Source organism: Boleophthalmus pectinirostris, unplaced genomic scaffold (genome assembly GCF_026225935.1).
Source record: "Boleophthalmus pectinirostris isolate CB_2022bp ecotype Guang Dong unplaced genomic scaffold, ASM2622593v1 HiC_scaffold_3, whole genome shotgun sequence".
Lineage (NCBI taxonomy): Eukaryota > Metazoa > Chordata > Actinopteri > Gobiiformes > Gobiidae > Boleophthalmus > Boleophthalmus pectinirostris.
Window position 1 is genome coordinate 40,578,644 of NW_026571299.1, and position 139,033 is coordinate 40,717,676.

The window sequence follows — 139,033 nt, forward strand, 5'->3', positions numbered from 1 at the left end:
GAGTAAATCTTTATTATTAGTCTGTCTACATCACCAAAGCTCAAAATGTTCTGTTCCACCTTGCGATGTCATGCAGAGGAAGTTTTCAAGTTAACAGCTACATTTTACCTTTAGTTCAATAAAGATTGACATTTCCAGGGCTGAAATTATCTAATTGATTCTAGTGAAGGTGCGTGGAGTTTTAAAACACAATGGAGCACTTCCTGTTTTCCCACAGACATCACAAGGTGGAATGTTTTCTGTTTGAGACTAAATATGCAGGGTTTGTGTGTTAAACATGTATGAATGAAATAAAACACACCACCGGGTATGTTTGTGATAAGGAAACATTATGACATACATCAGAAAATAGAGTGATGTCAGCTTGTTAAATGGTGACATCAACTTATATGTACACAAAAATAAATTCCACTGCACACCTCTCAATAGGAGCATTATGTAAACAGTGGGTTTAGGTTATTACTGTGATTCTAATCTAAATATATAGCAGCTCTTTCTACATCTGTACGTTCCAGCACATGGCTTTTTAGCTCCACCTTATGAGCCGGGCTTGAACCACATAGAGGAATGGATTTGCAATGGATATTTTCAGGGTCACTCCGTCGGTCTATAATCTCATTTGCAGAGAATGAAATAAACATATCCGTGGGAATTGGACACAGTTAATTCCAAAGGGGGCAAATTGATTTTCTGTGTCGCGCGCCGGGGAGAGGAGCTTGAAGACTCTCCACATGTGTACAGTGTGAGCCCCGAGAACTGTGGAAGGAGGGACAAATTTCATAATTTGTTTTCATTGTGAAGCAGGACTCTGTGTTCTTGCTTCCTCAGCTGTGCAATCATTGACTATAAATGCCAATAGATAATACTTTTTCCCCTGCAGATGGCTGAAATTGTTTACAGCTACTTTTTGATATGCTTTGCACAGGAGCAAATTGAAGAGTACATCATGCTGCTAAACTTCAGAAAAAATATCAGGGAAACACAGTGCTTATATTGGAAGAAACCTTTCCAGATCCATATTACTCAAACAAAAACACACGTTACCAAACATCCCAGTACTACACATCACAGCAGGGTGAGTTGTTGACCAAAATATTTCCAATTCCACTTACCTTTAAGACATATTTAAATTTTATTTTATTTTTTTCCTTTAAAGATGAGTTGAAATGCACACCTTTTTTGCAAAGAGGCTTTGGAACATTCTGCTGGAAAAACAAACTGTTGTTGCTTTAACGCTACACCTGTAATTAGACTGATTGACTTAATCATGTTACATTCTCGAATAACACCACTATCTGCGTTACAGTCTGACAGTGTGCCAGCTTTGGCCTGACAGAAGAAGATCAGAGAGCACGAGTGATCCTGAACAAAATCTGGGGGACCAGATTTTATATCTCCCATTTACTGGTTGAAAATCATATTGATGGCAGCTTTGAGGAGGCTTCTTTTGTAAAGTCTGTTTTTTTCACTCTCACTGGACCACCACTGGCTTTTAACCAAGTAAACAGGAGCTGTTCTGCTATCATAGTAGAAACAAAAAGATGTTTGTATACCACATGCGTACACATTTTCTTGACTTCACCAAATCTTGAAGTCACCAAATTCCCAATGGGGATGACAGAAGAACTTCACTACTACTACTACTACTGGGAAACGTTGTCAGTAACAGTCATTTTAAACATGTTTCATAATTCAAAAGCAATCATTTTTCACCATACATCACAACATATTGTTGTCTTTTAAATATTAAAAAGTATAATCATAGAGTACATTTTTAGTATATACCATATATCATTACAAGTACCAACTTTGAGTGTTTTTGCCAAAGTTTTCACCTTCCAGGACAGTTGAGGGCTTTTTGAATTGACTTTGCTCATTGCTGTCATGCATCATTGGTCCCCAGAGCATGCTCTCGCTCTGCTCCGTGCTGGGGGACCTCTGCATCGGAGTGCGGTGTGCAGCCTTGAGCGAGCGCCTGCTGCCGGTGATAAGGCATCTCCCTGCATCACACTTCCATTTCATTTGGCCGTTTTAAAGAGCGGACATTAGGAGGCACTGACCCAGGGCAACTCTACCTCCACTCCTCTGCTGTCACTCACCAGTCACTCCGTACTCCACGTCAATATCTGCCCTTTGTTAAAAACATGTTGCCTTTCTTCACACCATAGATATTCAAAACAAACAGGTGGGAATGGCAGCAGCTGTCTTCGAGTACATGTGGACTGTGCCTGGGTGTAGTCTTCTCTCTGGAAATTCTCACTTGAAACATGTGGTGGTATTATAATAATGTACGTATTATTCTGTGTGTCTTCCAGACCAGCCTGCACCAGGCTTACACTTATTTTACCAATTCACCTGAGATTTCTAAAGTCTAATGGGCTAAAAAGAAAGTGTGGTGCAATATTTCTTTCTCTATCTCAACCTTGACTGACTCAGAAACAAATCAACGTATTAAGCATTGATTTTATTGAAAACACTTGTTTCAACTTGAAAAGAAATTTAGGTTTAAGATGGCTCAAATTCCAATCTCACAAATGTGTTTTTATGTGCATTAACTGGTTGGGGTGTTATAATTCAGGTACCAGTTCAGTTTGATTTAACCAATGCAATAACAAAACTAGAAAAGCACTCAGACCTCCGCCAAGGACTACAGTCCCCCTCATATTAATTGTGTTTTACATAAATATTTGTCTTGTATCTTTCAATTTGGAATATGAAAGAGGATCCCATTGTCCATCCCTGAGTCAAATTTCATGGGGTTTGGTCAATAATTAACCGAGATATTGAGAAACACAATTTTTGCCCCATTTACCACAATGTTAACTAAAATTTCAAAGTGATCCAGAATCCAGGATTTCTTCCGGATCACCCCCAAAATGAAATCAGTTCTTCCTTTTCACATTTCCACCAAATCCTGAAAATTTAATCAAAATCAGTCCATAACTTTTTGAGTTATGTTGCTAACAGACAAACAAACAAACAAACAAACAAACAGACAAACGCCGGCAAAAACATAACCTCCTTGGCGGAGGTAATAATAAAGGTAAGAATCAAACTGAAACATTTTGGCATTTAGGGACAAGTTCCTAAAGGGCCTGTTTTATGCTAATTTATGATCAACCCTCATCATAAACACGCTTGGAGTTGTGTTTTGTTTCATTCACACATGTTTAACACACAAACCCTGTATTTTTAGGCTGGGTTAGGGTGTTTTTCTCTCAAACAGAAAACACTCTGTTCCTTCTTGTGATGTCATGTACTTTGGAGATGTAGACAGAAAAGTATAAAGGATTACTCAGACATTTGTGAATGGAAAAAACACAACTCTGGGTCTGCTTTTGATCAACATTAACATGACTTAAAGCTCACAGCTCAGTTTTGTGTAATATAGGATCCTTAAATCCTACATTAATATTGTGAAATATTTATACAGTACATGCAAAATAAGTGCACCGGTCAGGCTAAGGTAGAAGGGATGTCACATTATTCACATTATTCACATTTATGACCAAACAACACTGAAATCCATAATTCTCTTTGATTCACACTGTATAAATTTCAATTCCTCTTTGGACTCAACTATCTCTTTATATGCATCCTCCTCTTTTCCACCTACCTCAGAAGTGCACATCAGATTAAACATCATCAAATGGAACCTATTCGTTCACTATAATCCATGGTAGACTTTCTGAGATGCACTCACTTGGGTTGGGTTTGCAAATACATAATGCATGCGATGCTTACTGCAGGGCTGTCTATTATCAGGGGGCTTCAGACCGGGGTATCACAGCTCCTTCCTGCCCAAACCACAATGTCCCAAAACTGCATTCACCTCCTTGAAGATCAGATGACTCGCATAAAAGCTCGGAGTAGATGGCTGACCACGTTTGGGCGGGAAACCTGACTACAGATGTGCAGACTCGATGCTCCACAAACGCATGCAGGATTCTTAATGACCATATAGGCGAGTTTCATTGTTGACAAAAGCGCGCGTTGCATGCTGGGAATTATTTTGGTTGGCGGCAAGAAACACTAATTCAACATGATGGACGGAGCGAGAAAGCACGTAAAGGGTATTGATCCTGGTTATTTATCCACTCTAATGGCAGAGGACCCAAGACCATTTGACCAGAAATTGGTCATAAGCATCGACGGACGCCAAATCACCCTTTTCAACCCCGACAAAAGGTGGACCAAACCAAATTTCTGGTCAGAATCACCAACTACCTGGTCAAATATTCACTTGGGTGATATCCACAATGACTTGGTGGAAACTCCTGGGCCATTCACAGCAGAAAAGATGAAAACCTCCAAGAGTCTCGATGTGTTGTTGAACTTGTTGGAGTCCACGGTTTGCTTAGGATCTTCTACGTTTGCTCTGCGGATGTTTGAAAGCCGTTTAATTCACCGTTAGTGGTTCTTTTCACTCAGAATACAAAAAAGACATTTTCCTTCTTCCGTGCTTCTATTTGTGCGTCCGATAATGCAGCAGGAATTTACCATTATCGGGGATAAATACACGAGGTTATGCACTGTGTTTGACCGCTACTGTGTTTCTTGCCTCCGACCAAAATATTTCCCAGCATGCAACGCGGGCTTTTAATAACAATGACGTCAGCTGAAACTCACCTATAGAGCCTTAGTTTGTATGCATCGAATGTTTGCAGCAATTGTACTTTTTTAAGCTATAGCCATACATTACATTTCTTATTTTCTGTTGCGCCTGTCTCATTGTATATCAAAAGAAATGTAAGATGTTATGGTTTGAAAATAGGATTGAAAAAAACAACAAGAGAAAAGCAGCATGAAGATCTACTGTTGTTTCTGTTGAAAGAATATAAATATGTTTACAATGCAACTGTAGATACCGGATGGTCTTGAATGCCTGTCTTTTTTTTTCCTCGTGTCTGCACAGTACAGCTACATTTGTTTTTACCTGCGCCTCTGCATTTTGGTTTTATTGGTGATCAGTACAAGTTTGAGGAATGATAGCAACTTCTGTTTTTATTTTTCATGTAGACACACTGCAAATTCATAGACAAAGGTGCAATTGTGAAATGTCTTGCCCAAGGACACAACAATAAGCAATTCTATGAACAGAAACTGAAGAGTCAACGCTGAGTTACTGTCCAAACATTTCTACCATTTGAGTTTCTGCTATGCACACCGCTTCCGCAGCTGACAAACAGTGAGCTCCTATATATATATACCGTATGTCTTTATTGAAATGGCTTCTATCCACTTCTGAGGTCTAACATTTACAGTTATCAGTGTCTTTCTCATACAAATCAAACAGAACATACATCACATAGGTTATTGTACATGCTCTGCTGTATTCAAATAGAGTCATCAAAAAGCCTTTGTCTGTGTAGAAGCGGAGCCTGGATCCCGTACAGTCCTAATAAGGGTGATCAGAGCGGGATGGCCTATCGCTCTGACCCTCATTATAACCAAATGTAATGGGGGAAAGACACTAGTGCAGCAGCTCATTAGACCAGAGCTGGAGAACTCGTCCGGGTTATCACCTTAGACATCTTTGCTCCATTTTACTACTTGGCTTTTCAATTGTTTCACCTGAAAAAAACTTAAAAACTAGATTAATGCATTGTAAATTTTCATATTAGCAGCAGTGGCTCAGTTTGTAGGGTTTTCGTCCACTGATGCAAAGGTGTGCGGTTCGAATCCCGCTCTTGACATACAGTAAATATCATTGGTTGAGTGCTCAGATCCACCAACTGATGTAATTTCTGCTCCCACAGCTGTCGTGTCTATGGGCAAGACACTTAACCCACCTCGCCTCCAGCATCTGTGTACATTTGTTTATAAATGTGTGTTAATGGGTGAGGGATTCCTTGATGTAAAGCACTTTGAGTTGAAGGGGGAAAAGTGCTTCATAAAAATGTAACAATTTACCATTAGTAACTAAAGTCAGGTGTGCTAGCACTTCAGAAGAAGCTTAAGGACTAGGGTTGTTACGCCACATGCCACATGATTGCCAATATGGTTTAAAATGTCTTGCCAAAGGATACAAGGACAGTGCACATTTAAAGACCATTTGGAAGATAGAAGTGTTTCTTGGCATTATGGGAATGCAAAAATACCAGTTGTGCAATAAGTGTAGTGCCTTAATCATACTGGAATTAGTGACAAATATATAGTCCTTTATTTAATTTAAATGTATATTACTAGAATGGAGGTTAGCGTTAAACCCAAAAACTGTTTCCAAAATATTTAGACCTATCAACAGCAATATTACAGAAAACAATACAGTTTGTACATTTGTTTTATTATACTTGTAAGTATAGTGTAAAGTAGTTGCTGTAAATTGATCGTGTATGATCTATGAGAATTTGTTTCTCAGTTTTGACAAACAAAAATAATTCATTAACATGAAGAACCCAGAACTTCTGAAATCTATATGCAATAAGAAATTGTCCAATCACCATGAGTGTTTTACCCCAGCAAACACCCAGTGTATTGTTATTGATGCCATCATGGGTCAGACACAAGGACAAAGCAGTGTTTGGAATTAGCTGTGTATGCTCTCTCCACAGACAATCGTGCAACAATCACTTTTAGAGCCGATACAAGGAGTTTATGATTCATTCACCAAACAATCATTTCCCCACAAGCACTCACCACTCAAGCAAATCGCTCCATTAAGACACAGAACGGAGGCTTCCATTGGCAAAGCATAATTTTAACCAAATACAGCAGTGAATGGGAAAAGAGAGAAGATTGCTCACAAGTATAATTATCCACAGACATATTTGTGTGTTTGGGGAGAGAAACTGGAGTAACTGGAGCTCTAATCGCTCACCAAGATTAAACTACAGCTCACATGCTAAACAAGATATCATACTGACATGTGATAAATCTTAAGTTAAAGTGGCTATACTTGTTTTTGTCATTAATTAATTTTAATTTCAAATTTTCATTTTCTATTTTGTTACAGTACAAATTGTATGAGCAGATCTTGAGGAGGAAATGAGATTGCCCCGTCTGTATAATTAGACTAATTAGAAAGCTTTTTATTGTCTAATAATTAGGAAGTCCTCATTAGCATACTAGTTGTTGGTAGTTTTACCATCATGCCACTCTGGTCTCTGAGACTTGTGCCTTTATAAAGTTGTTATGATGAATAATTATGATGCATGGAATGCCTAAGATAAGTAAGGAACAACTTTGAGCTACTGTAAAACTAGATGTTTATCACCAGAAAATCAGGTACAGAGCATTTAACATTTTTAGTGTTTACTTAGTGGCACTGATATTTTATAAAAAATTGTTTGTATTTAAAATCATGCATCATTTTTAAGTTTATATTTGTTGCAGAAAAAAATGTCAGTTTTTGAGATTGTGGATTTTTAAATGTTATTTTAATGACTCAAGTGATGACTGTGGATTTGGTGTATATATTCTTTGACAAAACCAAATGAAGCCCACATCACCTGATCACATTAGGATGTCAGAATCTGCAATTAAAGTAAGGTGGTTTTCTGTAGGCTTCTTATTGCAGGGTGCAATCTTTTACTGGATGGGGAGCTGTCCATGGTGCTGAAATGATTGCTGCTTGTGCATAGCTATAGCAAATCAGTCAGGCTCAAAATTTACTGACGCTGCTGGGTGCTTGCCAAGAACTGCAGGCTCTCAAAATTCTTCACAAAGATTTTGATGTGAATCACAATAAAATAATAAAAAAATAAAAGTCAAAAGCATATATGACATAACATTTAAGGGCAACTTTTCAATGTGTTATTATTATTATTGTTGTTGTAGTTGTAGTTGTAGTAGTAGTAGTAGTAGTAGTAGTAGTATTTAATTTTCATCCAGTTAACTCAGTCCTCTGTAAATACTAAGCAGGTCCCTCTTCTAATAGTAAACAGACTGAGAGGTGGTCCTGTTGATAAAGATGAAATTAGAATCCTCTTCCTTACCTGTTTAAAATTCAAAGTCTCTTACCCTGGAGTGCTTAAAGATTTTATACCAGCCTTCACAGCGCTCCCATCTACAGGGCGGCTGTCCCACAGAATCACTCTTGTACCTGCTATTGTTTCCTTGATTGCTTCTTGCACCTCTGAGTTTGGCCTCAGGGATAACATCGATTAGGAAAAGACCACAGTCGATTTATTATTATTCTTGCCTTCTTTTGGCCGTGCTGTGTTCCGAGAATCACTGTGAACCACCGAAGCCAATTAATGTCCAAACAGATGTGCAGCGCTCACAGCTAAGCTTCGCCTCAGGGTCAAGCAGCCTGAATCTAATCTGCTGCACAGAATTACATTTCCATCATCATAACGCCAGAGCGGCCGCTCCTACAGCCTCCTCTCAACACTCATCAGTTTTGCCTAAGGTGGATACAAGAAATGTCTCTGGAATCAACTCACTTCAATTTGAATTTACTTATTTACTTTGATATTACTCTGTGCATTTTAAATATAGGGTCTTGTGTCATGTACATGGCCTCTCAATTTTTGTAAAACAGTAATGCAATATTGTATCCACGTTTAGCCTAATGCCAAGAAAATATTGAACATGAATGTTTGTCCAAAGATATGAATGTAACTCTAAATAGCAAATGGGTTCCTTTTAATTTAGACCAGTGGCCATAATCTAGGGTCTATCCTTCAAAAGTATATAGTTCTCCAGAAACAGAAATGATATTTTCATTAGTGAAAAAGCACCCACTGACATATCTAAATATCAGTGGGTGCTTTTAGAATAAAAAGTTTAAACTCATTGTTTGTGAATATTATAATTATAAGTAATCTTGTTTATTATCTAATCCATGTTTTAAGAAAGTACCCCAGTCTACATTCAAAATAAAATTTGGATGAGTTTATAATCACATGTTGCTGGCAATAACAATGCATGAGGAAGTGTCCAAATTGTCAGGCTGAGCTGTCAGGCATTCACTCTGTAATGAGGTGCAGTTTCACATGATATGTGCTTTGATGTGGCTCTCCCTGTCTCATCGTCCACTTATTATTCTGATTTGTGTAGAAGCAAAATTAATACAAAGATACAAGTACCAAGAAATGGAATACCTGAGGCAAAAATGGGACTTTACACTTGAAAGTAGAAAGCATTACTTATGCATAAGGTATGTCTTTGAAGAACCCAAAACATGCACATTCCCCTCGTCATCCCTCCAAATAATGCAGATATAATCAATTATTCATTTGTAAATGTTTACTCCACTTCAGAGGCTCTTATAGGACGCAGGCCTTGATGTTGGCGAAGTGCACCTATCCAAACCCTCTGCTGCTTGAACAATGCACCCTTGAGTTTGTACATCTTTTCCTGAAGCTTTTCTTTATTTGTTTTCTTTTTATTACACAAGAGTTCATCAGGTCACCACTATAAGCAAATATTATGTCACCAAAACTTTTATCAACCAGTAAACAAAGTATGGCAGAAAGGGAAGAGACTGCTCCTTTCCCCCTCACCCTCAACAAAGTGAATATGCAGGATTACTAAAACAACTGGAGGCCTGTGCTTTTGATGAGGATACACATAGAATATTAAATGGTTAAAGCTGTGAAGATATTTTTACATGGATGTATTTATTCACTCACCCCACTCTTCTGAATTCTTATTAGAGCCTGACCCCACAACAATGGGCCTTCATCATTATCTATTAAATAGCTATTTTTCTTATCTATCCTCATTAAAAACACACCAAGAGTTGTGTTTTATTTCAGTCACATATGTTTATCACACAAGTCCTGCATACATACAGTTTCTCTGGTCTATCACATGATGTCATGTGCTAATACAAGAAGTGCTCCACTGTGTTAAAAACTCCATACACTTACTCATCATCTGGATAATTTCAGCCCTGGACCTTCACATCTCTACTAAACGAAAGGAAAAAGGTCACTGTTACATTGAAAACTACTGTTATGACAAGGTGGGACAGAGCATCGTCAGCTTTACAGGAGTAGAAAGACTAATAATAAAATATTTGTCTAATATGTGTGTGTGAATGAATCAAAACACAACTCAACTGAGTGTGTTTTTGATGATGTAACAATATTCTAAAATGACTGAAAGCTCACAAGGATCAATTTTCATTATACATTTTTTGCACTTAACCTTTTCAAACATTTTACACAGTTTTAGTTATACAAACTAAATAACACAGACAAAGAACACTTAATGCCTTTAGCACTGCAAAGGTTATGAAAGATGATGAATGCTTTTAGATTATTTGCTAAGTGTAAACACGAGCAGAAGGTCAGGGGAAATGCCTCAAAGACAACTTTAACAGTTTAAACTCATTGCACTGATTTCATTTCACATGGAACTCACAAAAGTAACCCAATGTACTTGGTGCTATTATTCTTCACTGAAAAAAACATGTAACTGTTTTCCTTTTTTTACTGAACACGAAACATGGATGCAGTGTAATGTATTTACACTTTTGAACACAAGTTTTTACCAGAAAAAAGTACATAGAAAATAATTCTGTGTAGAATTAATAGAAATAGAAGGAATGTAACTTAAAGCCTCCTCCACAAGACCCCAAAATGTCTTTTTGGAGCTTTCTGTCATGCTATCATATGGTTTCTTCATCAAAAACATGCCTAAGTGGTTTTGTATGTCATTCATGCATATTTGAGTAACATGAATGGTACAAGCTTGTACAATGTTCAACCCACAAGCTTATTACCCACGCTCCTGCACGGCCATTTTCAGATAAAGCAGGATACAAAACAACACACTACAGCTTCACAAACCTGATGCAATGTGCAGTATAGCTTCATTAGCTGTATGCACACAGATTGTGTGGTGATGGCACTCGGAAGGTGGAGTGACTTAGCATAAAGCACATCAAAAATGAAACAAATTAAATTCAATACACTGTTTTCAGCATATTGACATGCATAGCATTTTAAAACAATAAAAGGTAACATGACAATTTAAATATGTTATGTGATACAATGAATACCCCAGTAGAAATGTGTTTAATGTTCCTTAGGCTAAGGTTGGACCAAAGACCAATAACAATGCACATGAGTCAGTATGGATCTAACAGGCCTAAAGCAGACTTTCTTTACAACCACAAATAAAACTGAGGGATGAGCTGAATTCAGCGGCGAGGCGCCACCTATAAAGCTGTGGTGAGCGATTAATGCGATCAGAAACAATAAAGATTAAAACACAAATTAACAAATTTTCTCAACAGAAAATGTCCAATTACAAGTTCCACTGCAACCAATAAATGTCAACTGTGTAACTTGGTCAGTTACTCAGCTGCTTCCAAACTATTAAATGTAGTTATCTGAAGGTATACAGTAACAGTTCTGAGGAGTGGCTGTTGAAGCTGTTACTGAACATTTAGCCCAGTTTCACTCGAGCCTGCCATCATATCCATTATTTATTATTATTTAAATCACCTCCATGATTGAAAGGGGAGAGCGAGCCTAAATACCGGCGATGGAAGTTAGCAGATAAAGTGACACGGCTGGCCATAACAAGGCTATTTCAGTCAGCCCGACAGTTCATTTTCTCTGCAAATGTTTCATTCTACAATTTATCTCTGACACATAAATTGTATTTGAGCCGATCGTCCTAGGGCTAAAGTGAAGTCCCTCCTCTGCAATGTTAAATGACCTCTGGAACAATTTGATTATGATGTCTTGCTGACAGACAGATTTATCACCACGTGGAGCCGTGTAATGGATATGAGCAGCGGCCCGGTGACAGAGAGAGCCACTGGGAGTGAGAGATGAAGGTGCACACAAGTGAAAGGACTCAAAGCCCACCTAAGTAATCCATTTACATGTGTGTCGTATGATAAATAAATGACAAATGACCGTCTGCACTACTTGACGTGAATTATGGGCTCAAAGTAACAGTCCTGCATTAACTTCACCGAGCGAACAGATCCTGGAGGAGCACTTTCACCATCAAACTGTAAACACTGATTACATTTATGACCTAGTTTAAAGCCAGGTCTGTGTCCTGCTGCGTTCTGTAGGATATTACCATTCATATACGCCCACTAGAGCTGTAATGAGACTAGATGTGTTGTTTTAAGTCCAGCCCAGAGCAGCACCTGCTGACACAGCACTGGCATAACACAAGAGTGTGTGTATCCAGTATTTGAAAGTGTCATTTAACCACTTTGGTGAAGCAGCCTTTGCATGTTTGCACAGTTAATAAGTTCATTTTCAGCCACAGACTGTAAATTCTCTGGTAATACTGGAATAGAATAGTCTGTTACAGTCAAATTGTATTTATTATTATTATTATTATTATTATTATTATTATTATTATTATCTGTTCACATAAAACTCAAATTTACATTTTCACTTCAGTTCAGAATTTGTAAACAAAAAACAATTTCTGAGGACAGTTTTTTCTTATATTTTTATCAGTGATATTTTGTTTTCTCCTTTGCAGCAAAAGAGGAGAGTAGCTGAGAGCCCTGGTACAAGACCCACTTGTCACCTATTATGTCCCCATAACATTTGACATCCTGCACTGTCTGGTCTGGACAGGGAAGCACCTGTCTGTACAGTCACACTGTAACTGGATGTAATGAGGTACAGGTAGCAAGCTTTTCTGTGTCACTGTTTAAAAAGTACACTTAAATCTGCACCGGCCTGGACTGACAAATGGGAGTCTAAACTGAATCCATAAACTCTTTCTAAAATGGAAACATATTTGTATGGACGATGATGAGCCACACAATCCATAATGCTACCCACCAATTCCACATGGATTTGCTTCCTCTTCCACTGAATAGACTTGAGGAAAAACCCCACCACTTTCAAATGTCACCACAGACGCTTCAACTCGTCTATATTCCAGCCATCTTCCCCTGTGCGCACCGATCGCCTGTCAACACTGGGCTGCACTCTTAGCACTGCACATGACAGAATTACAAGACACACAGACTGGGTGACATTTGTTGGGTGGCCCCAGTGGTGTCAGAGGGTGGGGGGTCTGGTAGTGATGGGTGGATGACCACTATTAGTCGTCCCACTGACAAAGACCTCTGCCACAGCATCCTGCTCTGATGCTCCTCCCCTATCAATCACTGTGGGCCTCACCAGCGCCTCCTGTGAGAGCGGAGCATGTGGACCAGGGGAATCGCATCACAATGAGAAGGCTCCTGACACAATTTTCACTTGAACTTTTCACCACACTGCAGTCAAACTAATGCTGTGATGCCATGTTGGGAACACAAATAGCAACTGTAACAGGAAGTGTCTGTAATCTACACTGAAAAAATGGTCTCAGAGGGGTTGCTCAAATTACAAAAACTAATTTGACAACAATAACATGACTTTTTTACGTTTCTCTGACCAGCATGTTTAAATCTTACAAAGGTCACTTGATTGTGGCCGATGTGAGACCTGCATGTTTTAATCAGGTTGAGGAAACATGACTTTATTAGAATCTGTGGTGAGGCTCGTCCCTCTGGAATTCTCCTCCCCAAAACTTTTGGAGGGAAAATTCAAATGTAGCAGGACACAGGACAGATCTAGGAGCAGAGACACACAGTGTGGAGCAGGAGGATTATGAGAGCTGATCTGGAGGTAAATCTTTTCAAAGATTTTATTTGCTTCTCTGGACTAGAATGTCGTCATTGTTAAAACATGTTTGTGGTGTTTTATTTGAAATTAGAGTTAATGTAAGGACTTTTTCCATGAAAGAAATTATATTTGACTGTCCATCTACAGGAGTGTGACAGTTGTACTCAGATGTGAATGTGTTTGTTCCAGAGTCGTCTACAAACACAGAGTGACGTCCAGAGCTCTGCTGGAGCTGTGGGGAAGTTCATGAATGTTACAGTGATGTTTCAGGAAAAAGGAAGATGTTTGAGAACCAACAAAACACAGAGCACAGATGAACAAAGTAACTCACTCAACTAAAATGATTTTAAAAGAATTTTTCAAAATGAACTCCTATTGAAACAGTTATTGTGTTTCTACAGGGTGATGTGGCACTAGGAGACTTTATACCAGATGCCCTCCCTGTTACTGTGTTTAGAGGAAGAAAAGCAGCACACGGTGAGTTTTGTTTCTGCAGATACACTTCTAATGTTCTTGTGATTCTGTTCTGGTCCATTATAGGCACTTTAAATGTATTTAAACATGTACAACAGAGTAGATCATCAGAATGTGTCGTGTTATTCCTGTGTCCACAGGCAGAGACCAGAGCTTCTTCACTGGAATAAATCTTCACTCTGTCCAGCTCCAAACTGTGTGTCTCTGTACTTGTGTGTCTCTGTGTGTTTGATTCTGTTTAAGACAATACAGAACTGTGGAAAACTAAAGACTGTTTTTGTATTATTTTACAGAATTAGATCAATTAAATTACATGATACATACTTATACATTTCACGATAAGGTAACATAAGATAAAGATGCATATTCAGCATGATTTGATCAAATTTCATCAACATGAAAAAGTGACATTCATGTTCTGAGAAAAATATGTGTAGAGAGGATCGAAATAAGTTTCAAAGCCTAAACATAATTTTATTGCATGCAACCGCTTTTTTACACAAATCCAGTGACCTTTTTTTTCAGTGTACAAAGAAATAAACTACAACAAAATAATCACAAATAAATTGATTGAACTAGTCTCTGGTGAGAAACTAATGTTTGATTAATTAAGAAAACCAACCAACTTTACTGTTAAAGAGCAGGTATTATGTTTCTGTGATTCTGTCAACACATAACATACTTAGAATATCATGTGACATTTTATTTATTTGGAAAATGCTATGTGTGCTGAAAACAACATAGCATGTTTATGAAAAACACAGTGCATTAGGTGTGTGTATTGCTTTATATCATGCTTTAATGAAAAAGGCCACGTGGGAGCATGGGTTACATAGGCTTGTGAGCTTGTACTACTAATTAAAAAGAAGTTTCAAATAGAGGGAGAGATCACAAGATTACTCAAACATGCATGGACGACATACAAAACCACTTCATGTAGGTTTTTGATGAGGGAACAACGTAAAAACAAGGTGAAAAACTCCAAAAGTCAAATTGCATAATATCCCCTCTTTAAGCTGTCAAAAAAAGATTAAATAGTTTAACCATTTTTTGTGATTCCAAAAGATTACAAAACTTGTTCACTGCCTTTTTACCATGTCATCGTGACTCCATTCAGATGTTAGTCAAATAAACCTTTAGAACATACAAATGAATGTGGGTTAGGAAATAAGTTAACACCAAAACCAAAGATGACTGACAGCTTAAACTGGACTCTTCTCTCTTTGGCAATAATGTGCATATTTGAAGCAATCAGCTGTGTATTCATACTTTTTACTACAGATGCTTTCTAAGGAAGTGCCTGGAGTTTACCTCATTACATTTTAATGGGAATGAAAAATTAAACCCAGGCTTGGAACTGGTTGTACATGTGGTTTTGTTGTTACCTTAATAAATCATCATCATTAATCTTGATTTGAGGAGAGCGGAACACATTTCACTTCATACGGCTCCAAAGATTATGCTAATGACTTCAAGAGAGAGAAAAGCTGCTGTCATGAATACATAAACCCAGGAGGAGTAAATACACGCAAAATTCACCTCGCCTTGTATGTCGTCAGCCTGTTAATATATATTGACCGAATATTTTAGTTTTTATGGACCCAAATATTCAGCAGCACATCAACTCACTTCTCAGCAAAATTAATGACGAGTATGATGCAAATGTTTGGCGTCTTTTGCGCAGGGTTTTCTCACATTTCTCCTCTTGACAGTTTTGTGTGGATGGTGAATATAAATCAGTTTCCCGAGACCGGAGTGCTGGGTGAAATGAAAGTTGGTGTTGATATAGGGCAAGGGCAGCCACAGTTATTAGATGCATGTTTGTTAAATGGCTGCAGTGACATTTTGGCAAGTAGCACAGTGACACAATGAGAGTATCAATCACGAGGAGATGTGATATCGGGGAGGGCAGGATGCTGAGTGCTCACTTTCGTTGCAGCAGAAGACCATAACTTCATCTGCACACATCAGTAAATCCTCAAGTAACTCTGAGCTGGATAATTCACCCGTTCACTCGGCGATCTTTTACGAAGAGCTGGTTTTAAGCGTAGAGCACGACCATTTTGCATTACCTAAATATTCCTGTTTCCAAAGTGTGGCTGAAGGAGATAGTTGTTTAAAGGGCCTTATTATGCTATTGTCTAATCAGTGTTATAATGTTGTTTCTAGGGCTGGGTATCCTTAAGAAGTTGTCGATACGATACATACCTCGATACACAGGCCATGATACGATACATATCTGGATACAGTGCACTTTCAATTCAATACGATATATTTCAAATCGATTCGATACGGTTCAATAAAAAATAAAGGCTAAATCATGTCTGTGATACTAAAAGTCTTTGTTAAACCACTTCTTGTCCAAAATTCATATGAAACACAAACATTTTAATCATCAAAACAGTGAAAATGTCAAATGTTTCGCATAAATGAGTTTCCTTTGACTCCACAAGCAACAAAACTGTAGCTGTGTAACAAAATAATTTAGTAAAACACACCTAAAAATACTCTTGGTTGATACAAAGTAGGAAAACAAACTGAGGCACTCAAAAAGTACAAAATAATTTAAAGTCTTTAATACCACATGGCAGATAAAGTTAAAATACGCCAACGTGTTTCATCAGGGCAAACTCGAGATGGTTATCACAGTGCAGATTTAAAGTAATAGGTGTAGGTCCCCTAGATGCATGATGGGACATGTAGGAAGAACAGATTTTAATTACAGGCTATACACGTTCAAATATAATAATACAAGACATAAATGGTACAAATAAGTACAACAACCAATACATAGAAAGATACACAGTGTTGGGGAGTAACAGATTACATGTACTGGAGTTACGTAAGCAGAGTACAAATTATGAGTAACTGTATTCAGTTACAGTTACTGTTTCAATGAGTGGTAATTGGATTACAGTTACTTTGTTGAAATAAATGGATTACATGGAGGTATTTTCCTGTTTTCACATTTTGGGTTATTCCGTTTTTTTTGTTTTGTTTGGTAATTCCACTCATTGCCGGACACTGAACCAGGTCTAAACCAGGACTAAAACCAGGTCTAAACCAGGACTAAACCAGGAATAAACCAGGACTAAAACAGGATTTAACAGGACTAAATCATGCAGCGCGGACAGTGTTTCCTCGTCTTCTATCAATAATATTTTTTAATATGGTCAAGTAAAGTCTGGGCTTTTCATTGTCTTTTAGCAGATAAAACATCTTATGTGAAGATTTCCGAGTCTTTGCTTCTCTACAGTAAATCAAGTAATCCAAAGTATTCAGATTACGTTACTCATTTTAAGTAATTTAATGGATTACGTTACAAACTACATTTTGGGGTGTGTAATCTGTAATTTGTAAGGGAATACTTTTTAAAAGTCACCTTCCCAACACTGAAGATAGATTATATGAAAATAGTATACAATAGTATAAAAAACCTCATATAAAAAGATACATAGTGTAAGGATATATATAGTGTGAGACTGGTCCCTACACTGATGGAGCACCAAAAGAACAATTCTGCACATTTTTTTGCATATCCAAGTAGCACTCCTGCCCCCAAAGCTTTGCATACTCTTGGTGATATATCGATACAGCAGCCCAAGATATCGATACTGTATCATCACGTTAAACGATACGATATATCAATATTCAGATATTTTTGCACACCCCTAGTTGTTTCCTTATCACAAACATACCTGGAGTTGTGTTTTGTTTCATTCGCACATGTTTAACACAAATTCTGCATATTTACACAGAATTTTGAGCTTTGGAAATGTAGACAGACTAATGGTGCTGCTTAAAACATTTGTGAATGAAAGAAAACACAACTCCAGGTATGTTTTTGTTGAGGTACCAACATGATAACGTGGTTTAAACCTCACTAGAGTCAGCTTTGCAAAATATAGGACCTTTAATAGGGGGTATTTTACTTTACTGTGGGGCATTAACTGTTAACACATGACAGAGTCTCCCCTCCCTTTGCTTTCAGTGCTCCCTCTTCAGATCGCTATCACAACACAATCAGCATGCAGACTATTCATGAAACCACCTGTACATCAGGTTTGTCAAGTCATTGTGTACAGTTCTTTATTATGCGTTTGCGTATTTATGGACAGTTATTTGGGAGTATGGATAATGTAGGCGTGTGGGCTGAGCACTGGACAGAATCTTACAACCATAAGGAGGGTTCGAATAAGGCTTGTTCAGGACACAGGTCAGATCTTTGAGTAAACTAAGAAAGAAAGCAAAAAAAAAATCATAGTTTAATTCAAAAAGCTTTTAATTTGAAATATGTTTTGGTTTAGTTGGATGATGGTGTATTCCCTTAGTAATCCAGGTGTGTCAACAAGATCAACTGGACTCTTTTTTCAATATGTTTTGTTTTTTGTTTTGTTTTTTTCAGTTCTGAGACACCAACTGGACTAGAGCTAAATTAACACTCCAAAAAAGGGAAAGGTCGAGCAATGGCCTACTGCTTTAGAAGTCCTCCACTGGGTTTTCTGTTTTAATGAAGATGGTCTCTTTTACAGCTCTCTCAAACCACTCAATCCTTGATTAAGATACAGACAACACTATCTGAAATGGAGGGGTTTGTTTGTCTTAAGGTGCATGGACCACTGACTGGGCTTCTCCCTTGTAACTCACTCTGATATCAATAATTTTCTCTTTTGCAGCTGCTGTTTAGTTCCCCAAAGTAAAGCTTGTTGCTGTTTTCACTGTACTGGGTAGAATATATCACATTAGCTGTTTCTGCAACGCTGCTGTGTCACTGAGGTTAAACAGTTCAAATAAATTTGGATGTTGGTGTTTTTTGTACACACCTGACACAAAGAATTGTCACGTCCCCTCTGACTCTGTCCTGTTTCAAGAGCCTTTGTTGAAACCCCATTTTGGATATTTTAAATTCAGCTCAAGTCCAGTTGTTGCCTGAGAATTGAAAAAGATTTCTGGACAGAAGCTGGAACATCTTAACCTGAAAACCTGGCCCAGTTGACTGCTCTGATGTGTTCACCAGTAACCAGTTAAAGAAAGAATCTATTTAGAAAACCGGTCCCTTATAATCAAATGCTGCCACATTGCTATACAAGTTATTGTGGTTCAAACTTGTTGTTATGCTCCAAAATCACAGTTGAATATTTTAAATAAGCTTCCCTTGTTTGAAAACTTCTATAAAGTGCTGATATCTCCTGTTCACAGATACAGTATGCATATATTGATATTTCCTCCATTGCATTTTGGAATACTTGATATCAGTGGATTGCATAGTCAGCCATTTTACTGTATCAAGGCCTTTCAAACAATACATTTTCTATATGTGGATTCTGTTCAAGCATGCAGCTCTGAGTACAGTTCCTGGTGACGTGTGTCTTCCATTGTGTGCTTTGCCTCCGTGGTTGTTTTGCTTTCCTTTTCTTCGAGCCTGCAAAGAGAGTGCTGACGCGGCACCAGGCCCAGATCTGGCTTCCAGTTGCAGCAGTGTGATCAATAGAAGGCGATTCTTGAAGCCCAGCGAACGGCTCTGACGCTCCCTTCCTCCCCCCTTCCCCTTGCTCCTTCCTACAATGTCCGTCAAGGGAGAAATCCGTCAATTAAGTTCAAAAGAAAATGTACAAGGGATTGATTAAACAGGCAGAAATGGGCCTTTCAGCACTATCACAGCTCACACCGCCATAATCCAAACACACCGTCAATGCGGGAGTGGAATAATACACTTTACATATGCAATGTGTCTCTGAGCCACTAGAGGGATAACTTAATTTGAGAAGAACCAGGCTTTACTTAACCAGGAGGTTCCACTGAGTTTCAGAATGTCTAAGGCTGCGTTCAGACTGCAGCCTGAAGTGACCCAAATCAGATTTTTTGGCCTCTATGTGACCTGTATCTGATCTTTTAATGACAGTCTGAACCACACAGATCCGATTTTTTCAAATGTGACCCAGGACACTTGGATATGTGCTCCTGAAACTGATACATATCTGATCTTTTGACATGCGACTTCAGTGTGGACGGTCAAAGTGCATTCATCCACCTACACATTATCAACAAGACACAAACGTCACTATTCTGCACTGAAGTAGGTGAAAATTGTTAATGAACTCCGTGTCACTGAAGTGAAGCACATCACCACTCTCCACTCTTGGCTCCGTCTCCACATCCACACATTCCTTTCAACAGACGTCACTGCCGCTGTCCCACAAAACACCACGGCCAAAAACCTTGTTCTTCTTCTTCTCAATCTCCTCTTTAAAACAAGTAAGTTGTTCATGTTCTGGCTCCGGTACGAGAGAAACTTTAAAATCTCCAGGTGCTTGATGCTGCGTCCATGTTTGGACAACTTCTGTAAACACAGAGCACGCTCACTGCGGTTGACGTCATCGTGTCTCCAGTGCACATGTGGGACACTTTCGGGCCGTTTAACGTTCATACAGCGGATCACATACAAGACACATTTAATTGGAAATGTGAACGACCTCGCAAAAACATCAGATTTCACAAAAAAATCGGAATTGAGCATTAAGCCCTGCAGTCTGATTCAGTCTGAACGTAGAGATACCAGTGTTTGTTCACTGATCTGAAGGTCGGCTATGAGATTTCAGCTCCCACTGAATGCTCTTGTTGTGTCCTTGACACTAAACCCACCTCGCCCCCAGTATCTGCGCACACTGTTGTATGAATGTGTGAATGCTTAAGTGGTTCCTTGATGTAAAACTCTTTGAGTGCCTTGAAGGTGGAAAACCACTATATAAAAATGTGACCATTTACCATATGGTTATGTAAAAATATAGTATGCAAGTTAAGCTTTAAAATGAGTGATTATTTTAAAAAGTTAGTTTGTTACTTTTATTTTGCAGAGAACATGTTGTTACAAAACCAGAATGAGTAACACATTTTGAATTCTTTTGTCTATTTGTTTGCTCAGTGTTCCATTATCAACAAGAGGAAATAATGGGACAGGAAATAATGTTTGCTTTCACTGGAAGACAGACAATCAGCACATCTTTTTCAGTCATGAAGGGTTTAGTTATAGAGTTATAAGAGGAAGGACCACTTACCTACCCAATAAGCACAGGTAGAAACATACTGAAGTGGTTTGAGATGTTGAGTCATGGAACCACAGGGAACATTTATATGAAAATCTATAGTTTAAAAAGTACTTTTAAACTTTTTTCTTATGATAGTCTCTTTGTACATCAATAACAAATGTCTGGTTGGTTTTAAAGATAAAATTCAGAGCACTCAGGAAGATTTGAACATGCATATTTCACTGCCTTCATACAACAACACTCACAGCAGGAGATCTGTTCATTATAGTCCCAAAGGAAAAGCATTTGGGGGAAAATGAAATCAGTGACAAACGAGGTAACACGAATACAACACTCCAAATAAAATCCCCTGAGCTGTGAAATGATCGTTCCTGCCTCGTCTAAATGAGATGGATATGACTACAGAGTACACTTGTGTTTAAGTTACTCATGTGTATTTTGTATATCCATAAATATGTGTTCAGCTCTGTCTTCAGACATGAGGCATGAGGCATCAGTATGTCCAAATAACTTGTGAAAAGAACTCAGCAGTGTACCTAAATAGTGTGCTTCAAAACATTGTAAGTGTGGGGTTGTCTGTGTTCTGATCTCTTTGCTCTGGTTTGTGTTATTCTGAATTAAAGCAGCTTGTTGTTTTAGCTGGTTTGTGCAATTTGTTAAAATGTCACAAACTCGACTTGATGTACGTGGCTCACTCAATGGGCTGAAATATATTTTAAGGGCAACTATTTGGGTACCATGACCATGCAATAAATAAAGTGATTGTAAACGCTGTGAAGAGCACCATCTGGAATAACATCTGGCATAATAGTATAGTATGACTTATCTGTAAAAAAAAAAAAAAATGCAAACAAAATTTTACTGGAGTCACCAGTGTACTTTGGTCACACTACACACCTCTTCAGCTCAGACACTATGAGGCGTAAGAGCCACAACTGGATGTAATCCAAATCTGCAGGGACACTCTTCTGTCCATTTTAAATCAAAAGAAATCTCTACCAAATGTTTCACTGCATCCACATGTGGCTTCTATTGCGGGAGGATGAGTACTGTTCAGTGTCAATGTACCTGGGATATAGTTTGTTTGTTTTTTCATAGTTCCCTAAAACAGTAGTTCTCTTCCACAAGGGACACAATTGATGTTTGTAACACAAATTGCACATTCATTATTATTATTATTATTATTATTATTTATAAGCAGTGTGTAATAACTCATGGACATGCAAACATGTGTGTAATAACTCATGGACATGCAAACATGTCCATTGATTATTGTGTTTTTTATTATTGTATGTTGCATTTGTTTAGAGAAGATGAAAGAAGACTATAAAGAAAATGGAGGCTCCCTGGTGCAGTGCTACTGACAGACAAACACTTGAGGACTCTCTTCAAACTGAAGCCTATTGCTCTTTGATGGAAAGCCATTACTCTCATCCCACAGAGGCAGACTTATAATCAAAGAATCTGAGGTTAAGGACTGTGCTATTTTACACAACAGGCTGGGTCCTCACAGCTGAGTTCTGCTGCGTCTATACAAGTGCCTACATGCAGGGGACAGAAAAAACCTGCATCTATAATGAGGTCTCAACAGTTAGGATGTACCAAATGTATATGTAAGTGTTTTAGTTTAACTGGGGATAGAAGTGTAGCCACAATCCAGTCAAACTGAGCTACAGAAGAAGACAATGCAGAGCAAAGCATTTGGAAGTACAACTTATTTTAGTTTTGTGAACTACAAGCACTCCCAGGCCATCATTTAACATTAACAACTTTGCAAAGTGCCAGATGAAGAATATAATGTAATAAATCATTCTGGAAAATGTTGTGTTTTTACAAACTGTCTTTCCAAACAAACTCAATTCGTCCCAATAATGACCAAGTTCATATGATGATGACAGCAGGATTGTATTCATCAACCCACCATCACTCAGCCAGTTCATCATCGAGACGAAGAGCAGAGCACCAGCCAAACAATAATGTTCCTGGCGCCAAATTGTGTTTGCTGATAGCACAACTGCTTGGCTGGCTGTTGATGGATATTACTTTCCATGCTGTTCCCGAGGCCTGAGTCAAGCAGTGCCTTTTCAAATGAGCAATTGTGTGATGCTGCTCTTAAACTAGTTCAGCTTGCCATCATTCATCATGTGCGCTCTGCAGTGGGGAGAGCCAGAGTCCCTGCGTCTGCCACTCACAACAGGGTTACAGAAATGCAGCCTCACTGTTGTGCTGTAGGTTTCATCGCAGAGAAAGGTTTCCTGTATGTTTGGAGGACCTGGATACTCGGACACAGGAAGAACAAGCAAACTTTTCACAAAAAATGTCCTGTTAATCAATGCGAGAATCAAGCCCTGTACCTTTCTGCTGTGAGGTAATCCTAAATTAAACACTGCACCGCTGTGTCAAGCCATGAAGAGAAGGTAATGGACCTCAACCACTAACGTCTCAAATGTAGTTGTTGTTCTGAATTTTGAGTTTTGAAGATTGTAGACAGACTAATGATAAAGGATCGCTCAAATATGTGTGGATGAAACAAAACACAACTCCAGGTCTGGTTTTCATAAGGGAACAACATATTAACATGGCTTAAAGCTCACAGTTCCGTAACATAGGACTTTTAGCATGGTAAAAAAAATCCCATGAAACGTAACTGTTCTTCATCTTCAGTTTATCTTCTTCATAGAGCATGTTTACATCAGTCTCTTACACAAGACTGTACTCCAGTTCTTGATGTTTTTGCAAGTGTTTCTTTCATGTTGCCACTGGCCATTTCGCTGTATTCAGTTTAGAAGGAATGTTTACCATTTCTATACCAGTCTTGTAGGAATAAATGTAATTTCAGCTGTAACAATAATTGCACCATGTTGTTCCTTGAGGCTATTAATGTATCAAAAACTCACTTTAACAACTTGAGCAGGTTTCTTAGTCATTTTGGTTTTAATTGCCCATTCTGTCCTCATCCATTTATATCTTATACTTCAACTCAAATGTATGTTTTCATCATAAGGGCTTGAGCACACCAGTCCAATATATTTCTGTTTGCTTTTGTGCTCATTTTCAGTGGTGGCATGTAACAAAGTGAAAGTAGTACTGTATTTAAGTAAAAAATACAGGTATCTGTACTTTACATAAGGGCCCGGTCAAGTAGAAGTAAACAACAACGCCAAAAATTCAAGTTAATGCATCTGATATAAAAATGTATTGAACAGATACATATGTACTCTAGTTTATGAAACTGTTGACCTTTTTTCTGTTCCATTTTTGGTTCTAAAGTTCCATATGTTTTAAACAGACCATGTATGAAACATGGAACAAAAATTATTTCCCAAATTTCAAAGACCTGCAAATCATGTAAATAAATGGATGTATTTCATCATATCTTGTGTTATTCCATCTTTGAACTGTTGATGAAGGTACATGATTTTTCAGAAATTTTTTTTTTTAAATTATAAAAATTTGCTTGGAAGGACTGACATATTTTATAGAAATAGTTTCCTTTCATTTTGAAGTAATATTAAAGTATTCGGAAGAAAAAAGCTGAGAAATGATGTAAAATCCTGCACCTTCTACTTGTTTGTACAATTTTCCCTCCGTTACTTTTCCCTCCGTTACCATGACATTTCTTAATAAAAAATCTCATGAGTCAAAAAGTAAGAGGTTTTTCAACCTAATCTTGTACCATATGGTAGAAAACTATATGAAGCAAATATTCAAACCAGTTTGTTAAGGTTATGGAAGTGAGAACCACTAGTTATCACTGTTTGGATTTATTGTCCAAAAAGTGCTGCATATTTCATTCCCTCTGTTACAGACATAAGTTTTTAAATTTTTTGTCAACAACTTGAAAGAATATCACAGGTTTAACTTGACCCTGTTGGAGTGTAACTCTTTCCTACATTCTGATACTTTACTTATTTCAATAGTCCCTCTAGTTTCTGAATAAGAGACATTTGAATGTCAAAAATCTGCCCCTGTTTCCCTCCATTACCACTTCACTGGACCCATAAGTACTTTTTAAAGTGAATGCCTTTTACTTATATTTATCTGCATTTTTGAACAAGATGAAAAATTTTTTTTTTTTTTTTTTTTTTAATAGTGTGAGACCAGCTGAAAAGACAAATATACAAATAAAAACAGTCACAAAAAACTTGATTCAATTTTTTTGGACTAAAATTCAAATACAGTTGATGCAAAATACTTTTACTTTTTACTCTTGAAATACATTTTTAAATGAGTGCTTGAATACTTCAGTTTTGTTTTTTTTTTGCTCCTTTGCTCCAACATCTGTACTTCTGCAGCACCATTACAGTCTACCACCAGCAGCCCACTTGTGCACATAAGTGAGAAAATACATTGTTTACATGAAAAATGGATACTCTACACTGTTCATACATCTTTGACACTATCGCTTCAGGGATTTACGTCTTATGTCAAAAGCGCATACAATATAAGCTCAGCACTGACCCCAAATCCACCTCCAAACTGCAACCGCTGTCTCTACATTTTAGTTTCGGTTTACTTTAACCTTAAAAGTGCAGTGTGTAACTTGTCTGCTAGAGGGTCTGTTACCGTGGAGACTTGCAAGCTATATTATGGTTTAGATTTGTGGAGAGGTGACCCCACTCACCGTAAAAATTGATGTTTTTAAAATATTTTTGAGCAATAAATAACACCTGTCGTTGAATAAATGCAAGACAGTTTATTTTAATGCCATACAGAAAAGTTACATGGTGCACCTTTAAGTAAATGTCTTTCTGTATTGAGTACTGAGTGATTTGAATGTGACAAACTGTTCCACGTGTTCCACTCATTTTCACTTTTGAACATAAGCAGAGATCCTGTACCTGTTTTTTTCCCACATGTATTTGAGCCAGTGCAGATATACAGTATAGGCGAGTTTCAGCTGACATCATTGTTATTAAAAGCTCGCGTTGCATGCTGGGAAATATTTTGTTCGGGAGGCAAGAAACACGATAGTGGTCAAACACAGTGCGTAACCTCACATATTTATCCCCATAATGGTAAATTCCTTCTGCATTATCGGATGCACTAAGGCTGCGTTCAGACTGCAGGGCTTAACGCTCCATTCCAATTTTTTGGTGAAATCTGATGTTTTTGCGAGGTCTTTCACATTTCCAATTAAATGTGACTTGTATGTGTCTCCAGTGTGAACGTTAAACGGCCCGAAAGTGTCTCACATGTGCACTGGAGACACGACGACGTCAACCGCAGCGAGTGTGCTCTGTGTTTTCGGAAGTTGTCCAAACATGGACGCGAGCATGAATTCATTAACAATTTTCGCCTACTTCAGTGCAGAATAGTGATGTTTGTGGCTTGTTGATAATGTGTAGGTCGAATGAATGCACTTTGGCCATTCACACTGAAGTCACATGTCAAAAGATCAGATATGTATCAGTTTCAGGAGCACATATCCAAGTGTCCTGGGTCACATTTGAAAAAATCGGATCTGTGTCGTTCAGACTGTCATTAAAAGATCAGATACAGGTCACATAGGGGCCAAAAAAATCGGACTTGGGTCACTTCAGGCTGCAGTCTGAACGCAGCCAAATAGAAGCACGGAAGAAGGAAAATGTCTTTTTTGTATTCTGAGTGAAAAGAACCGCTAACGGTGACTTAAATGGCTTTCAAACATCCGCAGAGCAAACGTAGAAGATCCTAACAAACCGTGGACTCCAACAAGTTCAACAACACATCGAGACTCTTGGAGGTTTTCATCTTTTCTGCTGTGAATGGCCCAGGAGTTTCCACCAAGTCACTGTGGATATCGCCCAAGTGAATATTTGACCAGGTAGTTGGCGATTCTAACCCCTTTTGTCGGGGTTGAAAAGGGTGATTTGTCGTCCGTCGATGCTTATGACCAATTTCTGGTCAAATGGTCTTGGGTCCTCTGCCGTTAGAGTGGATAAATAACCAGGATCAATGCCCTTTACCTGCTTTCTCCCTCCGTCCGTCATGTTGTTTCTTCCCCCGACCAAAATAATTCCCAGCATGCAACACGCGCTTTTGTCAACAATGAAACTCGCCTATAAGCAGCTTTTCTGTTCAAAATAAGTCTGTTGTGTTCTATCTGCATCTAATTCTAAAGCATTTATAAACAGGAAGTGTGTGTTTGCATGCTAGTTAGTAATAGCTTTACCATTATGGCAAAACCCAGCACTGGTCTCTGAGAGCTGTGAAAGGTAAGAATACATTTTGGACCATTGCAAAAGAACTTGTTCTGTTTTTTTTATTTTTACAAGAGTAAAAATCAAGAGCAGTGCTGCTAACATCTTCATTTGACAGTTTTCATCTTGGGCTTCACATAAGATAGCTAGTTATGTGCATATTTATGATGTTAAATGTGGTGTTCTACATCCTTCAAATGCTACAGAAAGAACTCTCTGGCTTGGTTTTAGGTGTGAATCTGTAAAGCTCCTGTAAAACGCTGCTGTAGCTCTCACATTAATCAGAAGATGCTTATACAATTGTAACACCTGGAATTTACAGGTAGCTTTAAGAACAAAGCAAACCAAAAGTGTGTGGGTCTAACAGCCAGACGGCAGCTTTTATTTACAAAAACATTAAAAGGTGCTTTTAACAGGTGAGGATACTACTGCAGGGGTGCGGCTCCACCCTAAAGCTGTGGTGAGGGAGACATACTATAAAGTGAGAAAACAAACAAGATTAATACAAAGAAAACCGTTCCCACAACTGAAAACACCCAGTTACAAGTGCCACCATCACCAAGAATTATAAATAAGGTCACCCTCTATGTGAGCCCCTCCACACCCAGATACCTCCAGCCCACACCCACTGCAGAGCTGGAACAAATCAACAATCAACTCAAACTAAAACTCAAAAACGGCAACCAGCACTGAGCCTGGAACACAGTGCAGTTAATTAAATACATCCATTAAAATTAAACAATAAGATAAAAGTTAAAAGCATACCTCTCTGATCTGGACTGTTAAAACCCTTAAAATAATATTTACAAAAGTTACAAATTTGTTTTCTAACAAGATTAAAATGTACAAACATTACTTTTGTTTGGCTCACCGGAAATAGCCGTGTGTTAGGCCTGTTCAGGAAGAGGAAGTCACCTGGTCCCCCTCTGACCTTTGTAGTGCCATGTGACCAGAGACCACATGATCAGCTACCTTGCCACAAAATAAGAAATCAGTAGTTATTGTATTATCTTATTAGTCAAAATGCCTCCTGCTTTAGTCTCTAGTAATTATCTTAGATTATTTTTTAAAAAATGAGTCAGCCACTCAAAGCACTTACTAACAATAATTATATGCATAAAACTTAACTACATGGATAGTCTGATTATAGTCTGAGTTGAATGTGTTAGAATGTGTGATGTGTTATTTTCTTATTTCATCTGAGTGACTGCCCTGTTTAGTGGGCTTATAGACATTGACTAAGATATGACAATGTCTTTAAGCTTTATTTATCGGATGCTGTTAACTTTAGCTTGTGCCTGTAATGTCAAAAAGTCTAAACATCTGCGAAATAAATTCACCTTTTATTTGTGAACAGGTCTTCCAGAGATTTTATCCTATCATATTTTAATTGGCAGTAAAAATAAATAAATAAATAACCAGTGTTGGGAAGGTGACTTTTGAAATGTATTCCCCTACAGATTACAGATTACATACCCCAAAATGTAGTTTGTAACAGAATCCAATAAATTACTTAAAGTGAGTAACGTAATCTGAATACTTTGGATTACTTGATTTGCTGTAGAGAAGCAAAGACGGGGATACTTAACTGTATTAAAAATATTATTGATAGAAGAGGAGAAGACACGTCCACGCAGCATGGGTTAGTCCTGTTAAATCCTGTTTTAGTCCTGGTTTTAGTCCTGGTTTAGATCTAGTTTAGACCTGGTTTAGTTTCCAGCAATGAGTGGAATTACCAAAAAATAAAAAATAATATTAAAAAAACATAAAAATAATGTGAAAACAAGAAAATACTGCCATGTAATCCATTTATTTCAACAAAGTAACTGTAATCCAATTACCACTCATTGAAACAGTAACTGTAACTGAATACAGTTACTCATAATTTGTACTCTGATTATGTAACTCCAGGTACATGTAATCTGTTACTCCCCAACACTGTAAATAAAATCACACACTCGCAGTGTTGGGGAGTAACAGATTACATGTACCGGAGTTACGTAATCAGAGTACAAATTATGAGTAACTGTATTCAGTTACAGTTACTGTTTCAGTGAGTGGTAATTGGATTACAGTTACTTTGTTGAAATAAATGGATTACATGGCAGTATTTTCTTGTTTTCACATTTTGGGCTAAACCAGGACTAAACCAGGTCTAACAGCAGGACTAAACTAAGACTAAACTAGGACTAAAACTAGGACTCAAACCATGTCTAAAACCAGGACTAAACCAGGACTAAAAGCAGGACTAAAACCAGGACTAAAGCAGGACTAAATTAAGACTAAACCAGGTCTAAACCAGGACTAAAACCAGGACTAAAAGCAGGACTAAACCAGGACTAAACAATATGACACAACAGTAGGTGGACATAATTTAAAGCAGCACTGATCTCATATAAAAATCATTTCTCTATCAATAATATTTTTATATGCTTAAGTAAAGACTGGACTTTTTATTTTCTTTTAGCAGACAAAACAAAACTTCTTATGTTCAGATTTCCTCGTCTTTGCTTCTCTACAACAAACAGTTGCTTATTCATGGAGACTTGGGCTCAACAGCAAATTTGAAGAGAACAAACAAGAATTTTCAGGATGTGGTTGATACATTCATGTAGTTTTAAAAAAAAAACATGACAATATCAAGTAATCCAAAGTATTCAGATTACATTACTCACTTTAAGTAATTTAATGGATTATGTTACAAACTACACTTTGGAGTATGTAATCTGTAATCTGTAGGGGAATACATTTTAAAAGTCACCTTCCCAACACTGCATACTCGTACAAAATCAAGAGTTTCTTTGTGCTCTTTAAAGGTATATGTTCATAGTTATATTGAACAATGGATAGAATAGATTAATAGCAATGTTAAAACTTGCTCACTGTGTGCTAAAGTAGGGCTGTAGTCTTGTCTCTGCAACCACCTGGTGAGCTGGTGTGAGGAGTCCATGGTTTTCAGATGAGGATATGCAGGTGTTTTAAGCCCTATTTCAGAACCTATAACCTACTTTCCCCATGCAGATATCTGCTGATTGATTCTCTGGAGGAGGAGCATGGCTACAGTTTGCACACAGAGCTACACGTTTTCATGGTATGCTTAGGCTTATTTCTTTAAACAGATGTACTGTCTCCATTTACCAACAGGTGGCACCAAGGTTATAAATGCAGAATGTGTGCTATGCAAGATGAGATTGCAAATTTGTGTGAAAAGGTTCCAAAATGCTATGCTATTTCATTGATTTGAAGCTATTTCGTTAACTGCTTAGCGCGCTTAGTAGCTGTAGCGCACACAGTAACACCTGCATCTGATCACAGCCCAGTGTTACTATCTGCTTCCATTACGCTCAGAGGAAAACTGTCTCCATTTGATCAGATGTGAAGTTACAACTCTATCCCATAAACGTGACAGTAAAAAGACCTTTACTGCTGTAGCTGCATTTATGAGATCAGTCTCACTTTCACCGCTAAAATATTCCAACAGAACCTTTGGCCAACTATAATGTATAAGCTATAATGTTGGAGGCAACGGATTGAGTTCAGAAATCACAATAGGCTTTTGTGAAAGCAACGATTTCTTCTGCAGTTTATGCATATTACACATATTACAACAAAAGGGTGGCTGGAAGGAGTGCTTCTGAATGCTCTGAGAAAAAACAGAAAATGTCCCTTTACTTACCAACATATACTTTTTCCACATAAGCAGCCATATTTGTTTTGATAGGGGCAGACCATGCATGTCCCTGACTGACTATAATCAGTGTTGGGGAGTAACAGATTACATGTACCAGAGTTACGTAATCAGAGTACAAACTAGAAAAGCACTCAGAGAGCGCAGACTCCGCCAAGGACTACAGTCCCCCTCATATTAATTGTGTTTTCCATAAATATTTGTCTTGTATCTTTCAATTTGGAATATGAAAGAGGATCCCATTGTCCATCCCTGAGTCAAATTTCATGGGGTTTGGTCAATAATTAACCCAGATATTGAGAAACACAATTTTTGGCCCCATTTACCACAATGTTAACTAAAATTTCAAAGTGATCCAGAATCCAGGATTTCTTCCGGATCACCCCCAAAATGAAATCAATTCTTCCTTTTCACATTTCCAACAAATCCTGAAAATTTCATCAAAATCGGTCCATAACTTTTTGAGTTATGTTGCTAACAGACAAACAAACAAACAAACAAACAGACAAACAGACAAACGCCGGCAAAAACATAACCTCCTTGGCGGAGGTAATTATGAGTAACTGTATTCAGTTACAGTTACTGTTTCAGTGAGTGGTAATTGGATTACAGTTACTTTGTTGAAATAAATGGATTACACGGCGGGATTTTCCTGTTTTCACATTTGGGGCTATATCCCCCTTTTTTTTCTTTTTTCTTTTTTTCTCAGTAATTCCAATCATTGCCGGACACTAAACCAGGTCTAAACTAGGACTAAACCAGGACTAAACCAGGACTAAACCAGGACTAAACCAGGTCTAAACCAGGTCTAAAACAGGCTAAAACAGGACTAAACCAGGTCTAAAACAGGATTTAACAGGACTAAACCAGGTCTAAAACTAGGACTAAAACAGGACTAAACCAGGTCTAAACAAACTAGGACTAAACCAGGTCTAAACCAGGTCTAAAACAGGACTAAAACAGGACTAAACCAGGTCTAAACCAGGTCTAAACCAGGACTAAACCAGGTCTTTTATCAGACAAAACATCTTATGTAACGATTTCCTCATCTTTGTTTCTCTACAGAAAATCCAGTAATCCAAAGTATTCAGATCACGTTACTCACTTTAAATAATTTAATGGATTCCGTTACAAATTACATTTTGGGGTATGTAATCTGTAATCTGTAGGGGAAAACATTTTAAAAGTAAACTTCCCAACACTGACTATAATTCATCTTTCAATCACACCCATTTGAACTTGGGGAGACTAAACAGTCTCACATCTTTTGTATAGTATTGGTAAGTATAGTAAGTGTGTATTCATGATCTCAGGCAAAAGGAAACTTTCCATTTTTTTGTACCATGTTTGCATACATTAAATCCTGAGTTCAAACCTTTACGACCAGCATCTCTTTCTGTGGTAAAAATATTGTCAACATCCTCGACTTTTTTGTTGTGATTATTTAGAGGGACAGTTAATGTGGGAGTAAGAAAAACACAAACATAAGAATTAATTCATTAGCTGCATTTCAGGCCCACACATTTCCTTATGTGTGTGCTTATGGCATTTTTAGTTCTCAAACTGAATTAGTAAATCAGGTCAATAAGTGATTACCTCAACTACATGGTGGTAGAGTTTGCAAAGTGTTAGGGTTACAGCCCAGTGTCATTTTCTGTGAAGGTCAATATGTCCCTAAATTCGGACTCATTTCTAAAGCTGTTTGCCCAGCTGTGCATTATTTGAATGCCCTGTGTCTCTGTGCAGGTTTCAAGGGCAAGTAATGATCACGCCTGTGTTGATACTATTGATGCTAATGGGGTGTGGTACAGAACACCAAATGTGGCCCCTAATCTGATAACAAGAGGGTTCCATTGATTTATGTGCAAGTGTAAGGATATCAATATGTCAAAGGGCTCGAAGCTACAGAAGTGACCCCCACACAATAGAGCTGTGAACATGTGTAAGACCTGAAAACAAATATTAGTTTACACAATAAAGTCTGACGACACACCAAAGCTTTGTCCATTACCACATTTTAAATGAAGCTGTTAAACTGGGCAGACCTGGAGGATTAAATGAGAGGGATACTGGGTATAAAAACAGAGTGATAGGTCTAAGTCCAGGTTTCCATACTTAAAACTCAGCCCCTGCAGCCAGGAGTTTGTAATCAGAAACACAGTTAGGCCAGTGCTGTGTGATGTCACATAGTACTTGAATTAGCAGTGACCACTGGAGGTAACATAGAGCAGAAAATGCTATTAAAACATCATGTACACAGTTTATGTGTTTAGAATTTCAAGTGACACAAAGCACTTGCTGAGCATTGCTGACCTGGTGGAGGAACTCTCAGATCTTGCTAAAGTGGAAATAAAATGTAGCAAAACAAGCAGAAAATAGTATGAAATAGAGGAACTTAGGCGAGATAAAGTTTAAAACTACAGGGACCAGCAGGGACTGCATTTCTGCAGAATTTTAGGTTTTTATGACACTTGGCATCAGAGTTAAAATGGTTTGTGTTTTTGTTTGGGTGTTGTTTAATTTTATAAGTACAATTTTGGAAAGAAAAAATGTGACTTAGTGTTTAGATGGTCTTTGAGATTAACACAAGTTAGACTTGACAGGCAGGTCAAAAACATCACAACCCCAAGTAGGACCACTTTATGTAAAATGGTCGATATGCTTATTCAAGGAAATTACTACATTTAAACAAATGTAGAAAATGTTTAAAAACATTTATTCTACTGATTGGCATCTTGTCTGTAACACAAGTGAAACCAGTGAAAATGAGCCATTGTTTTGATCACTTTTGCTCACACAGGCTGAAAAAGTGGTAAACTTGCCTGAAAACTCTGCAGCCATAACTCACAGTGAGCATATTGATGAATAAGAGAAAGTGGAGGTGCTGTGCTGCGTGTGTTTGTCTTGTTTGGTAAAGGCTGGCGTCTCTGCAGGTGGGGCCGCTGAGCGATGATGTGTCTGGAGTCGTCTTAGATCCAGACAGAAAACACGCAGCGTTCAGGACTGGATTGATGCCCAGGTGGGACTGTGGCACAGGTAGGCCAAAGCATTCAGGTTGTCATGCAAGCTCTAGTCCACTCTTCATATTTCAAGGCATGTCTATTGACTGAACTGTCTTCCTCAGCTGCATAAATCACCAGTTTTGAAAACTTGAATATTTTGCTGATGTGGGACATACAACTGTAATTATTTCAGTGTTGCTAGAAAATAAAGTTCACTTTTTTCATCACTATAAGTGATGTTCCACTCTTAGAGCAGCAGCCCATCAACCTGAAGTCCAGAGGATTCTGTCATGCTCTTGGGCAAGACACTTTATCCTACCTTGTATTAGCAGTGTGCAAATATGGTGGTGGTCAGAGGAGCAGCCTTACTTCTGCCAGTCTTCCCCAGGGCAGCTGTGGCAAGTAAGATAAATAAATAATACCACGTGAAGCTTTGGGTGTTTTGAAAGGCGCTATATAAATTCAGAGAATTATTTTTTTTATTATTTTCAATGTCAAATATACTAAATAAATGTGATTCAATAAAAAAGTTTCAACCAGCTACTCTTGCACTAAATATATCAGTTATCTCATTTTGTAGACAAAAAAAGTATAAATAAATTACGTGACGTTTGGCCATCCTCCCATGGGCTCACCGCCTATAGGAGGATCCGTAAGGGGCAGGTCCATGGAAACATGGAAACTGGCTCTGGGAACATAAAATGGCCCCTGGCGTGGGGGGACTGAGCTTGTGTAGGAGGTTGAGCATTACCGACTAGATATAGTCGGCGTCACCTCCATCTCCATGCCTTTGCAGCTTTGTACCCTCACCCTAGCGAGAGGGTCTGTTGAATCCAGCGCCCACGTAGCTGTAGGATCCGGATGGCTGCTTGTCTACATTGGGTTAACTCCACCCCCCACTCCCCTACACTGTTGCAGTGGTAATGTTGTATTGTGTTTTGACTATGTGCTGATGATGGAGTCTGAGTGGGTTATGTTCTTGGCCTCTATTGTTGATGCAGCCGCTCGTAGCTGTGGTTGTAAGGTCTGTGGTGCCTGAGGCGTTTGCCTCTGGGGGTGGATGAGATCCGTCCTGAGTGTCTTAAGTCTCTGGATGTTGTGGAGATGTCTTGGTTGACACATCTCTGCAACATCGCATGGCAGTCAGTACTTCTGGACTGGCAGACCAGGGTGGTGGTGCCTCTGTTTACTGCCTGCAGTAAGTCAGACCTGTTCCCAGTGCATGTTGGACTCCACCAGGGCTGCCGTTTGTCATCGGTTCTGTTCATTGTATTTATGGACAGAATTTTTAGGTGCAGTCAAGGGTCAGAGGGGGTCCGGTTTGGTCCAGTCTCATCTCTGCTGTTTGTAGATGATGTTGTCCTAATGACTCCATCGAAACAGCACCTGTAGTATGCACTGAAGTGGTGTGAAGCGGCTGGGATGAAGATCAGCTCCTCCAAATCCGAAGCCATGGTTCTCGACCAGAAAAAGGTGACTGTCCTCTCCGGGTGAGTGGAGAGTCTCCTGCTTCAAGTGGAGGATTTCAAGTATCTTGGGGTCTTGTTCATGAGTGAGGGGAGGATGGAGTGTGAGATTGACAGGTGGATTGGTGCAGCGTCGACAGTGATGTGGTCACTGTATCAGACCGTTGTGGTAAAGAGGGAGATTTACTGTTCAATCTATGTTCCTCCTCTCACCTTTGGTCATGAGCTTTGGGTAATAAACAAAAGGACATGATCGTGGACACAAGCGGTCGAAGTAAATTTCCTCAACAGAGTGGCTGGGCGCTCCCATAGAGCTAGTGTGAGGAGTTCAGCCACACAGGAGGATCTTGGAGTAGAGCCGCTGCTCCTCTGCATTGAGAGGAGCCACTTGTTTCAGAAGCCTCCGGGATTCCTCCCTGGGGAGGTATTACGGGCATGTTCCACTGGACTGGGAAGACCCAGGACACACTGGAGGGACTATGTTTCTTGGCTGGCCTGGGAACTACTTGGAGTCCCCCCAGAGGACCCCGAGGAAGTGTCTGGGGTGAGGGAAGTCTGGGAGTCTTTGTTCAGACTGCTGCCCCACAATCCGACCCCAGATAATAAAAAGGATGGATGAATATTGGTCCTTCTATCTTAAAATAAGAATATATGAATAGTCCAAGAGGTGCCACAATTAATAACACATTACTGAGGCTTTTCCTTGACACACAACGAGAATCAAAGCTGAGAGTGAAAAAAAAATCAAACAGCAGCCAGAACAAAAGGATACATTATGTGTTATCATTTCTCTGCTGTCAACCAGGCATCTGAAATTCAAATCTTTTCAAATACTTACTGACAATGTCCTGGCTGTGTAAAGTACTCGATTCCTTCCAAGTGAACTACCTTCAAATCGATGTCAAAAATGGATTAGCGTTCCACAAAGAATAGGCTCTGTTTAAATCCTGAGGGACATATCAAGGAATCATCTCCCTTTCTTTTGTCAAGCTTTTACTCAGCGGTGCGTGGTGGCTGCTGCAGATAAAGGCCTTTGTGTGCATTTTACATTACAGAAGGGGACTTGTACCACCATGAAACAGGCCCGATCTGTTCAAGTGAGTGAAGAAGGCAGTGTTCATATGTGTACAAACCACAACACATTCATTATGACTGGACTAGATAATCATTATTTAACTACCTGATTTATGCTCATGATAGCTATTTAAAGGGTTATAATCCTCTCCCTTATGTTCTCTTGTGGTTCTGCTGAATTCTAACTTAAATTCACAGTGACTATTCCAAAACAAAATCTTTATTTGTGATCTGCATACGGGTTCCTTGAGTTGGTTCTCCTTCTCACCTTGCTCCCACATCCTTGGCACTCCCTTCTGTCTGACACAAACAACCATGTTCAATGTAAATTTAGTCTTCTTGCATTTTTTCTGTTTTATAGAACTTAAACAAATGTCAGCCCCTGACAATCAAGGTTCAAAGCCTGACAATCAAATATGTGGCTGTGCAATACCACTACTAAACTATCAGCAAGATTATAAAGATGACTTATCTTCCATAATCTTAGTTGTCAAAGTGTGATTGTTTGCTAATTTAAGATGGGCATATTTCCAGCTTTCACTATATTCTTAAGTGAGAATTCACTGTCAGCATCTAGTCATCACAAATTCTGCAGCCCATGCCAAAGTCATTTACTCCTGGCACCACCATTCTCCCCCTTTTCCATAGTTGCCTTGGAAACTAAACTTATGGTGACTTTTTCAGTTAGTGAAAGTGAAGTAATTGATGCATTATATGCTAATAAGAAATACCAGTGTGTGTAGGATGATGTGGACGTGGCATACCAATCAGATGCAGATGAGTTGAAGCTGTCTCTTTCCTGAGCAGACCTTTGATGATGAATGCCAGGCTCTGATGGAAACGTCTGCTGCTGCTCAGCCGACCAGCAAAAACAACCTCAACACACAGAATATTAAAATCATTGTATCACACGAGGTACAATTAGAGCACTGGAGGTGGAGACAAAGAGACTGTGGCAAAGAAAATGTGGTGCTTAAATGAGATTTCTTAAAGCCAATGCTGCTGATCCTAACTTAACTCTTGGAGCTCATTTAGTAAAAAGTGCTCTGACAGTATTTGTTGTCCATCCATCCATTTTCTTCTGCTTATCCGGGGCTGGGTCACAGGGGCAGCAGTCTAAGCAGGGACCCCCAAACTTCCTTCATCCTGGACACTTCCTCCAGCTCCTCCAGGTGGACCTCAAGGAGTTCCCAGGTCAGCTGAGAGGACCTCCCAGATAGGGTAAACCACCTTTTTCCTGTCAAGAACATGGCCTCGAATTTGGAGAAGTTCATCTCAGCTGCTTCATACTCAGCTGCAAACTGGTGCACCTTGCAGGTTTTGTACTTATACTTCACTGACCAGCCAAAACCATATGCATATATATATACATATATATATATATATATATATATATATATATATTCAGAGAGACAAGACACCTTGTCTCTCTGAAATGATCTAACCACACCTTCATCTGAAGTTTGGACTGAGGTTCTTCACACTCTGTGGTCTGGTTCCAGTCCCTCCCTACAGAATGTAAAAGGGAATGGCTGATCAGACAATAAAATCCTGGGTCCAGTAATTCCTTATCAAAAATTATCTCAACATGATCTTGTGTGAAAGAATTCTATCATGAGATTATATTCATCAGTTTATATCCAGTATAATGGAATAGACTGAAACTGTTTTCTATGTGAATGTAAAATCACCATGTGCTCTGAAACTTGGACCAAACCATTACACTTGGATGCATCACTTGTCAAATGCAATGACAGCTTAAATGCATGGGAAGATGTACGCTTTGTAGCTTTCTCTCAGCATTTCCACAACTGCTCTCACTCTTCAGAAAACCTCCTCCTAATGAGCCTGGCTTTATGGAAATATACTGCATTGGCATAAGAGATATAGAGGAAATTATTTGGAATCCTGACAGCTGACAGTAAGAAAAAGGGTCTGTAATAAAGTGAATAATGCAGAGCTAAGGCTGTGCCAAAGATTTGACTTATATGCTCTTTTAGGGAGATTAACACAGGTACAAATCACTCTGTTGTCTGCCCAACTCTGAACAAAAGCCATTTCATATCTCCGATGGGAGCCCTCTTTTCTTCATTCCCCTGCAGTCCCTCTAAAAAATAAAGACTTGCATTTGTTATCCAAAGGGACCAGAAGGCTATTGTGCTACATTCTCCCTCTCTCTGTTATCGGGCTCATTCAAATTCTGCCTTGACAGCAACTTCTGAATCTTTCTTACTTACAATAGTGGGTGTAATGGGAAAAATATATAGTGCTGCTGTTTTGGAGATAAGGTTGACCTACAGTGTGGTATGTGGCACTGAGAAACTTCTTACCACAGATGGCTGGAAATAAAAAATATCTCTTGCACAGCGCCATGTCCACTTGTCCATGACGCTGTCTGGTGAGTGCCATTACTCTGATGATAAGCTTTCAACACAGTTTCACCATACAGTCTGTTTACAGCTTGTCCTCCACCTGAAGAGCACTCAGAGCAATGAGGATGTTTTTGAACGGCTATAGCCTGCCCCTGGCCAAGGCTCTCTTCACATCCTTATACGTGCATGCATTCAAGGATAGGGGACGTAAAAGTCTGTCAGAGCCACTGGATGATGTGGTCAGAGAGGAGGCGCTTTTATGAAAATAAAAACAACAAAAGAAAATGTAATTAAATAGACAAATAGCCTTGGAAATTCCCTTCCTATATATAAGAAAAACACTGTTCTCCCACACACCAGTTGCCCACACAAAGAGCTCATTCTGAAACAGACATGAAACAGATTTGAAACAGATATCATCTCTGAAAATTAAAGTGGCTATACTTGAGTTTTCATCCATGTATTTAAGAAAAACTTGTCTTGTCCCAATCCGGATATAATGTATAAGCAGCTCTTGAGGTCCAAAATAATTCCTCACTTATCTTAGGCATTCTAGGCATCTTAATTATTATACTTCTGCTTTCACGATAAAGCTATTAACAGCTAGGATGCTAATGTGCACTTCCTAATTACTGGACACTTAAATGTGTTCTTCCTTTCTTTTACCTCAAGTTAAAGGTCCTATATTACACACAGTGTTGGGAAGGTGACTTTTAAAATGTAGTTTGTAACGTAATCCATTAAATTACTTAAAGTGAGTAATGTAATCTGAATACTTTGGATTACTTGATTTGCTGTAGAGAAGCAAAGACTAGAATCTTCACATAAGATGTTTTGTCTGCTTAAAGACATTAAAAGGCCCAGTCTCTACTTAACCAGATTAAAAATATTATTGATAGAAAAATGATTTGTATGTGAGATCACTGCTGCTTTAAAGTATGTTCACCCTACTGTTAGTGTCATATTGTTCAGACCTGGTTTAGTCCTGGTTTAGTCCTGGTTTTAGTCCTGGTTTTAGTCCTGGTTTAGACCTGGTTTAGTCCTGGTTTTAGACCTGGTTTTAGTCCTGGTTTAGCCCAAAATGTGAAAACAGGAAAATACCGCCATGTAATCCATTTATTTCAACCAAGTAACTGTAATCCAATTACCACTCACTGAAACAGTAACTGTAACTGAATACAGTTACTCATAATTTGTACTCTGATTACGTAACTGCAGTACATGTAATCTGTTACTCCCCAACACTGATTACACAACACTGATTCTTGCAAACTTTAAGCCATGTTATAATGCCATGTAATATGTACCCTCCTCAAAAACCGATCTGAAGTTTGTTTTGTTTCATTCACACATGTTTGAGTGACCCCTTAAGTATGAGCCTGTCTACATCTCCAAACCTCAAACTTCTCTGTTCCACCTGGCGATGTCATGTAGTGGTCATTTTTAAGTTTACATCTACGTTTTACCTTTAGTTCAGTAGAGATTGGCAATTCCAGGGCTGAAATCTTCCAAATGATTCTAGTGGAGGTATATGGAGTTTAAAAACACTATGGAGCACTTCCTGTATTACCATCAGTGTTGGGAAGGTGACTTTTAAAATGTATTCCCCTACAGATTACAGATTACATACCCAGAATGTAGTTTGTAACGTAATCCATTAAGTTACTTAAAGTGAGTAAAGTAATCTGAATACTTTGGATTCCTTGATTTGCTGTAGAGAAGCAAAGATTAAGACATCTTCATCTAAGATGTTTTGTCTGATAAAAGAAAATAAAAAGCCCAGACTTTACTTAACCAAATTAAAAATAGTATTGATAGAAGAGGAGATACAGTCTGCGCAGCATGATTTAGTCCTGTTAAATCCTGTTTTAGACCTGGTTTTAGATCTGGTTTTAGTCCTGGTTTAGTCCTGGTTTTAGTCCTGGTTTAGTCCTGGTTTAGTCCTAGTTTAGTCCTGTTAAATCCTGTTTTAGACCTGGTTTAATGTCCGGCAATGAGTGGAATTATGGGGGAAAAAAATTTAAATAAGGGGGATATCGCCCAAAATGTAAAATCAGGAAATACCACAGTGTATTATTTCAACAAAGTAACTGTAATCCAATTACCACTCACTGAAACAGTAACTGTAACTGAATACAGTTACTCATAATTTGTACTCTGATTATGTAATTCCGGTACATGTAATCTGTTACTCCCCAACACTGATTACCATATGACATCACAAGGTGGAACAGAGTATTTTCTGTTTGAGAGAAGACCTGAGACTAAATGTGTGTAATATGAGACCTTAAAGGGATAGTTTGGGATTTTTGACATAAATCTGTATGTCATCCCCGTGAGCAGTGACGTGCATCAACACTGACTAACCCCGACAGCGTCCAGTGAGTCGAGATACTGGCTGTTTTCGGTGCTGAAGAAAGTAGTCCAGCAAGTTGGCTGGGGACTGTATAATAAAGCGTTTTTTTCTTCTCAAAACAATATGTGTTCAAAAGAGTGAAACATTTGCATCACAAAACCATCAATGCCTAAAAAGTCAGACCTCATTATCACTTGGCACAATTTTCTTTCCGTTCGTATCACTGCGCGCGGCCGCCAGGTGACAGCTGCGTACGGATCCATCACTGTGTTTACTGCTTGGAATGTTAGCGACAACATGTCTGATTACAACACCGACAATAAAGACTTTGCCTGTACCACAAAGTCAAGGGGAGATCTTTATGAACCTGAATATACTGATGCTGAAATTCACCAGATGGAGTTAGAACGAGCAGAGAGAGAAGAGAGACAGAGAAGTGGTACAAGTTGACCAAGTGAGCGACAATCACCATCACGTCATTTAGAAACTCGTACACAGTGAACATAGAGCCTCCACTGTGACTGAAGCATGGACGACTAATAGAAACATGGAATCATCCACACGTCCACGTAGCTGCTGCCAACAGTGTAAGAGACATTTACAATAGTAATAACAGTCGACTTATAAAGTTAGGTTTTGTAGAAGCTTCACTGGTGATATGACACTGAGTGATTTACTGCACACAGAGTTACAGCTGATTCTGAGTCTGTTCTCTTGTAAACACAGCTGCACTTCTTCGTTCTTACCTGGTTTGGTTTCCACGTTGAAGCTTAAGTCAAGAAGCCAAAGTTTCCTCAGCGCAAAGTCCATGACAGGAAAACGTTGACATGTGTGTGGAGATTCAGCCAGATTTTTGTTGTTACAGCCTGGAGAATCAAGAGTTCGCACGATTTTTTTGATATATTCTTATGTATCTTATACAAGCTTATATATTTATGGCTCTAGCTCTCACATTAGCTCTCTCGCGTCGCAGCGGTCTGAGCACGTGAACACTGTTGAACAACTGAACAAAGTGATGGATTCGTATGCGGCTGTCACCTGGCGGCAGCGCGCAGTGATACGAATGGAAAGAAAATAGTGCCAAGTGATTATGAGGTCTGACTTTTTAGGAGACGATAGTTTTGTGATGCAAATGTATCACTCTTTTGAACACAGATTGTTTTGAGAAGAAAAACACTTTATTATACAGTCCCCAGACAACTTGCCGGACTACTTTCACCAGCACCGAAAACGGCCAGTATCTCGACTCACCGGACGCTGTCGGGGGTAAGTCAGTGTTGATGCACGACACTGCTCACGGGGATGACATACAGATTTATGTAAAAAATCCCAAACTATCCCTTTAAAATTTTGCTCAATTACATGGGGAAAAAAAATTAGGTACAGGGCTGTTTGAGAACTCTCTTTGGTAGCACTTACTTCATAACAAGTGCATATTTCAAATTTGCTTGAGTGATTCATATTATTTTCAACATTTCTGAATACTTGGAAATACTACAGATGGCTCTATTAACTGTAAACACCAATCACCTCCATTATTATTATTTACCAGTGTAATTATTATCGTCAAAGTGATGTGTCATTACTGCTCAGATGAAGGGTGCTTGATTGGGAGGTAATTCGAACCATCTTCATGAACCATTGTGGTTAATCAGACAGAGTGTATCCGCTGTGATTGGAGGAGACAGCATCTGAATTAAAACCCTTTCACACTGTTCCACACCAGAAGCAAATTAGACAGAAATTAAAACTAATGAGCAATTCCCACCAATACAATTCCCCCCCTGCTCTAATGCTCAAAATCTTCATTTGTATTTATTTCAACCAAATAACTGTAACGCGTGTTTTAGTTCCTTTAATCTTCCATTGTAAGCTGCAGGAGAGGAGAAAAGCGCTTTGGAATTCTGTTGTGCAGCCCAGAAAAGAACTCCTAATCTCCATCCATTCCCGAAAGCCCTGTGAATGCCTGCTACACAGACAAACATATTTCTCCATAATGAAAACATGGCACCCACTATTGGCTCAGTTTATTTGCGCATCTCTAAATACTTGATTTGCATGTGCCTCCTATTATGTAGCTCCCTCGCATATTTGTGCCATATTAAAGCTATTTACCCTTTTGACTGAGGCATATTGCACCGAGCTTGAACCAATCGCTGGCTTCCAATTTAATCCACTATCCTGTTCCCCATTTTCCCCACACATGAAAGACCCTCCACCCCCACGAGTCTAATGATTTAACAGGGGCGTGTTCACAAAGAGAAGTCGAACAATACAATCAATTATTTACCCAGCTTAGTTCTGACAACAGCTGAAACTGTAAAGAGAGGAGAGCGCCCGGGTGCACCGCTTTGATGGTGGTATTTTGGAGGCTAATTAATAAGTGGGATCCATGGACGCAGACTGAGTAGATTCAGTACTGTCTGTGCTTTTCAAAGTGTGGTGCAGGTTTCCTTGGGTGTAAATTTGTTTCATTTGGTTTTTCTAGTGTTGATTTAGTTCTTAATTTTGGTTTGAATCCCATTAAACCAAGACCTTTTCTGGATTAAGTTGTTGTTTGTCTCTGTTATGAATTAAAATCTGTTGTTTTAAAGGTCCCAAAGTGTATGCTTTTGATTTTGAATGTATGAAAAGCAGTATGTCTTGATTTAACCCTCTCAGGCTCAAATCAAATTTTAGTAACAGGAAAAAATCTGATATTTGAGGAAAATGATCATATGGGGTAGTCAGTGTTGGGGAGTAACAGATTACATGTACTGGAGTTATGTAATCAGAGTACAAATTATGAGTAACTGTATTCAGTTACAGTTACTGTTTCAGTGAGTGGGAATTGGATTACAATTACTTTGTTGAAATACATGGATTACACGGCGGGATTTTCCTGTTTTCACATTTTGGGTTATATCCCCCCTTTTTTATCTTTTTTTTTTCTTTTTTTTTTCTGTAATTCCACTCATTGCAGGAAACTAAACTAGTTCTAAACCAGATCTAAAACAGGTCTAAAACCAGGTCTAAATCAGGAGTAAAACAGGTCTAAAACCAGGTCTAAATCAGGACTAAACCAGGACTAAAACCAGGTCTAAACCAGATCTAAAACAGGTCTAAAACCAGGTCTAAACCAGGACTAAACCATCCTAGTGTTTGCTACTCTACGGCAAATCAAGTAATCCAAAGTATTCAGATTACGTTACTCACTTTAAATAACTTAATGGATTACATTACAAACTACATTTTGGGGTATGTAATCTGTAATCTGTAGGGGACTTTTGTTTGAGAGAGACCTTCACATCCAGTGTGTTCTGGGATGTTGCAGATTTGCAGCATTGGTCCGGTGTGGTAAATTAACACTGAAGACTGAAAATGATATAAACACTAACTTTATGTGTAAACCACTTTTCATAACAATGAAAACATAAAGCAGAGTGTAACAGCTTTACAGTGGCAGAACAACATCACTTTTTCATGTGGTTCTGCAAGAAACAATTTTTATCCTTTGTAAACAACAAAAGTACTTTGCACTTCTGGCAGGTCGTTTGTGTGTAGTCATTCTTACACAGTCTGCATCGTCCACGTTTATCAGCATGGATGGAAAAAAGGCTCCTGAGTAAAAAAAGCTCATAAAATATGGATTTGGAGTAGGTAGGAAATTGGTATTTAGCTGTTGCAAATCTGCAACGCCTGCCTGGAGAGGGATAATACTAGGGCTGGGTATCATTAAGAAGTTGCCGATACGATACATACCTCGATACACAGGCCATGATACGATACATATCTCGATACAGTGCACTTTCGATTCGATACGATATATTTCAAATCGATTCGATACGGTTCAATAAAAAATAAAGGCTAAATCATGGCTGTGATACTAAAAGTCTTTGTTAAACCACTTCTTTTCCAAAGTTCATATGAAACACAAACATTTTAATCATCAAAACAGTGAAAATGTCAAATGTGTCGCATAAATGAGTTTCCTTTGACTCCACAAGCAACAAAACTGTAGCTCTGTAACAAAATAATTTAGTAAAACACACCTAAAAATACTCTTGGTGATATATCGATACAGCAGCCCACGATATCGATACTGTATCATCACATTAAACGATACGATATATCGATATTCAGATATTTTTGCACACCCCTAGTTAATACATACAAAAAGGGCCTCAGAGGGTGCAAAAGTCCACATACTTTGTACACTAAGAGTGAAACAACAAAACTAAAAACAATACTGATTGTGCAGTGAAATTATTGCTGTATTTTAAAAACACTGAGGAGTATTTTTGGATTACCACTGGATAATGTCAAGAGTATCCTTGGGACCATAGCACTATTATTCTTATCTATACGCTTCTTTTGGGGGTGATTTATTTCTTATTTTCAACATTTTCTTTTATCCAAGGTCAAAGCTACAATCTTCTTACTCATATGGTTGACAGAAAGAAGGTAAGGTTGGTGAGGGACTGACCTGTTGGGTCTATTGCACAAATATTACTGATGTCTGTCAAGCTCATGCAGCCTTCCCTCACGCGTGAACAAGACCACGACTTGTACTTGGGGTAGGAGCTCTTCATTGACCTTATTATATACTTTCTAAAATTTTACTTTCTGTTTAAATTTACTCTTGCGAGATTTAAAACATAATGTTGTTATCTCATCATAAACATACATGGAGTTGGGTCCAGTCAAGTGGTAATGGAGGGAAACAGGGGCAGATTTTTGACATTCAAATGTCTCTTATTCAGAAACTAGAGGGACTATTGAAATAAATAAAGTATCAGAATGTAGGAAAGAGTTACACTCCAACAGGGCAAAGTTAAACCTGTGATATTCTTTCAAGTTGTTGATAAAAAATTTAAAAATCTCATGTCGGTAACGGAGGGAATGAAATATGCAGCACTTTTTGGGCAATAAATCCAAACAGTGATAACTCTTGGTTCTCACTTCCATATCCTTAACAAACTGGTTTGAATATTTGCTTCATGTAGTTTTCTACCATATGGTACAAGATTAGGTTGAAAAACCTCTTACATTTTGAGTCATGAGATTTTTTATTAAGAAAGGTCATGGTAACGGAGGGAAAAGTAACGGAGGGAAAATTGTGCAAACAAGTAGAAGGTGCAGGATTTTACATCATTTGTCGCTTTTTTCTTCCCAATACTTTAATATTACTTCAAAATGAAAGGAAACTATTTCTATAAAATATGTCAGTCCTTCCAAGCAAAGTTTTATCATTTTAAATACATTTTTTTTTTTAAATCCTGTACCTTCATCAACAGTTCAAAGATGGAATAACACAAGATATGATGAAATACATCCATTTATTGACATGATTTGCAGGTCTTTGAAATTTGGGAAATCATTTTTGTTCCATGTTTCATACATGGTCTGTTTAAAACATATGGAACTTTAGAACCAAAAATGGTGCAGAAAAAAGGTCAACAGTTTCATAAACTAGAGTACATATGTATCTGTTCAATACATTTTTATATCAGATGAATTAACTTGAATTTTTGGCCTTGTTGTTTACTTCTGCTTGACCCAGTTGTGTTTTGTTTCATTCAAAAAGGTCTGACTAACTCTTTATTATTAGTCTGTCTTTATCTCCAAAGCTCAAAATGCTCTGTTCCAACTTGTGATGTCACGAACCGGTAGAATTCAAGTTTACAGTTACCTTTAGTTCAGTAGAAATGTGCAATTCCAGGGATGAAATCATCTAAATGACACACAAGTATGGAGTTTAAAAACACAGCGGAGTACATCTTGCAAGAAGAACACTAAAAGAGAGAATATGTGTGTGTTAAACATGGGTGAATGAAACTAAACACAACTCCAGGTATGTTTTTGATAAGATGACAACTTTATAGTATGTAATGATGAGGAAATAACATTATTACATAGATCAGAAAATAGCATAACATGGTCCCTTCAAGTTATATATTTTGATATACTAAAAAAAAAAAACTTGAAGCCTTTTTTGCAGGAAATCTGATATCCATGTGGAGTTTCCTTTAACAGTTCCACCTGGGAAACACAATCCATCCACTTTCGACATTTGATACATTCTATAGGAGCCGCACACACACATAGCCTATTCCACCACATAAACCATAGCTGCAGTACTTTGAGGTTCAGATTTTGTCAATACCTCAAGTCTCTCATACAAATCAATCCACTGACTATAACATCATTTATTTAAAGGTGCTGTACCAAATTTTTCTTCTTTCTTTCCTTCTTTCTTAAAGGTTGTATAGAGGATTTTTTTAAGGGAAAAGAAATACTGCAACAGTCCTTTTTCAAATGTTGTGCATGCGTGACACCACCTTCCTCCTCCACAGCTCCCTCAGGAGAAACATCTCCTCCCGCCTCTTTACTCTAGAAATCACGTTTGTTTACATCCAGCGCGTGTTCAGAATTACTGTTGAAGTGACCTGTCTAGAAGTCATTTATCGACAGGCGCGTCAGTTTTTAGAGCCTTCGTCTGTTTCAGTCGCGCCATCGCTGGAAGGAATCTCCAAGAATCACCTCAGTTTGTCTTCACTCCTTTTCCCCCTTCTCTTCTTCTTTCAGCGACCTCAAAAACTGACTTTCTTTCGCGGCGAACTGGTCGTGGATTCTCGTCTGCCATCACTACAAACTTTGTGCGAATTGCGAGGAAGCAAAGGTTTGAAAAAGCCTCTAAGAACCGCTGCATAAACCACGTAATCCCAACGTGCCGGCGAGTCAGTTACACTAGAAATGTAGGGAGTTTGATTGACAGCCTAACAGGCTGATGTTTATCTGGCCTCAACACGTCCACAGTTGATAGATTTTCATTCTTTTTTTTTTTTTTTTTTTTTGATCATCATAATTACAAAGCTGCTGTGTCTCTGTAACGGTATTTTAAACTTTCATTGACAATTTGAAACTGAAAAAAAAAAAAAGTTTTGTCATTATGGTCATTTTAACATCAACCAGCATGCTAATAGGGTACAACTACTACTTCGTGCAATGGAGACATACATGTAGATAGCACTGTGGTCTCATTTTGACCCTTGGAGCCGCTTTACAATATATCTATACTGAGGCAAAACAGATCTTAGGCTGCGTTCAGACTGCAGCCTGAAGTGACCCAAATCCGATTTTTTGGCCTCTATGTGACCTGTATCTGATCTTTTAATGACAGTCTGAACCACACAGATCAGATTTTTTCAAATGTGACTCAGGACACTTGGATATGTGCTCCTGAAACTGATACATATCTGATCTTTTGACATGTGACTTCAGTGTGAACGGCCAAAGTGCATTCATCCACCTACACGTTATCAACAAGACACAAACGTCACTATTCTGTGCTGTAGTAGGCGAGAATTGTTAATGAACTCCGTGTCACTGAAGTGAAGCACATCACCACTCACCACTCTTGGCTCCATCTCCACATCCACACGTTCCTTTCAACGGACGTCGCTGCCGCTGTCCCACAAAACACCACAACCAAAAATCTCGTCCTTCTCCTTCTCAATCTCCTCCTTAAAACAAGTAAGTTGTTCATGTTCTGGCTCCGGTACGAGAGGAACTTTAAAATCTCCAGGTGCTCAATGCTGCGTCCATGTTTGGACAACTTCTGTAAACACAGAGCACGCTCGCTGCGGTTGACGTCATCGTGTCTCCAGTGCACATGCGGGACACTTTCGGGCCGTTTAACGTTCACACTGTAGTTCACATACAAGTCGCATTTAATTGGAAATGTGAACGACCTCGCAAAAACATCTGATTTCACCAAAAAATCGGAATTGAGCGTTAAGCCCTGCAGTCTGAACGTAGCCATAGTTTAATTAGATGAAAATAAAATCTGGTACAGACCCTTTAATATTTCCCTATGACTCATGTTTAGCCTGTCTTTCATAGCCCTAAAGTACAAAGACATCTTAAAAATCTCTTTTGCGTGGGAGTGAAGCTATTCATATGCCATGTCCAATTCATTTGACGCCATCTTTTTCGACTTCTCTGTGTCGCGTGGATAATTTTCCATACTTTTGCCAGTCACAGTAAGAGATCTGAAGAGGCATCTGAGGCGTCACAACAGAATAAAGTGAATATTAATGGGGTGATTATGCAAATGAGATACAAGCTTTCAAAACTCAAAATAGTGATCTTTTCAAGGCACGCAGACAGCAGGTTCATTGTTTGTGACTGCACTCTGCTCACATATCCAGACCACGGATTTAGATGAAGGTATATATATAGTGTTGGGGAGTAACAGATTACATGTACCGGAATTACATAATCAGAGTACAAATTATGAGTAACTGTATTCAGTTACAGTTACTGTTTCAGTGAGTGGTAATCGGATTACAGTTACTTTGTTGAAATAAATGGATTACACGGCGGGATTTTCCTGTTTTCACATTATTTATTTTTATTTTTTTATTTTTATTTTTTTCGGTAATTCAACTCATTGCTGGAAACTAAACCAGAACTAAAACCAGGTCTAAACTAGATCTAAACCAGGACTAAAACCAGATCTAAACTAGATTTAAACCAGGACTAAAACCAGATCTAAACTAGATCTAAACCAGGTCTAAACCAGGACTAAAACAGGACTAAAACCAAGTCTAAACCAGGTCTAAACTAGATCTAAACCAGGTCTAAACCAGGACTAAACCAGGATTAACACCAAGTCTAAACCAGGTCTAAACTAGATCTAAACCAGGTCTAAACCAGGACTAAACCAGGATTAAAACCAGGTCTAAACCAAGACTAAACCAGAACTAAAACCAGGTCTAAACTAGATCTAAACCAGGTCTAAACCAGGACTAAAACCAAGTCTAAATCAAGTAAGCACATCAAGTAATCCAATGTATTCAGATTACGTTACTCACTTTAAGTAATTTAATAGATTATGTTACAAACTACATTTTGAGGTATATAATCTAAATACATTTGAAAAGTCACCTTCCCAACACTGTATATATATTATATCATATGAAGTATAAGAAGATGTACATTTATCGCAAGGATTTTTATGGGATTTCACCTACACATATTTTTGACTGTGGGTTAGATGTCCATGACAGCTCTCCCAAATCTCCAAGTTCATGTCTCACTTGTGAAAAATAGTAACAAGATACGGTTTTGATTTTTATTTGTAACTTATTCTGTACTGAAATAAAGGTAAAAGCTGTTAACTTGAAAAGAACCACTACATGACATCACTGGGTGGATCAGAGCATTTGGACAAAGCAGGACACTGACTAAAGTCCATGTAAATTAATTTGTATTTATAATGCTTAATATTTACATTATACCAATCAGTCTCCAGTGTTGGGGAGTAACAGATTACATGTACCGGAGTTATGTAATCAGAGTACAAATTATGAGTAACTGTATTCAGTTACAGTTACTGTTTCAGTGAGTAGTAATTGGATTACAGTTACTTTGTTGAAATAAATGGATTACACAGTGGTATTTTCCTGTTTTCACATTTGGGCTATATCCTTTTTTTTTTTTTTTTTTCCGGTAATTCCACTCATTGCTGGACACTAAACCAGGTCTAAACCAGGTCTAAACCAGGACTAAAACCAGGTCTAAATCAGGACTAAACCAGGACTAAAACCAGGTCTAAATCAGGACTAAACCAGGACTAAACCAATTCTAAACCAGGTCTAAAACAGGATTTAACAGGACTAAACCTTGCTGCGCTGACCGTGTCTCCTCTTCTTCTATCAATAATTTTTTATATGGTTAAGTAAAGACTCAGCTCTTTCATTTTCTTTTATCAGACAAAACATTTTATGTTATGATGTCCTCGTCTTTGCTTCTCTACAGCAAATCAAGTAATCCAAAGTATTCAGATTACGTTACTCACTTTAAGTAATTTAATGGATTACGTTACAAACTACATTTTGGGGTATGTAATCTGTAATCTGTAGGGGAATACATTTTAAAAGTAAACTTCCCAACACTGTCAGTCTCCAGGGGACGTTTATCACAACTTAATGCGTCTCCTTTGCTGTAATTCAGGCTTTTTATGCACAGTGCAATGGTGCCCCCAAGTGGTCAATTCAAAAAGTGCATGTAATCAAATGGAAGTCACAGCTTCTTTACCCCTGTAAATTATATAATAAAATGCAAAACTGCAGTGATTTTCTGCCTGACCCTGAGTGGAGGACTAGAGCAAAGGCCATCCGCAGATAACTGAAATATTAACAGGGGAGAAAGAAAAAAAAAAAGAGAATTCAAATGAGGCAAATTGGGAAATTGTCAGCAGTCAAGTGGTCAAATCTATCTTGTGTTGGTAGTTTGACTCCTAGCTGCTCTCCAGAGACTATGGGCTCTGTGCTTACTGAATCAATATGGCTCTTCGGGTTAATTGGCAGTCTCAGGAAAGTCACAGTTCTCACGTCAGATCAGTCTTCAGCTGATTACAAGAATTGAGGGCCACTGTTGAACATTATAGCTGCAAATACGTCGTACAAAGTTTAGAATGAGCAGAGACTGACGAGAAGATATGTTTAGGGTGACGTTTTGGTACAGGGTCATTCTCTATTGTACGGTTACTTAATCAAAATGAAAGCAAACTCGGTGTGGCAGTATAAATGTAGCTTTAATCAGTTACACACAATGTAACAATTTTATAAGGCACATGGGATCAGGTTATTACGATAAAGTGCTTGTTGTCAATAATGCTAACACTCATTCAACACAGACTCTTAAAACAAAAGTTATTGCATTGGAGCCTACTTAAGATGTTCCTTGTCAAAATAAAATGCTTCCATAATCGGTAGGCTTGTCTCCTGCTCGGTGGATAGAGCTAACAAACCTAAAAGTTGACAGATGCTGTTTTGTCAATATTATAGACATAACACCTTGCCAGTCTGTGTGAATGTTTGCGATGGGTGGTGGTCAGAGGAACCGATGGCGCAGACTTGCAGCTGTGGTTACAGAATTATCAAGCATAAAGGAATATAATGTATTGTATGTATATAGTTCTACACTGAAAAAATGGTCTCAGAGGGGTTGCTCAAATTGCAAAAACTAATTTGACAACAATAACATTACTTTTTTACGTTTCTCTGACCAGCATGTTTAAATCTTACAAAGGTCACTTGATTGTGGCCGATGTGAGACCTGCATGTTTTAATCAGGTTGAGGAAACATGACTTTATTAGAATCTGTGGTGAGGCTCCTCCCTCTGGAATTCTCCTCCCCAAAACTTTTGGAGGGAAAATTCAAATGTAACAGGACACAGGACAGATCCAGGAGCAGAGGACACACGATTTTATTTGCTTCTCTGGACTAGAATGTCGTCATTGTTAAAACATGTTTGTGGTGTTTTATTTGAAATTAGAGTTAATGTAAGGACTTTTTCCATGAAAGAAATTATATTTGACTGTCCATCTACAGGAGTGTGACAGTTGTACTCAGATGTGAATGTGTTTGTTCCAGAGTCGTCTACAAACACAGAGTGACGTCCAGAGCTCTGCTGGAGCTGTGGGGAAGTTCATGAATGTTCTATTTGATGTTTCAGGAAAAAGGAAGATGTTTGAGAACCAACAAAACACAGAGCACAGATGAACAAAGTAACTCACTCAACTAAAATGATTTTAAAAGAATTTTTCAAAATGAACTCCTATTGAAACAGTTTTTGTGTTTCTACAGGGTGATGTGGCACTAGGAGACTTTATACCAGATGCCCTCCCTGTTACTGTGTTTAGAGGAAGAAAAGCAGCACACGGTGAGTTTTGTTTCTGCAGATACACTTCTAATGTTCTTGTGATTCTGTTCTGGTCCATTATAGGCACTTTAAATGTATTTAAACATGTACAACAGAGTAGATCATCAGAATGTGATCGTGTTATTCCTGTGTCCACAGGCAGAGACCAGAGCTTCTTCACTGGAATAAATCTTCACTCTGTCCAGCTCCAAACTGTGTGTCTCTGTACTTGTGTGTCTCTGTGTGTTTGATTCTGTTTAAGACAATACAGAACTGTGGAAAACTAAAGACTGTTTTTGTATTATTTTACAAATTTAGATCAATTAAATTAAACATACTTACATACATACTTATACATTTCACGATAAGGTAACATAAGATAAATATACATATTCAGCATGATTTGATCAAATTTCATCAACATGAAAAAGTGACATTCATGTTCTGAGAAAAATATGTGTAGAGAGGATCGAAATAAGTTTCAAAGCCTAAACATAATTTTATTGCATGCAACCGCTTTCCAGAACTTTTTTACACAAATCCAGTGACCTTTTTTTTTCTTCAGTCTAAGATAGATTGTAAAGGGCCCATGTTATGCTGTTTTCTGATTCATGTTATAATGTTTCCTCATCAAAAACATAACTGGAGATGTATTTTGTTTCATTCACTCATGTTGAGCACACAAATCCTGCACATTATAGAGTTCTTCTCTCAAACTGAAAACACCCTGTTCCACTTTGTGATGTCATGTGGTAATACAGAAAATGCTCCACTGTGTTTTTAACCTCCACACACCTTTTTGGATGAGTTCATCTTTGGAACTGCCTATCTCTTTTGAACAAACGTTAAAAGGGAGCTGATAAAATTGAAAAATACCGCTTCTAGACATCACAAGGTGGAACAGAGCATTTTGATCTAAGGAGATGTAGACAAATTAATAACAAAGGCTTACTAGGAGTGCTGTTGGACAAATCCATGTCTTTGGAGGGGCACTGCAGCCAAGTGGTTAAAAGCTGTTTTTATCAGCTTCGGAACATTACTAAACTCAAACCAATTTTATCAAATGCTGATCTTGAAATGATTGTTCACTCTTTTATTTCATCTTGTTTAGATTAATGTAATTCTCTTTTTACTTGTTTTAATGCTTCTACATTTAAGCGGCTGCAACTTGTACAGAATGCGGCTGCAAGGTTTTTAACAGGAGCAAACAGGCGAACTCACATTACACCTGTTTTATCTTCACTGCTCTGGCTTCCTGTTAAGTTCCGTGTTGATTTTAAAATTTTGGTTTTAACTTATAGAGCTTTAAATGGACAGGCGTCCCAGTACATCAGCGAATTACTGCGCTCCTACTCCTCAGGCTGCGCCCTGGGTCTCTTGATGGTCCCAAAGATCCAATTTAAAACTCGGGGTGACGTGTGTTTTCAGGCTGTGGCTCCCAAATTATGGAATGCCCTGCCCCTAGCTCTACGTGAAGCAGACTCTATAAACTCTTTTAAAAAGCAGCTCAAGACACTGCTCTTTAGACAGACTTTTAGTTGACTGTGCTCTCTGTTCTTGTTTATGTTGTTTTTATGTTGTTTTGCTCTGTAAAGCACTTTGTGATTTTTTCATCTGTGAAAGGTGCTATATAAATAAAGATTTACTTACTTACTTACTTACTCAAACATGTGAATGAAACAAAACAACAATTCCAGATATGTTTTTGAGGTAATAACGTTATAACTTGGCTTAAAGCTCACAAGAGTCAATTTTAGATAATACGGGACTTTCAAGAATAATGCGTTCCACTGAATTTGTCAACTACAATCCTGTATGCATGCATAATGACAGGATTACTCTCCTACACCAGTCCAAAAACACTATTAGGGATATACTTTTAAATGTCTCTGAATTACAGCACACTCACAAAATGATCAATCTTTCACGACAGCTTCAAATGGATGACCTTCTCCTGGGGTTTTGATGGTATAGGATGCAGCTACATGGAGAGTTTTGAGGTGATGAGGTACTGCTTAAGACCTGGTCCACTCTGTAGGAGATAGAGTTATAGAAGACAGGGTTACAATGTCCTTCCATATCATCGGGATGTAAGTGGGCAGGGCTGTCATCGTCAGTATCACAGCAGAGACAGGAACATAAAAGTTTCAGCGCTGGATTTTGACAGTTGATCTTTCTCTGTGATGTGACCACAATCCTCTCGTTGACAGGGGAAGGTGGGAGAAGGTTCACACAACTCCTGCTCGTCTCTGTCGGAAGACTCAGATTGCTATTATGGAAAGCTTCGTCCTTACACTGCAAATTATGACCTTGTACCTCCAACTCCGGACCATCTCGTGTGTCCTTGGGCTCAGAATGTTGGTTTTCACTACTCATTTCCTGCTTTGAAACACCCTCCTCGCTGCTAATTGCTAAAAACCTCAAAACCACAAGATTGAGAAACGCACCTACAACTGTTAACCCTACGAGAATGTAAGTAAAACAGAATAAAACATATGGGTATTTTCTCTGCAGAGCATCCTTTTCTTGCAGGGCGACAAAATCCCCAAATCCAATAGTGGTTAGAGTAATGAAACAGTAGTAGTATGCATTGAAGAAAGACCAGCCTTCGAAGTGAGAGAAAGCAGCTGCTCCTATACAGAGGGTGCTACCACAGGAGAGGAGACCCACCAGCACCATGTTACCCATAGACACATTAGTCTTCTGCAGGCCAAGACTCTGCTTAGCCCAGCTTAGCACCACACGCACACAGGTGTTGATGCGCTCTCCCAGGCTTTGGAACATCACGAGGGTCAGAGGGATGCCCAGAACAGCATAAAACATACAGAAAGCTTTCCCTGCGTCGGTACAGGGAGCAGCGTGGCCATAGCCTGCAAAACAAAGAGGCCGGATTATATCAGGTGATGTTAGACAGCAGGGTGTAAAAGATACTGCGGTCCATTTCGGTGATGAAACATTGATCAGTAACTAATGAAGTAAACAAAGTCCATTCATGTTGATTGTACTGTATGAGAATTTGATTTATTTTTTATTATTTGTCTTATGTGATAATGAGTTTGAAAGTAACGTACATTTTTGTATAAAAGAAACACAAAAATTCTAACAACTCACGCTTATGTCCTGTCAATGACTATTTCATCTTTGTTCTTACGACCTCTTGTATATAGTTGAGATATATTTGTATATATATTCTATATTTTATTTTTACTTACATTTATATAATTATGCCTTATTTGACACGTCTCTTGCTATTTTAGCTATTTTATTATTATTATTATTATTATTATTATTATTATTATTATTTTTGTTGTTGTTGTTGTTGTTGTTGTATTTTATATTTTTGTTATTATAATATATTATGATGTGTGAGCTACTGTGTCCAAATTATTTCCCTTGTGGATCAATAAAGTTTGTCTAAGCCTAAGTCTAAAGTCTAAAACACATTTTTTACTGGTTTACTCTGTGCCTGTTTCTCTCTCAAACAGATTTTGGTGCAACATTTCCTTTAAAAGGATAAAAATGAATATAAAGGGACAAATAACATCTTCCAGTATAATGATTTTTATATACATTCAAATCACAGGTTTAAGCGTGTTAGTTCAGGTATTATTGTGTCCTGCCCTTCATATAGACTTGCCAGCCAATGTGTGTAATGTGTAAACATCATTGGCACTTTTAAATAGCTCCTTACAACCTGTTTCTTTTCCATGGCTAATTGGTCCTCACTAATCTATTATGCATATGGCTGTGGCCTTTGGTATTGATCAAGTGTGACTGAATAGGCTACTGGTCCAAAAAAACGCAAGGTAAAAAAAAGTGCTTTTTCCAACTATGAATGTGTTTTTAAAAATCAGCTTAAAATAACTTGCTAAATACTGTTGTAAAAAGCACCCGGGCATGTAACATGACATTGTAGACACTGGTGTCTCGTGAGATCATGAGAACAGTACAGTAACAAATATAAACAAAAAAACTATATAGACAATAGCACAATGTGTGTTCTAACAGACAACATCTCGAGCTTCCTAACAATAATGTCATTGCTCTGACTGACCACTTATTAAAATTGCATTAGTCTAGTACACCTGGAATAAACTGATATTTAGTATTGTTGCTTTTTGTACTTATTTTTGCCATCCTTTACAAAACAGCGAATCTTTGTATTGTGATGGGGAAAAAAGAGTGAATGGGTTACTTCCAGACAAAACTACAATAGTTGTGTGAAGCTGAAATAATTTAGTATCAAATAGTGAATAAGGCAGTTGGCTTAGAGGGTAGTGTGGACAGACCCCTCCTCCACCCCATTTAACCCATATGTTTATTAATATGCACTGTCTCTTTAAAGAACTAAATCAAAATCTCACATTCACATTTGTGAGGTGCAATTACACCTATTGCACACGCTGTGTACACTTAAAATGAATGTATTGCCTGTGCTCTAACTTCTTCCAAAAAGGTAGGCTAATACAGTCACAAATTAAGCCGGGTTGCCAGTGCCTTAACTTGCATATTGAGAGCACAAAGGTTTTTCTCATTCTCAATACAAGTGCAGGCCATGTTTCATGTGCAAAATTCACTCCCTGAGCTGGAGAGGCTGCACTAGCACTGATTCATGATTGTCTGCAGGAGGTGGGTTTGGGTAGTGACCATTCAGATCAGAGACTGGCCTTTTCGGTTTGTTTCCAGCATTTTTAGGCAGAAACTACCAGTGAGAGACTCGTGTGAGGCCCATTCTGCTTTGTGATTGGATAATTGTCTTGAGCTCCATAACACTGTATGAAAACATTGACATTTGCCATTATGTCATATGTCAAAAGCTGTAGCCTATTTGATTTGAACAGGTCTACTTTATATCTGGGGTCAATAGCCTCAGGCATGGCATGTTTGTTAAACTCTACAGTCCAAAGCGGAGCTATAGTTTACTCAGGCTTAAGACACGGCCACACTTAACACGGCCATGTTAAGTGCAGGCTACTTGCCTATTGTGGTGATGACTGTAATGGCAAAGTAAAAGGATCCTGCAAACTTCCACTGGCGGCCCGCTCGGTGCGGCTCGGACAGCAGCGCCACGCTCTCGATTTGTTTGAAGTCGCTGTCTGAGAAGCCGTACTTGTTCATCATTTCATTCAGTTCCTGCTCCAGCGCCTTCTTCCTGGAGCTCTCCCTCTCGGACTCCAGGGCAGCAAACACGGCGGCCCCTATGATCAGGTAAAACACCATGGACACGATGAGACATACTGTCCTGATGTTCTGCGTCTTCATCCTCACCCCCGGGACGCGCGTGGAGCGGAGGTTCCGAGACACGCACGTTGGACACCAGAGCATCTGGGACACTCCACATTCATCTCCATCACTTTATGTGCCGGGGCCCCGCGGCCTGCTAGGATTACAGCTGGTTCCAGTGTTGAAACAGAAGACACACAATTAGTGCGTCGTGGACTGGAGTGGCACAATAAGGCGTGTCTGCGTCAGTTATAGGCAACCTGAGCCCAGCGCTGGCAGCACCTTGACTTTCAACAGGAAGCAGTCCAATCACATTAGAGCTGACGTGCGAAACTCTACTAAACATTTATGAGAGTAAAACTTGTCCGGACAATGCGCAGGACAAAGTGATTAGAATAAGCAGCGTTGAGCCTGTGATCAGTGTGATTCATTTAGTAGGCTGTTTCACAGATCATTAGGCCTTTCTATAATTCACTGTTAGAGACATTTCATTTGTGTTTCCAAACTTCAGCAGTGATAAAACATAGACATAAGGGTGCAACTTCAGAAGTAGAATTTCTGCAGGGCTGAACACAAATTGCTTTTTGAAGTTCTTGTGCCAAGACATTATAAAGTGGCAGTTGACCTTTATTTCCCCAGTTATACACAGCGTTTGAACTTTCCAAAATGTCCTCATTCAACACAAGGATGCCTAGTGACAACTCCTTCTTGTAGACAGGCTTGTTACAAAGTCACTACTGTGCAAAACATGATCAAGGCTGCAGCTGCAATTTCCTCACTATTTTCTGAGAGCTTATTAAATGCAGTGCTTTAGCAGGCAGTAGAAAGCACCTGTCGTTAACAAAAGTTATGAAGATATGAACATCTGTGAAAGTGGTACAACAGAGACACATTTGAGTACTCTTCCATACATGTCAGCTTTACTGGAGTCCACAGGATCTAAACATGGGAAACATTCAGGATGAGAGAGCGGGGTTGTGCAAAAGAGGAGAGAGGAGGGCAAGTGCATTAATTGTTTCTTAAATAATGTTCTAATTGTTATGTCTAAATATATATATATATATATATATATATATATATATATATATATATATATATATATATATATATATATATATATATATATATATATATATATATATATATATATATATATATATATATATGAAACGTACACTGAAAACAGTAAGCTAAATAAACTTTGCAGAGGCAAAACCTCAACATCATATAAATTAACACCAGTAATATGACGAACAAAACAACATTTGTTATGACTGGTGCCTATCTGATGCTGGGCCCGTATCTCAGCTGAGCCGGACAGCTGCATAGTGCAGGAAGACATTAAGGGCAGGATGTCCTCTGAGAACAGATATTTCACTGCCTGTGTTCCTCATTGGGAGAGAATGAGGCGGAGAAATGCAAACACAATGCTCTAAATCTGATAGCAAAGGGTGACACTCATGGAGATAAAGGGTGCCATTATAGACATCATAAAGTCTCATTCTACTACAGTGTTTGAGGAAAATGTCCCCTTATGATGTGTGTTGTCATTTTAAGCCTATGTCAGTGATGCTGTCAAATTAATTGTAGAGTAAAGGCAGAGCTGTCGATGAGAAAATACTCGTTACACTAGACTAGTCATTATCAACCTATCAGTTAATTGTTCTATTTTTGATATTTTTGTCCATATGTTGAGGATGAGGAAAGGATCCACATATTGAGTCCATTTAAAAGTTAGGTCTAGTTGTCTTTGTTTTTTCTCCATAATGGGCATTGTTCATAAAGAGTTCAAGAAAATCTCTCTTTATTCCACCTAAAATGTAGGCCTACATGATAGAAATCATTACTTTAACACGTACGTTTTATACAGATATATAACCTCTAAATAAGGTTCATTTATGTACTCTATTTTTTTAGTTTATATTTACAAATGTAAGCCTGTCTGTATGTAGATCTATTTTATTATGAAAACATTACATGATGAAAAGTTTAATAGGCCTACATTTTACAGAAGAAACTGATGCTTTTTATTTGGTCAGATCTGAGGTTTTGCATTTGACTGTTTCCTGACACCTAGTGGCCAACGCGTAGAACAACCGGCCAGGCGTGAAGAGAGGATATTGCCCCAATATAGGCCTAAAAAATACAAAAATAAAATACAGCCTCTGTTATGTCAATATTGGTATAGGCTAATTCGGTCTACTGACACAAATGAGCATTTTCCAGTGGCTTAGTTTGCAGTTAAGTTTCAGTTTACGTTAAAATGCAAGGGGCGTTCCAATGCAGAAGTGAAAGTAAAAGAAGTGCTCTACTTTCTTTTCACTTGAGCAAATGGTGATGCTGCTTTATCGTCATTTTAAACAATTATTCTTTAGGATGTTTTGGTGGGTGAGAAGCCGGTCTTTTTTGGAGGGGATGAGACAAGCGTTCTCGGGGTCATGGTTTTACATTGTCAAAGTATGTTTAGGACTCGTAGTTCCGCTGTTGGCGATACGACACTGGGTTAAAGGCCCTAATAGTCGTAATGAGCCCAGAGAAGCGAAAACTTCCGTGAGCTCGGAGGAGGTCGATATTTTCACCGATGACGAGGATACCGGGGAGCCCACCGCCCCCGTACCGGAGCCTGCGCAGAACAATCCGTGCGCTCTCACGGAGGACCACGCGTGGAGAGATGGCCCCGATGACTTCCACTGTGACTATGATTCCACCTGGGAAACTGACTCGGACCACAGCCAGGACCAAATTCAAGAAGAAAGCGAAGGAAGTGTTCAAGGGGGACAGAGGGAGTGGACGGGTCACACGTTTAAGCAAGTCTCCAATTGGCAGTCGGTAAGTCAGCCTAAACCACCTCATCCACTCTACTCGTGTAGTCAAATGAGTAAACACTTAATATTAGACTATCTTTCTTTTTTTTCCCTGCAAATTTGTAACAGTACAAGTTTGAGAGATTTCAAGCTGCTGCCAGGGATCTACAGAATTACAGACACAACTATCCGGTAAACAAAACTTATATTATATATATATATATAACAGCAAGATTATGTGTTAATATTCTTGGTCATTCTTCCGTTCTTTTATCCAGAACAAACCTTTCCGGGGTTGGGAATATCAAGACCGTGAAACTGTAGGCTGCCTTTGATTTTCTACCTAAAAAAAAAAAACCTGTTCTGTTAAGGCCTTAAAACATAGTTGCTAATCTTCTTTCTGAACAGGATAAATACCCAAATTTGGACTTCTACCTTGGAAATCGGCCCTCTTTACCTGATGGTACGTATAGGTCATAATAATAGGCTACTTCTTTACTACTTCAAAGGCCTAGTTGACCCTTGTGTTTCACAGATGTATACATAAGTGACTACCATACTACGTGGAAAGGAAAATATGACACTTTGGAGTCTGTCCACACCTATATTCAGTGGTAAGTATTTAGGCCTATACTAGGTCACATCATAGCCTACCTATTTTTAATCTTTATTTAGGCCTCTTATAGCCTATTTTTTAATTACTTCAAATTCTATACAGGCTGTTTCCCTTGCAAGAGCCAGGAGTAAATCCTGAGGCTAGTACACTCACCGAAGACGAAATAAAGGTAGACTAAGCAGGGTTCTGGTTTAAAAGGTGTCCCTCATAAATTACCAATTATATCTGTGCCCATGTAGGAGTTTTGTAAGAATGATACAGCAAGAAAACACCTGCTTGAATCATACAAGCTCATGTTGGATTTCTATGGAATGGAGCTGTGTGATGAGAAAACTGGAGCAGTGAAGAGAGCCTGGAACTGGAAAAATCGCTTCTCCAATCTGAACAGGTATGCTACTGGTCTAGTGGCCAATTCTGAAAAAGGCCCCTGAAAAAACATCTAGTATGATAATAAAATGCCCTACTACAAAGATATCTGAGGTGGATGCAACTTGATTTAGGCCTTTTTTATTGACTAATAGCACAATCACTACAAAAACCTGCTTCAGTCATGCACACGGACTTTAGCCTACTTTATGACAGGATTATGAAATAAGAATTTATAAGAAATAAGAAATATGAACTTCTCCTGGCATGAGTATAATAATAATTGAATTACATTCCCTGGTTAGCATGATTTAACTTTTCAAATTAAATATTATATCTACAATAGAATACAAACAATCTGAGGTCCTTTTCCCTACACACATAAACATGTCTTAATCTGTAGCTAAATAGGTTTTGTAATTATTTTACAACTTGCTATTATTTAAGTATTCTGTATAAGTAATTTTGTTCAAGCACAGAATGCAGTAGCCTGTGTGCGTCAGAGATTTTCAGATTGTTCATTCAAGACTTGTATTGTCTATAAATGCTAGATTCAAGAATGCTGTTTATTATTATTGCTCTTGCTATGCTATTGCTCATTTGTCCTAAATTTTATAGTCCAGTCTAACAACAGGCTTTGCATGTCTATGGTCTCATCATTTGGCCTAAGATCAAAGCAGGCGTCAGACCCATATCAAGTGCCATCCACAGATGTTCACATAGTAGGGTATTTTATAATATGAAAACAATGATACTAGCATTCTCTCTCCACTTGGGTGATTTATTCTTATTTGGACACTCATCTAACAAGCCACATTTGTGAATTTGGCATGAGTCCTTAATATGTTCATTAAATTTTGACAGATATAGTCACAACAACCTGAGGATCACCCGGATTCTGAAGTGTTTAGGAACCTTGGGATATGCTCACTACCAAGCCCCTCTGGTCTATTTCTTCTTAGAGGAGACTCTGGTGAATGGAGAACTTCCAAGAGTCAAGGACAGTGTACTAAACTACTTCCTGTTTACGGTGCTTGACAAGAAAGAACGAAGAAGTCTTCTTGAGTTTGCTTATCTCAACTTTAACAAAAATGAAGAATTTGTGTGGTGTCCCTTAAAGATCCAGAAGAAATTGGAAAAACAAAGCATCAAAACATGAAGCATCCAAACAAATCCACTTTTGTGACAATGTGAAATACATTTGTGGGCAAAGAAAATCTTAGGTATGACATTAAAACCGCTTGATTCCTTATATTATGAAGAAACTGTTAGGTGACAGTCATTTCCTGTTGTTCAATATACAATAATTTTTACCAAAATGCTAATTGTGTATTCCATATAAAATAAAAATATACAAATATTGTCTACTTCATATTCATTACATTCCACCAATGTTATATATTCAGTTCATTCTACTAAGTAAAACAAAGAGACAGAAGGAAGAGATGGTTTAACGTTGCAGACAGTTGAAGTCTTTTTTTATTTCAAAGCTGCTCAACATAAACACATTGTACCGTGCGATGCCCACAGTTCTGAACAGTGTTGTTTAAACTTCACATTACCCATTTTACATATATGGCTTTTTACTTTTTCTACTTAGAAAAGCTTATTAAAAACATCAGTATATACACATGGACATCTATTTACACTTTAAATTGTGTGTTAGAGATCAGTTACATAATTGGTTTAATTAAAAATTTATTTTGACAGGAGTAACATGGTTAAGCCTATAAGACAATCACAAAGAAATAGGAGGCATTTTGAGGAAATGTCACTTTAAAAGTATAAACCAAGAAAATACAAATACTGTCAAAAACCTTTGTCAAAATAATGAAGATTTACAAATACAGTTTTACATACAGATGTTCATTATTTGCATAAAACCAACATTATTTTTTGTCATGCTCAGCCTTTTCACTGTCTCTGGATGAATCATGTTTATAGTCTTTTTTGTCTTCTTTCTTTTCTCTGCTTCGACTCCTGTCTCGCCGCTCTCTATCTCTATCCCGGTCTCTCCCCCTTTCTCTGTCCCGGGTGCGTTCTTTCCCACGATCTCGCTCTCTGCTGCGAGATCGGTCCCGCCTGCGCTCCCGTTCTCGATCCCGATCCCTGTCACGGTTTCTGTCCCGGTCCCGGTCCCGGTCATGTTCTCTTCTGTCAGATTCTCTTTCTCTGCCCCTGTCACGCTCCCTCTCCCGGTCCCTGTCTCTTCTTTTGTCCACAGCTTCAGACTCCCGATGTCTCTCCCCTTCCAGTTCCCTCAGCCGTTCACCCTCAGTTCCACGGCTGCGGTCCCTCTCACGACTGCGGTCTCTCTCACGACTGCGCTCCCCTTCTCTTTCCCTCCCTCGTTCCCAATCCTGCTCCCGACTAAATCTCCTAGTCTGACTTCTATCCCAGGGCAGTCTTCCTGGATGTGGCCCTTCCCGGTCCCGTCTACGATCCTCTGGTATATCTCGTCGAAGCTCCTCAGGAAGCTGTGGAGTACCAGACGAAGATTCTCTGTGGCTTCCCTCAAAGCGACCAAAGCTATGGGGTGAATCTTCTCGATTTGAGGAGTTCCTCCTTCTCATTTCAGGAGACTGCCGATGCCAGTGGTCTTCTCGATGAAGTTCAGGACTGTGGGTTCCCATGCGACCTGGCGAAGATCTGGGATCATCTGAAGGTGTAGGCAGCAATGGACCACTGTGGCGAATGGGTCTGGGCTCATCTGAGTGACGGTCAAAGCGATACCTCTCAGAACCAGCAAAAGGCTGAGTGCCGGGGGGACGACTTTCTTGAGGTGGAGGACCTCTGTGTTCTTCAAAAGACCCCCTGTGAGGAGGTGAACGATGTCTGGAGCTGTACTGGTTATGAGGATTGAAATGTTGCCCACTCATGTCTCCACTTGGAGGGGGCCCTCTTCTGTCCTCATATTGACTGGGTGGAGGCCCCCGAAAACCAGAACCTGGTGACGGGCCTTGATCCTTGTACATGCTGACCGTATTTGGGGGCTGGTGTGATTCAACATTGAAAGGACTGTCCTTTTTAAATGTCTCTGCAATAGGGGGTGGTGGCCCTCCATGGGCACTAAACTGAGAGGGAGGGGGTCCCCTAGGTGCAGAAAAGTGAGAAGGAGGAGTAAGCCGGTTGTCAAAATGTCCAGGTGGAGGTCCAGTGAATGGTGGTGGAGGACCCCTGTTACCTGGCAAGTTAAAAGGTGGTGGTGGGCCAGTGAATCGAGGTGGTGTGATGCCGCTCTGTGGGTCAAAATTAGAGGGTGGAGGAAGACCTGGGAGAGGACCAGGTGGCACGTGTTGTGGCCGAAGTGAAGGGTCAAAGATCTGAGGAGGAGGTCCTCTTTGGGCAATAAGAGGGAAGGGAGGGGGTGGTCCTCGATTTGGCATCATGTTCTGAGGAGGACCAGGGGGCAGCTGTTGAGGAGGGGGCTGCGAGGCTGGCCACTGATTTGGATAGGATGAGTAAGTGCCAGGTAGTGGGCCAAAGGGTTGGACAGTAGGCCCTTGCACTGGAGAAGGTCCGTGGCCAGGAGGAGGTATGTGAATGGGGGGAGGGGGTCCTTGCATTGGTAGTGGACCAGACATGGGAGGGGGTCCTTGCATGGGGGGTGGCATAGTCATGGGTGGAGGTCTCATCAGAAGGTTTTGTCCCTGCAGTGGGTCTGTTCGTGTAAAGTTGGACGGAGGTGGTATGTCAGGTGGAGGCCTGTATTCATTGTCATAGGCAGGTGGAGGAATGTGACGAGACATGTGATGGGGCTTGCTGTCCATGGTGGAGCTCTGAGTGAGCACTGGAATTGTGGATGTCATAATGGAACTGTTTGTACATTTATTATAGAAATCCTTTTCATCTTTGTCTTCCCTATACTCTGCTTCCATAGATGTTTTGAGAATAGAGGCAGCATTTGGCCAAATACTGAATTTGTCTGCTTCTGTTTCAGACTTGTCAGGCTCTGGTAGCTCAGTTGTAGTTTTGCTCTCGTCCATGTAATTGACCTCCATATCAGCTTCCACTTCCTCTCCTAACAAAGGAATAGACACCTCGTCTTTGACTGAATCCATAATGAAGGGGAGTGTCTCACTTTTCACAGCATCCTCAGACTGTGTTGTGTCTGGTTCATGAGTGGACTCCACTGCTTCAGGGGCCTCAGACATCATTGGTGCTGGAGCCTTAGGTTCTGAAGCTTTAGGTTCTGAAGCTGCAGAGACATCAGCCACTTCATTATCCTGAAGTGCTTCCTCTTGCTTTATTGTTGCAATCTGGTGAGGATCCCCTCTTTGTCTGGGATCTCTTTTCTGGTTAATTAAAGGAGAAACTGATGTGGACTTAACCAATTCTTCAACTTTCTTACCAAGTTGAAGCAAGTGAGTACTGGCTAAAAGTGATTTAGTGGGTTGAGCCAATAGTGCCTCTGTTGGTTGTTCCTGCTTTTGCAGAATCTGGTGACCTGTCTGTTTCAGGCTCTCCAAAATTGTTTGTGCTTTACTCTTACAGTCAATTTCTATTGTAGTTTGATCAGGCACAATTGTTTTGACATTGTCGAAAATTGATTCATCTTCTGGGTCATAAGCCACATCATCACCATCATTGGCTACAATGTCAGGCTGCAAATTTACCTTAGTTGTTCCTTCTATTCTGGCAGGATTTTTTGGTACATTGTAACCATTGCTTGGGTCATACTCTTCCTCCGGATCATACGGTCGATCATCTTCATCCTCCACTAAGTCCTTCTCTTTAGACAATGCAAACTGCTTAACAATGGGATCTAAAATATTAACAGATGGAGCAGATGTCTCTCCAGCTTGATCTGGTGGAGAGTTAGAAGCCTCAGAGTCCTGCTTTTTCTTCCCAAAAAGCGTGTTGAGAATTGTCTGGAGGGGAGTAGCTGATGCCACAGAAGGGTTGGCAGCGGATAAGGATGGAGACTCTTTACCAGTGCTCGCCGCTGCAGCAGAGGCTTGAACAGAAGACAGGAAGGACAGAACAGAGGAAGGGGTAATGGTACTGCTTGGGGCATCAGAGGAAACTGGTGGAGGTGAACCTGGAGGAGTTGTGCTAAAAGGAATTTCTAGGGAATTTCGTGAACTTTTCTCTGCCTTTGCCAATGGAATCGGCTTCGGTAAGCCAGTGTCATCTGTGTCTTTGATTTGTATTTTGGATCTCTTTTCGTCAGTATCAACTGGAGCACCTGCACGTTTCCTGTCCTTCTGACAGATCAAAAGTCCAAGGAGGAGATTGGGACGTGCTGGCTCCAGGCCTGCAACATGAACACACCCATGTATTGTGTAATCTGTAAATAATGTAATTATACAGCACATACTGTAAACTGGGAATGCTTACCTGGGCCATCAAAGGGCAGTAGTTTGGGTGGTAATGGGTCCTTAGAACTAAGCGGGATGAGATACAGGTCTTTGATTCGACGATTATTGTTGGCTACCACACCAAATCTCTTTCTACTACTAAAATATGAATAAAGAGAGACATAGGCCACCTCCTCTTCTTCTGTGGCTGGATGGAAACGAATTAAACAGAGCTCCTACAACAAAAATCATGTCAACAATAGCATATTAGCAATTTTTATTAAAAAATAACATTTGTAAGTATGAGCAGCTACGCTTACCTTGGACAATGATGTTTTTAGTTTCCCTACATAGTCCCACACAGTATTAGGAGATATTCTTCCACCTATGTGAATGGTGTCAGGTAAATCCTGTGGGAGGGAGGACAATCTCATGAAGGGCACAAACATCAAAAGAATATAGCCCACTGGTTGTAATGTTACATAAATTTGCTTACCTCTTTAAGATGTTCAAAAGATCCTGACACAAGGTAAGCTTTGGTCACAAACTTGGCAACATTTTGCATGTTCATAAATCCTTTCCAGATTTTCTCTTGACCATGGAGGAAGATTGCTGTTTCACCCTCGGGTGGAGGCTCAGAACTGTAGACAATTAAGTTAATGTGTTGTGAGTTAAAAAATTATTCAACTGAAATGCAATAATATTGTAAGATCGATTTAGCACCTTGCTTTAACTGTTTTGGTCACAGCCACTGCAGGTGGTGGTGCAGGGGGCATTGGTAATGGAACTTTTGGTCCCAGCTCCACAGGTGCAGAAACTGGAGCAGCTGGGAGTGGCTCTGTCAAGTTGTTTGCCGGTTTCTCTGGAACTGTAAAAGCAACTGTTCCAGTGGAGCCATGCCGGGCCATACGTGGATCTCTGCGGGTAATGGTCACAGAGGAGACTGCAGGAGTCACAGGAGCAGCAACTGGAGGTGGCACCAAGAGATTCGGATCTTCCTGATAAATCTGTAATTGCGGTTCTTGCATTGAAAGGTCCACACTTGTTGGTTCGTAGGCAAGGTTAGTTGGCTCATAGGACACAATGGGAGTGGGTTGGTAGGTGTAGGCTTCCTGATGTTGGTAAGGCTGTGGTTGGGATGCAGTTGTGACATCTCCAGACCTAGAAGAGGTCTGCTCTTGTTTTGATGGTTTTATCTCTTTTTTAGCATGTTTTTCTTTCTTAGCCAACAGCTCCTCTTCCTTTTTCTGACCTGAATAAACAGGTTTGGTTATTTTAGAGCACTGATAAGGTTAAGATAAGATTTATAACTATGCTAAGATCTAATATATTTAATTATTGAATGCTGTTGAGTATAACATATGTGTTCTAGGAAGATTTTAACTAAATTCACAGTAAGTGTCACTTACCTGTACAAATTTTACAGTTGAGGTCAAACAGATGGGTCCGGTGTTCTGAAGTAGTGTCTTTAAGCATACTGCTAAAAATATCAGGCATGCTGCTCCCCTCAGAAGCTGCAGTTACAGAGGAACCCGGTGGTACAGTGCTTGTCTCATCTTGCTCCTAAAGTCAAAAACAGGATCTGTCAAGATCTCATGGACACCCAACTTGGTTCATTTGAGACAAGTAATGGCAAGTAATGTTAATAAAGGAAAGCTACAGAGATAGTGAAAGGTAAGCTAGGTGTTAAATATGAGGTTTAAGTGGACATTATTGGATAGTAAAAGACAAAGAGCAGCAGTGAGGCATCACTTACTGCAGAAGAAGCCAAACGAGAGGATGAAGTAGATGCAGCCATACATACATCTGCATCTGATGAAGGGGGAGCGTCCTCCATGTCAATGTTGCGAGATTCATGTCTGTGTTTAGAATGAGATCTGGGAGACTGTGCAAACAGGAGAACACAAATTAAAATGGAATGCTTTTTGAAATGTATATTTCAGTATATATATTTTTTAATATACCTCTGATACCTCCGTCTTCCTCCACTCTGATATCTCCTTAGAAAGTAGCTCTTCTGAACTTAGTCTCACAAGTCGAAAAGGAGTAACCTCTCCTCCAATAACCCTGTAAAACAGGCCCTGAAATAAAAGAAAACATTCATTATAATAAGTTAACTGAAGCGTGCGTTAAAGATAAAAGGTGATGCAGGCCAACTTACTTTGTTTTTGGGATCCTTCAGATGCAACATGAGAGACCTATATTTGTTCTTGTACTTGCTGTCAGTGCTGAGACAAAGATTGAACATTTCCCTCTCAATAGCATATGCAAGCTTTCCCACTTCACTCTCAGTCATTTTCAGATCATCACTGTCACTCACCCTGATGGTTAGAACAACTTAGTTAACACATATTTTTTACTTATGAAAAACTGAACTAAAGCAATCATATTATATAATATGTATACACACACATATATATAATCATGTTCCCACCTCTTATACAAGATGTCTGTCAGTGAGCGGCGTATATTCTGTCTCATCTGGTTGTTGGGTGGAGGCGGCATGGGGGAGGCGGCTGGTGCAGGTGAACTTGAATGTGAGTGTCTAGATGAGGAGTGGTGGTGGTGACTGGAGGAACTTGAAGATGAGGAGCTCTTGGAGGATGATGATGATAATGATGACTGACTTGGGGGCTGGCTGTCTTTTGGTTGTGGTTGCTTCTTGGGGATGGTGAAGCTGGACTTTGTAACTCTCAGAGCTCCAGTAACATGGATTGGACCTGCCGGGTATTGCGAGGGGGACTGAGTAGAGCTTGGTTTCTTGGACTTGGCATTGGTTTTGCTTGGAGTTGTTGTGGGTTTCTTTGAGGCTTTAGAGCTACTGGATTCGCGATTTGACTTTTTGCCCTTAGGAGAGACCTTTGAGATCTTAGCAGGAGGAGGAGAGGATGACTTCTTTGGCTTAACTGGAGTAACAGTGGCAGGCGTCTCGAGCGCCGGCTGCACGTCCTTCACTTTCTGTTCTTTCTCAGGTAGCTTATCTTCTTTTGGTGGAGCTGGACACACAAAGAACAGGTTGTCACACTTGTTGTCATGTCTCGTATTATGCAGAACAAGCCAAAAAAGTTTAAATAATCAATAGCACAAAAAAGGAATGAAATAGCATTTCATGTCACACTAGCTCTAAAATCCCTTTGCCAATCTTCTCACAATAGTATATTTTTGCAATTTGCAAAATTAATCACCTCATCAAAGTATGTCATCTCATATAATGTAGAATATATTTGATATCACTGACCAAGAAATTCCAATATTTCATGTTTATCTGAAATTAACCTTGTCTTGTTTTAGTTTAATGGTAGCACGTCCAATTGAGACACTTGTAATCCCACAGTAAAATAATTTTGTTCAAATCTATGGTCTGATTGAATAAAAAAAATCTATTGTTGACACATCTGGTACAAGGCAAAGACAAAAAATAAACATGGGTGTTAAAAACCTATTTTGAGACTTGGGGACTTTCTCACACTAGAATAAAAATGTGACTACCATAAAATATGCAACCAGCAATAATTTATCAATTTTTTAGTGCCCCTGCTGTTATCTTTGCTTGACCTGTTTAATAGCCATCCAAACCAGGAGCACTGCTCATTTTCATTTATCTTTTTGTTGTTGAAAAAAAAAAAAAAAACAAACAACAAAAAAACTTATAATAATAATAATACATCAACACAAACCACAAGTTTCCAAAACAACCAGCTCAGTCATAGTCAACGTACATGTGTGTGATAATGTGGACAATCTTGTATTCAAAACTACCCTACAAGACTAACTTGACATTTCTAAATCCATTCATCTTGTTGTACAAATCAATAGAATACTATAAAGTCAGTAACATCCACAGTTCATTAAAAACAGCTCAACAAAGATGGCAGATGCCAAAACTATCAGGTGAAAATGTGTGCAAAGCTGAAGACTTCTCATTCACTGCACTGAGCCTCCATCTTCACAGTCTTCTTGGAGCCAATCTGAACTTCACAGCAGCATCTCAAAGTGAACCAGCATGTGCCAGGGTCTTCTTTAGTGACTGCCTTCTGTATGGAGTTCATCCAATAATGCCAGAATCCATTAAATGTTTTAGCTCACTCAATTTTATATGATTACTTAGTACAGGTGAAGACATCTCAGCATGCCAACACTGCTCACATAATCAATGGAGGCTTCCAAAAATCTCTCATAATCACCTTTTATTAAAAAGCCAGGTACCTACATGAGATCTTGTATTAAAATCAACACTTTGAGTACAAAGTAGCACTTACAAGCACAGGCCAAAAGACATTACAATCCATGTTGGGGAATTCTGACACCTACCTGTTGATGAAATACAAGGCAAGACATTTCCTGATCCCATCAAGTGCCCAGAATGCAGAACATATAGAACAAGACAAAACCAAAGATGCCTCCTATTCTCTTGCTCATGGCACTTTTATGTCTTTCAGCTTCTCTGTGACCTTTAATCAAGCTCATTATTTATGATTTCTGATTCATATTGAAATACTTACCCACAACACTACCTATAACTTACCTTTTCAGCAGGATTCATGGCTTCATTAAAACATACAGAACAAATAAACAAAAATAGTACCAGATTGTGTGCAGACAGGTTCACTGAAGTCAGGTTAAAGTATAGATAATGACCATCAATAAATACTTAAAATCACATATAAACAATAGCCAAGCGGTTCAACAATAGCTCGAGACCCTCAATGAGATACATACACTTTTTGTTTAAAACTGTTGTTGATATAGATGCAGTCTTTTCTGGAGTGACAGCAATATAATTATGGTCACTGGACCAGGACGCCGTGGAAGGAGGTGGTGGCTGTTCCTCTGCATGTGCGTCTTCATCATCCTCATCTGTATCAGGGCTGTAGTCTTCATCACTATCCACCTTCCGCCGCTTCTTACTGTAAGTGGCACTCTTTGAGGTGAGAAGAAGACAAAAACAGATTTTTAGTAAAATATTTTCTGAACTAAGGTCAGTCAGACTTGTTCAGCAATAAGGATTCTTGACAATGAAGTGGTAAGTTCCCAGACTATGGTCTGTAGAAATAAAATATGCCAAATTAAACCATACTCCTGTATATAGTCTGCGTGCAAAGTGTACTTTCATGGATAGCAATGCTTTCTTTTGAGCCCATTTGTACTTAAATCAGTAAATGATTAAACTCATAGTTCTGAGCAATAAAGAAAACTCATAAAAAATCAACAGGGTTGGTTGACTTCTTCATCTGTTGGCTTCACCTTTTGTACTCACTCTTCTCGCTTACTGTGACTGAACATAATCTGTTCAATATTTGTCCCAACAGTATTTACAATGACCTTTATGCTTGAGTACAAAAAAGTTAAAGGCACACACTCCTAACTACTCACCCTAGATATTAAGGCAGGTTGAAAGATCTACATCTTCACAGTCTGAGATAATCATTGTTAAAGACAATGATGCAGGTTTTGGTGGGGCAAATATTAACTTAGCTTGACTTCTCAATTAGCACTTTGTGCAACTTACTGTATCCAACAATATTTGCATGATTTTAAAATACCTTTGAAACTCTTATTTTACATGTGTGATACAAAATCTTGTGTACATAGATATAAAGTATGCTATAAAACCAGACTTTCATTATTATTAAAACACCTAAAACATTTTAGACAATTTTTCAAGAATCCATGTTTTTGTTATAAGCAAGAGCACATCAGTTTCTATACCCTGTTAGCTCCTCAAAGGCTCAATTACTTAGCTGTAAATCATGCCCACTATGGAGAGAGCCAATTGGAAATGACTTGCCTCTACAGCTCTCTCTCAGTGGGCAAGACTGAAAGCAGAAGAAGCAAATCTTTGAGGATAGGAAGTGTTATAACATGGACTAAAAATTTGATGGGTTTAAAAAAATACAAATAAAATATTTTAGTTGCCAGGCTCAAATGTATGACAGCAAGCCCTTTAACAATAGTGATAACTATTCCACAGCTGATTCAGTTTTTCGGTAATCCCATATGCTACAAATATCTGAGGATGTGAGTAATAATACTAGTAAATATTATGTTAATGGAAAATTAGCCATCTGAAAAACTAAAACATTTCAAATTGTCTTGGGAAAAAAAAACATTAATCTGTACGAATACAAATGAATACAACTGTTCAGGTAGATATAGAAAATAGAAAATATGAATACTGAACAACAGACAACAATAATTGAAACCTCAATCAAATTTTATTGATGGTCAGGGAAGACTAAAAGTTGAAATGACCCGAGTTACCTTGGTTTTCGACTTCTGAGGCTTGGTCTTGTCCTTCTGACTGGGCTCAGTGATAGACTTCATGGCAGCAGCAGCATGTCTCAGGATGCAGTCATTTCCACAATAAACAGAGTCTGGCTGGGCATTCTTTTCGCAGCCAGGTCCTATACATTTGGGGGCAGCATCCTCCGTTTTGTTCACCACCTGCTCCTCTGTAGTCGCTGTTGAATCCACTTCCACATTTGAAGCTACTTTATTCTCTGTGTCCGATGGCGGTTTGTGCTCCATTTTAGATACTGCGGCTGGCATCTCCGCTTTTGGTTCTGCTGCCTGCTGCACTACCTGCTTTGATTTAGTACAAAATACAATTAAAAAGTTCATTAAGTCAGTCATTAATTCAGTCATAGATTGTATGCAAGTCTCCTTACAATTATCATAATGTTAACAACAAAACACCACAAATTACGGTTAAATCCTGTTCAGTGACTTACCGGCTGAAAGATCTTGATTTTCTTTTTGCCTGTGGGATTAGAAGCCTTCTCGATCCGCCCCTTGATTCCCAGGTCGTCAACGGCCTTCTCCTCAGCAGTAGAGGGTGTTGAGAGTGGAGTGGGTTGTGCGGGCTGACCAGTCTGATCAATGCGCTCAGGGTCCTTTGTAGGCTCAGGCCTTTCAGGAGATACGACAGGGGCAGGAGACGCAGTCTCAGCCTTTAGTTTGTCACTGCTTGTAGACAGGATAGATGTTGCTGGTCTCACAACTTGGTTTTTCTTGACAGTACAATTTGGGCAAATATAGTCCTCTCCATTTCTCTCCATCAGTCGCCCCCGGGCTTCAGTGATGCCAACACAATCACCGTGGAACCATTCTTCACATCGGTCGCAGCAGATCATAAACCTTGGGATCACATATAATGGCAGTTAATGGCAATTGTTTTTATACATTCAACTCTATGTCATTTCCTTGTTTAAAACATTGCTTATATTATAAATATTATGGTTATTGTCATTATATATATACATTTCTTATCTATGCTATATATAAATTGCGGTAATTACAAAAGTGATACAAAACGTGTTACAGAAAAGTTATTGTCACTCAGAACATTTAATTTAAATTCATTTTCTGGAAGCACATACCGTTTATTGTGTTTTTGCCGACAGATGCAGTAGAGCGCATTGGGGTCATAGCCTCCATCGTCCGACTCATCTGAAGAAGATGTGGTTGACGTAGAGGAGGTGTCTTCCAGGTCTTCTTTCTGGGGCTTGGCTGTGGTGGTGGCTCTTGTTTTGTTGTTGTCTTTTGTGGTGGCAGCTTTATTTACAGGGGTCGAGCTTTTAACAGGAGTAGTGTTCTTACTGGCTGCTCTCTTTTTATTGATATATGTTCGTATAGGTCCACGTTTTACCAACACTGCAGGCTTCTCAGGCTCTTCATCTTCAGTCTCTTCTGTTTCCATGTAATTTTTGTCTTCCTCCTTCTCACAGACTGCCTCAGCCTGTAGTTCTACAACATTAGTGTTATCAGGAATAGTTGGACCAACTTCTGGTGCTTCAAGTTTGTTCTCAACCTGGTTTTTCAAAGGCTCTTCTCCTTTGCTCTCCTCCTCATTCCCAGAGCTGGCCTCGTCTTTAGCCATGACTTCCCCTTTGCTCCTAGTCTGCCTTGCTCCTTGTGTTTTTCTCGTATACTGCTTCCTTGTTCCACTTCTTGTCCTCCGCTCTGGAGACTCTGCCTTTGCTTCAGTGCTTCCATCAAAGCTGGCCTCAGAGGCTGTCTCAGCATCAGTTGGAGTTTGAGAAGGAGGATCACCACCTTCAAGACTGGGAGGGGCACTCCTCCTTGCAGCTCTTTTGGCAGTGGAGAGGAATTCCTCAAGTTTGTCTGTGCGTTTTGCCTGTCTGCCGCTGCGCCGAACGGGACAGGGGACTTCTGGGCTGTCTGCTGCTGCTTCCACTGGCATCTCTCCTTCAGATATGGTAGCAAGACTGAACTCACAAATGTTTTAGTCCCCTCAGGATGATAGTTCATCAAGCTCTGGACAGAGGCATTAAGATTTATTTTTATTTTCATCACAGCATAATCATCATCAACAGTTCGAAAAAGCAAAACAAGATACACTGTGCTTGGGAATTAGGTTGCAAAATGAAGTTGGTGATCCCCTTTACATGTTCCCTACGTACACTAATCCCTGATATCACAATACTCCAGTATGTATTTACATTAATAACATCTTCTTAAATTCAAAATGAAGAAAAACAAGTAAAAACTAGAAAACTAAATACCACACCATATACATTCATTACTTACCAGTTGTTGTGATGGATCAAAATGGTGTGTCACTCAAAGAAGATTGTCTGTATCTGTATCTGGAAAAGGAAGAAAACTATCAGCATTCAATAGGGAAACAACTAAATTACAAGGATAAAAAAAACAACTAGAACTAGTAATTATTTTATTTGAGACAAAGATTAAATGTTTTCATATTAAAAGAAAGGATCTTCAATTCTTAGTCACATTCAGAGCAGGAGAACTGACAGAAAAGTGGTAGGCACCTATGGCCACTCAAACACCTGCCAAAAAAGTGGTTGTAAAAGAGCTTACCCTAGCCTATCAAGGATTTTGATGTGTGCAATAGCCATGTAAATAATAAATCCTCTTTTATTAGTGCCACAACACGCATAACCCACAGAAGACCTGCGAACACAGAATTATCCAATGGCAAGTCTGTGATCACGATTTAGTGCCACGTGATGGGGGACATTTTAGCATAGGAAGTGGGAGTGGTCCGACAAATAAAACAAATATACAACGAACAATTGAGGGCAATTTGCGAAAACTACTACACAACTGAAAGTATGTGATTGTCAGTAATCTACAAAGACTCGTGAGATGCACTTGCAGTGGCCGTTATCTATCAGTGCAACAGCAGCAATGCTAAAAGATGCAACGGTGTGTACCAGGCCGCGCTGCACGCTTATTTTCCACGTAAAGCAAGAGCTACAAAAACAGCGCACACAAATAGACATTTATTTTATGGATGCACCAAGCTGTGATAAAGTTGTGCCAATTGACGTTAAAACAAACTCAGATATCGCTAAGTAAACTTCAACACGCTACATATTGGACACTAGAGAGAGATAACATTGGCAGTATCCCAGGGCTGCTGTCGGACAAAATGCAGCATGAGTTTGGGAAATACGTTGTGTAGTGAGTAAAGACGAAAGAATCCTGTGATTTCAACTCTGATACCACGGACACAAAATACAAGACCACCAGAGCGTCTTGGCCCACGAATCGCAACCACAACTAGCAAGATGGGCTACCACCACGATGCAAGTTTAGCATGGATTTGACGTCGTTTGTTAAAACAGGATACAGTTAAGCTCAAAGACAACAACCAGGCTCCTAACATGACAAAATCCAGGTCTAGATTAATTCTAACAATGTAAATAGTCAAACCCTGGAGTAACATAAATCGCACAGTACGTAAGTCTGCTGGAGAATGCTTTAGCATTGCGGGTATCGGCCGAATGAACCTTTACCCTTGTCTGTGCAGAGCGGACAGACGATTATTCACCCACAAGTGATCAGCGACAACACAGATTTAAAATCGTCATCTGACTTTATTCAGACATTCTGCCGCACTTACCCAGATTTATTTTCGCTAAGATGTTTCATTTTTGACTTTTCGTTCTATCCACCATTTTCCACTCCCGCTATGGCGCTACTGGGGCGACGCGATGCGGCTGGACAACTGCGGCAGATGGCTGACGCTAACGTGTGCTCACAAACACTACAGCGCCACTCCAGGTTAGGGGTGGAAATATGACAGTGGCTAGTGTGGTGGGCTACGATCAAATGTACATTTTCAGGATTCCTGATTTATTGTCACAACGAAATTACACTTAGAGCATTAAACAGTAGCATGGCTAGTGCAAGACAATATAAGCGCACTACTGCTAGAATGACTTTACCATGGAGAATGAGTTCTGTTCTTACCCAATAATAAAAAAAATGACTGCATTAGACACTGCATATAAAAGAAAATACATGGGATTACACATTGTGCATGGGATTACATGGGATACATGGCATTACACATTGTGCATACCTCCATTTTTTTTTTTTTTTTTTTTTTAAAGTGTATACTATGACACTGTGATGAAAATGCTGCATTACTAGGGTGACCAGATTTTCAAAATAAGAAACTGGGAGATCCCTGGTTGGTAATAATAAAACTGTGAAACGAGTGCATAATTAAAATGTTCTGCACTCGGCACTAATGTGAGTCAGTATAGTCACATTTTCTTTGGTAATTTTTAATCTGTTTTTCTGTATTTTACCTAAGCAAATGACAATTTATTCCTCTCTTTACTGTTGGCAGGGATCAGATTGGTCAAAAATAGGGACACCTGGGACATTTCTTGCATAAAACTGGGACAAATCACTGGTTTTGGATAAATCTGCAGGGACAGGAGACAAAGGGCTCAAAACTGGGACTGTCCCAGGTAAATAAGGATGTCTGGTCACCCTGTGCATTACTTGTGTCTATTTCATAATTTTGCAAGTTGAGGCTGACTCTCTAAAAGAGTTAAGACCAGTGACTAAATCAATTAGCATTTTTCAGATTCAAATTGAAGATTCTGAACCAACTCACAATGTCTTTGACTTTTGAAACATGCCAATAAAAAGCTGCATCAACAAACAAATATGCTCTTTAGTCTATATTAAATTATTGCGTTAGCATGCATATTTTTTTTTAAAGTGTATTTTTACCACACTATCTTCTGTGGTGTACCCTACTTGGCAATGCAGCAGCATAACAGTGTGTATTTATACCTTACCGTAGTCTTTATTTAATCAGAGGAACCACTCAGTCCCCCCTGTTTCTTCACAGAGCAGCAATGGCTGAAAGTGGGTATAACTCACTTTAAAATTTGCATTGTGTTGTACATTTAAATGTTCCATTTTTCCTTCTGTGAATGTGCATCACATGGGAACTGGAAGCCTAAATAAAAAGTGAAAAAGGTTCATACAGTGCAAAAGCCCCCCACTGTGGCAGCAGAAACAGGACTAGTTCTGAGGAGTGTCTTTGTTGAATGTTTATTTACAAAATTCTTTATTACATCTTCATTACATCTTTATTACAAATTATCTTTATTACGCTATTTCAACCATTTAAAATAAAAAGCATAGGTTATCTTCCACTTTTGAAAAAATATCTGAAACTTCTCACCAGGCTGCATGCACCTGTTTCACAACAGCTCTCTCTGGGCAATAGAGGGCGCTGCTTCTTCAATCCTGGTGTGGTAGAAGTGGGTAACGTTTCTGGTTGCGCGATAGCGTTTTCATTTTTATTTTCTTAGGCAGAATATCTTTGGACTTGCAGGACATGATCCTTTTGAAAGTCCTTCTTATTTCCTGATTGGATTGGTCGGGGATTTCTCAGAATCCTCTGCCTTAATATGTTCCACACCTTTATTCGTAGATAAATATATATATATATATATATATATATATATATATATATATATATATATATATATATATATATATATATATATATATTTTTTTTTTTTTTTTTTTTTTAATTCAAATAGGCTAGTTCCACAGTTGTGTTGTATGTCTGTTGAACCAGTCCTTGGTTCTAGACTTATCTTATACTAGGATACATTTTGGACAACGAGGTGAAAGTGAAGTCATATTTTGTCACTTCCTACAACTGTTACTTTGATATTTGTGCTTGTCCCATCTCACACCACTGGCTTAAGGACAGTGGAGGCCAACTTTACATGTATTGTATCAAATGCACTTTTCTCACACAGAGATGAAACCCTCCATGAAGGATTGTGCAGAAGGATGTTGAAACAGACTATAGATCTCAGCTAGTTTACACAAATACTACAAAATTTAAGATTCACCTATAATGAGTGGAGTTGTGCTTTGTTTCATTCACACATTTAACACACAAAGTTCTTCTCTTAAGACAGAAAACAGCGTTCCACCTTGTGATGTCATGTGGTAATACCTGAAGTGCTCCGCTATGTTTTTAAACTGCATGTAGCTTAATCAGAATCTGATTTCAATGCTGGAACTGCCAATCTTTTCTGAACTAAAAGATAGTTCTTAACTTGAAAACAACCACATGACATTACAAAGAGCATGTTGAGCTTTGGAGATGTAGACAGGTTAATAATAAAAGGTTACTCAAACATGAGTGAATGAAACAAAACACAGCTCCAGGTATGCTTTTCATGAGGTAACAACGTTATAAAATGGCTTAAAGCTCAGTCAGTTTTGTATATAGCACCTTTAAGGTGAAGTTTCATCATTTAGGCTAATGTGATGTCACGTAGGCCTAATGACGAGTTACATGCCCCGGGCCATAGTTTGGACACCTCTACTCTATATCATTACTTTTGTAGATTTACTGTAAACGGGTCGGCTTCAGGTTGACATGTACTAAAAGCAGTCCAACTCTAGATGGCGACCTTCAAGTCCCTTAATCAGAAATAAGTTTATTGCCATTGTAGAGTGAACAAAATTGAACTATCAAACTAGGAATTTGCTTTGACAAGTTGGTGCAAAATAAAATATTGAATAAAAATAATTCATTGTAATTGGAATAAACATATGTATTATTAATATTAATATTAATATTAATAATAGGGAAAGCTGTGTTTAGGTAGACTAGATTGAATGTATTAGTGATCATGACTATCTTCTGTCTTTCAAACTGTTATCTCTTGTCTTTTAAAATAGAGTGACCGAAGGGAATGGGGGAAGTGGGAAGGGAGGGGGGGATGGTCACAGTCACTAGAGGGGGAGGTCAATTTTCCATGTTTAGTGGGGGAGGGGTTACAAACATTGAGCCACTGGGCTCTGTTTAGGTTTATATAGAATTGTAGAATTATGGAATGTGTTAGTAAAACTTACAGTCCAAACACAAATAGAAAATGTATTTTATTTGGGAGTTGTCTTCTTTTTTTTTTCATTGAGAGCCGCATGTAGAAACATTCATAGCAGAGGGTCACAGATTGGTGGTCAATACAGCAATGATTTCAGAGAGATGCATTTTACGTTACGAGTCACCACACCTTTAAAAAGTCTTGGAACACTAATTTTAGGTATTTATCACAATGCAATAAGGTGTTACAGAGGTTACAGTGATAGAAATATTTGAATTTGCAGTGAAACGTTTTGACTGATGATTTGGAGCAGAAGACCTGAGGACCAAAACAATGAATATGATATTTGTCAATACATGCTATACAGTAGCTATAGCTACTGTGCATTAAAGTGCATTAACATGCCCATATCTGCAACTTATTTTTACTATGATGACTGCTATAGATCTATAAGCACAACAACTTTAACTGTAAACTGAAACAATTTAAAAATATGTTTACTACACAACTGAGAAAAGGGTTTCTGCATATAGAGGACACATTAAAATGTTCTCATTTTCAGTAAATGGACAGGCCATGCCTCATGTGAAAGGTCAGAACTTCCAGAATAACTTTAAAATCTTGGATTGCAGCTATGCTGTCAAAATAAATTACTCTTGGGCATGAATAAACAAGGAGTCGGTTATATTGCACTTTACACTGGAGCCTGGAATTACAATACAATAAATGAATATTGCAAAAAGAGAGGGCATCAAAATCCCTCATCCTCATCTTCTCAAATGCACGTGATCATTAGGCCACTAAACTGTATGCTTAAGGAGGTTTAAATGGTAAATGGTAAATGGTAACTTTTCTGTTCGAGGGTTCGTCGCCTGTGTGTATCCATGGAGATGTTGTAGCCCTCTGCTTCCCTCTGATGTTGCAGCCCTTGTTGTGGATGAACAAAGTTTGGACTTTTCATGTGTGGTTTCGTTTCTTTAAGGCTAGACCTAGACCTAATGAAAATTTATATTATCGACAAGAATTTTACAAAATAAACCTGAAAATATCTCTCCAACTACTTTTTCCATCTCACATGACCTATAATTTATTTGCAAACCGGGTAGTTCTGTTTGTTGGTTGGTACTGCTAGCAAATGAAATGACTACATTACCCAGAAAGCCTTTCGTTTTTCTACAAGCTGGCTCCCTCTGCTCTGGGAGTGTTTCCCATTTAAACAAACACGGTCCAGCCGAAGATGGCGGAGAGTTTGTAGAGGCGTAAAGAAACTGCTCTACCTATGAAAGCGACAAAGCCGGTGAGTGGTTTGCACTTTGTGGATGATTTTTTTCAAGTTTGATGGACTTCTAGTTTTGCACATTTGATCTCGTGAATGTATCACCGAAACAACGTGGTGCTTCGTTTCCGAGCAGGCTGCTGTGGTCTGAAGCGACCGTCATACAGCGAGCCACCTTACCACCACTGTACTTGTTACGGAATGTTTGTTATGAACTTACGAGTATTATCATTTTAAAGCTGTTACGTACCACTTCACTATTTCCTCTGTTGTCCTCCTGTTATCATTTTATGTATGGCTGTTTATTCTACTCTACGTTCGTTGTAAAGTTTACGACATTCTGCCTTTGCTTGGTTGAATATCGAGGGATCGTTATGGGAAGAACTCGTGTGTGTACAAAGAAAAACTTTTCGGTGCCCCAAAGTATGTATTTGGTCCTTAACGCTGCAGGATGGCTTTGGACATTTATATGTCTGCTCAACTGCCCAGCAGACTTGTGATCTTTTCTGTCTACCTGAAGCTGCGTGAACTTACTGTGTGTTGGCTGCTGTCTGCGCAACGATACAGCTGTGATGCTAGTTCAGTTTTGTTTGAGGTGGACTGTCAATGTTGGGATGTATTTTGGTGATAAGTTTGTAGATTGGAAGGACCTTTGCTTGCCTTACTCCATTTCAAGCTTGCTATAAGGCTGTTCACACTTCTGTCCTACTGCCCAGTTTGCCCAAACTCCCTGCAAGTAAGATTTCCCTCTGTAGTATTTGTCACGTGTAGTTTCTTAAGATACAGTTTTAAATATATTGGTGTTGGATTTTTGATTTGAGTAAAAGTTTCATGAAATTACTTTCTTATGTTGTCAGAAAAGCTGTTAAATACAATTACTAACTTTAGTATTTCTAAGACATACAAATGTGCAATATAATGACTCAACATAGCAAGGTTACTCTACACACAAGCACAGGCATCTGTTATTCATTTGCACTGCTCTTATAAGATTGCATATTTACGATTGTAACGGTGGGTATTATAGACCATCCAGCTATGATTAATGTTGCTTTTTGCGGCTGATAAATCATACTTAGGTGCATGTGGGTGGCTGTGAGAGACGGACAAACTGGCAGTAAGAGATTGATGTGTTACAGTGCACAGGAAGATGAACAAGATCAAGGGTTCAGGGAGAGTTCGCTGTGCGAGAGAGAGGCTGTGTCGTTTTGAGGGGTGTGTGCTGAGCATCCAGTTTTCAAGTGCATTCTTGGAGAGCGAAATCATACGTAGTCAGACAATGCCAATGTAGGCTAGTCACTCAGTTGAAACTGCTTAGTCGTATGGTATGTCTACTCTAGTCTCTGTTGTATTTTCTAATTAAGTGTTGAACTCAACCAGTAGTTTAGTTCCATTGGCCTTGTTGTGGTTGTGTGAGCTTTTAATGATTATCTGAGAATTTTTATTATCCAAAAATAAATAATAAGCTAACTTATAATATGTTTTCAATTATTTCATTACATTTTTTTTTTTATTTGAAAATAATCTCAACATTGCGTTCAAATGAATGTGTCATTATTACAGTTTCTTTCTACTACTGGTTTAGTTAAAGGTGCACTGTGTAACTTTTCTTGTCTCAGTAGATATGCTATTGCTTCGCTTGGATAGCTCCACAGTATGGCATTAAAGTTATCCATCTTCCATTTATAAGATTGATGGTGTTTTTATTGCTCAAATTGCCTTGGAAAATCATGCATTATTATTGTGAGCAGGATCGCCTCTCTACAGATCTGACATGTAACTTGGCTTACTGGTATCACCTACTTGTCTTCACAGATACAGATATGTTTAATGCCATACAGTGTGACATTCCATGCAAAGCATTAACATTTCCATGGAAACACAATGGTTGCGCACACTCCAGAAAAGTTACACAGCACACCTTTTTAAAGCTGATAAAGCAAATCACATTTTATGCTGTTTTGGAAAGAGGTTGAATGCTGGTTTGATTTGATTTGATTTTCATGAAACTTTCTCATCTGTTGGTTCTGTAGCTTGTAGGTTAATGTTTGACAGGTCACCGTGCCTCAGTGCTGTGTAGTATGAGTTCAGGAGGTCCTGCTGACAGCCTTCATGAGCTCACTTGTCTTTATTTTGTCTGATGGAATGCCATTTTTCAAAACCCACATATGCTGCATTTTACAAGTGCAATGGGCACTGTGGGAACCTATCCAATGAAGTACTTGGGCTCATATTCCTGCTAAATGGAGCCCCTTGTCCCCCATTCTCTGTGCCTTTCTCTGCCACTTTCTTTCCCCCACACATAGGGTGTCAGGCTGCGTTAACAATGAATCAATCTTTTGGGGGATTCTTTGACTGCAGATGGGCTGAAGTGACTTGGATGCATGGCTTCTTCTCTTTGTCCACAAGCCCCTCTGCTCTAAATAATTAATTAACTTATCACTTTTTCTCATGGCCCCCAGGAACTTTTTTTGCTCATTTTAGAATGCAGAAATCACTTTGTATTAAAAGATCATTTCAGCCGATTCCACAAATGTCTTCTTTTCTCACTTAAATGTTGTCTTCTGTTTTTGAGTACCACTCTGTTGCATATCACTTTTCTTACTTTTGGGGAAACACAAGGGAAAATTTGACTCCCTTGTGTCTAAATACATCTGTTTCATTTGCACTTTTTGACATTTTTTTTTTCTCAATCATGTAAATAATTGCTATTTTCAGTAGCTGCGTGCTGCTTTAACGGAAGAGCAGCTCATGTTTCAGGTGTTATGTTATGAATTTGTTTGTATATTTCCAAGAACACTGCTGTTAAACCTGATTCATCTTTATTGACTCACTTCAGCATTTCCTGGTTCAACAGGTATAGTGTTTTCAGTCCGTACCAGTCTAAATTTAGTTGGTTCATACTCAACAAGACCGTCGTGTTTCTGCTGCTGAAATATTTACAGCGTCTTTGCCCGTACAAGTGAGAGTATGAGAAGCCAAGTCAAGCGGCACAAGTCTGCTGTCTGCCACTCATCTCAAGTCCTGTCTGCTTTGCTCTGAGTGAGACTGTCCCCTTTTCTTCAACTCAGAGACCATAAGTGTTAGACGGGCCATATGTGAGCAGCACACACTTCTCAACTCTACACAGGCAGCCTGAAGCAATCATTGCACCCAATTCAAGTTTATAACCAGCCAGGATTTGGAACAGTTGACTCTCTGTAGCCCTTCTTGATTGGACGAAGGCAAGTTTATTAGGAAAGGGGGGTTCCAAGAGCAGTGGCCCCCCCTTGCCCTCCCCTGTTGCCCTTCCTCTTTAACTTCAACTCCCCCTTTAACTTTCGCTCCCCCAGCTGAAGAATGCTCATAAAATGGTTTCACCTGAACAAGCCAGTGGGAGGGTAGCTGCTTGGCCCAGTTTTGTTACCATTGTAAAATGTTAGCAAGACCTTGTTTGTGTTTTGTTTAGGGCCTCCTTTATAAAAATGCTTTGGGGGTAGAGAGACGGCATAGCTGAAAAAAACTGGTTTGTAAAATAACTGCTACCAGATGCTTACTCGGTCTGTTAGACAGAAGGAAAACAAGACTGTCATTTTTCAACAGGTTTCTTTTTAAAGGATAGTTTTTCAATATATTATATTAACTAGTGTTTACAAACAATACACATTGTTCAAACAAGGTCTTTCTTGTATCTATTATCTATTAAGACTAACTGGCAAAGCTATAGTGTAGTTTACTACCAAAACAGGAACATTTGTCTCAGAGTGTTATAATGGTATATTGTGCATTTCAAAGTTGGCAGCAGGGTGTGGTTTGTAGTTCTGTTTAGACCTTCACCCCTCTGTGGTGCTTCAATACCAGTGTGCCAGCTCAGATAGTAACCCACTGACTGTTCCCTGCGCAGTCCTACATTTCACCTGTAATTTCAAAGCTCTTTCATTTAAACACATAAATACCAACGTGTCTACATTTGTGAGCCAGCCGACTTTCCACATGTACAAGTCTGTACTTTACTATGGCTTTCAGTTCAAAGAGAAGTCAAGCAAATGAATGACAAAGTTCCATGGCATCGTTAAAAACTGCACATTAAGTCCTACATGTAACCATTGGCAAAGCATGTGTCAAGTAATTTATTATAATTTTCATTGCACCAATACATTTTAATTTTGTTGAATCTTTTTTTTTCTGTCAATATGTGGAAAATATTTTTTGCCATTAGCACACACTGCTCTGATGTCACTGTTGTTTACTGGGCTTGTGATTTAAGCAGCACTACTCAAAAGGACTGCATTGGACTAATGTCCCCAGAAACATGATTTCATCATGAATAATATGATGATCAACACTAGGATGCACAATGCCGTCTAAAATTATTAACATTTACATACTAAAATCTGAACAACACTCCAAACATGCACCGTATTGGTGGAGTCGCACAGCAACTTTCTCCCCGTGTCTGGGTGGGTTTCCTCTGGGTGCTCTGGTTTCCCACGTACTAAGGTCAGTTAAATACAATCGATCAGTTAACCTGCCCAGGGACTACATTACTACTACTACTACAACCTGGTACGATGCATCTCTCCTGTTAAGGTTAATGTATATTGTGCATTGCCCCTGTCTCATTAAATAAATAAAGTAAAAGCATCTCTCAGGTCTGTACTTGAGGTCACATGATTTTTTCCCTGTCCGGGTGGGCATCACCAGTTTCCCTCCACAACTTGCACAGCAGGTCAAATCTTTTAGCTAAGGTAGTACTGACCATGACCAAGCCAAGCTCAAGATCTGGAGGTGCATCCCCAAACTTGATGGCTTACTGCTCCTGACAGGTTCCCCCACAGTCTTGAAGGATGGGTCAAATACAGAGACTTGGGCTGCATTCACCCGGGAACATATGGTAGATTACATTTGAACTAATTTCTAAATAACTCTTGAACTAATTCAGGACTACTGCAGGTCTAGAACAAGACCAAACCAGATAATAAAGTATACTTCAAACAGTGTTGGGAAGGTGACTTTTAAAATGTATTCCCCTACAGATTACAGATTACACACACCAAAATGTAGTTTGTAACGTAATCCATTAAATTACTTTAAATGACTAATGTAATCTGAATATTTTGGATTACTTGATTTGCTATAGAAAAGCAAAGATGAGGAAATCTTCACATAAGATGTTTTGTCTGATAAAAGAAAATGAAAAGGCAGAGTCTTTACTTAACCGTATTAAAAATGTTAGAATAATAGAATGATAGAAGACAAGGAGACACAGTCTGCGCAGCATGGTTTGGTCCTGTTAAATCCTGGTTTAGACCTGGTTTAGACCTGGTTTAGACCTGGTTTAGTCCTGGTTTAGACCTAGTTTAGACCTAGTTTAGACCTGGGTTTAGACCTGGTATAGTGTCCGGCAATGAGTGGAATTACCGAGGGGGAAAAAAAAAAGAAAAGGGATATAGTCCCAAATGTGAAAACAGGAACATACCGTCGTGTAATCCATTTATTTCAACAAAGTAACTGTAATCCAGTTACCACTCACTGAAACAGTAGCTGTAACTGAATACAGTTACTCATAATTTGTACTCTGATTACGTCACTCCGGTACATGTAATCTGTTACTCCCCAACACTGACCTCAAATAACATGCATTTACAGATATGGAGGATTGGTTATGTAGACCTCTCCATTAAAATGCCACATGCTGAATTATTGAATAATGAGTTGAAAGTATTTGATCTAGTTTTGATTAAAATATATTTAACTGCATAGCCATTTGAAATATCCATTCTATTAAATTATTGCACTTTTTAGAGCACTGAGTTATGATGTGCTGTATTTTACATGGCTCCGAATTATTTGTTTGTTTGTGTGTTGAAGGTAAAAACAGTTTCTATCTGTGATTCTAACCCTCACGCTAATGAGTCTTTGCATTTGGGTGCTTGATAGTCTCAGCATTAACCTTGTGCCACTTTGAGCTTGTGTGAGTTCAGTGGGTGAGTGTTGTCCTCAGAATGCTCTTTTACAGTGAGGTCGCTTTATTAGCAGTGAAGCCTTAATGACTCAGCAGATTTCTATTGACCTGTGTATGTCAGTTATGTTTGACACTGTGGAGAAAAACAAATGCCTACGTATTTTTAATGACGATTTTATGATGGTGCTGTGCAATTTTATATTGTGGCAAGCCAAAAGAGCAGTTCCTTTTTCCTTTTTACTTTTTGACGTACCTCTTCTGGAATTGTAGCAGGACTAGATGATGTAGCTCTAAAAGCTAATTTTAGTCTCATTGCAACCTTAATTTTTTACTTATTTTTGTCACATAGAAATGGTCTGTCTGACGTAAAGTAACTTGGAGGAAAAGGGAATTTTTTTTTAATGCTTTGGGTTTTGTTTTTTTTGTAGAAATGAGGACATTATTGACAGTTACAAGTGTAGTTGGATGAAGCTTTCACTAGAATTCTACCTGTTGGCTATACAAGCTCCAAAGTCCCTTAGTCGGACTTCCTTCAGTTTCTTTTTGCAGTTCACTTGTGGAATCTTTTTCACCTATAGGCTCTGTCAACACGTGAAACTCGGCCAGTTGAAAGAAGAGAAAGGAGTAGTACAGGGGGAGAGAAAAAGGGGGAGACAGGAGGGGTGGCGTGCATGAAACTGGCGTCAGACCATCGTTTGAGAGGAATTCTTCTCAGGGGTCAGAGTTCAGGCACTGCGGTGGGAGCGCTGTGATTGGCTGAGGAAAGGTGAAATGAAAACCACGGTAAACTTTTGACCCCAGCAGTGGAGCTCGGCAGGAACGCCCAGCCCCTGCTCTGCCGTGGTGGAACAGAGCCCGCTCTCTTCCTGTGTTTACTCCACCAATCCAGCGGAGAAAGCCGTGGGAGGGGGAGGGAGCTGGAGAAGGAGGGGACCACAACAGGAAAAGGGAAAATTTCTGATCACAAAATGAACTTAGTGCCACTTGGTGAAAAAGCAGATGCAGACATTTTTTATAGAATATTCTGTAATGTAAAGTATGTAACAAATACAAAAGGTTTGTTTTATGGGGATCATTTTGTGAATGTGGTGGGGGTTGCATTGTCACCTTTGTTTTGTTGCATTTAAGAATAAAATTTTGTTATGTACTTTTAAAAATGTATATTGTTATGGACTCAACAGTTTTTACTGAATTTGGACATTGTAATTGTTGAGGTTCATCATATTAAATGGCCTCCTCACTCCAGATTTGCAACCTACAGCATAAAGGTTCAAATGAATGCTGTGTGTTACCACAGTGGAGGCAGCATGGAGAGCGGGCAGGGATGTGGCGCCTCCACTCACCAGATAAAAGGGTGCTGGCCCATTGATTAATGAACTAATTTCCATAATATTAGCTTTGTGTGATCAAGCTGCTGGAGTCTTGGTTGGTCACTGCGCTCTCCTCATCTAATGCATCCCAGCTGCCTCATGCACTTGTAAATGCATCAAGACTCTGAAGGGAAGGTGACTGAGGCAGGATGTGCTGTACATCATTAAGCATGATGCTGGGGTAAGACTGAACCTGCGATGCTGTGCTCTCCTGTCCTGCACTGCTCTTTTGTTTGTGTTGATGATGAATTGTGGTGGAAGGCACACACATGCTGTGGAATCTGACATCTCTTTGTTTTCCACCTTCATTCATTTCCACTAGTTTCACCGTGTAGCAGTAAGAGTGAGAGAAAATCTGCATACGTTCCCTGCCAAGCGTTCCCTGGGATGCCCCAAAATGTCACTTAAAATGTAAAACTTGGAAAAAGTGTTATACCAGGTCTGTTTTTTGAACTTTGCTGGAATTTCACAGCTGCTTGTGTAGTGTTTACGATTTACAGCTTCAGTGTCTCAAAATCCCCACTCTCAACAAATGCTTGACATATGTCCCTTTTCATCGCTCTATCTTATCGTGACACATTTCATTAAATTCTGATTCTCTAGGAAAATGTATTATTTTGATTTTGAAATTTTGCTTTTACTGTAGATTTAACTATTTATTACATTCTAAATTCTGAATTGTAACAATCATCATTCTTGGATTAAGTTGAAAAAATGCACACTGATTCCTACAAGGTGTTCTTGTATGGAGGACGAAAGCTTTCAGAAATATTTGTGTGCATAGGATAGAAATCCGTGCATATGTGGTTGTAGTTGAGCATAAAAAATAATTAAAATATTAAAAATAATAAATTGGTAAACTCTCAAATGAGTCCAGTAGTACATGAAACAGAACAGAAGAAACATCGATCAACGTGCCAGACTTTTGCGTCACATACGGACTGAACCAGGACTGAACCAGGACAGAACCAGAACTAAACCAGGACAGAACCAGAACTAAACCAGAACTGAACCAGAACTGAACCCGGACTGAACCCGGACTGAACCCGGACTGAACCCGGACTGAACCCGGACTTGAGAGAGAGAGAAAGGGAGAATCTGTCAGTCCTGGTTTAGTCGTCCTGGTCCTGATCTGTCAGTCCTGGGATCAGTCCTGGGATCAGTCCTGGGATCAGTCCTGGGATCAGTCCTGGGATCAGTCCTGGGATCAGTCCTGGGATCAGTCCTGGGATCAGTCCTGGGACCTGTTCTGGGACCTGTTCTGGGACCTGTTCTGGGACCTGTTCTGGGACCTGTTCTGGTTCCGTCTGGTTCCGTCCTGGTTCCGTCCTGGTTCCGTCCTGGTTCCGTCCTGGTTCAGTCCGTATGTGACGCAAAAGTCTGGCACATTGATCGATGTTTCTTCTGTTCAATAAATCGTGCCTGTGAAGTGATGACGTATTTTTGACAGTAAAGTCACGTCTATGAATTCATATTCATACTGAAGAAAGCATAATCATAAATTTTCATTTTGTGTTAATTCTTGATGATGTAAGTTTTCAATTAATATTCTGATGGAAAAAATACATATAATACATTTTATGTACCACTGGACTTATTCAAGAGTTTACAAATATTTCTTTTATGCTCAACTACAACCAAATATATATGGATTTTTTTCCTATGCACACACATATTTCTGAAAGCTTTCTTACTCCATGTTTTTGAACTTTTTGTGACACTGTGAATTCCTTGGGTTCGAAATGCTCTGCCAAAAATCCTGAGCCAGGCCTGTGTACCAGGTTGAGGAGTGTTGTCGTCACTTATCCAATTAGAGTATGCATCTAATTAGAAAGCTCTTTATTGTCTGATAATCAAGAAGTGCACTGTTAGTATGCTAGTTGTTTTTAACTTTACCGTCACGTCAAAACAACTATTTGCTCTCTTAAGGTTCTGAAACATACTTATAAATTCATCAGCTTGAATAATTAGAGCGCTTGGAATGGAAAATAAGTGCAAAATAACTTTGGACCACTGCAAACAAATCTGTACCTGATTTTTAAATCAGATCTTAAAACACAATCAGGTACAGTGCCTTTTACATTTTTGTCATATCACCCAGCAGCCCTACTCTTATTGCACCAAAGTCACTGTGCAGCTGGTTGTAAGCCTGGCGGGAGGTGGAGACGCTCTTTGAAGCAAAACAGGAAGTCATTCAGTCCTTTTGTTTCCTTTTTGCACTTGATTTCTTAAAAGTCTAGTGGACACCTTTTGTTGCTTTATTACTTGGCATCCTGTGAGAAGTCCCATTTGCTAGGATTTCAAAGAAAGGCTGCTTTCTTTTTTCTGTATATTTCTAAATAATAATAATAATAACACTAACATGTGTGCCATTAATACAAGTCTATTTTTCATCCTTGGATATGATGGGTTTTTAGTGTGAGTGTGCTGTAGCTACTGTGAGCTTTGTTTTGGGTGGGTTACTGTTTATTGTTAAGTCTGCTAGCCATTGTCTCAGGGAGCTCAAATTGCAGGCTTTTCATTTCAGGCTGAGTTGGAATGCACCCCTCACTATTTTGGTCCTGACTGACTGACACTGCTGCTGTATTGGCTTATAACCAGACTATTTTCATCATGGAATATGCTGTATGACTTGGTGTGAGGCCTAATAGCATTACATTATTTTTCTCCACTGCCTTTTTTGATTTTTGTCCTGCTAAGTAACCGATGGGCGACCCAAAGAAAACTCACCAAAACATTTTGGCTCATTTGCAAACAGTGTTTGCTGTAAAATTAGGATGAATTCTAACTAATGTTACTGTAACTAACGAAGCCTGCCACGATAACAAATTTTGAAGTACAATATATTGCTAAAGGGAAAAATCACAAACGAATGTCACTGATACATGACAATAAAGCAGAATAATCCTAGTAAACAATTTTTTTAACAGACAGAATCATTTAAAGGCCTGAACTACAACAAATAAAGAGCACAATGAAGCCATAAAAATTACTTATTCAATCATCTACAGCTCAAATTTTATTATATTACAACTAAAATAACAAAAATGTCTCCACTATTACAAAGAAAATGTACACATGATGATTATTGAGCTCAAAAATATATTGTTCCAGGTTTCATATATTGAATGATAAGTCGATATTGTTATTATCGTGACAGGCCTACTAATATTTCATAATGTTCAAATGCACTCAATCGGTCAAATTATAAACATTATTAACAGTATTTAATCGTCGTCTTTGAAAAAAATTCTTGTAAACAAAGAAAACATGTCATCAGCTGGCCAATGATGAGCATTAATAATGTACTGATATTGCAAAGCCATATTGTGAATGTTTTGAACATTGAAAATTTGCTTAAAGCTGTTTGCGACAGTTGACCGAAAAGGAACCGCTTTTCCCTCTTCATCGGTGTTGAATAATTTAGCTGCAGAATTGGCTCAGTTGCGGCCATGTGTTTAGTACACATCATGTGATCATTGGTCTGTGGTAAAAAAAAAAAAAGGTCTGCTAACAGCATGGTCCCAACTGTTGTCAAAGGAAGGTGAACTCCATCAAAGTGAAATCATCTCAACTGTTGTCATGCAGCCCATAGAACCAACCAGTCTAAAACCAATCAAACATAGCTAGAATTTGAGAGAATTGTACTGACTGAAGTTTTAAGGATTCCATCATGGCCAGGTATGAATGATCCAGGATGAAAAGAGCATGGCTGATAAACATAATATGTAAAATAGGGTGGATTCAGTGGTCACATTTCCTGGAAAGGGAAGTGATGACGCAGTGGAAAAGACTGAGGGAGGATACAAACAGGATGCCGTCTTCTGTGGCTTCCTGTGCACTTTTAGAAATTACCTTTCCCATGAATAATTCAGAAAATGATGCCCAATGATATTTGCCTGCATTATTTTAACTTCACTTTTTTTTTTATGTTTCAGGAGATGTCCAGACATTGGGAATGAATGGAGCTGGACGAGGGGTTGTTCTGGCCAAGGTGACTAATGAAAACACATACATATCTAATGGGCACATTGTTGTTCAGTTTTTAAATGACTGTGTGGCTTTAGTTCCACTGTTAGTTTGTGTGACTCTTACCTTGTCATTGAACATATTTTATTAAGCTTATTCAGGCCAGTGGCATCCTGCCAGGCTTGTTGAGACACATCTGTGGTTTAAGTGGGTGGTTCTTGTAATTTCTGTTTACTGTGCATTCTGCTCACTTAAATTCATGATAGAAAACATGCGATTTTGGAATTGTTTGCATGTATTCTCAATCTTGCACAGTTACAACATGCTGTTGTCTGGTAGAGATTTTAAAATCATTTCTGAGTTTCTGAGAGGGACAGAAAGGAGATTTACTGTTAAACTGTTTCAATGCACAAAGCTGATGTCATGCAGCCACAATGCTGCAGAGGTAAGTCTCGGACAGAAACCAGGAAGGAAGGGAAGAGGAAGGGCCAGTGAGAGGCAGAGTATCATAACCTTAGCAAGACTTTCAGATTTAGAGTGGGGGTGATGAAAGGTAGATGGACAAGAAGCATGCTGTGTAGATTTATGGTGCTGAGAGCGTGTCTGCACCTCGGTGCTCTTTAGCAATAACACAAGTAGTAGTGACTGATCTGCATGTCCTAGCCTGCGTCTGCAGAGCTGGAGTTGCATAATGGCTCCCACCCGTTCTACACACTTTTCCACTTCAAAATGAGATCACTGTTTTGAAAGTGCTGTGCATTGGGGTTTTTGCTTTTACACTTACCCATATGTTGACAAAAAGGATTGGCGATGGATTATTTTTTTCAGAGAGGTAAAAATGTGTGCAGAAATGGAAAAATTTGCTATTATCTTAACTGCAGATTGTATAGCTCTCCCCAACATGAACCTTGGAGAGGTCAAATACAGGGCAGTGCCACAGCAGGAAAACAAGGGCAGGATCCCTAGTTCAGCAACGCCCAGCCAGGGAGGGAGTTGACGGAAGTGTTGTGCATGGATGCTCTGGGGGAAACTGCAGTAATAATCAGGGAAAGAAAAAAATGTTATAACCCACGGCCTACAGAGCCTATTTTATAGTCCTCACCGATGTGATATTTTCAGTACATTTCTCTTCTCATGGATTTTGCATGTTTATAAATGATGTGCTCCTTTTTGACATCTATATTTCTGGTTGGCAGAGAAACATGCTTTTGCATACATTACAGTAGCTAGCTGTACGGTAGCTAGGTGTATAGCTCCTTCTGGTGGAATATTTCTTTATGGTTAAGCTGGCTGAACGCAGAATGACCCATCTCCCTCGAGGCTCAAAATCACTACATCATCTTCAGTCGCTCCTCACAGTGGAACAGATGAGATTTCACTCTTGCTAAGTTTTTATAAACTGAACACTGCCCCATTTGACAGTTTGTCAAATGCTTTTTCCTTTTATTGCTTTTGGATTAAAGCACAGGTTAATTTCTCTAAGGTTGCAGGTTTGGAACAACATTGAATTGGACCACTTTGGCACAGCTATGATTTCATTCAAACATGTTCATTGATATCCCCATTAATTAGATTGTCTTGTTTTTAGGTCTTGATATGTGCTTGAGATGAGTGGAGTTTCTGACAACTCTTTGGAGCCACTGTGCTCTGACCGCAAACGAAGACATTCCACCTGTGACCCACAGGGACTAGGGTATGTATACTACTTTGCTATCTACTTCTATCTACTTGTTGCTTTATTCCTATAGAATTATTATGAAACACACAAGCATCCCTTTAACTACTTCTGCTACCAACTGTTGAGTGAGGCATTTAAGCCTTGTCCATATGCAAGCCATACGGCCGGGGTATGTGGAGGTAAGGTTGTCATGGTAACATGTCTGATCTCATTGGTGGCTCAGCAGGTGTGACAAGCGTCGAAGGGAACAGGAGAGCAAGTACATAGAAGAACTGGCTGAGCTCATTTCTGCAAACCTCTCGAACATCGACAGCTTCAACGTCAAACCTGACAAATGTGCCATCCTTAAGGAAACTGTCAGGCAGATCAGACAAATCAAAGAGCAAGGTATAAGACCCCTTTTTAAAAACTACATTCTGGGATATTTATTTTGTGAGTTATTGTAAGGTAACACACTGGGCTGGATAGTTGATGACGTCCAGTAATGAACTGGGGCAATAGGTTGAAGGCCAGGTGGCTCCACACTGACACTGCAGTTTGACTGTTTGTGTTACTTGTGGTAAATGAGCACAAGTAATTGAGACCAGTCCAAGGTGGTCATTGCTCTGGGCTGTCACTGGGACTGTGTGTCTGTGGTTCAATGGAGTACTAGCACTAGTGACTGTGAAATCTGACTATCCCCACAGAAAATGTTGAGTGTGGTAGTCATAATTGGATACAGTGCAAAATAAGCCTGATATAGTCCTTCAGTCATTTAGGCTTGATTGTGATTATTTGTGTAAGATTAAGTGGGTAAAGAATCACAATCATTCTAAGTACACTGTTGATGCATTTCTTTACTATATTCCAGATTTTTGCTGGGGGATTTTGGAGCTCGCATACCCACACTACACTATCTAAACTTGGGAGTATACAAGTGCTGCCCAACAAAACCTTCCACACATGCTTGTAGTAAAAATAGAAAGGCATGTGAAACATGCACCCATTGGTTTTGCTGCCATCTAGTGGTTCACATTAAATAGTTTGAAATTGCAATTTCAGTAGAAATCTTTTACAGCACGCCCTCAGTCCCACAAACACATTTTCATGACTTTCAATTTTCATTTTCAGGAAAAAGCTCCTGTAGTGATGATGATGTCCAGAAAGCAGATGTTTCTTCTACTGGTCAAGGGGTCATTGACAAGGACCATCTGGGCCCATTACTTTTACAGGTCAGAGATGGGACACAGAGTGTGTCTGTTGTGAATAAACCTGACAAGATAACTATTCTTGTTTGTTTTTGCATTAGGCATTGGATGGCTTTCTGTTTGTGGTAAATCGTGAGGGCAGCATTGTATTTGTGTCAGATAATGTAACACAGTATCTACAGTACAAGCAAGAGGAGCTAATTAATACTAGTGTTTACAATATAATCCATGAAGATGACCGGGAAGAGTTTCACAAGAACCTCCCTAAAGCCAATGGTGAGACTAATTTGTTTTTAATTTATTGTCACATGTTGACATTTTTATGCAAAATGTACAGTAGGACCTTAATATGTGTATTCCTTCTGGTAGCACCAAATGGGGCACCATGGGGTGGAGAGACACTTCGGCAGAGAAGTCACACTTTTAACTGCCGTATGCTCCTGAACTGGCCTCAAGAAGAGAGACCTGGGGGCCAGCATTATGAAACTATGCAGTGTTTTGCTCTCACTCAACCACGAGCTATGATGGAGGAAGGTGAAGGTATTTATCTGTAAAATATGTGAGAATGTGTGTATCTCTGAAAGACTTAATTAATGTCTTCACTGCAGATTTTCATTCATGTATGATTTGTGTGGCGAGGCGCATTACTGCTGTTGAGAGGACGGAGAGATTTAGTACTCGTCATGAACTATCTGGTAAGTGGTGGTGTGAAAAACAAAAATGTTTTAAAAACAATAAATCCTTTCAAAAACAAATTTGTGTATGTCTTTGCTTGTTTTTTTTTCTAGGCAAATTAATTGAGATAGAACAGCAAGCATCCCTTCACACAACAATGCGGCCAGGGTGGGAGGACTTGGTGAGGCGCTGCATGCAGATGTTTCTGCATCGCAGTGAGGGCCAACCTTTCTCTTACAAACGGCATTATCAAGATGGTATGTAGCTGATATACATATATTTTTAATTACCATAATTTGAAGTGACTGCCATGACCTTTTTTGCTTAATCAATGCTTCTTTTTTTGTTTTTAGCTTTGCTTAATGGCCACGCAGAGACACCCCTATACCGCTTTTCCCTCTCTGATGGCACCCCAGTCACAGCCAAAACCAGGAGTGACCTCTGCCGGAATCCAAACTCCAATGAGCCACCCACGTTTCTCTCAACACACTTACTGCAAAGGTGCCACAGCTTCAAATGCTAAAGCTGTTTTCTCATCCCCTTCTCTTGTAAACCATCAATCTTTAACTGCATTTGTTTTTCCCTAATATTAGAGAGCCAAGTGGTTATCGGGGAAATCCAGGTGGGGCCATGAGGCCTCCAAACATTGGTGTGAATAATCAGAATCAACAAATTGGTGCAGGCATGAACAGGGGGTATGGAATGACAGAGCACAGGGGACTGCCCCCTTACACTGCAGGCAACCGAATGAATCTCATGAATCAGATGCATCAGATGAACAATATGGGCCAAATGAATTCTATGCATCAGATGAACACACCCATGAACTCTATAAACCACGGGCACCACGGCATGCACCAACAAATGGGTCCATTTCACAGTGGCAATGCAGGTTCTGGTGGTGGAGGATATGGAATGGGAATGACCAGCCCCCCTCAGGCCAGTACAGGGATGAATGGTCCTCCTCACAATGTCATGGGGTCACCCAGAGTCCGAGGAAGCCCAAAAATGGGAGCTAGTCCTTTTTCTCCAAGTGGTAAGAAAAGTAGCATTTTTTTCTGTATAAGTCTGATGTGCAATTTCATTAAGATTTAGCATTTTTGTTTTTGTTTTGTGGATCATTACAGGTATGAACTCACCTATGCATCCAGCTAGTTCAGGGGCCACATTCTCCAGTAGTTCTCTAAATGCTCTCCAAGCCATAAGTGAGGGTGTGGGCAACCCAATGTCCTCCCCCCTCACATCCCCCCCTCCACATAAACCAGACAGTTCACCAAGTATTAACTCAACCAACCAGGCATCTGGTGGCCCCTGTAAGCCTGGTCCATTTCCCCACTCTGACATGAAGAGCCCGAATGGTTCTCTGGCTCCAAGTGCAGAGCAGTCACAGCAGCATACACCCACTGGTGATGGTCCTCCAGATAACCCAGACAGCCAAGCCCAGCCTGGAGCAGATGCTCTCCGAAGAGTCCCTGACAACAATAAGTGTCACAAGAAGCTTCTGCAGCTCCTCACATCGCCCACTGATGAACTGGTGCCTTCAGGTCAGACGCTGGGCACTGGGCCTAGCTCCACGGCCGATAATAAAGATGGGACAGCCAGCGTTACCAGTCCCTCATCCTCAACAGGAGTGTCTTCCTCTACTGGGTCTGTGTCTTCCACTGCAGGACATTTGTCAAGTCAGTCTTTGCAGGAGAAACACAAGATACTGCACAAGCTTCTACAGAATGGGAACACCCCAGACGAAGTCGCAAGGATCACAGCAGAGGCTACTGGGAAGAGCAGCTTAGAAACCGGAGGATCTGAGATTGGCCCACCTGCAGCCGGGACTGTTTGTGGATCAGAGTCTAAAACAGAACAGCTCAGTCCTAAGAAGGAAAAGCCCCATGCACTCCTGCACTACCTTCTCAATAAGGATGACTCAAACAGTGGGGACAGTGGGGACATCAAGCCAAAGCTGGAAGAGCTACAAGGAAGGGTCCCGAAGGGACCAGGTGTTGCCAGTTCTGAACCCTGCTCCTTGAACAGCAAGGTGAAATTGGAGCCTTCAGATGAGGTAAAATCTAGAGAGAATTTTGCTACCGCTTTGGAATACCCCTTTGAGGTTGACAACTTTTGTTTTCTTCTTTATATAGTCGGAGACCCTTGAAACGATTCTTGGAGTTCCTCGAACTAATTCTGGCTTCTTCTCTGAGCCTGACTCAAGAACAGGAAAAGATGTTGGAAACCAACAAGGAAACATGGCTGATGATTTACATGGTAAGTCTGTAATTGGTCTGTTTATTTTTCAGTTGTTATTCTTGTTGGTACAAACTGACCCCATTTCAGGTAGGATCAATAAACTTTGGTTAAGAGTAAACTCTGCATTGTTTGTCTCAGGAGAGATCAACTTCTGAGTTTTCTCTTTCACCAAGCAGGTTTAGTGCAGTTAGAAAACAAAGACATGGTAAACCTTGAGTTTAGCAGAGAACATAAGAGATTTTAGAAAACAGGATTCAACATGGCCATAATAAACCAGAGGTGGCCTCCAGGCGGCAGGAAGTTTGGACCGAGCCTGCTTCTTGAAACAGGGCCATTAACACGTGAATGTGATTATATGTCCACTATGACTCGATTTGATTACATGACTTCATAAAAATGGAGTAACTCTTGTTAGGATTTTTTTTGTTTACTTAGTTTAGAAGCGCTCTGTCTGTATATTTTTACAGTTATACAGTGTGTGGTTTTTTGTTTGTTTTTTTTGTTTTATTGTCATACTATATTTTTTACTTGTTTTTGTATTACTCTAAATGACAGAGATTGCACTTTATTTTTCTCTCAGATGGTGAGCGAGTCTCCATGCCTATAGGCCAGCGCACTGCCTATCAAAGGGCTTTATCTGTTGATGCTAAGCCCATAGGTGGAGATGTTTCTGTTGGTGGAATAGCTGGTAGAAGAAATGTCCAATGTCCCACTCTTTTGAATCAAGACTCCATGGACTCTCCACTTCGACCTGCGGGAGTGCCTAATGGCTTTCCAGGAAATATGGGTCTGCGTCCACCACAAAGCAATCCAAGTAATTTAAACATTTAACTTCAGTTTGATCAAACATATCATGACCTAAAAAATATCATTGTATATAGTCCCTGTAAAGCTGACATTTGTGTCATAGGAGGTATGGGGAGAGGGATGGGAATGGCACTACGATCTGGGGTGACTGGACCAGGGGACTGGAGTATGCCGAGATCCACTGCAAATCCTACAAGTGGCCCGGTACACACTGGCATGGGTCGTTCTGGCCCAATTGGGGGCCCAATGATCAATCGTTCAAACAGTGTACCTGGAACCAAAAGATCTTCTATGCTTCAGCAGCAGCTCATGGAGATGGGTATGCCAGTGTTCACTAATTAGTTGGTGTTACAACACAAAGGATAATACAATAGGTGTAGTAGGATAATTTGCACTAAACTGTATTTTATGTAGGTCCCAATGAATCCAATTTGGGCATGAATCTGTTTGGTAGCCACACACCACAGTCTCCATCATGGCCTGATTCTTCAATGGGAATGGATAGACCACAGAGCCGTACAAACAGGTAATATTTTCTACAGTTCAGTGCATTTTAAAAACTGTAAATGATTGTTTTCAGATGTAAACTCATTATTTTTATATTCTATTCTTTTAGAGACCAATTTGGTCTTACTTTAGATGAGCTGCTCGGACCACTGGCTGCAAGTGATGGTCCAAATGATGAACGAGCTCTTATGGATCAGCTGGACTCCCTGCTCAACACAGCTGATGTCATGGCTCTGCAAGAAATAGATCGAGCATTGGGGATCCCTGAAATAGTAGGCCAGGTACACACATCATGTTTCTTTTTTGACATAAAAATTAGGCTCTTTAAACTTAAAAATATTTCCCAATTTTGTCATTCCAGTCTCACAGCGGTGAGGAGGCCCAGCAAGGCCAAGATCAAAACCAGACTCAGTGCCCACCATCAGAGCCTTTCGTCCCACCAGACTCTTCCATAGGAATGGACCAAAAACCAGTATACAACCAGGGCTACCCTGGCCCCCCTGGACCATCCTCCATGAGCATGCAGACCAGCTACCGGCCCAATACAATGCAGGGCCAGTCACCTGGAGGGTTCAACCCAATGAACCAAATGAACCACACAGGAGGCTTTCCAGGCATGAGCGGGATGGGTAATGTGGGAAATCCTCGGCTAAACATGATGAGACCACGCATGATTAATGCCACCAAACCTTTGAGATTTCACCTGCAACAAAGGCTGCAAGGACAGCAGGTCAGCATAAAATCACATGATCAAATGATTGGGTTCTTAGTTCATATGGTATCGGAATGAACTAGCTCAAGTAAAATTATTTCTTTGTTCTTTCTGCAAATCTGTATTGTCATTGTTATTGAGATTTGCATATTGTTCAACAGTTTATGAACCAGGCTAGGCAAGGCATGAAGATGGACAATGCCCCTGGAGGGCTGACCGCCATGCGCCCAGGTATGCAGTCTGGTATGGCACCTGGAGGCATGAGTAATCAGGTAAGTAGACACCATTAATTCTCAACACTTCTGTTTTGTTGGTGTTTGTCAGTAAATGAATCATGTCTGTGTCTGTAGTCGGGATTTCTGAATGCTCAAATGATGGCCCAGCGCAGCAGAGAGATGATGACCCTGCAGATGAAGAGGCAGAGGATGATGATGTTAATTCAACAACAACAACAGCAGCAGCAGCAGCAGCAGCAGCAGCAGCAGCAAACCCAGGGGCCAGCAGGGGGCTTTAGTCCACCACCAAATGTCACTGCACCAGCAGGAATGGACAACCCCATGGGAGGCCCACCCATAAACCAACCAGGGCAGCAGGGCTTCAACTATGGAGGCAACTATGGTCTGTAGTTTCTATGAATCTTTTTTTACATTTGCAATGCAGTTAGTCAGGCAAACACCATGTAGATTAAAGGAGACATACTATGCAAACATACTTTTAACCATGTTATCTTCATTAACCAGTTCAAAGTTGCATTTTTAGAGTGATTTTATGCATGTTTGAGTAATCAGAACTCCCTGTCTTCTCACAGAAAAAAAACATACAATGTATTAATATATATATGCATATATGTAATTCAGGTATGAATCAACAAGGAGACCCATCATTCATGACTCCAGGAACTGGCTCAACAGGAAACCTAATGCCAGGGCGAATGTCTGGCCCTGCACAAAACAACATGATGGCTGGAATGCAAGGAAACCCCCAGGGTGGGCCCATCTACCCTTCTGTAGACATGAAGAGCTGGCAACAAGGTGGCATGCCACGTAACAAGTATGTTGGTGCTTCTATTAAAAAAAATATATTTAATCCAGAACTCTTTACTGTACTTTCATAATGTTAACACAAATGTCCGTTTCATTTGCAGCTCATACCAACAGCAGCAGTTTCCACAACAGAGTAATCAGGGCCAGTTTGGACCCATGATGATGAACAATACCTCTATGGGTGGACCTGGACCCGTTAGCAGTGCTGCTGGGGGCCAAATGGGCCAGATGCCGGGCCAGATGCCGGGCCAGATGCCAGGCCAGATGCCAGGCCAGATGCCAGGCCAAATGCAAGGTCAAATGGGCATGAATCCAATGGGAATGTCTAGAATGCCAATGGGACCTGAGCAGGTAACTACCACTGTGTATACTCTAGTGTCAGGCATGAGGTGTTTTTTGTGTGCTGCCATTGAATGAGGGCAGTCACAATGAAAATAATCAATTATTGACATAAATGTCAACTAATATAGAAATCCGATAGTCATTATCTGATCTGCACACCAAAACATGTTGTGAGAAAAGCTTTCATGACTCCTACAGAACAGTAATTACACCAAAATGAGGGAAAGATGAGGCTACACCACAGCTTGTTGACTTTCCAAAATGTGTACCAGTATAAAATTAGTTACATTTGGCAAATGTAAAATACCATGCTCTCTAAATATCTTTTTAAGATAAGACGAGATTAACCAAAATTTTACCAAAATAGCAAAAATACTGTGTTGCAACACAAAGGTCAAGAACAGCAGGAAAATGGGAAGATGCAATCAAGATTAAGATAAATTATACTAAAAAGATAAACACTGTGTTAGCAGAGTAAAGATATAAGGCTAAAAAACCTTTGTACAGTTAGTGGCTATGACTGATTATGAACAACATATGGACAAGAATAAAGAGCAGTCACGTATTATATTTAGTGGGGGTGTAATTTGAATGGTAGCATTGTAAAATTACTAGTTTAACAATTGGAGTTTTTATTGAAGTTTACTCAGCAAAATGCTGGTTATCTTGTCTAAAACCTGCTAACCTAATATTTAATAAACATGTTCCTAAATGTGATCATTGTAGTAATTTAGCAGTCAATATTACAATTGCCTCTTTTAAAAGTTACTCACCCAGTTTCTCTTTTATTATACATTGCCATTCTTTTTATTGCAAAGCAAAATTACATGGATATTTTACTCATTGTGCATCCCCTAATGCTGTTTTTTGTTTATTAACAAGTTTTGTTCTGAAATAATCACATGTATATACTTGATTGTCAAAACTACAAGCATGTCTGACAAATGCTTTTGTTTTCCTTTGCAGAAATACTGTTGAGGGCCTTTGATGATGGAAAATAGACCTACAGCCAGATATTGTGGAGCTCAACAAGTTGTCCAGGGAATGCTTGTTGAATGTGTATTGATATTCACAGCTATATGTGCAGTAATCATTTTAAAATTGAGATCCGATGCACAATTAGATTTCAGATTTGGACTATGGTACATGCGTCTATGGCAGCACTTTACTTAAAGGCTTCAGATCAGAGCTCGGGATCGAGTGTAAAAAAACAACATTAGAAATGAATTAGAAACATTTGCCATGTTTTAGCAGCAATGCAAAACGTACATAGACACTGGCCCAAACATGTAAAACAAAAAAGAAGCTAAAGAAGAGCCTTGGAACAACCTAATATGCTGCTGGGACAGCCTATAGTTTCAGAATACTTTTGAACAAACTCTATTTTTTTAATTTAGCATCTTAACATTGCCATTGGTTTAACAGTAGGTTGAAATTCTGATGATGTGTGACGACACAATCCCGAGCTCTATAGGAAAAAAGATTGTTACAATTTTTTTTTCAACACAGCCTTACTTGAGATTCAATGCCTTTGCAACAATAGGTTCTTTTTACTTCCCTTTTGATTTTGGGTAAGTCTATGTTAAATGTCATTGGATGCTATAAGCACACTGTGTATGGCTTTAAGCAGAATGGAGCAATAACTCTTGCCTCTATGCTTTAGATTTAACAGAGCCTTGTTTAAAGCAAACTAATGGTACTGCAGTATTAAATGTTTCATTTTTTCAGTGAATATACTTGTAAATATTCTACAGAATATATCATACATTCTTTTTAAATACCTTCTATTGCACATGTATGAGACCTGGATGTATTTGTCTCTCGTAGGTCATTCTTTTATGGTTTTATTTGTTACGCCTTTGCAGTTATTGCAAGTGTGTCTGGGATTTTTTATTATTGTTTGACAATTTTCTGAATGCTGTATTTTTATTATTTTGCATAAAGTCATGTATTACATGTTTAGAAAGGCACTTTTACTCTTAATGAGTATCTGATAAGTTAAAGTTTTGATCTTTTACACCATCAGACAGTTAATGTATTTTTTTCAATGTGGTGGCAAGGGCTGCAATGTCTTGGCAACTCCATCTGTGTGTTTTTGTGTGTTACGTTATGTCGTTAGTTCACCAACAGGCCTTGAACATATTTTTCCTATATTCATCTGGTTTGTCTATTACTATTGATTGTTTTTATATTACTGTTGACTTGGAACAGTTTCAGGACTGACTCTACCTTTCAACATGCTCAATCCAAAGATCTTTCTCCACATGTTTGTATAGTTTCTGGGCTCTGGTGTACTTTTTATAGACATATTACATTATGCTTATTGAGGATGGTTGTGCAGTTTTATTAGTCTGGCTGGTTTGAAATATTCTTTGAGACACACACACAACAAAATTCTGAGAAAATATTTGCAGCAAGTGAATATCAGTGGAATATAATTAACAGAATCTTTTTTTTTTTGGAGGAGACATAAGCTGTTTTACTAGATGTATATTACAGATTTCCTTGTTGATAATGGTGTAAATACAAATTTCTATTTAAATACTACCTTGACTACTGTGTTTTGTCTGCCTTTGATTCGGTGCTATAAATCACTTAGATGCAAATAGAAGCAATGTCTTGGTAATCAATAAACATATCATTCGGTTTAAACTAAATCATTTTCTGTCAAGGGTTTTGATACAAGAAAAACGCAACATGCCTGCTCCTGAACACCAGAGGGAGCTGCCATCCTGTGTCATCTTGTTCATCAGGTTCTCAGGCGCGTACAGTTTGATTTTTCTTTTTCTGGCCACATGAGGGTGCTGCTAATACTAGAGAGCTCAATTGCCAAGGAGAGTTTCGTATTGGAAGAGCCATATAAAACTATTTTTTAATTAGGCAGAGTCGTGTCTTTTACGTTTTGATTGATATTGCACCTTCGTACAAGCAGGCTAAGTGAGTCTCGCTTCATAAGAGTTGATTGGGTTATATAAAGGTCTAATAGATTATATTTATTCTATATATAATATTTATGTATTTGGAGAAACATGGTAGCCGTGTACTATGATGCATACATCTATTTGGCCTGGCCTTTATGATGTCTGCTCTCCTGTAGGCTAGAGGATTTTGTGCGATCACTTTAACCTCTTTTAACTAGTAGCAGTCTAGTAAGGATTGCAGAAAGAAATGTCAAACAAAAGTAAAGCTTAAGAAATAAAGCGCACTGTGGGAATGTGTCCGCCAGCGCGTCTCTGCCTCTCTCACTCTCTGAGCTGGCGTGGTTCCCGGCCCATCTGCGGCCTGGCCCGTGGATTACTGTTTGTTAATGTTTCAATCAGCTGTGTGTTGAGGAATGTGGAGCTATTTAACCTGAACTTCCCCAGGTGTGCCGAGGCGCCGCTCAGTCTGGGCCCCGCCGCCCTCCCCTGCCCTTGGCACAAAGCTATCACACAAACACAATCACACACTGGCCACGCCGGGCTGCAGCTGTGCGCATCGCACCGCAGGGAAATGGGAAAAACATTGCACCAGGGAGACGGAATAAATCTTATAAGTAATCGCCACAGCCACTTTAACTCGTGCATTGCCAGACACTTGAGATGTGCTGGACTTTATAAAAGCTACGCGATTTGAACTTAGTTTATACTCTTGCTTTTGGTTAGTTTTTCTGTCACAATGTATTTTGTCATGGTGCATGCACTACACTTCCTTATGTAATGTGATACATAGTTAGGTAGAGAAAGAGGAGCTAATTACAATTTTAAATAGCCATGACGGTGACCACCAGATTTGCTTTTAAGTCACATTTACCCTACTGAGTTAACAGCCTCTCACAGGTGTAACACTTTACAGTGACAACACCTTTACACTCCCTGACAGCACAACATGACAAGAGTTGCGTAATAGGACTATTAAGCATAATAAGACCAACTCTAGTCACACTTCCACAAGTAAAAATCTACGTACTGATGTATGCTACGTTAGAGAAAGACATGTGACACACGTAGTCATGTTAAAAAATAATTGTCTTGTTTTAATAAAAACACCAATAGGTACATTGTAAGAAAACAATATGTTCACATAATAGCATTGTAATATACAATACAGTTCGTCACTCAGAATTCTGAGAAAATGTACTAAATTCTTTTACAAAACTTCTCTATAGGTTTTACATGTGATACAAGAGCGTAACAGAAACATTAGCTTTCTTTCAAACTAACAAGCCAAACTGACGTCGCTGGTTGCACTGATCTGATTTGGTCCCCGGGCTAACCCAGTCTATTTGGACAGTACTGGTCCATCTACGTCTTCATCTCTTTTGTGGTGGTGTTCTGGGAACCCTCGGAACAATCGAGAGTCCAACATAAAAATGTCCACACACACAGAACTTTTAACACTAGCTTTTTGGGAGTTGGAAACGTCCCTACACAGTCCCAAGTGCGCGCTGAAGTGAGCGCTCACATCTTCAGCCTTGTTTGTTCTCCTTCGCGGTGCTCGCTGTGGGGGGTGGTGGGGCAATGCTCCTCGTTTAGCGGCACATGATTCTGTCATCTGAGCATCCATTCTGTGAACAAACATTACAAATATTATTACAACTGCACTTTACCACATCACGTCTAAAATAAAATAAAATAAACTGTATTACGCACAGCTTCTACGCATACATACATTTGACATTTACCTCTACAGAGATGCTGGCCAGCTCTGCGTTCAGAGTTGTGAGAGGCGTGCGTGGTACGCTGCTCCCGGAGTGCTGACGGCTCTTCTCGGGCTCGTCCAGCTCAACCTGAAGGTCCCAGATGTAATCAATGACGTGTTGGAGGATCTCCACTTTGCTTGCCTTCTTGTTGGTGGGCAGCGTGGGTACCAGCTCCTTTAGTTTGCTGTAACAGCTGTTCATGTCTTGAAGAAACATGCTCATTTGCTCGTCCAGCAGTGGGATCTTGCATTTGGAGATGGTCAGGCTTTGGTCAGAGAGGCAGCGCACCACATCTTCACCGCCAACCTTGGTCTTCAGGGCACATGTAGATCCAACAACCTTCATGATGGTTTGTTAATTGATTTAGTTTCCAAGAAGAGAAGAGTGCAGATAGTTCTCTTTTCTAGTAGGCAGCTTAGGCAATGTTGACAGTTCGTGAAGTCCACATGGGTAGCTGCTTCTTTTATGGCAGTACGGTGGCGTGGGCGTGTCAAAACTGTCCTGTTTGAAGAAGTTGGACCAATGAGATGTTTAAGCCTGTATTGGTGGGCAGGTCCACAAAAACGCTACTAGCCAATCGCCACCCTCGCCTGGTTATCGAGATTTACAATCTGTTTTAGAGATGGCGTTACAAATGGAAACAAATGTGTGTCTTTTATGGGTAATATGTGGGAATCCAGCTGTCCGTGGCTTGGGGACTCTGCAGGTGTAGATGGCCTGGGGACAGTGGAGGGGTGCTGAATGCCTGCCTATGGACTGGAGAATGTGTGTGGGGTGGGAAGGCATGAATAGAATGAATGGCTGATGATAATTAGGCTACAACAGTGCCCTAGATTTCCCCTCACCGGAGCTAGTGAAACTGCAGATGTGCATGACTACAATAAGATAGATGTAATGGTGTAGCCTAAATAAGATGGTTAAAATAAGCAACCACTTGATCTCATTTTGTGCATTGCTTTCCTGTGCAATTGCACGTCATTTTCGATCAACTGAATATTGTATGTTTCAAACATACAAAAATTGGTTATGCACATATGGGAATGTTGGATTTAAACTGGTATCAAATACGACTATCTAAACATTATTTTTTGTTTACACATAACAGCGATCGGTTTTGCTGGACAATGCATAAAAATACGGAGAAAAAGAAATGATTTGTCCAACTTGTGAAGTTTTTGTTTGGAAAGAAAAGAAATACAGCTAGCCTACTTTTGAATAAAGTTCACATTTAACTTAGTAGACGGCTAAGTCCACAACTGCAAATGTGTTCTTTTTAGTCGTCTCTCTGCTTCACAGATTCCTTCACATGTTTTGCAGTGTGTGCTCAGCCTTGTGTGCTCTCATCACAGCGCTCTGCTCTGAGTCTTCCCCCCAGATTGTCCAAACAAGCTTGAGCAGACTGGCAGGCGCCAGCGCGGTGACGTCACCCATTCATCCGAGCCTTGACGCCTGTCAGCCTGGCGCCGCTCGGGCGGTCTCCATGGAGACGTCAAACACCCTTTCCCCATTCACCTGCACGCGGGCCCAGTCCTGGGAGCGAGCCCCGCGCACCTGCACAGCGCACGGGCGCGCGCGCACACGCACACACACAGTAGGTGCTTTTTAACTGCAATAACGGCGCATTCCTCTACAAAGCCTCTGTTACAGATGTCCTCGCAGTCACCTTACAAGTAGCAGTCTTCAACACAATCACACCGGATTGTTACTCTGGAAATAACGACTTCTTGATATTGCTGCTAATTACAAAACGGTTTTATTCATTTATTTATTTTTATTTAGCTTACAAAATGTCAACAAATGCAAATAAGTATCTGAAAGATATAAGCTACTGTCAGATGTGTCTTCAGTCTTTAAGTCCGTGTCATCTTGCTTTGACAATTTAATTTAGACCTACATATTTTTTTCAGTAGTCTACTCAAAAATATGCATACATATTAGATTCTTAAAGTTGTCATGATACCCTGCAAAGATGCAAGAGTCTCTGTGTGTGTTTTATTTCCTATGTGCAAATAGATCAGGAAAACTGTGTCACAAATTTTAACAACCACTGTTTCTTCTCAATCATGTAGGAGACTGTAAAAGTTGTTTCTTTCACTTTTTCTTCTAATCTCCCCCCTCCCCCTGCCCTGTCCTAGGTCGCAGCTGACGGCCGGGGGGAGGAGAGAGGGAGGGCTAGTGGGCAGAACAATGGGAGTGCGGTGCTGGGATTGTGGGAGAGAATCTAGGCTGGAGCCACAGTGTCTGGAGCGCCCCTCCACTCCCCTCATCCAGCTTTTGTTCCGCTGCAAAAGCTATCAGCACTTCCTACTGACACCAACAATAACTCCACAGCTGGGCCCTTTTTAGCCTGTTTACAGCACATCAAGGCAAGAGGAGAGCCAAGACATGGACAAGATCATGTAGAAAAGTGAAACATATTAACCCTGGATTTGAGCTCACACAGAACTGGTGGTCTGTCTTCGACCCACTGCTCTCTGTGAAAGCAGCCACAAGAACCTTTCCCATAGAGGAGTAATACCCCGATTACAGTAGTCAGGAGTCAGTCTTTGATGGTCTACTGGTGTAGTCAGCATAAATTTGATCATAAATTCAAGAGTACCAGTGACATGTGTTCTCATGTGTAAATTATACAATTTTCTGAACTTTTTCATTTGTTTCAGCCTTACTTACTCCTGCATAATTTAGCTTTTTATGTAGGTCAATGGTTACATTTCCTGTCATGCTGCACATCTCCAGTCCCAAGCCTGGACAAACCCATCTCACTACAATTGGCCCGTTGAAGTTCAATATAAACACTTGGATTACATTTTTTTTTCCATAGCACATGCTGTTTTTCAGAATAAATAGGAACAATTGTCAAAGTGGAAATGTATCAGCTCATACGCCCTCTTTATCTCTACAGAAAATAACTCACCAGAGCAAAGTACAGGAAGCCACACAGGGAAAAGTTGGTGCATGTGTTCATGTGAAGGAAATGGGACATACCAGCAATTCTTTCACACTTGTCTCCTTAAACGGCTGTGCAGGGGACAATAGGAGGCATACTACTTCCTGAAACATGAAAAGTACAAATAGTTGCAGATTAAATGTGTTCTTAGACAGAGACCACCACTCTGCAACTATGTTTTAAATAAGAAAAAGAGGTCATATCACGTGTTGAACTTTGTATTTGTAACAATTGCCAGTTTTCATACAGTCACACACACAAACACATCAGGCCATCTGCAGGATTAGTTTCCAGTTCCCTGTCAGGCTCTTCCTGTTTGCTTGATAATGATCACACCTGTGCGCAGGTGTGTGAGAGCGTAGAAAGGAGGGGGAAGAGAGGAGGGAGGGAGAGGAGGGAAAGGAGGGAGGGAGGTAATGTCACATCTTGCTGAAGCTGACTCATGACTGACTCCTGGCACTCGCCTTTTGAGTTTGATTATTGCAATGCAGCAAATGTTTGGATCAATCTATTAAAGTTTATTTATAGAGCACTTTACAACAACTTAGAGAAGACCAAAGTGTTTCAAGGGTGTGGGAATATATCAGAAACACACTAGATCCTCAAAGTCAAATACAAAATTGAACACAACAGTGGAACTGTGAAGGAGCAGAAAATGTAATGTTATAATGTATAGTGACAACTTCATTAACGTGGTTGTATAAAGTAAATACAATTTGTTAGAAGAAGTTACCCATTATTGTTTGGAGATATGTAGTTTTTTTCCCTTAAAAGTCCATACTAAAATTTTGAAACTTTGAAACTATCAACAACTAATAAAGCTAATGTATTACTTTTACATTTTACTCAGTGAATTGTGCAATAATTGCTGAGCAGTTAGTTGTCACATTACCTACTGGATTAAATGTTAAACTTGCTTTGTTTCCGAGGAAAGGGACAAATACAATTGTAAATTTAATTATTTTCCATTTTATCATAAACACCACGAGTGGTGAAGTTTGACATGTGTCATTATTACATGAATCATGCATCATCTTTAAGTTCTGGGAAATTCTTGGCAGCAGGTTTTGAACAGATGACTCCACAGCTGTCAGTCCCCTTGGAATGACAGTGATGAATAGACTGAACTAGATTAAAAGAGTTGCTGTTCTAAGTAAACTACTGATTTTCGGAGGTGATTTGGGGCAAATTCTCTCTATCTATCTATCTCTGTTCTTTCTATGTTTTACATACATAAATCCAGACCAGATTCCAGCTCGTAATAATGTAGTTCGGCTCACAAAGTATTTGACTGACAGTCTGAAGGTTTTGGCATTTCCCTCAGGAATGCTACAGGGAGTATTTTAAAATCTGTTGACTTTGTGTCTGTGTTTGTGTTTCGGCCAGGCCGCTGCAGTGGTGTGCCCTGGTGTGGCACTTCCCTGGGCAGTGTTATGGTCGTGGCTGGGAGTCACTTCCTGTGGGAGTCCTGCTTCACCCTCATGTCATCACAAGTACAGACAGCCTGGAGCCTGGACAGAGGCCTGATGATTGTGTGTGCACTGTGCAGGCAGCAAGCTGTGAGAGGCTTGCTGCCTGCACCTTCCAACAGTGGAAGGTCATGTGTGATGACCTCCACCAAGCTATTTAAGTTAAATGTGCTGCCACGGTAACACTTTCCACTATCTCTTATCAAATCTTGGCTAAAAATGGCCAAACACTGTTTGTTTGGGTGATGCCTCCATGGGGTCATCTAACTGGAGCCCTGACCTGAAACTCTGACAGGTCAGTGTCCATTAGGGTAACACCCATTCGGGGCTACCCGCTCTACCCATAGACTGTTGTGACTGGCATATTGTCTGCTTGTTTTCATTTGGTTTGATTTGGCCTCATTAAGCTTGGTTAGCCTTTTGTCTAATGCAATATTGTGCTTAGTTTGTAAGTATACCTTCTGTGTCTAATATCTAATCATTCATTCACACACTTCTAAATCATAACCTTGGACTTCCATATTTCTACCATAGTTGTTTTCACTATCCGGACTGTCTGGTGCCTTTCTTCTCCTCACTCTACAGATCACATAGCCAGGTTTGTGACAGGTTTGTGACGTTTTGACTGTTTTATTTTGACTGCCTTGAGGAGTGGCATGTTGAAAAGGCAAGGTTAAACAAAAGCTATCGCATCTGTCAATCAATGCCCCCACAAGCAGTTTGCTGTCTGTTATTACAAAATGTCCTCACTTCTGTATACTTTCTTTGACCAAAGCCTATATGTCCCCTTTAAGGTTATTGGGGAGTTTAGGGATCCTTTTAGTTAATATGAATGACCAAAACACTGTTTTTCGTAGCTCCAGATAAACTTTCCCCCTTAGTACGTGTGTTCATTGAGTGGCCGTACTCCCTACTCCACCCCTGTAACCATCTCCCTCCGCCTGGTTCCCACACACACTATCAAAGCCCTTTAATGGCTTCTAATTAGCTCCCCATCTGCTGGTGACAGCGCACTGGTGGCATGCTAAAGCACCCATTGAGAGCATAGGCATTGTGCGCTGGAATACTTTCCACTCCAGTGGCAATTGCCTGGAGAGAGAGCTTTAGTTGCGGGGTATGGGGGAGTCGAGGTGGAGCTGGGTGAGGAGGGGTGAGAGCTGTCCACTGTTTTCTCGGCTTCAGGTTTGGGGGAGGGCATGGGTGGGGGCATACACAATGAGAGACAGTGTTGCAGCTTGTTGCAAATCTAATAATGTCCAACTCTTTCCGTTTGCCGGTCATCAACTCCCACAACCTTCTCAAGCCTCCTCAAAAATCCACTTTAGATAGCCCCTCTTCAGATAGATATCAACTCTTCATGATGATGATGAGAGAGAAGTTCCACTTAAACTAGCAATAGGGCCTGATGAGATGTTCATGTGACAGCTTTCACTTACTCATAATAGCACGAGTGATTCCTAATTGAATTTGGTGTTTTATGTATCAAGAAGGCAGTTAAGAATAAAAAAAAAAAAAAAAAAAAAAAAAAAGTGTATTTACTTTAGTCCATTATTTTCATAGTTTCAAATAAAAATTATACAGAAAATGTAATAAATAATAACAATAATATATCAGTACAGTTAGGGTTAGGCCTGTCATGCCTAACTATTTTAACATATGTTACTGTCACAAAAATAGTGTGGCATAAAACAAACTTCAGATTCCCTCCAAACCTGTTGAGGTGCCCATTGCCCTGTACACCAGTGACTCTCTTGGGACCAGGACAATGGCTGCTCCTTTTTGAAAGTGTGGATGGATCCTAATGAGGCCAGTTCGTTAGGGAGCTGTCAGTGTGACGGAGTTGTGTTTGTGTCGTCCTCGGGGCCTCCTCATGAGGGGACTTCCAGCGGGGCCCGGCTCACTGGAGGCAGAAGGGCTGACCAGCTGTTCTCAGCTGGAGCCTCTGATAACTGTGGAGGAGCTCAGAGATGGACAACAAACAAGTAACTGCCACTACTGACGCTGGAAAATCACTCATACAAGAGCCACTTTGTTCAATGGTCTGTCCTAAACACTGAAGGCTGTTTGATTCAGTCCAGAACATGTGTGCAGCTGATAACCACAATGTTACAGTATGTATGCTGAGCTTCTCATTTTTATAATTTCACATTTAACTGTCATTGTCCCGAAATATATAAATGTAGACTTGTATTATACGATCTTGCTTTATTATACTTTATCAATCCCTTGTTTTGCAAATTAATTCTCTGCTTTTGACCTACCCTCCAAAGTCACTGTGGCAGTTACATGCATTTTAGTAGACATTTTTGAAGTTCTGAATAGCAAAAATTTGAGACATAAAATCCAGGGAAAAAAACACTGTAAGATAGTGTTAATGTTTCTCCCAAATTATAATTAAATGTGTTGTTATTATTAGTAATACATAAACTTTTACTTATAATGGTCAAATACTCCAGATGCGGGCCACAATATTAAAAGAAAGTGAATATCACAACTTAACAACTCCAAATGCCCTTCATTCTAGTGTTTTTCAATATCCATGGCAACTTAATGGCGCACTTTGAAAATCAAGTAAATCGCTGTATGGGGGAGACAAATAGTGTGTCACCTGACCTTTCTGTCCACACACATCCCCACAGCTGCACAGAGGCGTCCACTCAGTGTGGCCAGGGGACATGGGAGCCAGAGCCCAAAGATGGAGCGCGAACAGTGTGGCAGCTGGGGCACTCACAAAGCCCCATTCAGATAGCCAGGGCCCGGGGACAATAGCTGAGCGCTCTCCTTCACTCCTTCCACCCAAAGATTAATACTTCAGATGGGCTTCCCGGTGGCAGGCAGGGCTCAAAGGAGAGAGAGCTGCTGTTTGTCACTGGGCATTGTGGTGTCGCCTGAGAACCAGCGTCCTGGATGGACCCTGACAAATGAGAACCACCATTGACAGTGAACAGATTGTGCTTGACACTTTTGTTTTGATTGTGCCCGGGATGAGTTTTTGTTTCTCTATCCTGACACTCTTGACATGGAAGTCCTACCTCAACAGTCCAGGGCTGTGATCTGAGCATGCTCAAGTTTCCCCCTCTTGATTGTCATAGCTCTATAGAGGGCCTAACCGTAAGAGGAAGTTAATTGAGTTGGGTGTGGGAATCTCTGTGTCTATTCAGAAGGCTACGCAGGTGCGACAGGTGTAGGTGTGTGCATTCGTGTCACAGTGAATAGGGCTACAGCGGAGTTATTGTATTGTTTTCTATGCTCATGTCCTCTGAACACCTGACCTCAATAACGTGTTAAAAGAATCAGTGAGAGCCAGGGGACTACAGTAACCAGAGACGTGGAGGTGACTGTTAGCGAATGCAAAGGCAGTGGGTTGTGCCTTGTATCCTCCACCCCCGAAGCTCCTGTGCTCTCTCCAACTGTGTGAGTGTGTGAGTGAGTGAGTTGCAGGTGTTTAGCCCCCAGCAAAGGCAGAATTTCAGGTTAAATAGTAGGAACGCAGCCCCGCCTATACAGCGGGAACTAGAGGTGACCACAGAGCACACGCAGCGTCACACCTGCGCACCTGGCCTGCTGCTATAGTTGTTTGTTGTCATTGGCATATCATATGATCTGCTTGTTGCAAAACAGGAAATAAATACATAACTGAAGCTCCCTAGAGGCAAGTGCAGACTTAAATAGGTTCTTCAAGCACTTCACACAACTGCAGGTTTGGTTTGATGATTGCTAATAATTAGTTTCTACTTAAATTCACATCACTGACTAATGATTTATTTCAAACCAGGTGACACTTTTGTAGTTGTAAAATGTTGTGGGTTTTATTTTTTGGATTAGACACTCTGATAGTATGTTGCACGTGGGCAGTTGTGAAAAGCAGCCTTGTATATTATTACACTCTCCTTATTGAGCAAGCAACAAAAATATAAATTCAATTAAACAAATCATAAATATTTTTATAAGGTGTTTTAAATAAGGGCATGTCAGTGATACCTCCTGCCTAGGTGCCCTGGAGTCTGGAGCAATTATCAGTTTGCCCCATGACCTGTGGGTTGACTGCAGTTTGTAACTATTGATTATCTCTGGCTGATGCTAACCCTAATGATTCACTTAGCGTGAACTGTAGACAGCTAAGAGTAAAACACACTCTAATCCCTTCAGTTATGTTGGCACGCTAATTTGCTGCTTTTTTTGAAGGTCCAGCTCTTGTAGTTCATAATTGCACATTTAACGTTTGAAAGTAGATATTTTTTACACTGTTTTATACAAATTACATTCCCAAATATATTCTTAACACTGACTGTTTTATTCATGTACTAATATATTACACATGCCGATAGCCCTAAATGTTGCTTACAGTAACAAAGGAGGCCATCTGCCATCTGTGCTGTCTGTATTGCTGTTATTGGACGGACGAGCCATTCTCACGATAGAGGAATGTGCCCTTCATGTAAACATACATCGACCCCCCGCAAGTGCCACTGACTGGGTTCTCTCACGCCTGGATGTCCCTCCATCACCCGCCCTCCCCCTGATGCCACCCTGCCCATACATGCACCTCAGCGGTTCCCACGTCCAACCCGAGAGACACCCAGTTGAGACAAGCACCCTTCTTTCTCCACCAGGGCCCACTTCCAGGAATCTGCTTGTGTAGAAGTTGGAAGCAGCAGAAGGTGCCCTACTTTCAAACTTCATTCTTCTCCCAGGAATTGTTTCAGGGAGCGCTGACAAAAGCAGGACAGGTCAACAGGAGTGTGCGTGTGTCGCTTTGATTATGTGTGTATGAGTGTGCACGTGAGGGAGGGCTGCAGGATTATAAAGAGGAAGTACACACTCAGAGAGACATTCCTTTGCGGCCCCTCCCTGTCCCCTCTCTGTACTGCCTCGGCTATGGCGGGCCCTGGGAAAATCAAACAGGTGGTTTGGGCCTGGTAGGAAAGCTGGCCAGTCCAGGGTGGGCAGGCCTACAGGCTGCTGGGGGCTATCAAAAGCTCTTAGAGCCAGCTTTAGGCCAGCACTCTGAATGGCCCCGGGCTTCATTATCATGTGAATTCTGGGAACTGCCCTGGGCCCCCAGTAACACCAGTGAGCTGCCCATATGGCGTTCGCTTGGCAACTAGGGAGAGTGGCCCCCCACCTCACCCCACCCAGCCTTAACTCACTGTGTCCCTCTTCTATCCACTCCTCCATTTCAGTACTTCTCATATCAAAGGACGACAAGGAGAAGAAACCCCCCTCAATTTTATCCACGGTCCACTCACGGGGGGCGGACCACACAGAGTAACAGTTAGCAGTCCTTAGGGACCCAGGAGGATAACACCACTGCCCCATAGGGCACTGGTTGATAGCCTGCTCACACTGGATTTAACCATTCAATTAGCATTAAAGACACATTCATGAGGTGTCAATCCAACATCAGCCTGGACTTTGACAAATAGAGCTGTAGCTTCTGCACTTTGTAGCAGTTCCATTGTTCAGCTGTGGAGGTAAAGCTATTGTGCTGTGATTTACCAGAAACTGTCTTAACTCCACTCCCCGAAAATGTATTATTAGACAGAAGATAAATGTAACACTCTCTCTTTAAATAAAATAAAGTATGTATTTCTTTAGTAACATTTTAAAATGTGCCTAAAATATGTAAGCTCAATAGCTTGCAGTACAGTAAAACATCATGCATACTTAATACATAAGATCAAGCTGTGAAAATACTTAAGTGGTGCAATGTTTTGGCACAGTGTTGCACAATATACAGGATATGTTCTTGCAAAATTGTAAATCATGACAGGGTGTCATTCAGTTTTTTTTAGATTCTATATAGATGAATTCTCATAGCCGCAAAAACACTCCCAACATCCAATTAAATCAAGTGTTGTTAGTTATGGATGAATGTTGCTATAAAAGGTGGAAATATGAATTAAGATAAAAGTGGATATATACTTTAATTTAGGCCACTGTGTGTAAAGCTATGACTAGAGTATGCTAGTAAGGCACAGAATGTTGAAGCGTAATAGTGTAGGCCTGTCATGATATTTACTATATCAGCTTATCATGCAATATATAATAGCTGGAACAATATAAATTTGGGGCTGTATTCATAATTTTTATGTAACAACTTTAAGCTGTAGGGGGTAGAATAAATAACTTCTCTGGCTAATTATTAGTTACTGTAGTCTGAATACTTTGAATACTTTCATGCAGACTTGCACTTAAATTACAGGGTAAAGCAATTTAGGATTTTACAGTTTAATATTTGTTTCACCGTTTGTTCTGCATTTCCTCTCACTAAATAGAAAAATCACGTGCACACACTATGAGAGCAATGTTTTCTGTTTTTTGTCACTGATTTTGTACACTTTAAAGCCTAAATTGTGTGATCAAATAGTGCCAGAATTCAGAATATTTTTGTATTTTTGGTACATATATTCAGTTACTTCCCAACACTGGTTATCATGACAGGTCTAACAAAGTCAGATTCTTTTAATATCTCACTTTGACAATTCTCTTCATTTCTGTATCATTTTTATTCGTTTTCACATCTAAAATGAACAATAACTTTGACACACAAACCCCCGTGTGAACCGCTAAGTTAAACTCTGTGATCTGGCCTGGTGCGAGGACACAGAGCAGAGGAGATGTCACTTCACAGCCCTTCGGGAGTGCTCCCCTCGGCCACCTGCACCATAGTGGAACATCAGCAACAGGAAGCGCCTTATGTGCCACATGAGCTCATACTGATGCAGCTCTGGATGGCTCCGGCATTGTTCATTGTAATGTAGGAGAGTGTCCGTTTGTCTGCACATGTGCGAGCCCGGGGAAGTAAGGAAGCACACATGTGAATAATCTAGTCAGCTTACTTCATGCTTGCACCTGCGATGAGAAAAGGCAAGGTATGGAAAACAGGAGGAGGGAGGGGGTAGAGGGTGTGATGTGACTTGTGAAGAACTCCACTGGTGATTCATGCCGTTACACATGGAGCCCCACACTCCCCAAGCAGCTGGGCCAGCCACATGCGCACTATGATTTCACAACATCTACTATGGCGTCCTTGGAAATTCCTTTTTTTTCACCTTCCCTCCTGTCAGCATGTTATCCTGACATAGAGGCAGGTGCACAGCTTACTCACCCCTCTCTTCCCCGAAATACTGGCTTAGTTGCACATTGCACTGTGGCGTTAGTCAGCTACAGAAGCGAAACCACAGCCGTCCCAGTCGAGTGTTGATCATGCTCACAGGAGGCTGTTGTTGTTATCACTGCGATCATCACTGCTGCTGCTCTTCCCTCTGGAGTCCAGTGTCAGCTGGGCCGGCCGCAGCAGGACAGTGACGCAGCACTTTTACAACTTTGGCTCTTTGACTTTGCTGTGTCACTCACCAGGTTTACATGCTGCTAAAATCAATGTTTGATGGACCTTGACCAACATGTGCTACTAGGCCAGGGGTAATTTTCCAATATTAGTTCTAACTTTTAAAATTGATTGAAAATAGATCTGATGATTTGTTCATACATTTCTGCCAAAATTTTGTCAAATTCAAAACTGGCCTTTAAAGCTACAGCTGCCCTGAGGAAGACTGATGGAAGTAATGCTGCCTATCTGTGCCATCATCTCTTCCAACAATCAGCAATCATTCAGGTCTTCACCGCATCATTACTAGGCAACGTTGGTCTTGCCTAAGGACACAACAACTTGATCCTCCAACCTTGAGGTTGCTGAACAAGTGCTCTAACCACTGAACCTGCTCTACGTCAGTGAAATGAAAGCACTATGCCCTGATGTATATTCGGACTAAAATAAATGAAAAGATTAGAATAAAACACACATATGATTAGGAATATCCTTAAAATGACCTCATAATGTTGTAATGTTACAACTTCTTAGGGTATGTCCCCATCTTTCTAGGATACCGTGCACTTATCCAGCTGTTAAACAAGGAAGCGTGTGCACTGTCCCACCCAGGGTGACATTTGTGTGTGCGAATGAGTGTATATGTGTGTGTGTGTATATATGTGTGTGTGCGCGCACGAGCGTTTGTGTTTGTGTGTGTGTTTGGGGTATGATTCATCCTGCAGCTGCCCCATGTCCACTTTGTTTACAACAAACATGAGTGCATAGTTAGGTGAGAAGAATGTATGAGACTTTGTAAGCAGGTATGTCTCAGGAGTAGTGAGTCAGAGCATGTTTGTACATCATATATCTTTACACTTATTTAGTATTCCCTTTATCTTAGTTATTAGTATTTAGTGAAATCTTCATCAGTACTTTATTATATATAGCAAGAAGCATTGAGAATATTGACAAGTTTTGTGGCTTCTTGCTGGTTAATATTATAAGGTCAACTTTATGAGAATAAACAATGACTTATTATAAGCCGGTATGACGTCAACTTACATCACATGGAAACATAAAGATATTTGTCTCATACAACTCTGTAAGTGTGTGAATGCATTATTAGTTTGTAGATTTTGTTCTTTCCTTGTTATTGCCAATAAGCACCATCTGGATGCAATTTAAATCATGCAGACTATTTCACTTTTGCCAAACTGCCATTTTTTAAACCAAAACTGTGCACATTTCTGGCAGCACCATTTGGCTTGAAATTTTTTGCTAAAATATCAGAGGAATAAAACATTTTACAGATATACACAGCCAAGCCCTTACTGACACTGGGTATTGTTCAATATGTTCACACACAAACATAAAATTCACATTTTTCAAGTCATCATAATTTATTTGTAAACTCCTTATATGGAACTAGCAGGGCAGTCATTTGTATTTCACCTGGATAAGGCCGTTCATTCTCTCATACAAGTGGTATATCAAATTATGGAAATCACAAAGACAGCAGTTATTAATCAGTCAACCAAATAACTTACTTATTCACAAGCAATGTAACCACAGTAGTTAGTAGTTAAACTGCAAGAAAACTCCAAAGGGATTTATTCTGGAGGATACCACACTTACACTATGGATATGGACATATGGAGAGAACTCAGAGAAACTAGACTGTAGAGAGGTTAGAGCTTTATGCCACTGATATAACCATTAAGAAAGATAATACCACTGAACCCTTTTTGTATGTGACCTTTATTGAAAAAATGCAATACATGAATAGCACAATATCTATAATGAGTTATATGTTAATTAATATAATAATTTAATATACTATAATATAATAATTTTAAAAAAATTGAAAACTGCAAAAATAACTTGGGTCTTGCAAAACCTATGCATACGTTTTTCATATTAACTTCAGTAGTTCACAGTGTTGGGGAGTAACAGATTACATGTACTAGAGTTACATAATCAGAGTACAAATTATGAGTAACTGTATTAAGTTACAGTTACTGTTTCCATGAATGGTAATGGGATTACAGTTACTTTGTTGAAATAAATGGATTACACAGCAGTATTTTCCTGTTTTCACATTTTGGGCTATATCCCCCTTTTTTTTTTTCTTTTTTTTTTTTAACAAGTCTAAACCAAGACTAATTCAGGACTGAACTAGGACTGAACCCAGGTCTAAACCAGAACTAAAACCAGGTCTAAACTAGATCTAAACCAGGTCTAAACCAGGTCTAAACCAGGACTAAACCAGGACTAAACCAGGACTAAACCAGGACTAAACCAGGACTAAATCATGACTAAAACCAGGACTAAACCAGGACTAAAACCAGGACTAAACCAGGACTAAACCAGGACCAAAACCAGGACTAAACCAGGACTAAAACCAGGTCTAAACCAGGACTAAACCACGTCTAAACTAGATTTAAATCAGGTCTAAACCAGGTCTAAACTAGATATAAACCAGGACTAAAACAGGATTTAACAGGACTAAACCATGCCACACGGACCATGTCTCCTCGTCTTCTATCAATAATATTTTTAATTTGGTTCAGTAAAGTCTGGGCTTTTCATTTTCTTTTAGCAGACAAAACTTCTTGTGTGAAGATATCCTAGTCTTTGCTTCTCTACAGAAAATCAAGTAATCCAAAGTATTCAGATTACGTTACTCACTTTAAGTAATTTAATGGATTATGTTACAAACTACATTTTGGAGTATGTAATCTGTAATCTGTAGGGGAATACATTTTAAAAGTCACCTTCCCAACACTGACAGTTCATATTTGGTTATGCTTGCAAGATCTGACGCTGCTGGACAAATAATAATAAAAAAAAAGTTTAAATTAAGTCAACCTGACAAAGTTTGAGGATGGAAACATTTCATTTCTGACCCTGAGCGCTTCATCAGTTCTGAGGCCATACTGGGGATTTTTGAGGACTGGCCTAAATATCCTTCTGAGAGGAGGAGATACAGAGAAACTATACACTTTTTTGCAGTAAGAAGTTTCCATCCTAAACTTGGTCCATCTGACATAATTTAACCTTATTTTGCTATGGATCATATCTCTGGACAGCTACACACATGCTTATCCCATTTTTCCAGAATCGTTCCACCCTAATAGCGTCAGTATAGAGCATCTTCATTAGCACTTTACCCGTTGACTTAGCGTGAAACAAATATGGCAGCAGTCTGTATTGTTTCACCAGGCACTGGGGCCCTAATCCTGGTCCCGCCCAAACTTCATATACAGCATGTCTTATCCCTCTTGGCGCCAAAAGAAAGTAAGAGAAGAGTGAGACTGAGGACGCTTGATTTGGAGGACTAAGTGTGTATGTGTGTGCGTGTTGGAGATTGAGAAAATGAGAGATTCCTTTCTTTTGGGGACCTTAAAGACGTGTTTCCCTCAGATGTTGGCTCTTCTTCAGATGCTAATGGTTGGCCCTCTATTCCCAAGCTGGGCCTTAGCATAACAATGCAGTGGAAGTGAAAGAGCTAAACCGCTGCTTTCTTTAAGGAGCCAAAGCTGTGTTCTTTCTTGTGGACTAATGCCCCTCTGGCTTTTTGTGCACCACAGTGAAAGGGACGTGGAACGCAGAGAACGCAAGGTGAAGAAGAGAACTTGGGAGGCTTGCATCAGTTAACAGAAAAATGTGAACAATAGTAGAGAATGTTAAAAAGACACACACACATATTTTATTTTTTATTTTTTTAACCTTTAAAAAAATAAAATAACTATGTAACTTTTTGGTCATTGCTCTGCTTGGAATGTTCCACTGTGTGACATTAAACAGATCTACCTTACATTTATTATATTACATGTGATTTTAGTGCTCAAAAATGTCTATAAAACAGGGATTCTGACTGGCAGGTTGCCTCTCCACAGAGCTGACCTGTAACTTCTATCTGGTTTGGTCTCCATGAAGATAGAAAGGTTTAATACCACACTGTGAAACATTCCAAACAAAGCAATAACATGTCCATGGAGAAAAGCATTTGATGGACCCTCCACCAGAAAAGTTACACAATGCACATTTAATAACCTTTTCCAAGTGTCAGCATCGATGGGGCAATACTTGGGCCCGGTCAAGCAGAAGTAAACATCAAGGCCAAAAATTCAAGTTAATGCATCTGATATAAAAATGTATTGAACAGATACATATGTACTCTAGTTTATGAAACTGTTGACCTTTTTTCTGTACCATTTTTGGTTCTAAAGTTCCATATGTTTTAAACAGACCATGTATGAAACATGGAACAAAAATTATTTCCCAAATTTCAAAGACCTGAAAATCATGTAAATAAATGGATGTATTTCATCATATCTTGTGTTATTCCATCTTTGAACTGTTGATGAAGGTACAGGATTTAAAAAAAAAAAAAAAAAAAGTATTTAAAATGATAAAAATTGGCTTGGAAGGACTGACATATTCTATAGAAATAGTTTCCTTTCATTTTGAAGTAATATTAAAGTATTGGGAAGAAAAAAGTTGACAAATGATGTAAAATCCTGCACCTTCTACTTGTTTGCACAATTTTCCCTCCGTTACTTTTCCCTCCGTTACCATGACCTTTCTTAATAAAAAATCTCATTACTCAAAATGTATGAGGTTTTTCAACCTAATCTTGTACCATATGGTAGAAAACTATATGAAGCAAATATTCAAACCAGTTTGTTAAGGATATGGAAGTGAGAACCAAGAGTTATCACTGTTTGGATTTATTGCCCAAAAAGTGCTGCATATTTCATTCCCTCCGTTACCAACATGAGTTTTTAAATTTTTTGTCAACAACTTGAAAGAATATCACAGGTTTAACTTTACCCTGTTGAAGTGTAACTCTTTCCTACATTCTGATACTTTACTTATTTCAATAGTCCCTCTAGTTTCTGAATAAGAGACATTTGAATGTCAAAAATCTGCCCCTGTTTCCCTCCGTTACCACTTGACCAGACCCACTTGTATAAAGATGAAGAACTGAATAGAACATGTTCACAAAAAATACATCAGTCAAAACATAAATATAATACTAATCTAACCAGATCACCTAAAACATGAACTTGAGAAGAAACAGGGAAATAGAAATTGATCAATAACAAGTGTGAAATATTATTCTGGAACAAAGAAGAAAAATGAACAGACCCAGTTTACAAAAAAATTTATCCCACATTTTCTTAAAGGCTTCCAGTGAGCCTGCAACAGTAGATTTTCCTTTTTCATAATAAAATATTGTTAAAAAAAATGAGAGTTGTTGTCATGAAATCATATCAGAACTTTGGCACTGCTTCATGAAGTTAAATTTGATTCTATACAGTAATCGCATTAATTTCAAATATTCAACGTTATGAATGAACAAAAAGTAACGCATTGATGCTGTCAAATATATTTTTCATCAAATGATGTTTAAAGATCTTATATTACACTAAATTGATTGTTGTGAGCTCTAAAGCATGTTAGAATGTTGTTACCTCATCAAAAATATACCCACAGTTGTGTTTTGTTTCATTCACACATGTTTGAGTAATCCTTTATTATTCGTTTGTCAACATTTCCAAAGCTCAAAATGCTCTGCTCCAACTTGTGATGTCATGCAGTGGTAGTTTTCAAGTTAACATCTACCTGTATCTTTAGTTCAGTAGAAATCGGCAATTCCAGGACTGAAATGATTCTAGTGAAGGTGTATGGAGTTTAAAATCACAGTGGAGCACTTCCTGTATTATCACATGACATCACAAAGTGGAACAGAGTGTTTTCTAATTACAAAACACACCTCTGAGTATGTTTTTGCTAAGGAAAGAACATTATAAAATAGATCAGAAAATACTTTAATATGGTCCGTTAAACTAGACAAACTTTGACTCTGGTACAGATTTCAAAGTAACTTCTCATGTCATAGCTGCAGCCCATGTTCAACCAAGAAGTAAAATAATAACTTCAAACGTCAAACTCGAGAACACCCAACTTAATTTTTTGTAAAATCTTATAATCTTGTGATATGTTTTAGTGAAATTTCTAACCTGTCATATGCACTTCAATCTAAACAAAAGCACATCATTTAATAAGCGATCACAATATGTTGAGCAAACCCTCCCCAAAGAAGTGAAGTCATTTTGATGCCCATACATAGGTGAGTTTCATTGTTGACAAAAGCGCGCGTTGCATACTGGGAATTATTTTGGTCGGTGGCAATAAACACTAATTCAACATGACGGACGGAGCGAGAAAGCACATAAAGGGTATTGATCCCGGTTATTTATCCACTCTAACGGCAGAGGACCCAAGACCATTTGACCAGAAATTGGTCATAAGCATCGATGGAGCCAAATCACCCTTTTCAACCCCGACAAAAGGTGGACCAAACCAAATTTCTGGTCGGAATCGCCAACTACCTGGACAAATATTCACTTGGGTGATATCCACAATGACTTGGTGGAAACTCCTGGGCCATTCACAGCAGAAAAGACGAAAGGCTCCAAGAGTCTCGATTGAACTTGAACTTGTTGGAGTCCACGGTTTGTTAGGATTTTCTACGTTTGCTCTGCAAATGTTTGAAAGTCATTTAATTCGCCATTAATGGTTCTTTTCACTCAGAATACAAAAAAGACATTTTCCTTCTTCTGTGCTTCTATTTGTGCATCCGATAATGCAGCAGGAATTTACCATTATCAGGGATGAATACACGAGGTTACGCACTGTGTTTGACGCTATCGTGTTTCTTGCCTCCGACCAAAATATTTCCCTGCATGCAACGTGGACTTTTAATAACAATGACGTCAGCTGAAACTGGCCTATAGAGAAGTATTGTAGTTTGCCCGGCCCTGATCCAGCCCAGATGATGACCGCACTCAGTATAAATACATACAACATTATCAACTATTGCTTTTCAAATCTGTGAGGAATTATGACTGCACATTGATTCTCCGAAGCCACATGTTATGGCTGAGAGTCCCGTGCTGCCTCTGGGACACTGACAGTCCCTTCTTGTGAGGTGAAAGACCTTGACAAGGCCCTGACTGTGAGGACCTGTTATCCCCTCACATCAGAACATATGGTTTTCACTTATCAGAGCTGATGGGTAAAGCTAATTGTCAATATAGGAACAGTAGGGAGATGCTCAGATAATACATATGTCACGTTTTACTCTTATCCATGTTTGCGTACAAGTCAGTCTGTTCTTTTTGCTCTTTGAAATCTGGAAGAAGTTGAAAGGGCACTGTTTTTTGAGATGTGGTTTCAAGGCTGGCTGGCATTTTTTTTTTTTTTTTTACAACAGTGCAGAAAGAGAACATAAAACATTGTCTGTGCGCTCGAAATACACACACCAATGTGGCAACCAGACAGAGTCATGGATTTTAGTCATTTTATATGCTACACCACTAGTATATGTGTGCTTTAAATAAGAAAAGATAAGATGAACTGTACTTAACCCATAAAAGCAGGCTTTATAACCAGATGCTTTCCAGAGTATCTAAAAGTAATTGTTGTCTCGTACAGAGCAGTATTGTTCCATTATTTTCCTGACAAAGCTTTAAACAATAATGAATTGAGTTATGTCAGAACGTTCAGAAACACTCGCTGTTTACATGAACAACAAAACCAGTTATCGGATTATTGAAATGTCATGTAAACAGTTATTCTGATTGTTCACACATGTGCAGGTTGTGACACAGAGAATTATGTAAAAAAAAAAAAAAAAGGATCAAACTACAATGTGGGAAAAAATAAAAGAAACTGTTAAAGGATCACTCATCACAAACATACCTGGTGCTGTGTTTTGTTTCGTTCACATATGCTTAATGCACAAATCCTGCATATTTAGGCTGAGTTCTTCTCTCAAACAGAAAACACTTTGTTCCACCTTCTGATGTCATGTGGTAATATAAGACGTGCTTCATTGTGTTTTTAAACTCCATGCAATTTCACGAGAATCATTTGAATAATTTCAACCCTGAAATTGCCAATCTCTAGTGATCTAAATGGAAAAGGCATCTTGCTATTTTGAAAACGATTGCTTCATGACATCACAAGATGGAACAGAGCATTTTGAGCTTTGGAAATGTAGACAGACAAATAATAAAGGATTACTCAAACATGTGTGAATGAAACAAAACATAACTCCATGTGTAACATGGCTTAAAGCTTACAAGAGTCATTTTTCTGTTATACAGGACCTTTAAAGATTGAAAGTATGATGAAGTGTTAGAATTCATTGTACTTTAATTTCAAATAAAATACAGCTACTCTAGAAATCCACTGATAAACTGACACATGTCACCAGATGTTTTTGATGATCCGATTTCTTTTGTGCATGTAAACAACCACAAATCTGATTAATATCTGATTTTACTGATCAAGTAAGTACCCAGTGTCTTCTAAATGTTTCCAAATTCCTATACATTATGCAAAATGCTAATTTTTGGAGGGAAAGCTGATGCCACAAATAAAAAGCCACTTCCAGTTCAAGCAACGTGTGAAGTCTAACAGGTCCCATGCAAGTCTTTATGTGTTGTCCCTCGGGCCTCACAATGACAATAGTTTGACTAAATACCCCGCAATTACAGGCCTTTAGCCCATTAACACCTCCAGCTCTCCTCTCCATCTCCATCTCCCCCTGTACTCCCCTCACTCTCTCCCTCTCCCTCTATGTAGATGAGCCATCAGCCCAGGTGCAGGAGCAAAGCAGTCACACTCAATTTACATGTAAAATGGGGGCTTAGTGGTGACTATGTGTGAACGCAGGTGTGTGTGTGTGTGTGGGGGGGGGGGACATGTTGTCACTGCAGCCACTAATCTGTTTGTCCTGACCGCTCCACTGTTTGCTCTCATACTGCTGGGGCACTGCAGTGGGGAATTAGATGCTTTGTGGAAACATGATTCAGTTCTCCTTTTGTGCCTACAGGTGGTTAAATGGATGAAACTGGCAACAGTGACATCATATAAGACAAATTCTAGCTGTAGATTAGTTTCCTTCAAGTGTCCAGCTGTACACAACTATGAAACCAGCAATTGGACAGAATGTAGCAGATGTTAATGCTGACGATAATGAAACCAGCACAGAATTGAATAATGTGAAGCTGTTATAAAGGCATTATGTTGAGCCTGGTTTTCGGAGAAGCCAGAAATTGTACTTGAGTAATGGTAATAGTTACTACAAATTATTAATAGTATAATACAAATATCGGTAATTACTCAAGAAATTACTAAGAAATGACTCAAGTAAGAGTAATGTTAGAGAATTTTATGCTATATATTTCTCATTAAAGTGTTAATCATTTAAAGAGTGAATAATTTAAAGATAGATCATGATGACATATAAAGTTTATCAACATTGTTTGGTGTTTTGGTTCAAGAGGTATGTGACATGAAAACAGCAGCTGATATGAATGACACGTCAACGGACATATTAAGCTAATCTACTATGGGCGCCAACAACTAGGGTTTGTCCCATCATATGCTAAACTGAAGGCCTTGAGGAACTACGTAATTGTCTATCCTTGGGATATGTAATCAAGTGTGAAAATGGGAGGGTGGTTCAGTTGACGATTGTTAGTTATAAGATAACATGTGAAATATATGTATTGTGATGTCATCAAGTATGCTTATCTGTGACATGATTTTCAATAAAAGAGTGACTTGGAGAGTTGTTGGGCAGAGCAGGCTGGAGCGTAGCCAGGGGCAGGCAGTCCGCAACTCTCCTTGCGCAAGTATAAACTACTCTTGGTCGTTTCTGAGTGTTTCTTTTTAACAGAATTGTCTTGTGAGCAGAATTTCCTTGACAAGTAACTTAAAGATTAACTGCTGGGAGGAATTATAATTTGAATTGTAATTTGAAGGACTAAACTTTAAACAAGGCACAAAATATTTTCAGAGATAGACACAAAAATGTAAAAAAAAAAAAATATATATATATATATATATATATATATATATATATATATATATATATATATATATATATATATATATATATATATATATATACTCAAGTAGGGATGAAATAATAGTGTGAGAAAAGTATTCTGAAAATTACTTTTCTATAATTTATTTATTTTAAAATGTACTATTCTGGATGCTTTTGTTAACAAGACCAACAAAAATCTCAAAGTGCATAACATACTCATTAATACTCATTAACTACCGATTGAATCCATGGGGTGTTTTCCATCAAACACTCTCTCATTCGTCTACCAGTCTACATGGACATCGGAGACATCCATCCAAGTAATAACCAGGCCCAACCTTGTTTAGCTTCCAAGATCTGTAAGAAACTGCTTACCATCCAAGTAAACAATGAACTTAAGGCTTAAATGTAAATAGGGAGGGTAATTTGTGAAACATTGTAGTATCTGGTTAATAACTTGTAACTACAAACACTGTTAATCTTTTGATTTGGGTTTTGAAGTGTGCCCTCCCATGGCTTTGTAAGGCCCCTGTCTTCTGTATCAGTTCTAGTCTAAACTCCCTCAGTTCCTGCACCCATGTTGTCTTTGAATCATGACTCTCACAGACACATGTGGCTGCATTTACTCAGACCAAGTAGATGTTTCACTCCTCTGTCATTTGTGAGCACGTATACAGTGTGTAGGCTGGAGGAAGCTGGTGGTGGTACCCAATGTCATTTGGAGCCGAGTGCCTGGCGCCACTCTATCAGGACATCACTCCCTGGTGCCAGCCTGGGCCTTTATAAGCACCAGTGTGTAAATGACACACAGCTGGAGCCTGAGACAGCTGTCAGTGTGTTTCCCTCCACTCTCCTCCCCCTCCCTTTTCCCTCTCAGCCCCACCCTCGTCCCCTCAGGCTGCAGACTTCATGGAGCCGAGACTGCAAAAAGTCACTTCCTGGAGCTGCTGCTGACTTCCTGTTCTCTTTGTTGGACTTCCTGTGGCGAATCTGTGATCTGGCCGCTCTTTCCTGATGCATGGACAGCTGTGCAGATAATTCACTTCTTCTTTAGTCAGGAGTGTCTTCCTATTGCCTTGTCATTCTACATGTTATTTATTTGCTGGAATGTGTTGTATTAGAACTCTTCAGATTAAATAAGTGTATCTACTTAATGTGGAAATGGCTAACTCATCAATTTTCTGTTAGGGGTAAAAAGTGTGGACTATATGTCATGGCACTAACATTTGTGTTAGTTATGGAGAATGTTTTACAGTATGAGACAGTACAATCCTTCATTCGTCCAAAAGTGGTTCAAGAAAAGGTTTCAGGGGTGGTCATCTGGACATTTCAGCTTCTGGATGGGAGCCGAAAAACAGAATCCATGAGACCACAGATGAAACCCTGTCTATGTTTTACAGTATGTAAACACAGGAGCTCATAAGTTAGATTATTTTTTTTTTTATGTATATGTGTATCTCTGTTCAAACTTCCATGCTGCTTTAACTCAGCTATAGAACAATCAAGCATAAACCTGTGTAAAACATGGTATCTTTGAGGAGGGCAATTGGAACCAAGAAGAAAGGATGGCTCCCTCCTTGATATAAGTACAGTCATCATTTGTCTGATATAAATCAGCACGGGCATAGCATCATAGAAAGATGTTGCAGTATCCCAGGATGTCTGCGGGGCTGTCTCCTCTCACCCCTCCTGTGCCTCTGGGTGCTCTGACTGCTCTGGCTGCAGGAGGAGGAATGCAGTGGGCGTGTGGTGGGCCCAGGTAGCGAGCAGAGACTGGCTCCAGTGGGTACGCCAAGCCCCACAGCAGCTGCTGATATGGGCTGACAGACAGATATGATGAAAGAACACAGGCTACTGCTCAGGAACATACACACATTATCCTATCATTGCTCACTTGCTCATTGCAAAATATTTTTTGTGAAATGAGCAAAAGGCATATTTTTATTTTGGTGTAATAGTACATTTCACAGTATATTTTGCAGACTTACTTAGACAATTAGACATATTTTATTTTTTATTTCACAACTGTTTCCCAGACAAATGAGATCAAATAAACTGTTGAGCTTTTGGTTTGTGGATGAATGTTCAGCGACTGAATCATTGACATGTAATATTATTTCAAATTTTATAAAAGTCAAGAACACATCTAAAAGGCAATAGCCACAAGTGAAAGCAAATGAAGCTAATTTTATAATTTGGTGGCATTCTCTGGCTTGTGCTCTGCCCACTGTGAAATAAATTAAATATGAAGTACACAACAGAATATAATGGTAACCAGTTTGTTCATTTTGACACACAAAGTGCAATGCTTTCCACACATATCTCACACAGTCTCTCTTTATCATACTGCAGCACCTGTATTGTGGCTCCTTCTTGCCCATTGCAGGATGTATATTACTTATAGTGATTAAGTGCGCAGAAAACAAACATAGCAAGTGTGGGCCTCAGAGCAAGACATACTATGCAGTATTCTGGGTCACTCTGTAGCTGGTTGAACTTGTTTTGTGTTTTCTTCACTTGTGAACAAAACAAGCAAATTAGAAAAAAAATAACATTAGTGAGGCAATGTGTTCTCATGCAGTCTGTCACATACATGACTGTGGCACTTATGTGGACAACCATGACAATACAGTAGAGCAGCTGGTCTGTGGTACATGTCAACTAACATGGCCCATGTTATGTGTTTTGAGTTCATCCCAATACACAACAGAGCAACCATCATCTCTTTTTACTGAGTATCTTGATATGTCTCAGGGCAGGTGTGGAAAGTTTCTGTAAAGGTTATGGGCTTACTGTTACACGTTTAGCAAAAGGAAAGCTGATAACAGAACACTGTTGCATTTGTGTTGAGTAAGAGCTGCAGCAGTTTTGTAAGAGCACAGGAGACACTCCTATTCTAAGCCTTAATCACAGAGTTCTAGTGAGGTGTACCTATACGACAGAGAGGGTCTGTGGGGTCTGTCCAATCAGTCTGAGTGACTTGTTCTGGCTGTTCCCTAGAGCTCTGACTGACAGCACAACACAGCAACCCTTGCACATGTCACGCTCTTCCTGAACTACTGGAGGGCCCAGACCCTCGAGAGCCCCCTGTGGCAGCAGGTTAAGTATACACACACAAGAGGTGACATCTGGGACAGTACAGGCAGCAGTACTTTGTTCAGAAGAGTCAACTGTGAGAGTACATCCCAGGCCTTAGCATGGTCAATATATGACAAAAGCCAGACTGTCTGTACGCAAGTAAATAAAACAGAAATAAACACACATATAATATTTATACATTGAAAGAGTCAGATTATGATATTGACTATTTACACTTACCCAAAAGAATTACTTTATACTGTAGTGTGCAAATTATAATCATCCCATAGTCACTCTGTGACCTTATCAATAATTAATCAGCCTTTGGAGTAGTTTTGAAATATGTGTGCTGTTGATAATCATTCATTGTTTCTCTCTCAGTTAAAGAGTTTAAGTTTAACTAAGAGTTTGTGACTCCAGAACTTTTATACCATACTAGAATTAAATTTTAACCAGCTGTTCTTGTTATCAGTAATCTCATTTTGTGGCGATGCCAAACTCATTTTCATCTTGCACACATGTCTCAACATGTGTCTCAACATGTGTTCTGGCAAATTGTCATTTTGCAATAATTTTTACTATTATGTTAGTTAGTTCGTTTTTGTTACAAGGTATTAGGGGCTTATGCACAAAGTCAGGATTATATGTTTCTTCATATTGGGGATGCTTTAGGGGGAACACAGGGATGAATGTGTAATGAGCTCAAAATAACCCAAACCCTTTTTCTCTCTCTTTTCTGTCCTCCCTCCGCCCCCCTCCCTGCTTGTCTTTTTTCTCCTCTTTTGGGAAACATGCCTTTCCCAGCTGCACAGCCCCCACAGCGCGAGGCCAGGCCAGGAGCACAGCTGGCCAGACTTGGTGGAGCCAGTCGACAGGCGCATGGAGCGTAGCCCGCCCAGGGCCCGCTTCCTCCGCAAACATGCCCAGGTGTGGGGCCTCTGAGCTGGGCTTCTGATCTCCACCAAACAGCCCAGTGTCTGTGTGCAGGGAGGGAGCGTGGGACGAGCCTGGATCAAGAAGGAATATGGGGAGGTGGGGGGCTATAAGAGGGGGGTGTCCCGGCCGAAGCTGTGTCAACATAGTGCGTTAATGTGTGTAATGTGTGCAAGTATTATGGGCATCTGCGTTTCGGGAAGCTCGGGTCACCCCAGGGGGAGACAGCGTGCTACAACAATTACTCCTACATTGGAGCTAAATTGTGTTGGAATGGTTGGTCCCTGCCCACAGCAGCTGATGCCAGCAGAGAAAGACATGGCACAGAATGGGCTTGTAATTGCTGTGCACAGGCTCATTTGACAAAACAACTCCAGTTATTAGCATATAATAGAAAATAAGTGATCACCCGCGGTGAGTGCTCACTACAAGACTGTTTCTGTCTGAAAATTATAAAAACTGAAAACAACGCTAAACATAGGCTATATAATTTATGGTGTCTGAGTTGTCATTATATCCTCTCACTGTGCATCATATTTTAATAAAATCCTGGTGGTTGGTGTTGTTAGCAGTTGGCTGAGAGTAAAGCACCGCTTGCCTAGTTCATATTTGATAAATAAGATTAAATTAATGGACATACTTTATTGAGAAGTTGATCTTTTTTCTCTCTTGAGATCTGTTACACATATTGAGCAGCAGTGGTCTTAGCCTTAAACAAAAACACACTCTGGCTAAAGCCATGGAGTGCGCCGGACTAACTTTCACATAAATCACTTCATAAATCAGTGCTCTATCGTACGTGTAACCCACTTCAGGTTGCTGGGTAACAGTGACATTTCTGGCTCAGATTTGATATGTATATATTTTTTTTATTTCTGCTTGTCATCCTTTTAAGCTTTCCCACTCCATCGCTGCCTACACTCTGGGCACTGTTTCCACACGTTGCCCATGAAAGTGGGTGAGCAGGGGTCACATCAGATAAGCGCAGGTCAGACTGCCTCAGATAAGTTCTTTGAACGCAGTTTCAGGGAGACAGTTGTAGCCTCCAGCCGCTGCACATGATGACCGCTGGACATGCAGGCGGCTCCGGCTGGCCCCTCTGTGGCCTGGCCCTGCTACTAATTAACTGGGAGAGCCCTGGGTGAGCCCTCTGACTGACTGCCTTGTCTCTGGAGCCTCACAGCACACAGGCAGGATTGCTCATGCATGCATGTTCACACACACTCAAAAGCACACACAAGCTGCTGTCTCTGGCGCCATGAGAAGCGGAGGTGGTGGAGGTGGCCCCCTTGTGGTGAAAGACAGAAATAGACTGAACGCTCTTGACAAGTTGGGGAGTGCAGTTCCCACAGGTAGGCTACACGTTGCAAATCCCAAAGCTGTTAAAGAGGCAGCTTGAAAGAATCATGTTTCATCTTCATTTTAACAATACAAATTGTGCTTGCTATAAGTATTATCATCCACAGAATTCTATTATTTAAGATTTAATCAAATTCTTACCTTCATTAGCAATGACAGACACTGCAGGTCCCTATCCCAGGACCTTCAGAGATTGGTCAGTGGCTGGTTAGTCACAAAATATGCTCATGCAGATATCAGACTGAGTAATTATTACTGGTAATAAGACCCATTTTTCATAAGTGCATGCTCTTTACCTTTCTTAATCTTTCCACTTACAACAAAACATTATACTCCATCTAATTGAGTGTCACAGACAATATGGTGTTGTGTGGTAACATATTCCCAGTAGCTGCTGCACAGTGCAGAGGTCAAAGTGCTGTTAACCTCTGTGGGTCAGATATGCACCAGATGCTGTCATGTGCTGCTCTGTTTTGCAGTGTCCCATAGCTCTATACTGCTGTGTAGGCTCGGAAACATCCCCTATCTTTCTGTAAGAGGAACAACATTATTAAGATGTTTGAACAAGCACAAAGCACACACTCCCATATGCAGTCACAGGAGGAAGCCGTGTGAGAGTGACTGCCTGTAGACTCTCACCACTACCAGCAGCCTGCATGTACTAGTGTGGAGCAGGATCAGGGATTTGGGTGTGTACACTAGGATAGGTATGTTTTCTTAATTGCAGTGTGTTTAGTACCAAAGGGAATTGGCAGCTTGCTCACCTGTTCATACACAGGACAACAGGGTGGTTACAATAGAATGCTCAGTACTGTTTTGACCTCCACATTTTTGCCCTGCGCTCACCTGTTTGCTCAGAGGATGTCGGTTTAGCCCCATCATCTGCAGCATTGCTCACAGCGACGTTCTGTGCTACCTGTTTGAACAGCTGAGGCAAGCGTTGACTTTGGCACTTTGCACAATAGCTCTGGATTGGTTGGGAAACACACAGAGGCATCTTTCCCTGTAGCCTGGCTCTCAGATTAGGTCCTGGTTCGACCTCCAGATTATTATGCACAAAACATCCAATCACTATGTTATTTTTTAATACTTTTTTTGTATCTTACTTGATAGGGAAAACTGCATCTAGGTACTTTTTTCATGTGTTTATGTCACATTATGTATAACAAGAAACCATATCTTAAAATAAAATGCATTAAGAAAAGAATAATAATACAAAAAAAGAATATCTTAAAGTAAGGTTAGAAAGACAGAATGAAAACAGTAATAAAAACTATACATTAAATGTCTATTACTATGTTCTTGAATATTTGAAAAAACTGAAAGTGATCCAGCAATGACTCAAATTCAATAGAACCTTGATTAATAACTGTATGTTAGTCAAACTATTAAGTTTGCTTTAAAATACATCACAAATGACCAATGATAGCACATGAACATGCAAACAAGGCAACACAGTGGGTGAGCACTACAAAAAGGTTCTGGATTCGAGTCGTGGGTCGCCTGGGCCTTTCTGTGCAGAGTTTGTATGTTCGCCTTGTGTCTGCGTGGGTTTTCTCTGGGCACTCTGGTTTCACCCATCAACCCAAAACATGCACCATAGGTACAACCCTCCAGCTAAGGTAGACTTGAGAAAGTGTAGCAACAATATCATGGCATGGGGCTGCACTCTCACTGCTCCTGACAGGTTGCTCAGTTGGCATTGAAGGATGGGTCAAATGCAGAGGATACATTTCCCTGCGTGGACAATAAAGTGTACCTTAAACTTAATTTCACTTTTGTTTTCTTCTAAGTAATCTGACAATAAAAGGAATCAGTCAGTCAATTTAACCGCTTCCATTTATTCACGTTTGGGACTGAAATTCTATAGTTTCCTCTCAATATGGACTGGAGAGTGTTGTGATTGCTTTGTTCTAGCTCACATTGGTGTGATAGACTACAATAAGAAATCTGCTTTTAAACGTGTGCTTGTGGCTAACATTGCTTACTATATATGGCCCGAGCCTTCATGGTCCAACATCTAATTATGTGTTGTATGCTGATGGGAAAGCATTACACACTCGCTCACATCCAGCAAGAATCTGTAATTGTACGCGATGTGGATGTTGAGTATTATGGGAGCTTGTGTGCTATTGAAGGAATGCCCTGGTGCCAGTCTGACTAGGGAGCGGAGCGGCAGACGAGCTGTGGTGGGACCAAATGAAGAGGCATGGCGGCATTACAACACCACGCTGGTTTGTCTGTGAATCCAGAGGTGGCCATGGTATAGGCTTGAGAGCGTGTAACAACAAGTGAGAAGAAGGAAAATAAAAGAAAACATATATGTAATAATATTGTTTGTTCCAATAGTGTAGATTTCTCCAGATACTTCTCATGGTCTCTATGCATAATGTTATAATATTACTCTGGATATTTATTACAACACCCTCCTACTTTAAGTAATCACCATAAATAATTGTAATAATCATTTGGGAGTTAGACATATTGGTTCATTCAGCCCTAATGTGGACAACTAAAGATATCTCATCTGGTCTTCCAGATTCAACCTAAAACAAATAATGCTGTAAAACACTCTTACAGCTTGCATTATTGAAATAACATTTGAAACATCCGAACAATGCATTTCAGTTGAATGACCTCAAAATAGCCGCTTGCTGCTAACCCAGTTCACTTCTTGTCTAACTCAGTTCACGCATTGCCTCACATGGGAACCAGGGAGGCTCCTCCAGATGTGAGGCGGCCCAGTGGGCTGTGGGCGCCCGTCTGTCGCTGGCCATCCTGCCGAGGGGGTCCGGGCGGAGGGGTTTGTGGCCGTGGAGTAGCCTGAGGCCTGGCTGGGCTGATTTACAGGCGCTGTGGGGACATGTGTGGAAGATACTCCCAGAGCAGCCTGGTGGGGGCCTATAGCCACAGTGCTGCTGCTTGCACATCTGGAGTCTAGACTGAGTGGCTCTGCTCGGAGCCTCACTCCTCCCTCACTGCCTCCACATCCACAGCCATGGTTGGGCCTCAGCTGCTGCTCCCTCCCTCCCTGTCATCTACTGTTTGTGTAGCTGCCGGGCTCCACTGAAACCTTAGATACACACCTCTCACTTACTCCCATGTACTTTTCCCATCTCTCTCCGTGACCCAAAAACACAACTGACTGACACAATAGTTTTGTCCAAACATAAGCAATAGAAGTTCATCTATTTACCAAAATGCTCCTCTCTTGTTTGAGATTAGTACAGGTATTACCAATAATCAGGATCAATTTCAGTATTTGGAATTCTGTCATAGTGACTGGTTGATAGATACTACATAGTGAAGGCCAAGGCCAAATAAAGACCACAGTTGTGAGTAGATAATGATATATCAGAGTAAGGACGCTGCATAAATGGGACCATATATCATTTGTCTCTTCTTTCACAGTTATTATTATTTAAGGATTAAGTTGAAGAAAAACATACGTCATGGGCACATATGGAAGACATGATTGTTATTCCTCTCCCCCTGAAATCTGCTGCTCTAAGTGTTCACAGGGGGACCCTCCACTGATCTTTCATGGAATCGTGGATCAAGCTGCTGAGCCATGGAGCGGTCAGGTAAACATATTGGTCCTGACATACATAATAAACAGCAGTTGAAAAGACAGCAGGCCCACTTATCTTGCACATTGAGCTCCTGTTGGGCCACTGTCAAGATAAATGTTCTGTGTTCTGTTGAAGTAGTTGTCTACCAGTATTTTCTTAGTAGACATTCATGAATAGACAATTGAAGCTAGTATGTCCTTGCCTGGTTGTCCCTGTCCAGTGTGCAGTTTTCCCGGGGGTCTGTTACCTTTGTGTGGAAACCTGAGACATGTAAACAGAGACATGTGTGTTATCTCTCATTACAGTGAAATGATTGATGAAGCTGTCTACGATGGGAACGTCCTGGGAGCAAACTTGTTTCTGGGAAGTGTTGGGGAAATACAATATATGTACTATAGAACAATTGAAAACTATTGTATTGGCCCCACATATGTGTCCTTGCTCTTCAACTCTATCATAACCAGTGGTGGAAGAATATGTACCTCAAGATTAAAGGGTTTCATGCAGAGTTTGAGTTCTAATAAAGCTTCAAATGTACTGTTTTTAATTAAAAAAAATATGCTGAATGTTGTTCAACAGAAGCAATGGAATTGACAAACGTGTCAGCCTTTTCAGTAGGTCTCACACTACTTTTCCTTTTCAGTCCAGTTAAAAATTGTAATGGAGTAAAAAGTACTTGTGCATTTGAGAGCAGATAACTGCTCTCATAGGGAAGTTAAAGTAAAAATTATCCACTTTAAAATTTAAAGTAAAGTAAAGTACTGATACCTAAAATTAAGTACAGTACTGTACTACTTTTACTTATGTTCCACCACTGGAGTACAACATCCATCATCTTGAGCTGGGTGGCTCTTCTATAGTTTGTTTGTTTATAACATTTTCAATAGACTTAAAATAAATTCCAGATAAACAGCATTTAGAATTCCATTTGCAGCTGCACAGCCCCATAAATGTTGATGCAGTGGAAAATGGCAGTACCATTCTATCAGTTGATCCTGACATTATAACTACTGCCGCGGGCTAACTCACACATCTTGGTTTTCCATACTGTACATTTTGAGTTCCTACTCCAAATAATAAACTTTTTACTGCCTTGTTCACCCTACTGCATAAACAATATAGTGTTCAGTGTGAGCTGTGTGTGGTGTTAAACAGGTCATAAAAATGAGCTACTTGATACTCTCCAACAAGGAGTCAACCTGCCCGCCTGGCTGTCGCCTGCCTCGCCCTGCTCTCAAATGGAACAAATTATCCAGCTCTTTAAGAACAAAGTATTATTTAAGTTTGGAGAAAGACGAAGGAAGAGGACAGGGAAGAAAGGGACACATCTGGGATACACAGGTTTGGACAGAGGGAAGAGAGTGAGAGAGAAAAAGAAAGAATTACATTTTTTAAAATTTATAGCAGAATGTCTTATTTTTATCATCAGAGGCAGCAAGATGGACAGCAATTTATCTCTGTGGTGGTTAGTGGTACAGTCCCCACTCTACATTGTAATTGTACTTAAGTTACGTTAAATCAAGATGAAACTATTGCTTACGTAGAAAAATGCATTGGGTTCAATCAACTTTATTGGGACATTGAAAGATTACTTATGCTTCCCAAATTCCCATATTTTGTGGCACAGCTGCTCTGGTGCACATCAGACACACTCAG

At 39.7% G+C, this 139,033-nt stretch overlaps 5 protein-coding genes across 9 annotated transcripts; 2 read left to right on the forward strand and 3 right to left on the reverse strand.

Moving 5' to 3' along the window:
- Positions 1-54,837: 54,837 nt before the first annotated feature.
- Positions 54,838-58,164, reverse strand: LOC110170171 (potassium channel subfamily K member 15-like). The gene is made up of 2 exons (XM_020935801.2): positions 57,882-58,164; positions 54,838-55,772 (listed from the first exon to the last, which is right to left on the reverse strand). The coding sequence occupies exons 1-2, from the start codon at positions 58,162-58,164 to the stop codon at positions 54,838-54,840; spliced, it is 1,218 nt and encodes a 405-aa protein (XP_020791460.1).
- Positions 58,165-60,425: 2,261 nt separating this feature from the next.
- On the forward strand, positions 60,426-63,274 carry LOC110170258 (opioid growth factor receptor-like). The gene is made up of 8 exons (XM_020935901.2): positions 60,426-60,954; positions 61,059-61,121; positions 61,208-61,249; positions 61,338-61,392; positions 61,465-61,543; positions 61,648-61,714; positions 61,785-61,933; positions 62,776-63,274. The coding sequence occupies exons 1-8, from the start codon at positions 60,457-60,459 to the stop codon at positions 63,068-63,070; spliced, it is 1,248 nt and encodes a 415-aa protein (XP_020791560.2). The 5' UTR covers positions 60,426-60,456; the 3' UTR covers positions 63,071-63,274.
- An 86-nt stretch (positions 63,275-63,360) lies between these two features.
- On the reverse strand, positions 63,361-77,248 carry dido1 (death inducer-obliterator 1). 3 transcript variants are annotated; one of them, XM_055160185.1, is made up of 16 exons: positions 77,104-77,248; positions 75,762-75,820; positions 74,591-75,488; positions 73,943-74,348; positions 73,473-73,793; positions 71,931-72,132; positions 69,646-70,207; positions 69,373-69,532; positions 69,176-69,292; positions 68,968-69,096; positions 68,621-68,774; positions 67,935-68,463; positions 67,708-67,852; positions 67,532-67,621; positions 67,252-67,447; positions 63,361-67,168 (listed from the first exon to the last, which is right to left on the reverse strand). In XM_055160185.1, exons 3-16 carry the CDS (start codon positions 75,412-75,414, stop codon positions 63,801-63,803), a joined length of 7,203 nt encoding a protein of 2,400 aa, XP_055016160.1. In that variant the 5' UTR covers positions 75,415-75,488; positions 75,762-75,820; positions 77,104-77,248; the 3' UTR covers positions 63,361-63,800. The 3 variants fall into 3 exon arrangements, with proteins under 3 accessions (XP_055016160.1, XP_055016161.1, XP_055016159.1); XM_055160186.1 differs by having other exon boundaries at positions 69,016-69,096; positions 73,473-73,796; XM_055160184.1 differs by having other exon boundaries at positions 73,473-73,796.
- Positions 77,249-81,550: 4,302 nt separating this feature from the next.
- LOC110170271 (nuclear receptor coactivator 3-like) lies at positions 81,551-104,660 on the forward strand. Of its 2 annotated transcripts, none has more exons than XM_055160426.1 (23): positions 81,551-81,659; positions 92,891-92,946; positions 94,510-94,614; positions 94,823-94,986; positions 95,710-95,810; positions 95,888-96,062; positions 96,156-96,326; positions 96,395-96,481; positions 96,575-96,718; positions 96,815-96,962; positions 97,055-97,497; positions 97,589-98,517; positions 98,597-98,720; positions 99,283-99,516; positions 99,613-99,828; positions 99,924-100,035; positions 100,126-100,297; positions 100,378-100,746; positions 100,890-101,000; positions 101,079-101,346; positions 101,586-101,778; positions 101,873-102,122; positions 103,080-104,660. In XM_055160426.1, exons 3-23 carry the CDS (start codon positions 94,529-94,531, stop codon positions 103,089-103,091), a joined length of 4,509 nt encoding a protein of 1,502 aa, XP_055016401.1. In that variant the 5' UTR covers positions 81,551-81,659; positions 92,891-92,946; positions 94,510-94,528; the 3' UTR covers positions 103,092-104,660. The 2 variants fall into 2 exon arrangements, with proteins under 2 accessions (XP_055016401.1, XP_055016402.1); XM_055160427.1 differs by having other exon boundaries at positions 94,826-94,986.
- Positions 104,661-106,102: 1,442 nt separating this feature from the next.
- id1 (inhibitor of DNA binding 1, HLH protein) lies at positions 106,103-107,295 on the reverse strand. 2 transcript variants are annotated; one of them, XM_020935918.2, is made up of 2 exons: positions 106,764-107,295; positions 106,103-106,659 (listed from the first exon to the last, which is right to left on the reverse strand). In XM_020935918.2, coding segments are annotated over exons 1-2 (378 nt in total). In that variant the 5' UTR covers positions 107,140-107,295; the 3' UTR covers positions 106,103-106,657. The 2 variants fall into 2 exon arrangements, with proteins under 2 accessions (XP_020791577.1, XP_020791576.1); XM_020935917.2 differs by having other exon boundaries at positions 106,777-107,257.
- Between the last annotated feature and the right edge of the window lie 31,738 nt (positions 107,296-139,033).

What these genes read in the sequence shown, in the direction of transcription:
- LOC110170171 (XM_020935801.2), bottom strand. Translation starts at nt 58,164, where the DNA reads ATGAAGACGCAGAACATCAGGACAGTATGTCTCATCGTGTCCATGGTG. An exon ending in TACAGTCATCACCACAATAG is followed by an intron (nt 55,773 to 57,881) that starts GCAAGTAGCCTG and finishes TTTGTTTTGCAG; the next exon opens with GCTATGGCCACGCTGCTCCC.
- LOC110170258 (XM_020935901.2), top strand. Translation starts at nt 60,457, where the DNA reads ATGGTGATGCTGCTTTATCGTCATTTTAAACAATTATTCTTTAGGATG. An exon ending in AATATCAAGACCGTGAAACT is followed by an intron (nt 61,250 to 61,337) that starts GTAGGCTGCCTT and finishes CTTTCTGAACAG; the next exon opens with GATAAATACCCAAATTTGGA. An exon ending in GTCCACACCTATATTCAGTG is followed by an intron (nt 61,544 to 61,647) that starts GTAAGTATTTAG and finishes AATTCTATACAG; the next exon opens with GCTGTTTCCCTTGCAAGAGC.
- dido1 (XM_055160184.1), bottom strand. Translation starts at nt 75,414, where the DNA reads ATGCCAGTGGAAGCAGCAGCAGACAGCCCAGAAGTCCCCTGTCCCGTT. An exon ending in ACAGACATCTTGTATAAGAG is followed by an intron (nt 69,533 to 69,645) that starts GTGGGAACATGA and finishes TCTAACCATCAG; the next exon opens with GGTGAGTGACAGTGATGATC. An exon ending in CTTTTGAACATCTTAAAGAG is followed by an intron (nt 67,622 to 67,707) that starts GTAAGCAAATTT and finishes TCCCTCCCACAG; the next exon opens with GATTTACCTGACACCATTCA.
- LOC110170271 (XM_055160426.1), top strand. Translation starts at nt 94,529, where the DNA reads ATGAGTGGAGTTTCTGACAACTCTTTGGAGCCACTGTGCTCTGACCGC. An exon ending in TCAACACACTTACTGCAAAG is followed by an intron (nt 96,963 to 97,054) that starts GTGCCACAGCTT and finishes CCCTAATATTAG; the next exon opens with AGAGCCAAGTGGTTATCGGG. An exon ending in GCAGCAGCTCATGGAGATGG is followed by an intron (nt 99,829 to 99,923) that starts GTATGCCAGTGT and finishes TATTTTATGTAG; the next exon opens with GTCCCAATGAATCCAATTTG.
- id1 (XM_020935917.2), bottom strand. Translation starts at nt 107,139, where the DNA reads ATGAAGGTTGTTGGATCTACATGTGCCCTGAAGACCAAGGTTGGCGGT. An exon ending in TGGCCAGCATCTCTGTAGAG is followed by an intron (nt 106,660 to 106,776) that starts GTAAATGTCAAA and finishes GTTTGTTCACAG; the next exon opens with AATGGATGCTCAGATGACAG.